This window comes from Amblyomma maculatum, chromosome 5, assembly GCF_055883805.1.
Source record: "Amblyomma maculatum isolate TAMU_Amacu chromosome 5, ASM5588380v1, whole genome shotgun sequence".
In the NCBI taxonomy this organism is placed as follows: Eukaryota; Metazoa; Arthropoda; class Arachnida; order Ixodida; family Ixodidae; genus Amblyomma; species Amblyomma maculatum.
This window is the reverse complement of record NC_139348.1, coordinates 77697651-77841829: the sequence shown is the minus strand read 5'-3', so window position 1 is coordinate 77841829 and position 144179 is coordinate 77697651. Positions and strand designations below refer to the sequence as shown.

The 144179-nt window shown below is 47.7% G+C and overlaps 1 protein-coding gene, 1 long non-coding RNA gene and 1 pseudogene across 3 annotated transcripts; 1 reads left to right on the top strand and 2 right to left on the bottom strand.

The window, feature by feature from the left end:
- Nucleotides 1–34900: 34900 nt before the first annotated feature.
- Nucleotides 34901–80129, bottom strand: LOC146188539 (uncharacterized). Of its 2 annotated transcripts, none has more exons than XR_014707543.1 (6): nucleotides 80047–80129; nucleotides 78410–78655; nucleotides 58454–58599; nucleotides 40841–40941; nucleotides 35534–35635; nucleotides 34901–35084 (listed from the first exon to the last, which is right to left on the bottom strand). It is a non-coding gene; the product is annotated as an uncharacterized LOC146188539 (long non-coding RNA). The 2 variants fall into 2 exon arrangements; XR_014707544.1 differs by having other exon boundaries at nucleotides 79936–80060.
- A 12571-nt stretch (nucleotides 80130–92700) lies between these two features.
- On the top strand, nucleotides 92701–95554 carry LOC146188538 (uncharacterized). Its single transcript, XM_084605067.1, has 4 exons — nucleotides 92701–92965; nucleotides 93058–93237; nucleotides 93512–93656; nucleotides 94427–95554. Exons 1-4 carry the CDS (start codon nucleotides 92772–92774, stop codon nucleotides 95552–95554), a joined length of 1647 nt encoding a protein of 548 aa, XP_084461193.1. The 5' UTR covers nucleotides 92701–92771.
- Nucleotides 95555–95855: 301 nt separating this feature from the next.
- On the bottom strand, nucleotides 95856–97373 carry LOC146188537 (uncharacterized; annotated as a pseudogene).
- Nucleotides 97374–144179: the final 46806 nt, after the last annotated feature.

Here is a 144179-nt window from a genome sequence, read left to right as displayed (position 1 = left end):
AAGTAGGAATCGAAGAGATAAATACACCTCAAGCAATACACACCATAAGCCCGGACGATCACAAACGTTAGAAGGCAGATAAGATTTGGTAAAACATGAACTAGATTAGCTTGCGAAAATGCACCTTCTATCGGATGGGAAGCGTCAAGGAAAAACATGAAACGCGAACCTGTCTGTAGGACACGCATGTGGACTAGACAACGCCGCCGGCGCTTACAGGCCGGAAAAGGTCATCACGGATCGTTGATTCAAAAGATTAATTCCACACAAAAGTAGCGAACACTCTGTAAAAACGCCGGATATAAAGTCTTGTGTAGTGAATTATTTGCATTAAGTAATAAGTCTTAGTGGCTAGAAACAGATTACAGGCGGTCGCCCTGCCTCAAACAGAAGCCATATGAGGGATAAAAGTTAGAACTTAGCGTCCCAAAGTCGGCAAAAGGTCTTTAACGTAAGGCACACTATTCTTATAGGCACTCAAAGGGACTGAAAGTTAGATGGGTGGGCTTGAAGTACATGCCACATCATTGTATTCAGCAGGCATTGATCCCCCCATTCCAAGCCAGAGACCGCAACTCTTAGATTGGTTTTATTCGAGCCCCTGACAGTGAACGGAAGTCGTTCGTTAAACGAATAACCTCATCACTGCTTTGGTTTGTCAGCGTAAAAGAATGCGAGATCATCCGCGTAAGGCAAAACCTTCAGTTCGTGACACATAATAGAAATTCACAAACTGCTTTGCCATTTATGACACTTATGCAAAACGGCTGCAAGTATGGAGCGAACAAGAGCTGGGATAAATGAGCATCCTTGTTTAACAAAGGACTCAATGGGGACAGGTTTTGATAGATAGCCATTTACAATCAACCGCGTGGAACATACCTTGTAAAAAAGGCGTGTCTCATTAGACACAAACCAAGATTGGCGCGATCTAAGACAGAGGAAAGAAACGAGACACACGATCAAACGAATTTCCCAGGTCAATTTGCAGCATTCCCAACTGCTCGTCAGCGTCACTGCAACATTGCGAAACCGTACGCGCTACATATATATCAGACTCTTTTGACCGGTCTCTCAAGTCACATGTTTGATGAGGTCCTATCAAAGTAGACATTGCAATCTGTAGCCGATTTGAGAGGATTTTAGCGAAAATCTTCTAATCAATATTTGAAAGCATGACAGTCCTGTAGCCATCAACAAATCGGAGTTCTTGTTTATCATTAGTTTTAGGATTATTACAGTATGAATATTTCTAAACACCGGCGCTAACCCGACATCAATACTAGTCTAAACATTTGGAGTAGGACAGGGGAGCGACCAGACTTGAATATCTCGTAAAATTTGCCGAGGAGACCATCAAGTTATGGAGTTTTGGAAATGAGCAATTGGTGAATTGCGCCTTTCACTTAGTTGAGATTAATGAAGAACTTATCGCCTTACATTCATCTTCAGAAAGATGGTTGGTTGGTTGGTTTGTAGGGTTTAACGTCCCAAAGCAACTCAGGCTATGAGAGACGCCGTAGTGGAGGACTCCGGAAATTTCGACCACCTGGGGTTCTTTAACGTGCACTGACATCGCACAGCACACGGGCGCCTTGCTTTTCGCCTCCATCGAAAAGCTGCCGCCGAGGCCGGGATTCGATCCCGCGTCCTTGGGAACAGTAGTCGAGCGCCGTAACCACTGCGCCACCCCGGCGGGGTAATCTTCAGAAAGAGGCTTAATCATAGAAACAAGGCGCCCTACATGAACTCATCAGCATTGCTTGTAGTGGCAGAAAAAGGACAGGTGTAGTGATTTTAAAAATTAGATTGCTATTGTGTCTGAATTAGTAAACAAGGCACTATTACAATAAAATTAAGAGACTCGTTTGGCAGCAGCATGACGACGCTCATCTACAATGGCTGCCTAGTTGTCAACTCAGACTGCAAAGCATGATTGCTAAGCGACCGCACACCGGCTTCCCGAAAGCGCTCTGGATCAAACGTTTGAAGGTGGCATTTTGCAATAGCAATTTCCTCAGTATATAAGCCGGGAGCCTCACAAAGACAGCACAAATAAAATAAAATAAATAAGCCAGGAGCCTCACGTTCAAGCTCGTGTAAATTACGAAGCCTCTGCAGCAGCCGTTTTTCTTCACCGATTTTCATGTAAGACCTGAATGAACCAATCGCTATAGTAGTTATGTCCCGAACTTGTTCCTTAAACAACGCCCAAGCTGCAAATGATGATAGACTCAAAGCGAAACAAGAATCTAAAGCTGACCTCATTTGCTGTGCAAGCTCTTCCTCGTTTAACAGGGAAGCATTAAGCTTTCACCTGGCATACTGTGGCTGAAAATTTGCACGGGGACTTTCCCCAATTCGGACAGTGACCATGCAATGGTCTGGGAATGAAATCGGTCGGACATCGCATAAAATGCGCCGTTTAAAACGTTCTGCGGAGACGCAAATGTGATCAAGACGTGAATGTGCAGCTCTTCTAAGATATGTGAATTTAGGTGGCAGTCCAGGATCAAACAAACAGATTTTCAGTGATACGTGATAAAAGACCGGAGCTTTTATCGCCCTTTTGACTAGGCCCAGTACGATCATGTGGGTCGCATACGCAGTTAAAGTCACCCATCAATACCAAATACCGATCGCATTCTAGGAGATTTACACTATCATTGAAAAAACATTAAAGGGTCTGTTAGATGTCTCTTAAGAGGTGAATGACGAAAGCCTACCCTTGCTCTGCTATCATTTGCTTCTGACTGTTTGCCTTTTATTGGCGTTCGTTGCAATGCTACATAATATTAATTGGCTTAGAAGAAAGGTAAGCCGCAGCATCTGTAACACTTTCTCTGACAAGCACGTGTTTGGACGGTACACTGTCGCTCATGTCGCATGGCGTTCCTTGGCGTGCGTTCATGTGTGGGATTGTTGTTGTTGTGGCTGTAAAAAGAAGGAAAATAAAATGCGCGGGCCTGCTACTGGCTCTGCAGCTGGGCCACCTCCGCTGCCTTGTGCAGACAGTAGAGAGAATAGAGAAGAAAGTAAAACGAAGAGGAAGCGAAAGACGCGCGCCACAACAGCCGTCGTCCACCACGGATGCAGTGGCAGGTGCAATGACGGCCTACAACAAATACAATTCGGTGGATGGCTAGCCCCCGGCGCTAGCGTCGTTGGCATATCATCCCAGCCCCGTAGGACCAGGAACTGCCATCCTATAGCAAGTGTGGGATTGCAGATGGAAAGCTAGACAACATGAGAGCTCTGGTTGGTCGCTTTGAATTTGGCGGCCTTTGACGTCACTTCTCTGTTGACCATTCAAGAGCGCCGCTCGCGCGGCCTACTTTTGTCGACGTTAGTATGAGCTATTAAAGGCTTTCGCCTTAAAAGTTGGTTGTAATTGGACTTGGTTTCCACTCTACGTGCTCTATATCTGCCGAGGGTTTGCGTAAAACGAATTATAAACTGCTTCCCCAATGTGTGGTGGTTTGAGGTTGGTGCTGGCTCAACTCGAGCAGAAACCGCTCATCTGCAAATTGATTGAAGGCGGAGCACTTTTCTTTATTAAAGTCCCCCGTCACGACAACCAACTCCTTTTCAGTTTGGATAGGCATTACGGTAGCCAGAACGTCTAACGCAATTTAAACGCTGTCCTAATGAGGTATATACAAACCAGCTGCTACAGCCCGCGTCTCGCAGTTTTACACAGTTACTGATTGACTGAAAAACTTTATTGAGCAGAGATAAGGGAGGAAAATGTGTAGGTGCGGTCCCTAGTCCGGGACTCTAGCGGCGGCCGCTGCTATCCGAGCACGTGTCACGAGGGCACGTTGGGCCTCAAGTCCATAGCTGGTAGGGCAGCCTTCCACCCCTCAATTGTTGGCGTTGCATTTTGATCATCAGGTGGATTGTGTGGAAGGTCCACACCATGTAGTACACGCCTGCCTTCTCCCAGAATATTTACATTTGAGGTCGCAGAAACCGGGATATATTGTAATTTTTTTATTGCTCAAGTTTGCCCTTCGACATAAGGGTCTAAATATATTGATACAGGCCTGTGGCTGGGGTGTTTATGTAACTATCTGTAGGCGTCGCCATCATCCTCCGCTTTGGAGAGCCCCTTGGCTGGGGGTGCAATTTTCTCTGCGACAGAGTCTGCAGTGCAACCTCTCCGCGTACGTCGCTAGAGGACCGGGATAGAGGGCGTGGAGGATGGAGGTGTCAAGTCTCGGGGGAGCAGAGTTCGGGTAGCTGCGTAGGCGCACTCGTTCTCTTCCACACCTTGATGTCTCAGTATCCAGACGAGGCGTTTGTCTTGTTCGGGGTGTCCATGATGTTTCATTATTGTCGCAGCCAGGGAGCATATTCGTCCTATGATGTAGTTGTGGTAGGCAGCTATATAATTAGTGATTATATAGGCGCAGGAGGTATGCGTGGCGGCTAAAGCAATGACCACCTCCTACGCCATTTCTATATTGTCATCGCAGGCAGTGATGGCATCGACCAGTTGTCGGTGAATCACAACCGCTAACGTGTACCCCGCTTCTGACTTTGCTGCGTCTACGTAGTCTGATTCAGTGTCTATCCCGTACTTTCCCTGGATGCATTTGGGTCGAGCCTTCCGGTGCCCTTGGTGGAACAGAGGATGCATATTGCGGGTTAGGAGATTAGTTACGTACGAGTTAGACCACCCGGGTGATATATTTTGTTTTTGTACGAGACCTTGCGGGCTAGTCAGGATAATGTCCATAAGAACAGTCTGGCGCATGCGATTGCTGCTAGTCGATTCATCAGGGTGGCGCGTTGGGTTGCAAGGACTGTTCGACTGTATTGTGCGCTCCTAATTGCAAAAGGCACCCTGTGGAAGTGCTGTGTTGCAGGCCCACCGCCTTTTTAACTGCGTTTCATATAATGACGTCAATTTTCTTATTGTCTCCCGTATTAAGGTGCAAATACGGGGTCGAATAAACAGTTCTGTTAATGATGAATGCTTGAACCAGGCGCAGGGTGTCTTGTTCGAGCATACCCCTGTTCTTGGTAGTGACCCTGGCTATCATACGCGCAACCTGCAGACTGGTGTTTTTGAGCGGAGTGAGGGCGCACCCGTTTCTGCCCCTGTCGTTGATGTAAAGGCTTAGAACACTAATGGTGTCCTTCTGTAGTATTGGGTCTCCATTGAGGTTGACTTCAACAGTGGGTCTGCGTTAACATGAGCTGTGTAGTACCAGCAATTCCAACGTTTCGGGGTGGCAAGTCAGGCCGGAGTTCGCGGCGTAGGCTTGCACGATGGTTATGGCCTCTTGAAGGCGGTCCTCGATTTCCGTGCTGGAATAGGCCGTGGCTAAAATACTGAAGTCATCCGCGTAGATGTCGTACCGCAGATGCGATACTTGTTTTAGCTCGGCTGGGATTTGATTAAAGCAATATTGAAAAGTAAGGGTGATAGAATAGCACCCTGTGGCATTCCACCTGTGCCTAGCTGTATTTGGCTGGGTTGTTGGGTTGTATTTGGCTGGGATAAAAGGCTGGGGTTGGAGATAAATGAAATATTCAGGAATATTGGATAAAAGGTTTAAATTGCATAGAATAAGATACCATTACTTGATGATGATAATTAAGATAATTTAGGATGTGAATTTCTTAATTATCTGAAATAAAAGATGAACATTCAAAAACAAAACTTCAAAGGTGTCAGAACGCTACAAATGAAAAGCCAATGCTTTGTGATTCTATTCAAGCAAAAACAGTGTTTATTTGAATAGTGAATTCATTTAAATGTTTGATATATTGAAAAAATGGAAAGGGGTTCGGCGGGGCTATTCGATGACGCTAATTAATAACATTTAGTGTGTAATTGATCAAATCAAATAATTAAAAATGAAACACTGGAATCAGGATGGTAATAAGGTGTCAAAATCCATGGAATAGAAGGCCATTGTTGCTTAAGAAGAACGAAAGGAAAATTAACGGATCTGTTACTGGCTCTGCAGCTAAGCCACATTCTCTGTCTCGTGAGACAAGATAAGAAAGTAGAAAAGGAAGAAAAAGAAGAGGGAGAGAAAGAAGCCCGTCGTGGCGGGTACAATGATGGTTACAACAAGTGAGCCTCCCCGCAAATGGTGGGAGCCTTCATAGTCCGCCCCATAGGACCAGGCGCAGCCACCCCTTTCTCCGCCCTCAATCTTTGACGTCATGCCAGAGACTGTCAGCAGACGTCACATATTTTATAGCTCGAATCGACTAGCAATATTGTGGGCATTAACCCAATAAACCGTTTATTATCGGTCCAATTCTAGGACCTCAAGGTAGACGTCATACTAGTATGACACACGACAAAGATGAACCCTGCTTCGGAAAGACATTTGAAGTCCCGGATAATCGGACACAAATTGACAAACGTGAGAGGCAAGCGCTTATGCTTTTAATTTAAAAATATAACATTTAAAAAAATTGGCCGTGGCTTAACTCAGCTAGGCCAGGAGATACGTAGCGAAAGCATGTGTGTCTAGCGCTGGGCTGCCTGCTGCTCGGCAATTTAATTTAATCCCATCCAGTCCAGTGTAATTCAATCCAGTTATAACAAATCCAGTCCAATGAAGTATAATTCGTTCAGTCAACTACAATCCGGTCGAAATCTGTCCAATTCAATGCAAACCTGCCGAATTCAAACCAGTAGAGTCGAGTCCGATTCAGTCCAGTGTAATCTAGTCCAATCCAATCCTGTCTAATGCTGAGTACACGCTCTCCCGAAACGCGCCGCCGCTGACTAGCCTATCATCATCACTACTATCACCTCGCCGGTTGACCCTAGAGTGCCCAGGACATTGAGATGTCTTGCGTGGTGTCATAGACTTTAGTGATATTAGTTCAATTGGACAGTTTTAGATCTCCCATATGTGGATGGTGATATGCAAGAAGACGCTGGCCAAAGCTAAGCTTGTGAGATCCGCAGTTAAAGATCAAAGGCAGTTTGTGTATCGACCTGGAACCAAAGATTCTGATCCTCAAATATCTTTGATTCTCCGAAAATATGGAAGACATTTGCAATCGTGATGCCTTCCGTGCCTGCGGTTCGCTTGAACTGCCTGAGTCTGTATCTGGCCCATCTCGGTTGACGTGTGCTCTAGCTGTGTTGTGGGCAGCTTCATTCCCATGGTTGCCCTCATGAGAAAGTGCGAATAGCAGTTCAACTGATCTGGTCAGGGGTCGAATATAATTGAGATTTTTGATTTCAAGCTTGTTAATCCTGCCTCGTGCAAACTTGCGTCACCAATAACGTAATTACTCCACACCACAAGGAGCAACTACTGCAATATCGGTCCCCCACACCAACCTCTCTCAAAACTCGAGCAGTGGACCTGCCCTCAGTTCCGGTCCGGTACATTTTACCTCCAGCACACCTTACCCATATCCACCCCGGCCTTTTTTCTTCTGTAGGCACTCTCTTCGAGACCCCAAAACATAATCCAGACTTTCACTATATCCTCCACACTTGCTCGGAGCACCAGCCACCCAACAATCGGCGACTAACAGACAGAGCGATGGGAGATCGCGATGTCCAGCTTGGACCCAGCTGCAGAAAAGGAGTTGATGGGCTGGGCTCTACGATTCGCTCAGAGCCACAAGCTCCCTGCCACCCTACGCGATATCGAGCCGACACATAAGTGAGGCAATAATAGGGCTCAAGAATGAATAAACGTTTTCACCATCACTGTGCCTGGGGTAAAGTTACCTCCGTCACAGTGGAGCACTGGAGAGTGTAAAGAATGGAGGACGCGCGGACTTTGAATCGTTACATTGCGCTGACTCTTTACGAAAACAGCGATTAGAAATTTCGCAAAAGGTAGAATTCATCAACCAGCAGTTGAAATTTTGAAGGCTTTTATCATTCTAAAAATGCACGTTCGATTAAAATGTTGTGGTTCCCCGCTCTCGCGAGTCATCCTGGGAACAAGGCGGCGCACTAGTATGCCCGAGGATTCGTTGTAGACCGGGAGGTGCGTTACCCCGATCTAAGATAGGCTCGCGACAGAGACGCCCTCTACAGAGAATAACTATTTAGTACAAAACCAACAGATTGAAATATCGAGAACCCCACCCAACATGCAGCAAATTACAACAAACACTACACAGAAAACTTTAAACGAATATGTTCTTTAATCCGTATAAATTAGCACAATGGTATCCAGGCGAACACAGCCTCTCATGTTCCATTTGCGATGATCAGAGGGCAGGTCTAGAACACATCATGTTTAAATGTGAGCACATGCAACCGCCGGAGGGCCTGCAGAATACCAATTCAACACAGTGAGACGCCGCATTGCTTTGCTCTGATCCAGGCCGGCAGCACGCCATCACGGCCTGGGTCAAAGAGTTCATTGAGTGCCATCGAGCGACGACCACCCCTGGGACAGCTTGAGTTGAAACGAAGAAAAAAATACATCAATTTCTCCTCAATAAAGTTTTCTCCTCCTCCTCTTTGCTGATGGCGTCACTGTACACGACGTGCCCCATCTTTTCACAGTTTCTCGTCTACAGTGTCTGATTTTAGTTCCAGGTAGGCCTCCCTTGTGTATTCGCTGCCACAAGGTTGGTCAATATACACCGACACTGCCATACCCCTTGTTGTGATGAATGTCGGTGATTCGGCCATACTACAGAGGGGTGCGTAGTTTAGTAGCGGATAAACTCCGTAGTAGTAGCCATGCTGTCGATGATACTCTGCAAAGAGCATTTATTGAATGCGACAGAGGTTTTGGATGCTGCTGGTGGCATGGTAGTAGTTAGGTCTACTGAAAAAGCATTTAGCGGCCCAATGCCAAGTGAGGAAATTACTACTGAGCAACGCGAGCCTACTTAAGGAGTTGAATAGAATTGAGAATTTTGATTGCAGGCATGTGAATCCTGGCTCTTACCGAATTGCGTTACCTGCATACTCGGATCACCAGTCACACGTGTGTGCCAGAGCATGGTGGACCAGACGCCGGTAATTCAGTGCTTCACTGATGGCACTCTTAGTGCGCATGCATGCGCTGTGCGCGAGACTGAAGGGGACAAATGTGCTGCTGTAGCTGCGGTGCCGAATGTCTACGCTGCTGATCTTCTTAATGCCACTGTCGGATCCACCCTTGAAGAAACTAGCTGCCAGCATGGTAGTGACAGCAAGTGCGCTTGGAATGTGCCATGTGTCCAAGTGTGGCATCGAAGCGTAGCGCGTCATTGAGTTCTGCCTCCTAAGAAAGGCAGAACAGAAGTCCCGCCACCGGAAGTCGAAGGGCAAGAAATCTCGTCGCTTCAGGTCGAAAAAAAAGAGAGCCAGTTCCGGGAAGGTAACATCTTCCAGATTGGCGCCAGAAATCGCGGATGCTTGACCTAATTGCACATTGGTCACCTCGGCGAGCGCCCAGCAGCCGATGTGTTGCAACCCTCAACGTGCGGGGTCTCCGGTCTGGGCAGAAACACAACTACGTCACCTGTTTTCGGGAAGACGACTAGACATCATCGCTGTTCAAGATACTAAGACAGAAAGTGAATTGGAGACGGAGGTAGCCCTGCGAGCATTTTTAACACATTAACGCATTTTTAACCTGTGTGCCTCACGCGATAGGTCTTTCAGTGGGTTGTTTTGTGTTATGTAGAGTCTGTTTATTTGAGACTTTGTGCACCAGGTTGACGCAGTAGGCGTCTTATTTGTTGTGAAGTTCGGTTGAATTGCGAATTGTGCAGGTTTATTAATGTATATGCTTCAAATAATCAGGCGCAGAGAGCAGTTTTTGTTGCGAAAGCAACACTACGCCAGCCAGCTCGGCTCATCGCGTATGCTCGTATGCCGTACCCACAAATGACAGGGGCGACGAAACAGTGGTAGCGGCTGCCAACTTGGGTCTCTCGTCTCACATCAAATGTTCATGACAGAATCATCCTGCCAGGACTCTAGTATTCACGTTACACTTATAGACCACTAAGACACGCTCATACGGCTTGGTTAAGCGGGGCTTTGCATGTGGGCTGGGAGCCTAGGCTATCGCGTCATATCATTAAAGGTGGAACTTAGGTATTACTCATATTTAGATGCAATAAACACCTTTAACACTACCACCTAAAACGCCTGTGAACATTGATGCGTTCAACGGAAGGCTGGTTCAACGGATCACGCTTCAACAGATGGCGCCGCTGTCGACGTCACTGCCAAAGGCTGCCTCCTTGCAGACACCATATCAAACCTGATGGTTGCCATGCTAAACGACCCGTCCCAACTTACTCGACTTGCAAGTCTCACACGGGACAGAAGCCCCGATATCACACTAACCCATGGCGGTAACGCTTGCCTATGGCAAGACATACTGGAAACTTTAGGCAGTAACCATTTCAATATGTTCATCCATATTGCAGGAAAAACACATCGGCGCATGCGCGCTACTGCCAAAATCACTGATTGGACCTCATTTAGAAAATAACAAGCCATTCTTGATCACCCAAATATCACAGCTTACGCTTCCTGGGCATCCGACCTCCTTAGGCACCTGTCCTCTAAGTACATCCGAACCCTGCAAACATCTTTTGACCGCCCTGCTATTGACGCCCACCTCCTGCGCCTGTGGGACGTTCGCAAAAGCCTGATGAAACGTTGGCGCCATCAGCGCCATAACAAAACGCTCAAACGCCGCATCCCAACACTAATGCACGCTGTAGAGGACTACGCATGAAACGTCGCTCAATTCAATTAGCTAACAAGATGTTTTCCCTGATTGGTAACCATAGCTCGAAACAAGCTTGGAGATTACTGAGATGCCTCATGGACTCCATCCAAAAGCGAACAACGCAAGAACCTTGCTAGGGCTCTACACGGTTACCGCGGCTCTAAAAGAGATCTCGTACAAACCATCAAATCGAAGTACTTCTGCACCATAGAGTGTTTTTGAGTCGAATTGAAGTTGACTCTCCGCACCACTAATGTATCGCGAGTACTTCTGCACCGCAGTCGACACGGTGCCCCTCGCTTCCTACACTAGGCAAATAAACGAGGGGCTAGGTGCGGAATTCACAGTCAACGAAATATAGGCCGCCATCTTAGCCATGCACAGAGACACAGCTCCTGGGAAAGACAAGATCTTGGTCTCACGAATTACAATAACAACTGTTGGCGCACGGGCCGGCTGCAAGGGGAGTGGAACACTGCGGAGGAGGTGCACTTCATCCTCAAACCGCGCCAACCCACAAATACTAACAATCTACGGCCCATCTCTCTCCCCCCCCTGTTTAGGGAAAATCATGGGAAGCCTTTCCTGAATATTCCTGAATCCATCAATTATTCAGCTACAATAATTTAGTTAACTTATCATCGCCTTTCACAACAATAATCAATAATCAACTACTAAAGCCACAAATGAACATAAGGCAGTCAGCGATTGTTTGCAACACGCCGTGCCGACAACTACAAGTACTACTACGAAGCTGACGGCATTTCGCGGTCAGTGTCTACGGTGCGTGCCTGGTCCTCCGCAATTAGTTCTTGGCGACCAAAGGCCTGAAAGCGTCCCAGGTGAGTTTTCATCGGGAATCATCTTGGCGGCAAGCCGTTGTCTACCTTCTTCCTCTTCTTCAGCCATCCAGCTGTGCCCATCGTCATACCATGGATTTCATCGATATCGAAAAACTTCCTCGTCCACAGGTATTGTCCACCTGGCAGAAACGTTAAGCCTCAGAACCAATTCAAACACAAAAAATCACAAGGAAGATCATAGGTGGCCCGGGGTACTGTTATGGACGAGGAAGAACCCTGCAGTGGCGCGGGCAGGAGCGCTCGCGCTAGGCACGCCGCGATTGATAAATCACCTCACACTCATCGACCATCTTCTCTCTGTTTTCGGCGTTCGTCGGCTTGCCACCCAAACAATATCAATATAAACAGATTAAAATATTTTTGAGGATTTCGACAGAATTGAGGAAAAGCACTAGTGAAGTAAATACAAATATTTGAACAAGTAATATGTGATAAAAATTAACGATGGGAGTAGGACGCCGCGAGCTAAAAATTTGTTTTTTGTTACAAAAGCTTGCCATAAGGCATAGTATAAAAACAAATGTAAAGTATTTTACGTAAGGAACCAGAGAAGGCTGCTGATCTTATAGTGGGCGATGAGCCATTTGGAGAACTCCTCTTCCCTTGTTGCGGTTAGTAACCCTTCCTGCGGAATTTGTGTCCTTGATGCCCTTGTCCTTGCACAAGTCCACAGCAGGTGGTGAACATTCACTTCTGCAGCTGGCGTGGAACACATCGTGCATGTGGTGGGGCCGATGTCTTTTTGAGATTCCGATCGGCATGTTACCGACGGGATAAGGGCAGCCCCGGCGTAATCCTAAGGGAAACCTCCTCCAGTCTCGCTCAGTTATGAGGGAGGGGAAAAGGGCACGGGGGAATGAGAGAACGCGTACGTTTCCTTAAAGAGGATGCTAAACGTGATGAAATCCATTTTCTAATATCTCAACATGAAGGCGAATAGCATTAAACAGCACTGCACTCTGTCCAGAGGGCAGTGAGAATGCAGAAGCGAAAAAAGTTGAAATGGCCGGAGTCCTCTTATGCTCTTTCGCGGAACGCATAGTATAATGTACTGTATTAGCTCTTGTGCAGAATGTGGCCATGAAGGAGTTTTTACAGGAAAAGTATGTACGTGCTGACACGACAGGAGGTAAGAGAAGGAAGAAGCGGGGAAGTACTCCTTGAGGACCGAGAGCAGAAAATTGGGTAAGGAAGGCAATACAGAAATATTCATTAAATTGCTCTACTCTGTCCACCATGTCACAGTTAGAGTTGCCAGAGATATTCCAACCAACAGACGCGTACCCAAAAGCGGCAACCATTTCGACAGGTAGAGGTGTAAGAACGGAAGTGGGACACGGAACGCTCTCGAAAGATTGCAGATTAAACTGAGTGTGCACATGACCCGCACAGCAATCCGTTTAATATGAGAGGAGAAGCTGAGTGCAGCGTAAAAAGTACAGCAAGGTCATTAATTACTTCAATCCTTTCCAAAAGCAAAAAATTCACAAAGTAAGGTTAGAGAAAATAGAGCGTTTGGCAAGTAAATGAGACAACCATAGTTTTGAGTGAACTGAGAGTAAGCTCCATAAGAGAAAACTGATATGCTGATTGTGATGACAAGCAATCGTGAAAAGAATAATAACCTTGAATATTTTGTATCACCAGTATAAAGATCAAACAAGGTGTTGTCTACCATGATGGAAACGAAATTAATAAAACAGGGAAGAGCAGTGGACCTAATACAAAATCTTGAGGAACACCACTCTTGTTTCAGTGGAAATAAATTAGGTTTGTTTAATGACACTGAATAAGCAGGAACGCTCGAGATAGCTACGTAGGAGCGCTGGGATTGAGACTTCGATGCCAGAGAATGGAAGCTTTTCAAGAAGCACTGAGTAAGTGAGAACATCAAATGTTTGTTCAGGTCAAAGTGCACAGTGTCAACGTGACTCCTCTGAAAGTCTGCTGCAGAGACGTACGTCATGAACGTAATTAGGATGGTCGAATTAGAGCGACCTGATATGAAGGCCGTTTGATTGGATATGATGACGTGTTTGAGGTTGAAGGAAAGTATGTTGCGTAAAGGCTAATTCTAAAAGGTTGCACAGAGAACATAAATCGGACGATAATTGAAAACATCAAATTTGCTTCCCGATTTTAGGACAGGAAGCACAATTTTCTGTATGCAGGGAAAGGTGTAATTTTTTCAAACAGTTAAAACGTATAGAGGGTAATACTGGTAATAAGGCACTACTCAATGCTTTTAATATGGCGGCTTAAATAGCTTCATATCCTGGAGACAAAGATGGTCTCAAACACTTATGACTCGCAGTAATACTCTTCTCGTCAAAGAGAACATATTAGGTGGTGCACTAGATGGAAGAGATATGGAGTTTCAAAGTGCATATTTGTACACAGAGGAAAAGGTTTAGGCAGAACTGTAAGTTAATACGCAAATCTGATTTATTGAAATGCTTGCGAACATGTTGCTAAAACTCACTGAGGCGGTTCTATGCGCTCTTCTCTAAAGACTCAACATAAAAGTCATTGTCTCGCTTTTATAAGCATTTGCAAAGAGAACGCAAGTAGTGAAACGAGTCTGCCGATATGTCAAATTCAGGGCGTTTTGTTTTATGGTGGGCCCAATTATTAGGTTTTAACCCCGTTCTTATTTCCCAGGGGAACGCCAACACTCTATGAGAAGGCGTATGCAGAGGTATGTTTTTGTGCATACGAACAAGAACAATCGAAGAATTTTTATTTGAGAGATATACATCATCACAGGCAGGATTAGGCAGAGTATGAGGAATTCTATACAATGTGGGAACTCTTTCATCTTAGACATCAAGCAAATATACTTTTTTTCGTCAAGTTGAATGTAAATCCTTTTGTTCTTTGAAGGCTCCGCCTTCTGGAAAACGAGCGCGCGGGTCATGGTCTCGCCGTAAAGTGACCAAACCAATCCACGCACTTAATAAAAAAGACAAAGATACTCATCCAGATACATTAGATACAAGACGATGCTGAGAACCCTGAGCAGAGAAACGTTGACCACCTCACACATGAAGTTCCAAACACTAATGCCCACCCCACCAGGCTCCCATTCGATTCCCGCTCCTCTGTTCCCATGTTAGCATTGTCTTTAAGTTATGAGGAAGGGGGAAAGTACACGGGGGAATGAGGGCACGTGTACTTTCTCGTAGAAGGATAAGAGCGGAAGCAGCCCTTACCGTGTCGGTAACATGCCAGTGGGAATCTAAAGAGGACATCGTACCCACCACATGCTTGAAGTGTTCCACACCAGCTGCAGAAGTATATGTTCACCACCTGCTGTGGACTGGTGCAGAGACAAGGGCAGCAAGGACACAGGTTCTCCAGGAAGTGGGACTAACCGCAACAAGGAAAGAGGACTTCTCCAAATGGCTTACCGACAACGGTAAGAGTAGGCGCCTTTTCCGGTTCCTTACGGAAAACAATTTTCATGGGCTTTTATAATATGCCTTATTGCAAGCATGCGTAACAAAAACGTTTTCCTAAAAACACTGGTTTATTCCGGATAAGCAGAAAAGCATTCAATAAACGGAAACAACTCCGGATACCACTGCGCTGGAAACATGCGGTCGGGGCGCGCGACAATGGACCACCAAGAATAAAAGAGAGCGAGGGTTAGGGCTTCACGGCAAGACATAACACACTACGGCACGAATAGGGCGAGCAATAGCCCCCCCCCCCCCCCCCAAAAAAAAAAAAACGTTAACGGTCGTACAAAAACATTGCTCCTCGCGTGGCATGAACTCACGCAAATACTCCAAAGCCATTCCGGAGGCACTGCTTTTGTCCTTGTCTGGCAGGACCTCGCTCCGTGGTCCGTGTACCTCCCGCCGGGCAAAAAGCCGCGAGCTTTGCTTCTGACGCATTTATCTACCCTCGTTTTCGCGCCGATAACACGGCGCCCCCTCGCCTGGCAGCTTGCTCATGCATACTCGTGCTGCCCAGGCAAACATCAACCCAAACAGAAAAAACGCCTATGGTTTGAAACACTAAAAGGTGCTGCGGAGCCCCACATATTATTGTAAGTTTTCCATGTTACTGACCCTTTGTATCGTGGCATCTGTTAGCTTTTTATTATACCTTCTCCTGCATTGTATTCTTTGTATTTAAGTCTTTGTGGAACTCATTTCACACTACGTGTCTGTTTATTTTTTGTATTATTATTACTTTTGTATATTTCTATTTATTCGCTCGTAGACACAAATTTTCATGAGAGGTTCTACCCGCGGTCTTGTACTATGGGTCCTCTCGTGTATCCTTGTAACTTTTTTGGATTCCCTAACAAAATTTCAACTATAACTATATCAGTGAGAGAACTTAACTGTTAGTCGGCAGCTCTAATGTTGTCTAAAAGGAATCAGTCGACAGATGAGAACTGAAGAGATCGATATAGTCGCCATGTGCATATGTGAAATGAGGCGAATGCCCTGCACGATCTGAATTATTGGAAGGCGGCGCACATACAGAAGTAGCAACTAGAAGTGGACGGTGAAATTTGTCACAGCGGGTCAGTGGTATGTCAGAACTTGAGCGCTTTTGAAATTCGATACACAAATATAAAAAATATGTTCGCTGTTACAGTTTTCAATGAAAATATGTTGCTGTAAACAATAATGCGCTATAAAATCAACTAGCATGTTGCTCCTACTTGCTATATAGTGATTGCTGTTAATCGTAAAAGGCTTCTAGTTACTTGGATGATTACAATCGTCGAAAATGAGTAGTATGTGCTTAATATGATAACTTATATTTATTCAAACGAGAGAAGTGCATCATCGCAGGCAGGTGGACGCAGATTAGGAGGAATATAGAAAGCTGGAAGTAAAAGTTTTCCTGTCGAATAAAGTGCGTTCAAGCAAGACAGATTCTTCAACGGTTTCGAAATCGGAGCGTCGACCACACTACACAGATCTGTCAATAGTGACGAGTACTACCCCTCCTGTTTGCTTGAATTCTGTTTCAGGGTGATCTCTCCGCAGAACCGTAATTATTAGGAAATAACTCACAGCAAGGAATACCGCTTGACAACGAACTTTGAGTAGCTACACCACCGGTGTAACAACAAGGCCAAATGATAGAAAAACATTCAATTTCCTTAGTCCGAAGACTTCGGGCGTCGTGATAAAAAGTGTCAAAGTTAGGGGTCACTGCACTTTAGTTCCTGTTGGGAAGGATGCAACATATTGTGCCTGACGGTGACTATGTTGCTTGCCCTATCACCGAGGTCTTTCTTGACCGCAGCGTCGTTCTTCCTCATCTCATCGTACGCGTTACACAGAACAGCACCTACTTTCCTATCCTGAACTTCAGTCTGTCACCCCAAGTTCTCCCCAAAGGAATCTCCCTTGCTACCTTGTCCCCTCTCACAGACTGCACCATTTGTGCACTCACTCCTAGCCTAGATTCAAGCGTCCTTCCAACACCCGTACTCCCCACCACAATTACCGACCCCATTTCCGCAATGATTGCCTCTGACCTCAGCTCCGAACACGCTCAAGACCTGCACAACCTTTTGGTATCCTTCTCCGACATTTGTGACTTTGCTGCCGGTTATCTGGGCCCAACATCAGTTGTGACTCACCGAATTGACACCGGCGATGCAAAACCTGTACATCGGAGGCCTTATCGTGTGTCCATTTCTGAGCGCCAAGTCACCCAGCAGGAGGTCGACAAAATGTTGGGCAACGATATCATCGAACATTCGAACAGCCCCTGGCCATCTCCTGTCGTGCTCGCTAGAAAGAAAGACAACAGATGGCGCTTTTGCGTCGACTATTGTCATCTGAACAAAAGATTACAAGGAAAGAAGTTTACCCGCTGCGGCGAATAGACAATGCCATGGACTGTTTACATGGAGCCCGCTACTTTTCATCCATCGACCTTCGTAGCGGCCACTGGCAGATCTCTGTTGACGAACAAGACCGCGAGAAGACAGCTTTTGTCACACCCGATGGACTTTACCAATTTAAGGTTATGCCTTTTGGAGTTTGCAACGCCCCTGCTACGTTTGAACGAATGATGGACTCCTTGCTCCGCGGCTTCAAATGGACGACTTGTGTATGTTACATGGATGACGTGATTGTCTTCTCGCCCTCGTTCGAAAGCCATCTTCGTCGCCTTTCCTCCATCTTGGCACTTTTCCGTCGTGCCGGAGTTCAACTGAACTCAAAGAAGTGCAGTTTTGGTCGCCGCGAACTTAAAGTGCTTGGCCATTTGGTGAATGCCACCGGCGTGCAACCCGATCCCTACAGTTCGCACTGTGAATGCTTTTCCATCTCCCCGTTCGCCCCGTGATGTCTGCAGCGTTGTAGGACTGTGCCATTATTTTCGCTGGTTCGTCCCAAACTTTGCCGCTGTTGCTCGTCCTCTCACCAATGTGCTGAAGAAAGGCGTTCCTTTCTCATGGGGACCAGAGCAGGCTAACGCATTCTCCACCCTCATCGCTGTTCTCACCAATCCTCCTGTGTTGGCCCATTTCAACCCGTCTGACCCGACGGAACTTCGCACCGACGCCTGTGGCCACGGGATTGGTGCCATTCTTGCACAGCGACAACGCGGCCAACACTGCGTGCTTGCCTACGCCAGGCGTCTCCTGTCATCAGCAGAACAGAACTATTCTATTACGGAACGGGAGTGCCTGGTTCTCGTTTGGGCTGTTGAAAAATTCAGACACTACTTGTTTGGCCGACCCTTCACTGTAATTACCGATCACCACGCCTTATGTTGGCTCTCTTCCCTCAAGGATCCTGCTGTCCGTTTCCACCGCTGGGCACTGTGCTCGCAGGAGTATACCTTTTTCGTTGTATACAAATCCGGTCGGCTCCACCTGGACGCAGACTGTCTGTCCCGTTATCCCGTCGATCCCCCTTCCTCAAATGACCATGAGTCGGACCCCTGTGTCTTCTCTATATCGGACGTTTCTCACATAGCCGACGAACAGCGCTTGGACCCAACCCTCAGTTCTCTTATCGACCGCCTCCGCACACACAGCCGTGACGCTTCCCTCGCCCTGTTCTTCCTTCATGGGAATACGCTATACCGCCGCAACATGCGACCTGATAGCGCTGAGCACTTGCTGGTCGTTCCCTACACCTACGCTCTGCCGTTCTCGACCAAATGAAGACGCCCCTACAGCTGGTCATCTTGGCCTCTCCGCACATACGACCGCATGCGCCGGCGTTTTTTCTGGTCTGGACTCTGCCGCTCTGTCCAAAGGTATGTAGCCGCTTGCGAGCTCTGTCAACGCCGGAAGAAACCCCCTGTGCTACCACCTGGAAACCTGCAGCTGATTGCTATCCCGACTGAGCCATTTTATCGTGTTGGCCTTGACCTCCTAGGGCCCTTCCCCGAGTCCTTGTCAGGAAACAAATGGATCGCTGTGGCCACCGATTATGCCACGCGGTACGTGATTACTCGTGCCATTCCAACCAGCTGCGCCACAGACGTTGCTGACTTTATTTTGTACGACGTCATACTTCACCATGGTGCTCCCTGTCAACAACGTACCGACCGTGGCCGCTGTTTCCTTTCCCGAGTTGTTGAGGAAATAATCCGTTCTTGCTCCGTTCGGCACAAGTTCACCACTGCGAATCACCCTCAGAAGAACGGCCTTACGGTGCGTATTAACCGCACACTCACCGACATGCTCGCAATGTAGGTATCCGACAGTCATCGCGACTTGGATATTAGTCTGCCATTTGTCACCTTTGCATATAACTCTTCGCGTCATGACACTTCTGGGTCCTCTCCATTCTATTTTCTCTTTGGAAGACACCCCTCACTGCCCTTCAACACTTTGCTTCCCGTCACAACCTTCGCGTCATAACTTATGCCCGCGATACCATCGCCCGAGCCGACGCTGCTCGCCAGATTGCTCGTCACAATCTCACCATCTCTCAGGAAGCCCAAAAACGCCGATACGACGCTCCCCACCGCGATGTGCACTATGCTCCCGGATCTCTGGTGTTGCTCTGGCTTCCGTGCCGTCGTGTGGGGTTGTGTCAAAAACTTCTGCCCCACTACACATGGCCCTACCGTGTATTACGCCCAGTGACCGAGGTGACTCATGAGATTGCACCGCTCCACCCAGTCACCGACTGCTACACCCACTTCCGAAATCGTACATGTCGCCCGCCTCAAGCCATATTACCCTCCACAATGCACGCCTAATATGCACCTGGACGTTGCCTTTTGCCGAGGGGGGTAGTGTTCACAGTGAGCCCATCACCAAAGTGATGTGCTCATTGAAAAAGACGACGACCGAGGAACGCGGGCACGACGAAGCGTTGAGAAAGAGAACGACGCTGACTGAGTGGATACTGCACGGCTACTGAAGTCTTAGCATCGAGTTCAGCCCATCGCAGTGCCGTTACATTAAGTACATCCCGTAACAATATCACCGTGAAGCTTTCCACCAAAAGTCTAGAATAGTCAGCCCTTCGGATACGTCGAAGGTTCCACAAGCGCACTGTATCATTCTTCCTCAACTAAAAGTCAGCGGGAGGACTAGAAATTATACCTAGCTTTAGCTGCTAGACGGAAAGTGGTAACATTTACGTACATTAGATGGTTATTAAGTTCAACAGACGTTGTTTCGGGACTGACCTTAGGGACGAAAATGCTGGGAGAGTTCGATGCGCCAGTGATGGCTTGTGTTCGGTGCTTCGTCGTCGCACTAAAAGGGTTCACCGAACAAAGAACCGAGGCAGAAGTGGGGCAACCAACATTCTATGAGGAAAAGCAGTAGAGTAGTTAGCAGTCGGTTGCTCGACACGGATAATATTGCCGCGAACCCTTCAAAACTGTATTTGTTGTTTTTTACCAGCCGCCGGCATACGGCCTTATCACTCTGATTCTGGATCGCGTATCAGTTCCGTATTCTTTGTTTGTTAATGCTCGATGTCGTGAGACACACATTTATCAGTTTCGTTGTAGCGCAAGATGCACCGAGATCTGTCTCGAAGATTCCGGCCACTTGTGTGTCTTTCTGTAGTGCTCCAGCCTGTGCTGGTAGCTGTTTGCGACGTTATCTAGATTGTTCTGAGCAGCCTTTAAATTGAGCGTTTAGGAGTGCGACGGGCATTCTTTGTTCGACAATCGACGAGCACGTTTTTTGCTATCGCCGCCGCAGAGTTGCTTAGTTCTTTTGCGGGCGAAAGGCAGCCCAATAAAGAGTTAAATTTAGTACTATCAAGCCTGTGTCTTCTTTTGGTGTCAACGGCCTTGTCACCACTACGTGATATCTGGTGGAGGTGCTGCCCTTGATCCTTCATGCGAAGACCTCAGCCTTGTTTATGTCACCCTCGGGGACCAGCCTACGGGTCGCCAAGCCAACCGCCGACTCCAAGGCCTACAACCGGAACACCCGCCTGCCTGACCCCGTTCCACTCAGGAAGGCATCAACTCTGGAAATGACCCAGTCAACAGCACCAGTCGTCGTCGTGCAGCCCTGGGAGACCCCATCTTCCGAGGACTACCCAGTGAAGACTCGGAAGAATAAATGGACCATTTCGACCGTGTGGCAGAATTCAACGGCTGGAACGACGCTGCAAAACTCAGGCAAGTCTATTTTGTTCTTCAAGGACATGCCCGAGTTTGGTTCGAAAATCACGAGACGTTTTTTTAAGGATTGGGAGACATTCAAAGCAGAGTTTGTGATGATCTTTGCAAGTTATGTTCTAAAAGAAAGAGCTCCGGCCATTTTCAACTGCCTAACGAGCCTGTCCTGGCGCAGGTTGAGGAGATGAAGCGCCTCTTTCGCTGCGCCGACCCTAACATGAACGGAGTTGAGAGAGTCAAATTTTGAATGCCAGGCATTAAACAGAATAGATATTCAGCTCTAACTGAGGATGGCGACATTACCCTAGAGGCAAGGAACAATAATTTCAGAGATATCATTACTGAGTGCGTGGTAGAAGTAGGCGGTAGGATAGTTAGAGAGGATACCAGTAAGCTGCCTAAGGAGACGAAAGATTGGATTAAGAAGCGCCAAAGTATGAAAGCTTCCAATCCAACAGACCAGATCGAATTGGCCGAGATATCAAATCTAATCAATAAGCGCTGGGTGGCCGATATAAGGAAGTATAACATGAAGAAAATTGAGCATGCTGTAAAGAACGGGGGAAGCCATATAGCGGTAAAGAATAAATTGGGCATGGGCAAAAACCAGATGTATGCGATAAGGGGCAAGGCGGGCAACCTCATCACTAATATGGACAAAATAGTCAAAGTAGCCGAGGAGTTCCATACAGATCTCTACAGTAGCTAAAGTAGTCAGGAACGTAATGATATTGGCGGTAGAGCAAAACAGTCAGATGTTCCACCAGTGATGAAGGACGAGGTCAAGAAAGCACTAGAAACTACGAAAAGGGGGAACTCAGCTGGAGAGGATCAGATAACTACAGATTTGCTAAAGGACGGGGGAGGGATATCGTGCTAGAAAAACTGGCCACCCTGTATACGCAGTGCCTGGTGTCATCAACGGTACCGGAACCATGGAAGAATGCACACATTATCCTCATTCACAAGAAAGGGGACTCTAAGGACCTTAAAAATTACAGACCAATCAGCTTACTGTCTGTTACGTATAAGGTATTTACTAAGGTAATCGCTAATAGAATCAGGAAAACCTTAGACTGCAATCAAGCAGAGGATCAAGCAGTGTATCGGAAACGGTACTCTACTGTTACGATCCACCGGCCAAAGGCCGGAAGCTACGCGATGAAAACCAGGCAGATTCGCAGAGCGATAGGAGACGCTTTATTTCCGGCTCGGAAATATATAGAGAAGAAAAGAAAGGAGGGGAAGAAGGAAAGAGGGACTATCGACGCATGCGCTGGTTATCTGCAGCATTGTTATCTGCAGCATTTCCTTCCCCTAATAGCCGTAGCGCTCCACTGGCTTTCTAGTTCTTGTGGACCGGCGTAGCTCAGGAACATGCCCTTCGGGAAGCTCGTGAGCCTCGTCTGTCGGGGCCCCTAAGGTCGCAGGAGGCGATTCTGCAGGACATGATACTTCTCTGCTTCCGTCGGTGTCTGATGAGCTTTTTCGGATCTGGTCGACATGACGTCGAACGACTCCGTCCTCAGTAGCCACAGTGACTAGACGGGCACCACTCGTCGATTTAACTTTGTCTGGTGTCCACTTTTCTCCTACGCCGTAGTTGCGCACATAGACGGCGTCTCCCGGGGTGAAGTAACAACTGGCGGAGTCAGTCTCTGAATGCTTCGGCACTTCGTAGTTCCTGGGAGGAAAACACATATCTAATTTTGCACGCAAACGGTATCCAAGAATAAATTTGGACGGAGTAGTTCTGTAGTTACAAAGAATTCTCGCCAGCGCAGTTGTCAACACCACGCCCGGAATTTTCTTCAAGCCCTCCCTGACTGTTCTTACGGCCCGTTCCGCAAGACCATTGCTCTGGGGGTGATAAGGCGGGGTACGAATATGCTCGATTCCATTTTTCTGTAGGAATACCGCAAACTCTAACCCAGTAAAAGGTGTACCGTTGTCGGTAACAGTGGTGCGGGGCAATCCAAACCTGCTAATCAAGGTTCTCATGCAATCGGCAGTGGCTTTAGCGGTCGCTCGAGATACTGGAATGGCTTCTATCCAATTGCTGTGTGCATCGACAATTACCAACAACATTTTGTTTCCAATAGGCCCTGCATTGTCTGCATGCAGCCGTGACCACCTCTCTTGAAATCGGCCAGCTGACAGGATTCCTAGGGGGCATGGGCAAAGCCTGCACACATCTTCGACAATTCGAGACCAATCTACAAATATCTTGATCTAACCCGCGCTTTATTTCCGGCTCGGAAATATATAGAGAAGTAAAGAAAGGAGGGGAAGAAGGAAGGAGGGACTATCGACGCATGCGCTGGTTGTCTGCAGCGTCTACTATCGATCATATGCATACCATCAATCAGGTGATAGAAAAATGCTCGCAATATAACCAGCCCTTATACATAGCATTCATTGATTACGAAAAAGCATTTGACTCAGTTGAAACCTCGGCGGTGATGCAGGCATTGCGAAATCAGGGGGTGGGCGAACCGTACGTGAAAGTTCTTGAAGATATATATAGTGGCTGCACAGCAACCATAGTTCTGCATAAAGAAAGTAACAAAATTCCCATAAAGAAATGTGTTAGGCAAGGAGACACTATCTCCCCAGTACTATTCACAGCTTGTTTAGAGGAAGTATTCAGAGACTTGGAATAGGAGCAGTTAGTAATAAGGGTAGATGGAGAATACCTCAGTAATCTGCGATTTGCTGATGACATTGCCTTGCTAAGCAACTCAGGGGATGAACTGTAAATAATGATTGATGACCTAGACAGGAAAAGTAGAAAGGTAGGCTTGAAAATCAATATGCAGAAGACTAATGTAATGTTCAACAGCCTCGGGAAGGAACAGCAGTTTACATTAGGTAGCGAAATACTGAAAGTAGTAGGCGAATATGTCTACTTAGGACAGGTAGTAACCGCACATCCGGACCATGAAAAGGAAATAACAAGAATAATAAGATTGGGATGGAGCGCATTTTGGCAAGCACTCGCAGATTATGACTAGCAGCTTACCGGTATCGCTAAAGAGGAAAGTACACAACAGGTGCATCTTGCCTGTACTCACCTATGATGCTGAAACGTGGAGGCTAACCAAGAGAGTTCTACTTAAGTTGAGGACAACCCAGAGGCCTATGGAACGAAAAATGGTAGGGGTAACATTAAGAGATAGAAAGCGTGCAGAGTGGGGGAGAAAAATAACTCAAGTTACCGACATTCTAGTGGAAATTAAGAACAAATGGGCATGGGCAGGACATGTAGTGCGAAGAGAGGATAACCGATGGTCGCTGAGGGTAACAAACCGGATTCCAAGGGAAGGAAAGCGTAGAAGGGGGCGGCAGAAAGTTAGGTGGGTGGATGAAATTAAGAAGTTCGCAGGGGTCAAGTAGATGCAGCTAGCACAGAACCGGATTAAGTGGAGAAATATGAGAGAGGCCTACGCCCTGCAGGGGTATAATCAGGATGATGATGATGATGATTAAAAAGTCGCTTTTTGCACGTCTTGTGCGAAATCCGCCAAGAGCTGTGGCGGAATTTGAAACAGAAGTGTTTACCATCGAGAAGACATTGGAGAACCGGATGCGCCTTTACGAGCGACCACTCCAACCGGACTACTCAAGCCACTACCCCAGCGCATCTACAAGCGGAGAGAAGCTTCGGGACCTCATCCGGGAGATCGTGCGAGAAAAGCTCCGACGATTGCGGTCATTATCGCAACAACTCCAGGTGACGACGCTCGCGGACGTCGTCCGTGAAGTCCATCTGGCGCTGTGTGTTTCTAAAGCGATGGCTGCGACAGTTCCAGCACAAGACGCGGCAGCGATGAACTACGCTGCTGCATTACGTCGCCCTGCGCCCCGACGTGATGACTTTCCAAGTCCTCGCCGCTACCGTCCTGTTCCAGAAAAAGCCCCTTGGCCCCCGCCCGCCAAGCCAACCAACAACCCCCAAGCACCAGGAAGTGCGGCGCCTGGAGGACAGCGAACAACCGGCCATTATGCTTCAACTGAGCTGAGGCCGGCCACATTCTGCGCCACTGCCCATACCGACAAATCGGGCTCCGCGGATATTCAGCCGACGGTCCACGACCACGACCAGGTGAACGACCGAAAGAAATCGCCAACTATCTGCATAGCGGTGAGATTGCGCCACCAAGCCGTCGATTCAGGTCTCCATCGCCGTACAGGGCCCGATTTGCGTCGCCAGGCCATAACTATGATGAGAGTGTGCGCTGAAGGTCCCCAAGCCCGCGCAGTGGAAATTAAACAGAGAAAGCTTTGGAGGTGAGGTTGCTTCATAGCGAAAACACGAAGATCCTTCATCGCCGACGACGAGTGATGAAGACAAAGCCATTATATCACCGATCCACGAAACGACAACGCCGACGAGATCACGACGAGACTTCAAGTTGACATCGCCGCCCAGCGACGTTACGACGGTGTGCCCCGGCCGCAACCTCAGCACAAGACGAAGCAGAGTTCGGACACCGAAGCCAACGAGCAATATTAGGACGCGAAGAAGCGACTTTGAGGTGGTTGTCGACGGACGCACGGTTACCACTTAGTGGACACCGCTGCCGACTACTCTCTCATCAGTGAAGCTTTCGCCACCCAGCTCAAGAAAGGGACGACCACTTGGGACGGCCCGCTAATGCGCTCCGCTGGTGGTAACCTTATAACGCCGTCGGGGAGATGCACTGCAAGGGTTACAGTAAATGGACGTACCTGCGCTACCAGCTTCGTCGTCCTACATCACTGTTCTCGCGATGTGATTCTAGGCATGGATTTTCTGAACGAACATCGAGCGATCATCGACCTCCGATCCAAACTCATCAAGCCCTCGACCATCAAAGCCATACCTGCGACGAGAACTTCGAAGCATCATGTCGCCCTCAACGTCCTCGATGGAGAATTGACCGTACCGCCCCGATCAAGCGTCATCGTCCCTGTGGTTACGACAGAAATCGAAATAACGGAAGGGATTGTTGAAGGAAACACTCAGTTGTTACTGGATAGAGGACTTGGTATCGCAACAGGCATCGTCAGTTTCCGTCATGAACAAGCTGATGTGCTCGTTACAAACTTCGCCGATGAATAAGGACACCTGAATAAGGGCATGACCATTGCTTTCCTTGAAGAGCTAGCAGACACCATGGAAGTCTTCGCCCTTTCCAGCCAACTCGAAGACGATGCACCCAATCGAGCCAAGCAGCCCAAGTTCGACATTAACCCGGCGCTCCCCCGAGACAGGCAAGACCAGATTCGCACTCTGCTTGAAAACTACTGCGAGGGCTTTTCTCCAGCGTCGAAGGTGCAGCAAACTCCGTTGGCAAAGCGTCGCATCATCACGGACGAAAACGCGTGACCGCTACGTCAAACCCCCTACCGTTTATCGCCACGAGAACGCCAGGCTATACGCGATCAAGTTGAGGAAATGCTGCGTGATGACGGGATCCAGACATCCAACAGCCCCTGGACGGCACCAGTCATTTTGGTGAAGAAGAAAGACAGTACACTTCGCTTCTGCGTTGATTACCGCCGCTTGAATAGCATAACTAAGAAGGATGTCTACTTGCTTCCACGCATCGACGACACTCTCGACCGGCTCTGCAATGCAAGGTACTTCTCATCGATGGACCTGAAAAGCGGATATTGGAAAATTGAGGTCGACGAAAGAGATGGCAAGAAGACCGCATTCATCACACCGGATTGCCTTTTTGAGTTCAAGGTGATGTCATTTGGCGTCTGCTCCGCACCAGCCACGTTTCAACGAGTAATGGACACAGTCTTGGCGGGCATGAAGTGGCAAATTTCTTTGGTGTATTTGGACGACGTTGTTGTCTTCTCGTCAAACTTTCAAGGCTACCTAAAACGACTGCAGACAGTGCTGGAAGCCATAAAGTCATCAGGACTAACGATAAAAGTAGAGAAGTGCCGCTTCACCTACGGAGAACTACGGTTCCTAGGTGACATCGTTAGCAAGGATGGTATTCGCCCAGATCCGGAGAAAACAGCTGCAATCGCAAAATTCCCACCGCCTGCCTACAAGAAAGCTGTGCGCCGATTCCTTGAGCTGTGCACTTATTATCGACGATTTGTCAGAAACTTTTCGCGCGTCGCCGAACCGTTGAAGCAGCTTACAAAGGCTGACGTACCTTTTAAATGGGAAGCGCCACCAGGAGAAGCCTTCGACGAACTTAAGCGCCGCCTGCAGTGCCCTCCTGTGCTTGGCCACTTTAATGAAATCGTCGAGACCGAAATTCACACCGACGCGAGCAGTGTGGGCCTAGGAGCCGTTCTCGTCCATAAGAGTGCCGGACAGGAGAAAGTAATCGTATATGCTAGCACGACCCTCATAAAAGCCGAAATCAATTACTCGACGACCGAGAAGGAGTGCCTTGCGATCATCTGGGCCACTTCTAAGTTTCGACCATACCTATGTGATCGACCATTCAAGCTAGTAAGCGACCATCACGCGCTCAGCTGGCTGGCTAAATCGAAAGATGCCTCCGGCCACCTTGCCAGATGGAGCCTACGACTTGAAGAATTTGACTTGACTGTAGTCTGTAAGTCGGGCCGGAAGCATTCCGACGCAGACTGCTTATCCCCTGCTCCCGTCGACGCTCCTCCGAAGGACGATGACGACGACGCCTTTTTGCAACCGGTAAGCGCCAGCAGTTTCGCAGAAGAACAGCGATCAGACACTGAGCTGAAAGCGCCAGCCGATTACCTATAAGGAAAGACCGCTTCCCCTCCTGGTGTGTTCAGGCGACATTTATCATCGTTCGCGTTAAGCATTGGCCTCCTCGTGAAGAAAAACTTCGCACCCAACAGGACCGCGCAGCTTCTTGTAGTGCCTAAAAACCTCCGGCAGAAAATTTTGCAGGCGTTGCACGATGAGCCCACAGCAGGCCATCTCGGATTTGCGCGCACGTTGCGTCGAATCGAGGAGAAGTACTACTGGCCGCGACTGCCAGCCGAAGTTGTCCACTACGTGAAGACGTGTCGTGAGTGCCAACTACGCAAGACGCCGCCGGTCAGATCAGCAGTACTACTAAACCCGATTCCGCCCCCAATTCTGCCCTTTCAACAAATAGGGATGGATCTCCTCGGCCCCTTCCCATCTTTGTATATGGATAACAAGTGGATCATCGTGGCCGGTGACTGCCATACCCGTTACGATGAAGCAAGAGCACTACTAAATGGGACCGCGGCAGAAGTCGCCAAATTTTTTGTCGAACAAATTCTCTTGCGACATGGTGCCCCAGAAGTGCTCATCACGGACAAGGGAACGGCGGCTACGGCAGAGTGGACGCTAGCCATCCTGGAATAGTCATACAAGCCATCGACGAACAATTGCGTACCATTCCCAGACCAATGGACTTACGGAGCGCCTGAATAAAACTGTCGCGGACATGATCGCGATGTATATCGACGTTGAACACAAGACCTGGGACGCCATCTCGCCATACGTGATCTTCGCGTATAACACGGCAGTCCAGGAGACGACCAGAGGGGCCCTGTTTAAGCTTGTGTACGGCAGGGAGCCCACGACGACCCTCGACGCAATGCTGCTGCACGTAACCAATGAGGACAACCTTGACGTCGCCGTCTACCTGCAGCGTGCAGAGGAAGCCCGACGACTCGCACGGCTACGTATTGAAGACCAACAGCGCACCGACAGCCGACGACACAAATTACGACTACGCCACGCAGAGTACAATCCAGCAGCCCAAGTTTGGGTTTGGACACGACTTCGCCGTCGCGGACTGAGTGGAAAGTCTTTGCGTCGATACTTTGGGCCGTACAGAATCATTCGCCGCGTCTAACACTGGACTATGAAGTCATTCTCGATGGAACGTCAGCATCACAACGGCGACACGCACGCCTAGAAATTGTACATGCTGTACGACGGGAGCCGTATTACGCGCGTTAAAGAATCTGTGGTGTTTAAACTTTGCAGTGTTTATGTTTAAGTTGCTTTGTTTTGGAACATCGAGGCGAAGTTTTTTTAAGGGGGGAGCAATGCCGCGAAACCTTCAAAACTGTATTTGTTGTTTTTTAACAGCCGCTGGCACACGGCCTTATCACTCTGATTCTAGATCGCGTATCAGTTCCGTATTCTTTGTTATTGCTCGATGTCGTGAGTCACACCGTTATCAGTTTCGTTGTAGCGCACGATGCACCGAGATGTGTCTCGAAGATTCCGGCCACTCGTGTGTCTTTCAATAGTGCTCCAGCCTGTGCTGGTAGCTGTTTGTGACGTTATCTAGATTGTTCTGAGCAACCTTTAAATTGAGCGTTGACGAGTGCGACGGGCATTCTTTCTTCGAAGATCGACGAGTAGGTTTGCTGCTATCACCGCCGCCGAGTTGCTTAGTTCTTTTGCGGGTGAAAGTCAGCCTAATAAAGAGTTAATGCAGTACCATCAAGCCGCTGTCTTCTTTTGGTGTCAACGGCCTTGTTACCACTACGTGACAATATATCCCAGGGACACGGACAGGACGAGAAAACGCAACGCTCGCACTACCATAAAGCAGCGTTCAGCTCAAGCTCCTGTCATGGGGTGCGAGCTGTACAAATAGTTTCTTGGAGTTTTTGGCCGGCACAATGTGTACAAACTTGTCAAGAATAAAATAATAATGGAGCTGGAATAAGAGAAGCACTATATTGTCATGCCCGTAACGTGACCAAGAAGACCTTCTGGCACGTCTGACAGGCCAGGTTCTCAGAGCTAGCTAGACACTAGCACAGGCACTACCAGACAAGGCTCCAACGGAATGCACACCTCACAAAAGGCCGTCTTTTCACGATCTATTTAGTCAACAGAGATCTGCCAATATCCAGAACGGAGATCGATGGAGGAGAAGTAGTTGGCGGGAGGAGTTTACGGCCTCGACTGCCTGCATGGCAGTCGAGGGCGTAAACTCCTCTTTTTTCTTTTTTTCCGGAACACTATTTCTTCTCCGTAAAACTTCCCTGGTCGCAGACGAAGCCCTCTGGGCGAGGCACTCGTTAGGACGACGATGACAGTTTTAGTCTTTCCACCAGAGGGACACTCAGTGCGTGCCGAACGTCGGCCACTTTTGGGGAGGCGGGCAATCCAATAGATAAGGTCACTAATTTTGTACAAGATCACGCAGGGGCTGGTACAGTGCACGAGTGTAATGATATCACTGATCACATTACTACAAGGCAAGCTTCTCTAGGTGCGCGAAAGAATTTGGGAACATGCTGTTCCACTTAATCATTAAAGACCTGGTAACCATAAGATAGTACGGTGTCTCTGAAGCGCACTGGAAACTTCAAGTGGTATATGTGGCACCAATACCATGTGGCAGTTGCAGTCCTTTGCATCAAATGTCGTTTCCAAGTCTTCATGCATAATTGCGTACACAATGTACGTGTGCCTAGCGAAAAAACGATGACACGTTGCCTAAATTCCGCCTTAGGTCGTAGCTCTTGGCACGTATCGTCGGAGCGACTGTCGAAGCTGGTTATTGATGACTCGTATTGTTCTTTTAACCCAAAGATGTTGATGACCCCGTTCGCTAGCGAATAAGCGTCGAGGTTGTCGATGCTATGAGAGAATTACAGGAATACAATGACGAGCACGCACGCTCTGGTAACCGGGGCTTTGCATTTGTAATGGGCGGTTAGGCCCTCCAGGACAGCTGCATGCAGCACCCAGGCCGCGTAGGAACATTTGTACAGTTTAAATAAATGAGGTCCCTTCTTATTTCTGGTTGCACATATATAGGTTTATGGTTATGGAGCTTAACGTCCCCAAGCGTCTAAACGTTTGAGAGGTGCCTTTGCGGAGGTATCCAGGAACTCCAGTATATATATATATATATATATATATATATATATATATATATATATATTGTGAGCCTTCCGTTGATGTTCTTTCATTTGTACATACCATCATCGTCGTCCCGCGGCGCCCGCTCCGGCACGCGCCTAAGCTTTGTCATCGGATTAAAACGCTAGACAAGGCATCGCTGGCCTTGCCGTCACGACCTTGCCGTCTCTACCTAGCCTTCTTTCACAATATAGTTATTGAGGTATTTTTCATTAATAGGTATAGAACTGTAGAGATTATATTGCCATGCCTCAAACACTTCCCTGTTAAAATTTCATTAGTTTGCTTGCTTTATAAAGGAGAATTATTGCTGCGCGACTAATATAGATATTTTATGGTACTTCACATATGGCTCATCTAACACTTATTCAGATACACCTGCATCATTGCTGCAGTGTCGAATAAGTCATATGTTTTCTCTAAATTGACTGTTATGTAGCGGTTGGTTATATTCAGAACAGTTTGTATCTTCTGGCTGACACCACGACTGTGATATATAGCTCATGCGGCTTTATGAAAACCTGTCAGATATTCAGTTGACTGAAATCTGAGGTTGCTACAATTCTGTTTGCGATTACGTTAGTATATAGTTTGTTCGTATAGGATAGCTGGCTGCTTGGAATGTACTTTTTAAGGTCGTTGACATACCACATGTATGCATGAAGCTATTAGCATTATTAAAATATTTCCGTACACTCTAATGGTGTGGCAAAGTGGCAGCTTTCAAGAAAACTGCTGTTACCTGATCTTCCTCAGAAGGTATTCCTCTGTCTATATATTTTCGAATGCGTCAATCACTTCGTTCTTCGTTAAAGGTGGAATGTATGACTACTTTGCACTACTGCCAATCTCATTATTATTCTGTGAGGCTTCGGGTAATAATATAGATTAGTGTAGAATTCCACAGCTACATTGACCATTTTATGCATGTTAGTGATCACATTGCCCGCCTAGCTCAAAATTAGATTTTGGCCTATACTTAGTTTCTTCATGGACCTTAATGGCCATCGCCGTTTTCCTGAACTGATCGAGGTACTTCTTATTCTATTCCCTTGTGTCAGACATATTACTTATAATCCTTAGCTTTAATAATTCTTCCTGTTCTATTGTGTTTATTGTGTTGAATGCTTTCATAGATTGTGACTTCTTAATCAAATTTACCTACCTAGAACATTTACTATCCTTTCTAACCATCCTACCATGTACATCTAGCGTCCAGTCCATGATTGTCCCTCCGAAGTTATTCTCCATTGCTTCTACACTGAGCTCGCCATCCTGTATTAAATCTCAATATAAGGTCTGTACGAAAATCATGAATTCTATCTTCCGCCTCAGCGCCAATTCATTGATGGACTTCTTCCTTACTAGTACATATTTTTAATTCTAGAATAATTGTTACATTAAAACCTTGGGGTCATCGAATTTCACCTTTCAGATTGCCTCTACGTCCTGCAAAATGCCAGTGTCTGAACACTGTATGATGCCAATTTCATTTTTACTCTCCGTGTCAGGTTTTTATGCACTTCCAGTTTCTCTGTATGCTGAACAAATTATTGATGATTTTATTTATTGCGTTCTTCAAGCTCAAATCGCTGCTTCCTGCGTTCACTAGAGCCAATGCCTTACTTCCGCTTTGCCACCAGTCTTTTTTGCATATCTTACTAATGATGTGACACACCAATGTGTTTTTTATCTTTTTCCATTGACGATTATACATTTTTGTAGAAACATTAGAATGCCTTGGCACCATGCTTCTGTAGGCACATAGGCTTGTACAACCATCAGGGTATACATTTATTTATGATGGGATTCCTTGTCGTCTCAAAATCATGACATAGAACCAATTTATAATAGCAGCTGTGTTCATGGCTTCAAATATCCCAAACACAGTGAGCCCCATTATATCACATTTATTACCCTCAAGATCCGGCAACAACCCCGCTTCACCAGGCTCACTAGATAAGTTTCTAGATATAAGCTTATATGGCTCAGGTTTTAAACGCGGCCTGTACGGAGCCATATATCCTTAGTATCCTCCTCTGCGTCGCAGGTTTGACCATAGCCATGGTCAGTTCCATCGCCGATGTAGATTGATTGGCCAAGGCTCTTTAGGAGAATTCGTATAAGAGGGTGGGGCCAATTATTATGCCGGCGTGGCTAAATCCTGTTCTTTTGAGAAAGCACGTGTCTGGCAGTGGTGCTCATGTCTAGGTCGGACTCAAAAGCCTGGTTTGATTTTTCATCGACACGCTGGTTTTTTTAGCAGTTTAAGACCTGTGTAGCCCATGGATTCGAATCCCGGTCGTCTTGCATGTAAAACTGATGTTTTCACTCTACGCCGCGGCTGCTCCCTTATTTACTATATATATATGAAGGAAAGAAGCCAACAGTCGGCGAGGCCAAGGAAAGCGTTGGGGATGGTACTTTATGTCTTTTTTTTTAATGTTTACTTAGATAAGCACAGAAATTAGTAATGTAATCTGTTTAGGGTAAATATAATTAAACACAAAGTAGAAGAAAAAACAACGTGCCGATGGTGGGAACCGAACCCACGACCTCCGAAGAAGAGCACCGGACGCGATATTCGGAGGTCGTGGGTTCGGTTCCCACCATCGGCACGTTGTTTTCTCTTCTACTTTGTGTTTAATTATATTTACCCTAAACAGATTACATTACTAATTTCTGTGCTTATCTAAGTAAACATTAAAAAAAAGACATAAAGTACCATCCCCAACGCTTTCCTTGGCCTCGCCGACTGTTGGCTTCTTTCCTTCATGTATTATAACGAGTGCCCTCATTTCCCCTTAATTGATCTGCTTGTAGCTTACGGGGGTCTCGGTTCTGGCAGTCCTCAAGCCATAGGTAGCGTAAGAGGGTTCTAGCACAGATGTCGCCCTCGCTCTTGATCACATTCTACGTGACGCTGGCGGTAACAAAGGACGTTCCATGTCCGCCGCAATGACTGAGGGTGGCGCTGGTGAACACTCTCAAGGTTCGTATACAGAAAACATAAATACCCAAGCAAGTAGCAGGGGGGACAGCGGCCGATGTAGCTCAGTTGGAAGAGCACCGGACGCGATATTCGGAGGTCGTGGGTTCGGTTCCCACCATCGGCACGTTGTTTTTTCTTCTACTTTGTGTTTAATTATATTTACCCTAAACAGATTACATTACTAATCTCTGTGCTTATCTAAGTAAACATTAAAAAAAAAAAGACAAAGTACCATCCCCAACGCTTTCCTTGGCCTCGCCGACTGTTGGCTTCTTTCCTTCATGTATTATAACGAGTACCCTCATTTCCCCTTAATTGATCTGCTTATATATATATATTCTTGAATTGACAAAATTATTGTTAGGAGCTGGTACTTTACTAGTAAACTTAATCATCAAGATTACGTAGCGTTCTCAGCATCCTTTTGAAGAGGAAGTGTTCATCCTCTCTTATATAGATAGTAAATAGGAACCAAAGCCCCTCTGATTGTTCCTTACTTCCCTGATAGATATTGTATTACAGAGCAACGTAATATAATGTTATTCAAGCGGTAAATGTATGTATGGCTGGGATTTTAAGGTGTAAGATAGAGATAGCAAACTTGCTGAAACATGTTCAAATCATTTGTAGAATAAACCTGTAAGAGTAGGATTATGCATAAATGTCAAGTGCTGAAATCTGAAGATTAGAGGGCCCATAGGCCCTAACCTAACCTGTATTGGGGATGGCGAAACCATTGGATCATTGCTCTGCTCTCGGATCTCTTTTGTATTCAGCAAATTATTTTACAACAACAACCACTAGTGAAATTTAAGAGCTCGATTGCGTGAGGTACGGCCGGTGAAGACTACTTCCGCATCTTTTCGACACAAAAGTATTGAAGATAGAGGAGTGTGTTAAAACAACAATATGTTTATTGGGCTAAATCTTCCAGGATTCAGCTCGCTTTGTGGGGAATTGGAACACTTGCTTGAAATCCGATATATTCCCGCAGGCCCTTTCATACATTGCCTCGCACAATGTCGACATACCTCTCAGCATACTGATAGGTGTCAAGAGAACATGACAGCCTTGCCCTGAAAATAAAATAATAGATTTATAACGTAGAAAAGGACAATGCGTTATTCTTCCTCATTTTGTTAAAGGAGGCAAAGTTAGCCTGTGTCAATATACAGAACCTTCCAAGAGATAATGGACCATGCAGCACACAATTGAAGGTGTATTTATTCTGGATATAGATTTTTCTTCGGCCATCACAGGCAATAGAGTTACCTATTTTGCAGCTTAGAAACTTCTGTTAAGAATTTGTCTCTCAAAACTAACATTGTGTGAAAACATAACAGGCAACAATTGTATCTTTTTGTTGGGGGACACTTTTGTGAGGTTTCAAATATTATTGATTGCCGAATGTAGAACAAAAAATGAACTCAAACAGACGTGTTTGTGAGTAATTGATGTCCTGTAGCATGTTCTGCGTACTCGACGTTCTGTCTAATTACGCAGAAACAAAAAAAAAAAAACATACCTGAACGCTTGTACGACACCCGAAGTATTGAGCAGCTTGTGTAGTCGCTGTATAATAATGTGTAGTTTGTTCCATGTTCGTAGTTTGTTCGACCATTTTTCCCTACAGAAAAAAAATTTAAAACTTAGAACCATTCGATGTTTCTGCATGAGGTATACAATAGGTTAACTGCCTATTTATAAGCCACATAATTTCAGCTAATCTTTATCCTCAAAAGAGTAAATCTATTTAGCATTCTCCTATTCAGCCTTGCTAAGAACAAAGCTAGCGGAAGTGATGGCATTCCAGCTGAGTTGCTTCAAAACCTCAACCATGGCGACGCTGTTAAAGTTCTGTATACATTATGTCAGCAAATTTGGACGACCCTGCTGTGGCCACAGGATTGTAGGAGGTCGGTTTACATCCCCGTCCCAAAGAACGGCAGTGCCAAAGATTGTTCCACCTACCGCATGATCGCAATTATTTCGCATGCTAGCAAGGTGATGTTGAAAATCCTCCAAGGTAGGCTGCAGCAGTTGTATGGATCGGGAGCTTCCGAACGTGCAAGCTGGGTTTTGCAAGGGAAGAGGAACTAGAGACCAGATTTCCAACCTTCGCTGGATCGTGAAAATAGCAACATAGTTCCAGAAGCCCATCTACGCCTGCTTTATCGATTATGCGAAAGCGTTTGACTGCGTAGATCACAGCAGATTATGGCAAGCTCTCCAAGAGATGAGAGTTCGAATTCACCTCATCTGTCTCCTGAGGAACCTGTATGAAGGGCAAGAGGCCAAAGTCCGAACTGGGCATAGTCTTACTGATTGGTTTTCGATTGAGAAAGGAGTAAGACAAGGCTGCATACTGTCGCCCTGCCCATTTAGCCGATATGCTGAGTGCATCGTGAAGAAGGCCGGTATGGACGAGTCTTGAGCTGGAGTGAAGATTTCTGGGAAATGTATCAACAACCTTAGATATGCGGATGATACCAATTTAATGGCAGAAAGTGAAGTGGAAATCAAGAGACTGCTGATGCGCGTACAAGAAGAGAGTGAGTAGTTTTGGCTTAAACTGAATACTAAAAAGACAAATATCATGACGTCTTGCCCTATCAAGTCCTGGAGCATCAACGGACAAGAAGTGGAAGCTGTGACAGATTTTCTCTTCTTGGGCTCCTTGATTACCCCAGATGGAGACTGCAGCCATGAAGTTAGAAGACGCCTGCTTCTGGGAAAGACAGCCGCGGCTAGCCTTGACCACCTAGCAAAGAGCAGAGGCATTACACTGCCAACCAAGATCCGTGTAACTCGTGCTATGGCCTTTCCAGTTGTTATGTAGAAATGCGAGAGTTGGACTGTGAAGAAGGCTGACCGGCGAAGAATTGACGCGTTTGAATTGTGGTGCTGGTGGAGACCCTTGATTGTTCCTTGGACTGCCAGAAGATCAAATCAGTCGATATTGTCGACCATAAACCCTGACTGCTCATTGGAGGGTCAAATTCTAAAAATAAAGCTCAGCTACTTTGGCCATCTGATAAGAGAGAAGTCACTGGAGAACAATTTGATGTTGGGAAAGGTTGATGGTCACCGGAGAAGGGGTAGGCAGCGAATGCGATGGTTAGATGGCTTCCTCGAGGCGCTGCAGATGAAGTTATGTGATGTTCGGAAGATAGTGAGCGACCGGAAAGCGTGGCGTGATATGGTCCATAGGGTCACGAAGAATCGAACACGACTGAAAGACGGAACTGAACTGATTAGATGAACTTAGGCAGTTACATTTATTGCCGAAAATTGAAGTATTCTTGATACAAGATCTGCACAGTTAGATTTTTTCTGTCTTGAAGCAATGCTCCAAGGTGACATGTACCATACCAAGCGCGATTGATTTCTCTGTGATTTTAAATACAACGCGTGACTTCAAAAGTAGAATATAGTGTCTCTGCTCCATCAGGAATACTCGCAACAATATTTGTTACATTCCTATTTGTAACATTGAATACACGTGCAACGTTTGCAATAAGGAATGGTTCCACAGATCATTATACACCCTATTTAAAGCCATATTTGATGTAAAGAATGTTGAAAGAACATTCAAACTATGCTAGAAACTTGCGAAGTAATAAAAAGATTTTCTTGTGTCACTCAACTCTTGGAACTCATTGACGACATATTTTCCGCATTTGATTCTGGAGCGTAAATCGACTGCGTTTTATTAGACCTTAATAAAGCTCTTGTTACCGTACCACACTATCTCCTCCTTGTTAAAGTTTCAAACCTTGATATACTTTCCTCAGTTATGAGATGGATCAAACAACATCTTTGTGATCGTACCGAGAAAGTTTTAATCAATTGATCCTAATCTTGCATATCACCTGTAACGCCTGAGATACCTCAAGGCTTAGTCTTAGGACCCCTGATATTTATAATCCACATAAATGACATAGGTACTGACATACCTCTTATAACCGATTCTGAGCTGACGATTGCATCATATACGGAAATACATCCAAGCAGACTGATGTTGCTAAGCACTAAACAGATATCAACCGTGTCACCTTAGGGTGTTGCGAGTGGAATATGAAACTTATTTTCTTTAGCAGTGTGGGGCCCCACAGCCCCTTTTAGCGTTTCGAACCGCGCGCGCTTTTTTCTGTTTGTGTTGGTGTCCGCCCGGGCAGCGCGAGTACGCATGAGCGAGCTGCCCGGAGCGGGGGCGGCATGTTATCGGCGCGAGACAGAGGGTAGATAAGCGCGTTGGAAGCAAGGCTCGGGGCTTTTTCGCCGGGAGGCCGGCCACAGAAGGGCGGCGTGGCAGCGTCCCAAGCCGGCGGGATGTACACGGACGACGGAGCGGAGTCCTGCGAGGCGAAGACGGAAGCGGCGCCTTCAAGGAAGCCTTAGGAGTGTTAGCGTGAGTGCTGCCACGCGAGTAGCAATGTTCTTGTACCGTGATCAACGCTTTGGCCCTATTACTCGCCCATCGCGCCGCAGTGTGCTTTGTGTTGTCGCGGTGAAGCCCTGACCCTTGTTCCGTTTTATCATCGTAGTTCATTGTCGCGAACTTCGACGGCATGTTTCCAGCGCAGTTTTGACCAATGCTGTTTCTTTTCTATTTTATACTTTTCTGTTGATCCGGAATAAACCGGTGTTTTTAAGAAAGACTTGGTTTTCACTCGTCGGGCGAGACCATCGCTCGCGAACCCGTATTCTAGAAGGCGGAGCCTTCAGCAGTTACATCCGGTTCAGCACAAAACGCATATTGTGGAGGCAATGTATTACTTGGATACAGAAAATTTAGTTTTGGTTGGTAATGTTAAATACATTAGCATAACTTTTTCCTCAAACCTGACATGGAGTACACTCGTAGATATGTAACTATTGAACCTGGGCGTGCACTTAATTTCATCACGGCCAATTTCAGGGCTGCCTCTCGTGATCTTAAGGAAACTTTGCATTTTATCAATTCCCGCTGCATCGCAGAGTATGCCACCATAGTCTGGAATCCAAATTCCGTTACACTTATAAATAAATGAGAAGCTATAATTAATAGGGCCGCACAATTCGTGATGAATGACTATATGTATAATACCAGCGTTACCGCACTGAATAAAGCTTCCTCAGGGCACCTTCTCGAAACACGTCGTTCCGTATCTAGGCTTACAATGTTGAAGCAAATAGCCAGAGGAAAGGTTTCAGTTGATCATGGTGTTTATATAAAACTTCCTACGTTCATATCCGTCAGGAAAGACAACAATTGCAAAATTCTTGAATAGCCTAGCGCACAACTGGGTACTAAGGCTCATTTTTCCACGAATAATAAAACAATGAAACAGACTATCAGAAAGTGTCGTCTTGTCGGCTGACGAAACTTTTCCAGTTCTACTGTGGCAGCACCTGCTTGCCTCGGAGTAAATATTCGATTCCTGCTTTTCTGCTTTTAGTATGCTGCTGGCTAGTTTGGGTTGGATCTGCTTTGTCTTCTTACAGTCTTTTCAGTTGACTGCTTCATTACCTTGACGACGTAGCGTTCTCCTGATTGCTTTGACTGATTGCGCTTCGTTTCACATAACACTTTTGTATTCCTGCTTTCCTGCTTTTATTGCGAAATCAATAATACGCCAGGTCAAACCGCTTGTCGCGTCGTCCGTGGCCCGTAGACCCCCTGCTCCGCGACCTCCTCGATAAGCCTGCCATGACATTGGAATTCACGTTACCACTATGCCACGGGCAGGGGCTGCGAGTTCAGGTTTCTCCTTTCATATGGGTTCGCTTTACCTCTACGACACGCTGACACGGTCATACGGCAGAGCTGAAGAGTGACTTCATATGTGGGTTGGTAGCTTACGCTCTCAAATCGTACCCTAAACAATGAGCTTAAGTATCCCCAATTATGAAGCACCTTATACAGATGGAGCTTGACAGGGGAATAATATATCAGGCAAAAGAAGCTTCTACCGTTGCTTTTGCAATTGAACGAGGGTTAAGCAGAGCTAAATTACAACTAATTTTTATTTTGTTTTAGCTTAGTGTGTTGACGGCAAGTTGTAAGTGTTGGGTCTGTGTACTTGTTTACCCTCTTCACACTATATTGTTTCGCTTCTACGTTGAAAACTTACAGCTCTTGATGGTTGTCCTGATGACTGTGCCTTGTTTTTACATGTCACTTTTTGTAATATACCCCCTTACTCTAATGCCCTCTAAGAGAAATGTCGGTATAAAGATAAAACAATAATAAAAAAATAAATAAATTATAATGCCATCATATTGCGGAAGCCGCTGACATCAAGCGTGTTTTTTTTCCTGTTGGGGTACAAAGCTTTCCCCCATTGAGATCATTTCATAACGAATGAAGCTTCGACGCCTTGTTTTTCAGAGTGTGATATTGCGTCGTGAAATAGATAAAAATTAAGACATGCAACGGTTGGCAGAAGTGAAGCATTAAATTTGGTTAGTTCAGAGAAAACCATGTACTACTGCTTATTTTAAGAAAAAGAATGGCAGGCATACACGTTATCTAACGGAACATGCGCGTACTTTCAAATGTGGATTTATGACATGATTCAAATTAGGAGCGCAACAACATAATGTTCTGCGGCACACCGGGCTTGCTCAGGTAATCGCTCTCGAAAAGCGCATGCCTTTCATAAAATCTGCAATCAGAGACTACATTTTGCCGCACGTACTCAAGTTAGGTGGTCAGATATTTAATTAATCATCTCTATGTAGTCACACAATCTGCATTAAAATTACACCATAGTCTTCTGTTTTTTGCGAACTAGACTATTAAATAACTCAGGCGCGAAAGGTCGCAAAAGAATATTCGAATCGTTACCTTTCTCTTGAACAGAAACTCCGTCGTAGATAGTATTTATACTTTTGTTACACTTCCTAGATTCGGACGTGGAAAAGAACGTGCCAATAAACCAGATAAGCCTGCGAAAAATATGCGCTTATTATTTATTATTGCAGGTCTATCTTAAAGTTATCTGTTATCAAACTTTTGTTATGAACTTGCATTATTGTATGCACGCATTTAATACGGGACAGATATCCTGAAATTGTTGATAATATTAGTATAGAAACAGCGCTCAAGTGCTGTCGGATAATCGAAACTTTTACTGATCAATACATAACTTCTTTAGCAGTGGAGCATTGCACGTCCCATGTCATGCGTTCGTTGAATAATTGTTCTTGAATTTCATAAACCAATAATGTGAAGTCTGGAGTTAGGCATTCCAAAAATTATTTCCGGTAAGCACATTATTGTTGACCGTTACACTTTCGAAATACTAAAGAATAAAGTTATCAAGCGTATGTTCCTAATAAATTTCCTTTCAGATGTTCGAAAATTGTTCTTTAGTTAGGTCTAGGTATTATCCATTGCCATTTAACTAGTAAAAATAAAGACATTTAGCGGTGTTCTCATAAAAGGTGAAGCTGAGCTACAGTTTTTTTGCGGTAAATTTTAAACAGGAGTATGCATACAGAATATTTAGTGCAAATGTCCATTTGAAAACGTTCTACACTACGCTTCGATGTTTGAAATAATTTTGCGCTCCTTGGTACCTACCAGTCGCAGGCTAAATGAATCTATGTAGGTAATAAGGAGTGCTGCATAGGTTGCATTCGCGGTTTATAAACTAAAACCGCAGAAATATTTTCAAGCAGCATAAATAATAGTTTTCTTTTTGCGAATTCCGTGTTCTGACTACAAATATGGTGCAGAATGTAGCGAAGTATAGTGGTGAATTGACGATAGTGTTGCTTGCGCTGCTTCCTTCTGACTGGCGAACTGTACGTGTCGATCCAGTAGGGAAGAAGGGCGACCTAACATTAGTAAGCACTACCAGTCGATAGACTAACATCATCACACTGCAAAATGTTAGAACACAACATTCCTAACTTCATTACCAAATTTTTATGTGAAGACTTTGTCCTCTCACCTAAGCAGCATAGTTTTCGAAAAAGGGTTTCCACTGTCACCAATTATTATCGGTAAAACATTACATTGCAAATATTTTAGATAAATGCCGCAAGGTAGACGCAACATTTTACACTTCAGGAAAGCATTCGACCTCATTTCACACTCTAAACTGATTGAAAAACTTCAAATAACTGATCCTACATGTTTCATTGTAACTTGGGTTTCCGACTGCAAGCAGTTCGTAAGTATTAATACCTACAATGCCTGAGCCTGAGCATTCCCAATTACCTCAGGTGTCCCCTAAGGTAACGTTATAGGGACTGTATTGTTTTTTTTTAAATATATATTAAGGACATTGTGAGCGTAATTACTATTTCCGTTCAAATCAAACTGCTAGCAGATGACTGTTATTTGTTCAGTGGTGTAAACTGCTGCGATGAGCAAATAATCCTGAACAATAAAATTCAAAATCATGACATAGAATTGAATGCTAGCAAAAGAGTGTATATGAAAATAACCAAGAAATTTGTTAATCTGTCCTTTCTTTGTACTCTATGTTCTGTATCATTAGCCAAGGTCATCATCATCATTATCAGCCTGACTATATCCACTTCAGGGCAAAGGCCTCTCCCATATTTCTCTAATTAACCCGGTTCTCTGCTAGCTACAACCACTTGACCCCTGCGAAATTCTTAACCTCATCCGCCCACCTAACTTTCTGCCGCCCCCAGCTACGCTTTCCTTCCCTTGAAATCCAGTTTGTTCCCCTAAGCGACCATCGTTTATCCTCTCTTCGCTCTACGTGTCCTGCCCATTTCTTCCTAATTTCTACTAGAATGTCAGTAACGTGAGTTATTTCTCTGACCCACTCTGCACGCTTCCTATCTCTTAATGTAACCCCCCCCCCCCATTTTTCTTTCCATAGCCCCCTGCGTTGTCCTCAACTTAAGTAGAACCCTCTTGGTCAGCCTCCCCGTTTCAGCACCATATATGTGAGTATACGTAATATGCAACTGTTGTATACTTTCCTCTTGAGCGATACCAGTAAGCTGCTGGTTATGGGAGTGCTCGCCAAATGCGCTCCATCCCAACCTTATTCTTATCAACTTTTCATGGTCCGGATCTGCGCCTGCTACCTGTCCTAAGTAGACATATTCGCCTACTACTTCCAGTGCTTCACTACGTAACGTAAACTGCTGTTCCTTCCCGAGGCTGTTGAACATTACCTTAGTCTTCTGCATATTGAATTTCAAGCCAACATTTCTACTTTTCCTGTCTAGATCATGAATCACCAAGGTCATCAATCATCAATTAACCAAGGTGAGGGAATATAAATATATTGGCGTCACATTCACATTACTAACGTATTTGACTCAACCTTTCGCAAACTTTGTCTTCTACGCCATAAAAAAAAACACCCACAGAAACGAACTGTTTAGACTACAGTTCACTAATTAGACCAAAACCGGATCGCGCATACTTTGTATGGGATCCTTACAATAAATATATTATTGATGCACTGGAAAAGTCTCAGCGTAAAGCTGTAAGATGTTTCCTCAAAGTACCGCATGAGTGATTCCCTGACTGAGCTAATAAACAGGATTGCGTTCAGGAACTACAGATTGAGAAGAAACATTAATCGGATAAAATTTCTTTACTATCTTAAAATAACCAAGTGGCACTCACTCCTGAGCTTTATGTAGCTCCATTGACAGCACGCCGAACACAGCATCGTCACGCGTAGCCCTTGCCCCCGTATAATCCAGACTTAACGTTTTTAAATATTCTTTTTTTCCGTGGACTATAACAGATTGTAACAAAACCTCTGTCGGCACTAACCGATATGGATTCCATTTAGCAATTCAATCGTTGTCATGTTAGGTTTTTCGCTGCTGTTTATTTATCTCGCTCAAATTGTGTTCATACTTCTGCGCTAAATATACATTCATCGCATTATTTCTTTCCATTCTTTTAGCCATTCCTTCTTTCTTTAGAGCATAGTTCTCAGCTTTTGTACTCGCAGCCTACGTTGATATTGGCGCGGGGCGGAAAGCTCGCGCCAGGTCCGCTGGCAATTAAAGCATATTTCGTCGTCATGTCATCACGTCGTTCTGTTCTTGTTGAGTCGCCGTGTTCCATCGCTTATCATGTCACCACGTAACATTTGGTTAGAGGTGCGGTTCATCCCCATCCTCGCCTTGCCCCGTCGAAGCCAACCGTACGCCGGGTCCATCGGCCGAGAGCCCGTGGAGATCGCCGCCCAGCTTTGCCCCAGCCCTTTTGCTCAGACCCGACCAGCCACTCTTCCCAGCCCCGTCCCCAGCCCTGCCCACAACACACGACGACAAGGAAGAGCCCAAAGCCGACCCGACCGACCCTACGACGATGCGACCTCGCGACCACTCGAGCGAAGACAGCACCCCCGCCCAAGCCGTTCGGCGTGTCCATGAGCCTTTGTCTTCGGCGAACGGTGACGACTGAACCTGATGCTCCGGGGCAAGCATTCATCCCATCTTCGTATTCACTGTGATGTCCAGCGTTTCATGTCCTAATCCTGTCTGTGTGTTCATCGTCACTTTATGCAATGAATTTCTAGCAATAGATTGCGACGATCGCTCGGTGGCCCCGGGTAGGGCTACGAATATGAAGAAGCGGGCAGTGGCGCGGGGCGGTGCGCTCGCGCCAAGTCCGTTGGCTATTATAGCATATTTCATCGTCATATCATCACGTCGTTCTGTTTTTGTTGTGTCGCGCGTGTTCCATCGCTTGTCTTGTCACCACGTAACAATATTTTGATTGTTAAGTAATCCTTTTTACGTGTACTTCTCTCTTTATGTTGTATTAATAATTGTATATTCCTCCTGCCTGGGCCTCCAAAACATGCATTATTAAATAAATAAATAAATAAATAAATAAATAAATAAATAAATAAATAAATAAATAAATAAATAAATAAATAAATAAATAAATAAATAAATAAATAAATAAATAAATAAATAAATAAATTGTAACGTAACGTTACACAGAAGGCGCTCTGGCACTCTGACACCGAAGAACACCAACAACCAGTCAGGGCAGCACGAAAGCAGAGCACCGTTTCGCTTCGTCGTCTTCTCCGAATCACCGGTTCAAATCGTCTTCGTCTATGAATGGCATGTGTCATTGCCCCCCTTCCCGGCAGCATCGCCTCGATGCTGCAAATGCTGCTTGATGCGATGAGCTGACAGATGTTATGCTAGGTTGGTGTGGGATCCACAACACAAAACGGGGCACCATCAGTCTCAAGAATAGTCAGCGGGGCGAACGTGGTAGGGTTTCATCCGGACGACGTGTATAACATCAGTGAACTTGCGTCATCTGCGGCTTGAGGGATCTTGGGTCGCGGATTCAACTTCGTAAGTAACGTCGCTGAAGCGGCGGAGGACACGATATGGGCCGAAGTACCGGCGCAGCAATTTTTCAGACAGCCCACGATGACGAACGGGCGTCCAAATCCAGACATAGTCTCCAGGCTCGTAGGCAGCGAAGCGCCGTCCCTTGTTGTAACGGTCAGCGTCTGGTAGCTGTTGTAGGTATATGCGCTGCTTTGCCAGCTGCCGTGCTTCTTCCGCACGCTGGGTAAAACTAGCGATGTCCAGGTCAAGCTCATCTTCGTCGTCGGTGTATACGGGCAGCATTGCATCCAGTGGAGTGGTCACTCGACGGCCGAAGACAAGCTCGAAGGGTGTTAGCCGCGTCGTCTCCTGAAGTGCCGTATTATATGCGAACGTGGCATATGGGAGGATTTGATCCCAGGTCTTATGCTCTATATCCACGTACATAGACAGCATGTCGGCCAGAGTTCTGTTTAGCCGTTCCACCAAGCCATTAGTTTGCGGGTGGTATGCCGTGGCCCGTCTATGGCTAGTGTGTGTAAGGTTCAGTACAGCCTTAGTCAGGCGGGCTGTAAAAGCTGCCCCGCGATCGGTAATGATAACAGCCGGAGCGCCATGACGCAACACGATGTCGTGGACAAAAAACTCTGCGACTTCGGTGGCAGTTCCATTTGTGAGCGACGCGGTCTCAGCATATCGGGTCAAGTAGTCTGTCGCTACAACAATCCAACGCTTTCCATTACTTGACTTCGGGAAAATACCAAGAAGATCCATCCCCACTTGTTGGAAAGGAGTTTTCGGTGGAGCGATCGGCTGAAGAAATCCAGCTGGTTTCACGGGTGGAGTCTTTCGGCGTTGACAATCACGGCAAGTTTTTACGTAAGATCGCACTGAAGGTAATAATTTCAGCCAATAGTATTTCTCCCGAATTCTTGCAAGCGTACGACTAACTCCCAAGTGGCCGGAGGATGGTTCGTCGTGACAAGCGCTTAAGATGTCAGGCCGTAGGTGCGTAGGCACTACGAGTAGAAATGGCTCTTTGGATCTTTCAAAATTGCGCTTGTAGAGAACTCCACTTCGTAAAGCGTATGACTGCAAGCCACGACGAAAAACAAGCGGTACTCTACCACCGTGTCCTTCCAGATCATCGATGAGCGGCGCCAGCTCCGGATCCTTGCGTTGAAGGTCAGCCATATGGGATTGGGTAATGGCCCCAACAAAGGAAAAGTCGTCGACGTTTTCCACTGCAGTGGAGTCCAGTGGCGCGCATGACAAGCAATCCGCATCTTGGTGTTTATGTCCCGACTTATACACGACAGTGACGTCATACTCTTGAAGACGGAGGCTCCAACGAGCTAAGCATCCAGACGGGTCTTTAGGGCTTGCCAGCCAGCACAAGGAATGATGGTCGCTGACAATACGGAAGGGTCGTCCATACAAATATGGTCGAAACTTGCTGATGGCCCAGATTACCGCAAGGCACTCCTTCTCCGTTGTCGAATAGTTCGCCTGTGATCGTGAGAGTGTTCGGCTCGCGTAGGCGATAACTCGTTCTATTCCGCCTTGCCACTGAATAAGTATCGCACCGAGGCCAACGTTGCTGGCAACAGTATGTACGTCGGTTGCGGCGTCTTCATCGAAATGGGCGAGTATTGGGGGTCTGTGTAGGCGGCTTCTAAGCTCCTGGAAGGCTTGTTCTTGATCGTCTCCCCACAGGAAGGGTATGCCTTCTCTGGTTAGTGCTGTCAGTGGTTCAGTTATCTTAGAAAAATCTTGGACGAAGCGTCGGTAGTATGAACAAAGACCTAGAAATCGTCGAAGTGCCTTTTTGTCGGTGGGGCGTGGAAAATTTGACACTGCGGTAGTCTTCTCGGGATCAGGGAGAACGCCCTGTGCACTGACAACATGGCCGAGAAAGCGTAGTTCCTTGAAAGCAAAGTGGCATTTCTCAGGCTTGATCGTTAGTTGCGTGCCTTTGAGTGCTTGAAGCACGATGCGCAACCGGTCCAAGTGTTGCTCGAAAGTAGGCGAGAAAATAACGACATCATCTAAGTACACCAAGCACGACTGCCACTTCAGACCTGATAAAACCGTGTCCATCATACGTTGGAACGTGGCCGGTGCAGAGCAAAGAGCAAACGGAAGCACCTTAAACTCGTATAGGCCGTCGGGCGTCACAAACGCAGTCTTCTCTCGGTCTCTCTGATCCACCTCGATTTGCCAGTATCCGCTTTTGAGGTCTAATGAGGAGAAGTACCTGGCGTCGCGTAGTCGGTCGAGGGCATCATCAATCCTGGGCAGCGGATAGACGTCCTTTTTAGTCACGTTATTTAACTCTCGGTAATCGGCACAGAATCTCAAGGTACCATCTTTCTTTTTGACAAGGAGCACTGGCGATGCCCATGGGCTCGTCGAAGGCTGGATCACGTCGTCCACAAGCATTTCATCCACTTGCATTTTAATGGCGTCACGTTCCTTAGGAGAAACCCGGTACGGGCGCTGGCATACCGGTAACGTGGTCTCATCTGTGATGATGCGGTGCTTGGCGACAGGAGTACGACCGACATTAGAGCCTGTGGCGAAGCAGTCTGCGAAATCACTCAGAAGAGCCGAGAGAAGATTCCTCTGATCGGGCCTCTAGCCGGGGTTAATTTTAACGGTCTGCAGAGCATGACAAGGTGCAGCCTCCTCTTTAGGGTTCGCTCCGGTGGTGCATAAATGAGGCAAGGCAGTAACATCGTGAAGGACGGCAACAGCCGTGTCCTTGGCGAGATACCGCATCTCCTCAGCAAAATTTGTCAGGAGGACAGTAGCACAACTGTTCTGGAGTTGTACGAGTCCTCGAGCAACGGCTAATTCCTTCTCGAGTAGTAGCGGAAGGTGCCCATCCGCGATGCCCTCGTAATCGTGGAATAAGTCATGCTTTACAAGAACCAACACACTAGAACGTGCCGGAACCCTCACGTAATCGTCGACTATACGCAAAACGTTCAGACCCGAATCTTCGTTTTCAATGCGCGCCACGGCTCGTTTCGTCGAAAAGGAAACACGCGCTTCTTTCAGGTCAATGACAGCGCCGTTGGTCTGCAGGAAGTCTAGCCCAAGGATCAAGTCTTTCAAACACTCAGGAAGCACGATAAATTCTCCGACATACACAAAACCACGGATGCCGACCCACGCTTTGCACTTGCCTGCAGGTTTGATCAAGTGGCTTCCCGCCGTGCGAATTTCCGGGCCGGACCAATGTGTCAAAACTTTCTTCAATTCTCGGGAGAGACCACGGCTCATTACTGAATAATCGGCACCAGTGTCGAGTAACGCGGTGACATCCACTCCATCAATCGTTACACATAATTCGGAGGTAGTATGCCGGATGCTGTCGGTACCTGACACAAGCGAAATCTCGTCGGGTCGGCCTGACGATGACGGAGGATCTTCACATTTCCCGACGTCAGCGACCCTGCCTCCGAAGGCCGCTGGTATTAGTTTTCCCGGCCACGGCCGGTCTCGAGGGAGAGAGCGCGCGCTCTTTCTTACGGCCTTCTCAATCGCCGCGTGAACAATGGGAATTTTTCTCCTTGAGTCACGCTCTCCGCCGCCGCAAGGGGCGCGACCTGCTCACTGTTCGCTCCTCATCTGCTTCAGTGGCGGCGGGTGGCTTTTGCCTGGTTTCGCGCTGTCGCCCGCGGGTTCCGTGGTGAGTGTAGCCCCTAAATGAAAGATCACCGAAGGTAGATGCTGCAGCGGCATCCTTTCTACGTGCTACACACGCGAATGGAGTCTTTATATTAAAAAAAAAACACTGTCGCTCAGCAAACGTTTGACAAGCATATGACATGTATTGCGGCATGGTATCTACTTTTGTTCATTTTAATCTGAATTTTTTCCTAAGCCTGTACAAGAAGATGAATAAAAAAAAAATGAAAGAGCATTGATCACATCGAAGCTTCTTCAAGGCAAACATAACAGCAACAATAGCAAAACCGTCTTTCAACGCTAGATGAGAAACCATCGAGGTAACACCGAAGATGAAAATAATTTTGTCAATTATGCTAAGAAAGTGACAGACAGGAACGAAACGCCAGCTCCTTATGTGCACAAACCGTCCTGAAAAATTTTGAGACTTTAATTTTCTAGCCGCATGTACCGTTTTGACGAATGAGTGCAATGTGTTAACTTTGAAGGAATTTTTTTATTGCTTGCCGCTCTTTTCAATTATGCATATCTGTTTATGCCCATTTGCTTGATTAAATGTTGTTTTTTTTTATCACTGTATTAAACTGACTACGACTGTCTACGTGTGCGTCAGTCACGAGTCTGAGTATACATCTGCTGTCTTTCAACCTACCGATTTGTTTTAAACGAAGCTAGAACAACCCACTTCACTAGACAACTGAAATTTTAACTGTATGCGTAAATTTTTGTTCCTTACTCTGAATCTGAGACGTGCTATGAATTTTCGTGTGACTCTTTTGCTCTAAACGAAAACGGCAGCGGTTGACAGAATATCCATGGTAGAAGAACACCGAACAGTTTGCCATGCACTAGCGTCAGGTCGCGCTATACCTGCTTACAGCTTTCAAAGGCACACTGCATAAAATGGTACATATAGTTTTGTGAAAAATTTAGGGGCAAAAAGTATTGATGCAAGTGCACCCGAAACTTCATTCGACCGTGCGCGACAGCACTGACGAAGGCGCGCGCACGCGCATTATTGACTATTTTTATTGCTCGTACACGATAAATCAGACGCTGATTACGGCTTCTTCCTATAAGCCATAAGGGGTGAAATATCAGGACCTGCCGGTTGCAACCGATGCGGGCGGAGCGAAGAGCGAGCGCGCGTTTCCCTTGCGCGTGAACGGCTGTAGCGGAGGAGCAGCAGTGGGGCGGTGGCGACCCCACCGAGGCGCGGCGGGCGGTGGAAACAGACCCCATTGGAGAGGCCGTAAGAGAAGAGAGAAACGCGCTCTCCCTCGAGACCGGCCGTGTCCCGGCTAGGGCTGGGAGAGGAGCGGCGTCGGGAAGAGTGGGGACTTGTCGAACGGTAGTTCGTCGGGGACGTAGACCGACGCTCTTGGTAACCGGACGTGACGGGATACTGTCGCGCTGCAAGGTCGCTTGCAATCTCAGTAGGCCGTTCGTCATTCCGAGGGTGGAGTTCCTCCGAGGCGAAACCCCGCATGTTGACGCGGCGGTACGGGTACGCCCGGTAAAGGTGACTGGCTTCCCCGCAATGATAGCACAGAGGGCGACGGTCCCGGGGCCGCCATACTTGACGGGGACGCTGGTAGATTGGCGGAGGGGAGTAGTGAGGCCCAATGCGGCTCCATGCGAGGCCCTCCATGCGAGGACCCTGCGGCTCCATTGCTGGAGCTGCGGCCTTGATACTATGGTCCGGCGGGGGAGCCCGACGTAAGACGGACGCGTAGGTGGGCCTCGCGTCGATCGTCTGGTGGGGAGCGCGCTGCTGGGGAATGTCAGCAACTTGCTGAGCTGCCATACGCACCTCGTCCCGGACGACTTCAGCCAGTGAAGGAAAAGCTGTTGTGTTGAAAGGCATCCGGAGCGCTTGCAGTTCCTCCCGCACGACAGAACGGATGAGATTTCGTAGTGCGTCCATGTCGCTGCCGATATGCACAGGAGGTGCGTCGGACCCCATGATGTTCACGTCACGGTTGTACTGACGGGCAAGGTGTTGCAGCGTTGTCTCCATGGTCGCTGCCTCGCTGAGAAACTCCGCCACAGTGCGCGGTGAACTGCGCACCAGTCCCGCGAAAAGTTCTTGTTTAACACCCCGCATCAGGTGACGCAGTTTCTTATCTTCAGGCATTTGTGGGTCTGCACGCTTGAAAAGGCGTGTCATGTCCTCAAAGAACATACGCACGCTCTCGTTCGGGCGCTGATTGCGCGAGTGTAGCGCAGCTTCTGCTCGCTCCCGGCGGTCGGCGCTAGGAAAGGTGGCTTTGAAATCACGACAGAAGGCTGCCCAGGATGGGAAGGCAGCCTCATGGTTTTCAAACCCTGTCCGTGCAGACTCTTCAAGAGCGAAATACACTTTGTGGAGCTTGCGCTCATCAGTCCACCCGTTGTAACGAGCAACTCGCTCGTAGTTCTCAAGCCAGTCCTCGGCGTCCTCGAACACGTCGCCATGAAAGGAGGGGGGTGTTCGCGGCCGATGACACAGGATGTGGGTGGGAAGCCTGCTCTCAGATATCATTGCAGCGGGTTCTACGGCCGTCTGAGGATGCGTCGTCCTGGTAGCGGCCGGAAGGGGTCCGAATTCAGGGGGCTCTCCACGTAGGCGGCGGCCGAAACGTTGATGTACGGGGGTAAGCTCCGTATTGACAGGTTGATTATGCAGGACTGGATCGATACCCCGCACCTCCACCAGATTTGTAACGTAACGTTACACAGAAGGCGCTCTGGCACTCTTACACCGAAGAACACCAACAGCCAGTCAGGGCAGCACGAAAGCAGAGCACCGTTTCGCTTCGTCGTCTTCTCCGAATCGCCGGTTCAAATCTTCTTCGTCTATGAATGGCATGTGTCAATATAAATAAATAAATAAATAAATAAATAAATAAATAAATAAATAAATAAATAAATAAATAAATAAATAAATAAATAAATAAATAAATAAATAAATAAATAAATAAATAAATTGTAGGGGTGTGTTTATTCAGTCGGCGGAGATGGATCCAACTGCTCGGGATGAACTCGCAGCGGGGCGTAAGGCGTCGCGAATCACACAGACAACGACCAACTTCTTGGTTCTTGAGAGCGGCAGCACGCGACGCATGTCAGTGGCTATGATGATGAAGATTACCACACTACAGTTTCCCCCCAGGCAGAGAAGGAGCCATCCTGGCGACTCATGGAGCCGAAAGGACAGACGGATCGTAGTAGGGCTTGATTTGGTCCATCCACATGAACTATTTCACGTCAACGGCGACGCAAGTCCGCAGAGGGCGTAACGGGCTCAACTACGTAGTTGACAGGCGATGTTTTTTGAAGGACTCGGTATGGACCGTGATACCGAGCAAGAAGCTTCTTTGAAAGGCCGGCGGTTGTGGCAGGGACCCAGAGCCACACCAGGGAGTTGGTGCATAGGAAGGGGCCTCGCCAGTGTCACGATGGTGTTTTTGTCGCCACTGGTTTTCCTTTGTAAGCGAACGAGCGAGCTGACGGCATTCTTCTGTGTACTGGGCGGCGTCCGAGAGTGGCGTCGATTCAGAAACATCAGGGCGGTAGGGAAAACGCGCGTCCATTGTGGAGGTTGGCTCGCACCCGTAAAGAAGAAAGAAGGCAGAGAATCCAGTAGTGGTCTGTATTGTAGATTACGAAGGGAAAAACGTGGTCCCAGTTTGAATGAGCGTCGTTGACGTACAGGGCCAGCATCTCACTCAGGGTACGGTTGAAGCGTTCTGTGAGACCATTCGTCTGAGGGTGGTAAGAAGTAGCGGTGCGATGAATGATGCGGTATTCTTTCAGTAGGGCCTCGAGAGCGTCGGACAAGAAAACGCGTCCGCGGTCACTGAGCCGTTCCTTTGAAGTCCCGTGGCGAATAATCAAATTGTTGAGAAGGAACAAAGCAACGTCTCTTGCGGAGACAGAGGGTAACGGTGATGTTTCTGTGTAGCGAGTAAGATGGTCTAGTGCCACGATAATCCACCGGTTTCCTGCAGGAGTAGTAGGAGGAGGGCCATGTAGATATATGCCAACGCGGTCAAACGGACGAGCAGGGCAGGGTAACGGCTGCAACAAAACAGGTGACTTCTGAGGAGTTTTTCGGCGTTGACAAGATTCGCAAGCGCGCACGAAATGTCGTACAAAGCGGTACATTCCACGCCAGCAAAATCGCAGACGTAGGCGCGTGTAGGTTTTCAATACGCCACCGAAAGCACATTGTGGGTCACTATGGTACGCAGCAAATGTCGGCACGGAGATGACGCGGGATGACTAGAAGCCACTTCCGTCCATAAAGCAAATAATTTCGGCGATAGAGAAGACCGTCACGAATGGAGGAGTGGTGGGCTTGGCGGACGAGCGCTTTGGATGAATGACCGGGAGTAGGACTTGACAGAAAATCCAAAAGGGCATTGATCCAGGGGTCATTCCACAGCTCGGTAGCCATGTCGATAGTGGCAAGAGTCGACAGCTCGTTGGCACAGACCTGGTCAGACGAAGTATCTTTAGGCAATGGCGAGCGGGAAAGAGCATCCGCCTCCGTATGCTTCAGGCCTGATCGATAAATGACATGAATGTCAAACTCCTGGAGACGGAGAGCCGAGCGAGCAAGGCGACCGGATGGGTCTTTCAGAGAGGCAAGCCAGCACAAAGCGTGGTGATCGGTCACAACGTAAAACGGTCGGCCATACACATAGGGACAAAATTTTCCGATGGCCCAAATAATGGCCAAACATTCCCTTTCTGTGTCTGAATAATTAGATTCTGCTTTCGTCAATGTTCGGCTGGCGTATGCCACAACATACTCGCTGTAACCAGGCTTACGTTGGGTAAGGACGGCACCAAGCCCAACACCGCTGGCATTAGTGTGGATCTCCGTAGGCGCAGTCGGACCAAAGTGGCGTAGAATGGGAGGCGAAATCAAAAGGCGGCGTAAATTGTCGAAGGCTTTATCGCAGGCTGGAGTCCAGGCGGAAAGGTCGGAGCTGCCGGCAAGAAGCTGGGTCAGAGGAACGATGATAGAGGCGAAGTTCAAGATGAAACGTCGAAAGTAGGAACAGAGGCCGATGAATCTCCGCAGCTGCTTTACGGAGGTTGGCTTCGGAAACTCTGCAACTGCGCGAAGTTTGGTGGGGTCGGGAAGAATGCCTTCCTTAGAGACTACGTGGCCTAAAATTGTGAGTTTTCGAAGGCAAAATGGCACTTCTTCAAATTCAACTGAAGCCCAGCATCGGCGAGACATGTGAGGACATTCTTTAGGCACAGAAGGTGAGAAGAAAAGTCGGTAGAAAAAACTACGATGTCATCCAGGTAACAAAGACAGGTCTGCCACTTGAGTCTACGAAGAACAGTGTCCATCAGGCGCTAGAACGTAGCTGGGGCATTGCAGAGGTCAAAGGGCATAACGTTGAACTCGTATAAGCCGTCCCGTGTTATAACGGCAGTTTTCGAGAGGTCATCATCAGCCATCGGTACCTGCCAGTAGCCAAAGTGCAAATCCTCGGCTTCCTGTAAACAGTCCAAGGCGTCGTCGATTCGCGGCAAAGGATAGAGATCTTTGCGCGTTATTTTGTTAAGCCTACGGTAATCGACGCAAAACCGGATGGAACCATCTTTTTTGGTGACCAAAACAACCGGAGAAACCCACGGACTGTTAGATGGCCGTATGACGCCCCGGCGAAGCATGTCGTTCACGTTGTCAGAAATGACTTGGCGCTCAGAGGCCGACACGCGATAAGGACGCTGTCGTAAAGGTGCGTTTGTACCAGTGGCGATTTTGTGCGTAACGGCACACCTGCGACCCTGAGCAGCGTGAGGAAGGTCGAAGGCAGAAGTGACGTTCTGTAGAAGAGCAGCGATTTGATTGCGTTGCGCGTTGTGCGGGCGGAAGATCTGCGTAAATAGCTTGTTGAAGAACATCGGGTGGTGTCGAAGCGGTCGCTATATCGCAAGTGCTGATAACATTACTGTCTCATGAAGTAGGCGTGGCAGGAAGAGTATTTACAAGCACGGGATCAAGTTTTTCAATACCACCGCGACACTCGCCGCGTAGCAGGACGAACGGGCACAAAAATGTATTTGAGAAGTACATTGCACTAAGGCGATCTTCGAACTTGAGAACAGCAAATGGAAGCAGGAGGCAGGGATGGCGTGAAGCGGTGTCGGAAGGTGTGAAGAAGACAGTCGAAGAAGTAGCGCTTTCACAGGAGAGTGGAACGAGGGCAGCAGAAAAGAAAGGAATGTCTGTGTCATTAACGACAAGGAGGTTTGCAGACTGGGTAGGGACGTCACACAAGACGGTATCAAAAAGAGGTAAAAAGGAAACTTCCGCGCGGGCGCAGTCAATAACGGCACGATGAGTGGTAAGGAAATCGTAGCCCAGGATGATGTCATGTGATCAGTGAGAAAGTACAATAAACTCGATGGTGTATAAGACGTCTTCGATAAGAACACGGGCCGTGCATGCCGCTGAGGAATGAATGCGCTGTGATGAGGCGGTGCGAAGCGAAACGTCGGAAAGCGTGGTGGTCACCTTACGAAGACGACGGCAAAGAGGTTCACTGATGGCGGATACGGCTGCGCCCGTGTCGACAAGAGCGAGAACTGTGATGCCGGCGACAAACACTTGTGTACGTTAGCGGGAGAACACGGAGGACTTGAAGAGTTGAAACCAAGCGCCGCAGTTCTTGCCCCGTGAACTGCGACTGTTAGTTTCCAACGTCGGGGAAGCGGGGACGGGGAACGGCGACGAGGCTAAGGTGGTCGGCGAGTTGTATATGTTTTATTGTCACGAGATAGAAAGTCGGAACCGGGCGGAGTTCTCGGCGAGGGCTGGTCTGTATCGTTGGAGTAGTTCCAGGGGTCAGGGCGAGAAGGTGGAAGGCGTTGGCGGCAAAGACGTGCTACATGGCCCGGCAGCCCGCAAGAGTAGCAGACTGGCCGGTTGTCCGCGGTACGCCAAGGGTTCGTAGGGCGTTGACGTCCCTCGGAATAGGGACATGGAATGCAGACACAGGCAAAAGCGAAGGAAGGCTGGAAGGTGCGGTCTGGTAGAAAAGAGATTCTGATGGCATTAGCGGCCTGGCCGCAACTTGGGCGTAAGTCAGTGGTGCCGTCACTTGCGCCGGCACGGTGCTGGGCGGCAGCACAGGGCTGGGCGGGAGCATGGACCTGGGCGGAAAGACAGCGATGTGATCTTGCACGGCTCGCCGTATGGTAGGGGCCAATGACGGAGCCATGTCAGGAGCAAGGCGGCCAGTATCCTGTAACTGAGGGACCAGTGATAGCTGGCGGGCCACCTCTTCTCGAACAAAGGGTAGGGCTGGGGTTGGGTTGTGGGGTTTAACGTCCCAAAGCGACTCAGGCTATGAGAGACGCCGTAGTGGAGGGCTCCGGAAATTTCGGCCACCTGGGGTTCTTTAACGTGCACTGGCTTTGATTTGTTGAAGCAAAGGGCTGTCGTCTGATGGGGTAGAACCGCCCGGCGCTTGTGTAGAGATAGCGTCGTCTCTAACACCGGACCGCCGGGTAGAAGCGCGCTTCTTACGAAGGACGTCATAGCTCGGCAAATTTTGATAACGTCACTGACCGTGGCAGGATTTTTCACCCCTAGCAGCTGGCATGCGTCGTCAGAGATGCCTTTCACGATGTTTTCGATCTTATCTGCTTCGGACATTAGCGGATCGACACGCTTGCAAAGGTCCATGATGTCTTCTATATAACTGGTGAGCGACTCTTCGGCATGCTGAGTGCGCTCACGCAAGCGTTGTTCTGCCCGGAGCTTGCGAACTGCAGGGCAGCCGAACACTTCCGCAAAATTCTTTTTAAATGCAGACCAAGATGGCAGGTCTGCCTCATGGTTGCGAAACCAGAGGTTCGCCACGTCAGTCAGAAGAGTACGTTTCCTAGCTTGATAGCATCGTCCCATCTGTTGTAACTACTGACGCGCTCATATGCCGACAACCAGTCGTCGACGTCTTGGTCGGCTGTGCCACTGAAGAGGCACGGATCACGCTGCCGTAGAGCTCCAGAACACAGCACGGTGGTTGGGAGGGGCGACGATGTCGAGGCAGTGTCGTCCGGCATGCTGGAAGCAGAGGGTAATGTGCGGCTTCTTAGTTCCAGGGTGGACGGGAACGTACCCAGCAGCACCTGCACCAATTGTAGGGGTGTGTTTATTCAGTCGATTCAGATGGATCCAACTGCTTGGGATGAACTCGGAGCGGGGCGTAAGGCGTAGCGAATCACTCAGACAACGACCAACTTCTCCGTTCTTGAGAGCGACAGCACGCGACGCATGTCACTGGCTATGACGATGAAGATTACCACACTACAAAATAAATAAATAAATAAATAAATAAATAAATAAATAAATAAATAAATAAATAAATAAATAAATAAATAAATAAATAAATAAATAAATAAATAAATAAATAAATAAAAACCCTCATCGGCGCTTGTCTTCGCACATAACGAACAAAGCGGCGGTACTGCAGTCGCCCTCTCCTGAGCGCATTGCTATGGAGTTTTTAGATTGTCTGCTAACAGAAATATCATTTCACTACTTCACATGCCTTTCGATGAAAGCAATTAAATATTATCTGGGCCGAGCAGCGGCCCGCATGCTCTCCCCTATATATTCTAGTTCACTGCAGCACTAGTAGTAAGGTACATGCAAACCACGCATATGGACATGTAGGCCGACACATATTAAACCTTTGCAAACGCCGACGAAAAACATCACTGGCTTCTCTCAGATAGGCCAGGATAAACGTAGCGAAAGCTCAGATTATCGTATCTGTCACTCCTCATCTTAACGCCTTACTTGGCGAGACGTTCTTCTGGCTCTTCCGACGCCTTGGACGCACATTTAGCCTTTCGCATATCATTTGTACACAGTCGGGCATCCTCACGCCTAGGAGTGATTTTCATGTTGATTGACGCAGCTGCATTGTAGGCGTGCTCATCATCCTCCTCTTAATCGACAGCGCATCTGACTAGCAACCTCACACGCTCATGCCTATATTTTCAGCTGTGCACATTGTGACGTTATCAAACGGAGTAAGATGCAATGAAGGACACTCGGCGTAGCGAAGGGGGCCGGCGAATGGTTTGCGCATGAGCAGTGAGACCGAATAACGACGCGTGACGTCACGAACCGGCACATGCCCAGTTGTGGCCTATGCGAGGAGCAAAGAAACTTGTTTCTAGTATCCTAGAGCAGCTTTCGCTGAGTTATTCTCGCCACCCAATGCTTTCGAGCCGTATCCGTACTTACAGGTATCATCTATAGCTATCTCCTTCATATTGCTTCGGGCTGCAATTTTATCATCGGCCAACAATAACTATACAAGCAGTCTTGGTTATGATGTGTACGAGCATGCTGGTCAGTTTCACTGTTGACAAGACAAAATTCTGCATAGTTCGCTGTTATACAGATGGCTTTTCAATTACTTACGTTTTATTTTTCAAGTGGTATTTTTCGTAAACAACCTGAGTAGATGTTACATTTATATTTTTATAAATTGCTTCACTGTCTAGCTGACTCTCACTGTAGTTGTAGTTAACTCCATAAAGCCGAAGGGATGTCAGTTTTCTGCAAGCCTGAAATAAAAATTACGCGCTAAATTCTGCAATATTTGTTAGTTTTTCATTTATACGTCATCAAAGTGCATCACAACAATGCCACCACTCTTTTGGTAAAAGCATTAAGCAAAACAAGTACTCATTGTCATACACACAAAAGATAACATTTTCTTTACCTCTCTTCGCTAAAAAACGTATAGAAGGTTAGAAATGAAAGTTTTAATGTACAGCCTTTGCCAAACGTGTACAGCCCAGGTGGTTCGCTTCCGAGCCGTGTAGTGGCACTCATTTAGCATTAGTTGAGGTCCTTCCAATTGGAGAGAGTAGGGCAAAAAATCTTACTATCAAGAGATTTGGAACATTGGAAATACATTGTAAGCTGCACGATGTGGCTCAGAAGCAGACCCCCTGGGCTCTACACTTTTGACAAAGCCTGTACATTTATATATCAAACACATACATATGCTTACTGAGAAGCGTCCGCACTGCACATCACAATCTAATTTGCATAACTCATAACTACTCTCTGAGCAAGGTTCAGTGTCTTTTTTAAATGACGCTTTTCTTTGGGCTGCTTCTTGCTGGAACGGCCTCAATTCGATGAAGGCGAATAATGACTACGCATTTTGCGCGTGAAATCTAATTTGAGAGAGCATCTGAAGAATTGCCAGGACCCGGCGTTAGAGGATTAGGCAATGTTTATAAAAATTTGTTCGCTCCGATACAGAGTACTTGTCATGGTATGAGTAACACTGCTCTCCTTTGATAGCATCCAGGCTTTGGCATACGAAATAAACTAAAGTTCACATAGTAGTGTCATCATCATCATCATAAAGTTAGCAGCACATATGGTAGCCCCTATTAACAAAGTCCTGTGCCGGCTGCAGGCGTCTTAATGCCGCGAGCTTCATTACCCCGTCGACAAGCCAAACAAGCTACCACCCTTTGCTACGATTCAGTTCTCATAAAAGCAGATTATTTGCGGTTAGCGGGACACGAGAATATTGCCTCTTAGTATGTACCTCGCATTGGACAGAAGTTTTCCATACATTTCTAGTATGATGTCAATAATGCGCGTTTATGGCATGGCGCACTGGTTATCTCTTGATTTGAAGGGGACACGGCACATGTTCGCATGAAAAGCTTGCTATCTAGGACTGTGGCCGCGGCTTTTGCTCATAGGCGAATATCAGTGCCTGTATGAAACTGTTTTTATATATTGCCACCTGGTTTCCCCATGTTCTAGCTGCGCCTGGAAGAAGAGGACACTGAAGTTGACTCTCGTGCTATGCGCCGAACGTTTGCCTGCTGGTACAGCTTCGTCCCGTCGTTTTAGTCAAGTCTAGCCCTGTTGTCCGTGACATATTTTGGTGTCGGCGCAGGGTATCGATCCCAGTATATGTCCCGAACTCCTCCGCATACCCAGGATTCAGGTCCTGTGCCAATCGACACTCCTGTTCACCGCGCTAGCCGGAGGAACCTAGGCCTGCCACCTGAGCACAGGCCGTTGGAATTCACCACCGCAGCCGCCCCTCGACCTGTCATGCAAACTCCGACGTATTACACTCTGCAGGACCCGCGACTGCCTAAGGCTTTCCACGGCTGTCAGACGGAAGACGTCGAAGACTGGCTCTCCCAGTTTGAACGGGTCGCCGCATTTAATCAGTGGGACGACGCCGCAAAGCTCAGGAACGTCTTCTTTAGCCTGGAAGATGGCGCTCGTACTTGGTACGAAAATCGCGAAGGCGCCCTAACATCGTGGCGCGAGTTCTGCCGCTGCATCCTGGACACCCACACCAGCCCGGATCGCCGAGAACGAGCGGAAAGAGCTTTATGCTCTCGCATACAGATGCCGAACGAGACCATAACCATGTACGTGGAGGACATGACTAGGCTGTTCCGACAATCTGACCCGGTCATGCCCGAAGAGTAAAAGGTACGCCATCTCATGCACGGCGTTAAGGAACAATTGTTCGCTGGGCTCGTGCCCAATCCGCCGAGCACAGTTGCCGAGTATCTTTCGGAAGCAATCACGATGGAAAGGATGCTCCAGCAGCGGTCTACGACCTACGACAGGCCGGTAATCGCCGCTTCGCTCACGGAGCCGCATTCGGCCTTCGGGGCTAGTCCGGATCTTCTTCGCGACATCATCCGCTCCATTTTACGTGAAGAGCTCCAGAAGCTTTTCGGTGCTTCCCAGCCGACGGTCGCCTCTGTCGCTAGCATTGTACGAGAAGAACTCCAGCAAGTACTTCGGCCTTCGGTACCATCTGCTAACCCGCCATCTTTTTCCAGCGAGTCCTCTCGACCAACGTATGCGGACATCTTGCGACGTCCCCCAACTGATTACACACAATTACTGCCACCCGACCAAGGCTCACTGTATTCAGTCCACCCCGAGCCGTACATCGACAACCGCCGACCACCCCAGCGAAAGGCAGACCTGTGGCGTGCCCCAAATTGGCAGCGCCTGTGCTTCCACTGCGGAGAACCTGGTCACTTGTATCGACAATGCCCATATCGTCAACAGGGACTGAAGGGTTTCCCCATCAACATGCGTAGCCCTCCTTTAGGCCAACGACCCCGGGATATTGAGGACTACGTAGCCCAGCAGCGCATGGCGCCAACTTTTAGACGACAGTCACAATCTCCGTCTCCACGCCGATCATCCTCGCAGCCCAGCTCCTCCGGGATGGCGCAGCGACGGCCGCCTAGTCCGAGCCGGGAAAACTAAAGACAGCGACCTCAGGGGGCGAGGCCGCTTCAAATCGACGCGACGAAGACCCCGACAACGCGACCTGTGAGCGACCGCGACTTGACGGCCCCGACGACAATTCGTACACGTGAAGAGAGACTCTCGCTCGATATACCCGTGCTCCTCGACGGCTATAAGGTTAGCGCATTGGTAGACACTGGTGCTGATTTTTCGATTTTAAGCGGGAAGCTAGCGATGCTTCTAAAAAAAGTGATGACGCCATGGTCTGGCACGCAGATTCGAACCGCTGGCGGGCATGTCGTACCTCCGAGCGGTCAGTGCACGGCGAGAGTCCAAATTCGCAACTCCACGTTTGTTGTCAGCTGCCTTGTGATACCTGACTGCTCCCGCGACTGTATCCTTGGTGTCGATTTTCTCCGAGAGTATGGGGCCATTATCGATCTCCGGAAGCGTACTGTGACCTTTTCGATCGAGAAAGCTGATGATACTGACACCGCAGACCGCCAAAGCCGTGCCCCTCTTCGAATTTCTGCCGAGAGCGTTTATATTCCGCCACGTTCCATTGTTTTTGTGACTGTTAAGTGCGATGAACTACGTGACGGAACGGCGGTCGCTGAGGGCAACCAGTCCCTTTTTCTCCCCCACGGCATCACCTTGGCGCGGAGTCTCATCCATCTGCGTAATGGCCGATCTGAGCTCCTGGTGACTAACTTCACGAACGAACCCCGCCATCTTTTCCGCGCTACCGCAATCGCATTCGCCGACGCCTTAGCGGACGTTTCTGAATGTTTTACGTTCGGAGAAGTTGAAAATGTGCGCCCATCCCTTGATCGTCTGGATATTAGTACAGATCTCTCGGAAACACAGCAACACAACCTGCGTTCTCTCCTTCTAAAATACAGTGCTTGTTTCGCGACGTCATCGAAAATTCGGCAAACACCTCTTGTGAAGCACCGTATAATTACTTCCCACGATGCCCGCCCTATACGCCAGGAGCCGTACCGCATCTCAACGACGGAACGTGAAGCGATTCAGACACAGGTTCAGGAGATGCTTCGTGATGGTGTCATCCAACCCTCCAACAGTCCGTGGTCGTCCCCTGTCGTGCTGGTGAAAAAAAAGGATGGCACCCTTCGCTTCTGTGTTGATTATCGAAAGTTGAACGACATCACTAAAAAAGACGTCTACCCGCTGCCCCGTATCGACGATTCGCTCGACAAGCTTCGTCGCGCCCAGTACTTCTCCTCCATTGACTTGAAGAGCGGGTACTGGCAGATTGAGGTAGATGAGCGGGACCGCGAAAAAACAGCTTTTGTCACCCCAGATGGACTGTATGAGTTTAAAGTGCTGCCATTCGGCCTATGTTCAGCGCCGGCTACTTTTCAGCGCATGATGGACACCGTTCTCGCCGGCCTCAAATGGCAAATCTGTTTAGTTTATCTCGACGACGTTGTCGTGTTCTCTGAAACCTTTGGAGAACACCTCGAACGGCTTCGCGCAGTATTAGATGCCCTGCGGTCAGCTGACTTGACGCTCAAGCCCGAGAAGTGCAACTTTGGCTACAAAGAGTTGAAGTTTCTCGGTCATCTTGTGAGTGCCGCAGGCGTTAGGCCGGACCCCGACAAAACTGCCGCTGTCGCCAAATTTCCCGTTCCTGCCACGAAGAGGAGTTTAAAACGTTTCCTGGGTTTGTGTGCGTACTACCGCCTCTTCATCGCCGACTTTTCCAAGATAGCCGCACCCCTGACCCGCCTCACGGGGGATGATACACAGTTCGTGTGGGCCGCCGAGCAACAAGAGGCTTTTGCGGAGCTTCGCAGACGACTGCAAACTACCCCTGTTCTTGCGCAGTTTGATGAAGACGCTGCCACCGAAGTCCACACCGACGCCAGCAACATCGGCCTTGGCGCTGTACTCGTTCAGCACCAAGCTGGCGTGGAAAGGGTCATTGCGTATGCCAGCCGCACGCTCTCCCGCGCTGAAACAAATTATTCCACTACGGAAAAGGAATGCCTCGCGGTTGTGTGGGCAACTATGAAATTTAGGCCTTACCTCTATGGCCGTGCGTTTAAAGTCGTTACTGACCACCATTCTTTGTGCTGGCTGGCCAATCTCCGTGTACATTGTGTACACGGAGATCTGGTCAGAAGCACGAAGATGCTGACGCGCTCTCCCTGGCACCCGTCGGATTTGTCGATAACGTGACGGATGACAGAGGTTTTCTTGGACTAGTGAATGCCTCAGACATAATGACCCGACAGCGAGCTGACCAAGACCTTCGACCTGTCATTGACCACCTGGAGGGTCGCGCAGCTGACGTCCCCCGCCAGTTTGGAAGGCACCTGTCTGCACTCTGTCTTCGGAATGGCGTTTTATTCAAGAAAAACTCCAGCACTGTTGATCAAGCGCACGTCCTTGTCGTTCCGGCCGACCTTCGCGACGATATCCTTTTTGCTTGCCGCGATGAGCCCACCTCCGGCCACTTGGGCTTTGCACGCACACTCGCTCGAGTTCGTCAAGCCTATTATTGGCCTAAACTTTCTGACGCCGTCCATCGCTACGTCAGAGGCTGCCGCGAGTGTCAATGTCGAAAGGTGCCTCCTCTCAAGCCCGCGGGTTTGCTCCAGCCTATTATTCCACCTCGGACGCCGCTTGACCAAGTCGGCATCGACCTACTGGGCCCATTTCCGCTGTCATCGATGGGAAACAAATGGATTATAGTCGCGACCGACTATCTCACACATTATGCGGAAACCAAGGCAGTCCAGCGGCACATCAATTGATATCGCTCAATTCTTTAAGCAGCAAATCGTGTTGCGTCATGGCGCACCGTCCCTAGTCGTAACCGATCGAGGCACCGCGTTTACGGCACAGCTCATGCACGACGTGCTCGAGCTTAGTCATACCAGCCACCGAAAAACTACTGCATATCACCCGCAGACGAATGGCCTCACGGAGAGACTCAACAAAACCATCGCCGACATGATCGCAATGTACATAGACTCGCAGCACAAAAACTGGGATGAAATTCTCCCCTACATCACTTATGCCTACAACACGGCCACCCCAGAGACGACGCGTTTTACACCATTTCGCCTAGTCTACGGACGTGACGTTCGGACGATGTTGGATGCCATGCTTCCGAGCTGCCCAGATGATCATCCACTCATGCCAGACGCCGAGCAGTTTGCTCAGCGCGCTGAGGAAGCACGTCAACTTGCCCGCATTCACATTCAACAACAGCAGGGCACGGATGCACGCCGCTACAACCTCCGTCATCGACACGTCGCATACCATCCTGGAGAGAAAGTTTGGGTGTGGATCCCGGTGCGTCGGCCCGGCTTGTGTGATAAACTGATTTCCCGTTACTTCGGACCTTACGAAGTTCTGCGCCGAGTCACGGAAGTTACTTACGAAGTTCCTCCAGTGGGTACTGTGCAGCCCTCGCGTCGGCAACCACGCTCCGAGGTCGTGCACGTTGTCCGCATAAAGCCCTATTTCACGCGGTAGTGCGCTATGCGTTTGTTTCGTTGTCGCGTAGGACACCTTACCCCGCCTCCATTATCTATGCTGGCCATGTGCTGATCTTTCTTTTCGCTTACATTGGCCATCGCTCGCGCTCCGTCCCTTATTTCTTTTTTTAAGAGGGGGAGTAATGCCACCTGGTGTCCCCATGTTCTAGCTGCGCCTGGAAGAAGAGGACACTGAAGTTGACTCTCGTGCTGTGCGCCGAACGTTTGCCTGCTGGTACAGCTTCGTCCCGTCGTTTTAGTCAAGTCTAGCCCTGTTGTCCGTGACAATACTTATTTTATCCATAAAATTACGTCACCTATGAAGCAATTATTAGCTTGAGGGGCTTGTTCGTGCTACACAATACTCGCCTGTGTTGTCTCTCTTCGCACGTGTTTGTGTTTATTGCGCCACATTTCTAGGTGTTATAGAGTAATTATTGTAGATGGATTACAAACGCTGTGAGAAGACTGACAAAAATCAGTATGAAATTGATACAAGCAGTTGTTGGGTGAGTTGGCGTTTTCGATGATCCATAAGAACAGCGCAAAACACAGGGCAGAGATGAAGCATGGACAGAGACCTTTTCTGTCCTGTCGTTTCGCAGTAGTTATGGATCAGTATGAAATTACAAGGCCAATCTAAGTAATTTCAATAAAAATTACATGTCTCCTAATGGAATTTCTCATTTTCAGGTCACCAGTTCTAAAGAAAATGTGCGGAATCTTGAGGGAAATATTTTTCTCTATAAGAGTGCCTTGATGCGGACCGCATAGAAGAATTTCAGCCTGAAGGTTTCACTTTGATGGAGGGTCAAACTAAGCCCTGAAGAACGGTTAAAAAGTTTTTTAAAGGAGGTAAAGCTGCAATGTTTAGCGATGAACCGTACCACGAGTTCCTGTACACGCTTCTCTTTGCTAATTAGGCTGGGGGTATGTTGGTGCAAGAGTTGCATTAATATTCTGTAAGATGGCGTATATGAGTGAGTGATGTAGAATGCTTCTTTCAGCCTCGGTTTAGGGCTTTGGATGTGAGACCTAAAATATGACGACACTAATTTTGATAGCCAAGTAACCCACCTGCTGGCGAGAAATATATCGTAATCAATAAAATGTTCAACACTGTCATTGTGTCTTGGTAATATTGTGGTATTGAGAAGGCAAATGCTGTCGTTTCTGCGTGGACAGATGCGCCAGGTATGAGGATAAAAAGTAGAAATAATGAGCCTTGAGGGAGAAAAGAATGCGACGGCGATAAGAATGACGTGTACAGAATAGAAGAGCATGAAGATAAATTTTGGTTGACATGCCAGCAGCTGATTGATGGAAAAGGCAAGACGATGGCTACGACAAGGTTGACGTGTATCAACTCTGCGGAATGACTTGCACAGGGAGTGGAACAAGAGAAGCTGAGGCTCTGTGAGGTTAGGGACGCTTTGGCTTGAAGAGAGCAACACCGGCTACTGTTCCGTTGGTCTCACGGTCTGCGGCACTGCACCGTGCACTCCTTGCGGTTCTAGAGTCTGTCGCAGTGATCCATCTATTAAAACGCCTACCACCTACCAGAATGAATGAATGAAGCCTTTATTGAAAGGAAGGGATGGCTCTCGGCCGCTGTTTGGGTTCTTGCGGAGTTAGGAGGGATGGGAGTGTAACTTCTTCGTCTTAACGGTTCTTCAAGCTGTTGCTTGTTGCTTGCCATGCGGCCGATCTTCGCGCTGTAAGTCGACCTCTCTCACACTACTCGAAGCAGGCTGCTCTCACTGCCGTATGTAGCAATGGAGTGTTGTATTTCGGTGCTTGATATAACCTGACCTGCTAATATGGACATGTCGTCGTGTGGAATATGCGTAATTTTGTTTCTTCCTCGTGAAAACGATGGACATTGCCATATAAGATGTTCCAGGTCTGCTGTACACTGTTCCTGACAGTGCGTGCATATGTTGTGTTTGAGTGTTTCGTGTCTTCGGAGAAACCACTCGTCAAGTATGTGCGGTGTGTAAGCAGCGTTTGTTATTACTTTGTTGAGAAATATTTCTTGTGGTCGAGTGAGCCCTTTCGTGTCCTCAAACACCGGCGTTGGTGTCGCTTCATGTAATCTAAGCTTACTGTCGTGTTTTATTTTGGTGCGTACGTAGTGCACCGACCACTGCTGCTGAAGAAGCTGACGTTGAGAGATTTTATGCGGACCTGCAATGCTTTTTAGACCGCACCCCATCATCAGACGTCGTTTTTCTCAGGAGACTGGAATGCTAAGGTCGGGAGTGAAGAAATATCCGGAATTACAGGCAAGTTCGGTCTTGGTGAGCCAAATGAAGCTGGACAGAGGCTAGTAGAGTTCTGTCAAGAAAACAACCTGACCATAGCGAATACTCATTTTCAACAGCACAAGAGGCGCCTGTACACATGGATTTCACCGGACGGTCTGTACAGGAATCAGATCGATTATATTATTTGCCGGCAGAGATGGAGAAGCGCTATACAAGCAGTAAAAACAAGGCCTGGGGCCGATTGTGGCACCGATCATCAGCTTCTTGTTGCCAAAATTAAGCTTCGATTGAGGAAAATGCAGAAAACTAGAAGGCCTTTTAGGTATGATCTGGATCAGATTCCATTAGAATATGCTGTGGAAGTGAGGAATCGATTTCAAGAATTAGATCTAGAAGACAAAGAGCCCGAAGAGATGTGGACTGATGTTCGTGATAGAATACAAGAAGTTGCTACTAAGGTAGTTCCAAAGCAAAAGAAATGCAAAAAAGCAAACTGGTTATCTGAAGAGGCTTTGCAAATAGCTGAGGAAAGGAGGATGACAAAAGGTATGGAGGAAAGAGGTTCTCAATGCGGATTTTCAGAAAATAGCAAGGAGAGATAAGAATGCCTTCCTGAACATACAGTGTCAAGCAGTTGAGGACAACAGCCAATTAAGGAACACATAAGACATAAGAAAATCAAAAATATCAAAGGAAGCTTCTGTGCTAAGCTGGGCATGATAAAGGACAAACGAGGCAAGGACCTCACTGCAGCCTCAGAGATAAAGAAGAGGTGGCAGGAATACACAGAAGAACTGTACAAGAAGGACCCGGATGTGCAAACCCAACATAAGACGTTGTGATTACTGATCTCGAGCCGGGCATCCTGAAGAGTGAAGTTGAATGGGCCTTAGCCAGCCTTGCTAAGAACAAAGCTAGCGGAATTGATGGTATTCCAGCTGAGTTGCTTCAAAACCTCAACCACGACGCTGTTAACACACTGCATACATTGTGTCAAAAGATTTGGACAACCCTGCAGTGGCCACAGGATTGGAGGAGGTCAGTTTACATCCCCATTCCAAAGAAAGGCAGTGCCAAAGATTGTTCCAACTACCGCACGATCGCGCTTATTTCGCATGCTAGCAAGGTTATGTTAAAAATCCTGCAAGGTAGGCTGCAGCAGTATGTGGATCGGGAGCTTCCGGACGTGCAAGCTGGGTTTCGCAAGGGCAGAGGAACTAGAGACCAAATTGCCAACCTTCGCTGGATCATGCAAAAAGCAAGAGAGTTCCAGAAACCCATCTACTTCTGCTTTATTGATTATGCGAAAGCGTTTGACTGCGTAGATCACAGCAGATTGTGGCAAGCTCTCCAAGAGATGGGAGTTCCAATTCACCTCATCTGTCTCCTCAGGAGCCTTTATGAAGGGCAAGAGGCCACCGTCAGAACTGGGCATGGTCTTACTGATTGGTTTCCGATTGAGAAAGGGGTGAGGCAAGGCTGCATACTGTCGCCCTGCCTATTTAACCTATATGCAGAGTGCATCATGAGGAAGGCCGGTCTGGACGAGTCTTCAGCTGGAGTGAAGATTGCTGGAAAACGTATCAACAACCTTAGATATGCGGATGATACCGCTTTAATGGCAGAAAGTGAAGTGGAACTCAAGAGACTTCTGATGCGCGTACAAGAAGAGAGTGAGAAGTTTGGGCTTAAACTGAACATTAAAAAGACGAAGATCATGGCGTCTTGCCTATCAAGTCCTGGAGCATCAATGGACAAAAAGTGGAAGCTGTGACAGATTTTCTGTTCTTGGGCGCCAAGATTACCTCGGAAGGAGACTGCAGCCATGAAATTAGGAGACGCCTGCTTCTGGGAAAGAGAGCAATGGTTAGCCTTGACCGCCTAGTAAAGAGCAGAGACATTAGTCTGCCAACCAAGATCCGTATAACCCGTGCTATGGTCTTTCCAGTTGTGATGTATGGATGCGAGAGTTGGACTGTGAAAAAGGCTGACCGCCGAAGAATTGACGCGTTTGAATTGTGGTGCTGGCGAAGACTCTTAAGAGTTCCTTGGACTGCCAGAAGATCAAATCAGTCGATATTGTCGACCATAAACCCTGACTGCTCATTGGAGGGTCAAATTCTAAAGTTAAGGCTCAGCTACTTTGGTCATCTGATGAGAAGAGAGGAGTCGCTGGAGAAAGATTTGATGTTGGGAAAGGTTGAGGGTCGCCGGAGAAGGGGTAGGCAGCGAACGCGATGGTTAGATGGCATTCTCGAGGCATTGCAGATGAAGCTATGTGATGTTAAGAAGATAGTGAGAGACCGGAAAGCGTGGCGTAACATGGTCCATAGGGTCACGAAGAGTCGGACACGACTGAACGCCTGAACTGAACTGACATAGTGCATCATCGATCTGCCAGAGGAGCCTTTAGTGAGCATTGTTTGGTAAGGATTTAAGTCTGACGGTTTAGGCATGGAGTTGGGGTGTGGGGCATTGTACGTTTCAGTAAGCCCACCCGCTTGCGCGGCGGCCGCTTGCGTGGCTGCGTTTCCCCCGTCCGTGCCAGTATGTCCCGGTGTCCACATAATTTGAATTTCTATTCCAACTTCCCGCATTCCCTTCAGCCTCTTTCTGATGTCCTTGGCCACTGCGTACTCTGTAGTTGGTGGCGTCAGCTCTCCAATCGCTGCATATGATTTGGTTAAAATTCGATAACCATTGAAGTTATCTTTTCTGGCTGCAGCGGTCATAATAGTATTTATGGCTCCCCATATGGCAAGCAACTCGGAGTGTAAAATTGTTCCTCCAGGTAGGTGGCACGTGTGCTGTCCGTTGTGCTGAGGCGCTGGCACACACACTCATGCCACACTCACCCTTTCATTTCTAATTGCAGCGTCAGTGTAGATGTCTATTGTATTGAGTGGTCTTGTGAGGGCAGTTCTCTGTGCTAAAAGTTGCGTAGCTACCCCATTCCGCCTACTAATAGTTCGTTGTGGCCTTAGTGTGATTACCGGCGCCTCCCACGGGGGTGAAGTGTCTGTCCCCAGGGGCCTCGGAGCAATTATGATTCGGTTGTCCCATGCCATGATCTGCTGCCCTTGGGTCGTGTTTTCCAGTCGGGATCGCATTCTTATTTTTGCTTCTCTTATAATGTCTTGTATGGGTGGTATGCTGACCATTTTAAGCAGCTCTTCATTTCTCGTGTGCTTAGGAAGCCCAGTAATGGTGCGAAGAGTGGCCCTGTGTAGCTTTTCGATGTCTTTAACGTCGCGATTAGAAAACTCATAGACAGGTGCCCCGTACAGAATCCTGCCGACAGCAACCGCTCTAGACAGTGCTTGGCACGATTTTTGCCGAGCTCCACCGTATTTGTTTGAAATCCGGCGAATCATATGCAACATCGGGGTCCAGTTACGTTGCAATGTACGAATCCATTTACGAGGACTGTTGCAACTAGAAATCTGTGCCCCCAAGATTTTTGTCTGCCCATTTGCAGACGTGATGTTGTGTTGTCCAAGATACAGTGTAATCTGCTTTTTGGCGTTTGTAGAATTCTTGCCGTCTGTGCTTATGAGTTGTGTCTTTTCAGGTGAGAGCTGTAGCCCCAATACTTCCAAGCTGTCAGTGAGGCTGAAGATTGCTGCTTGGAGCTCCGTCTGCATGACGTCTTCATTTGGGTAATCCACTGCTTCTGTCCATATGGCGACATCTGCGTAGATGGTGAAGCGGGCCGAAGTGTCTCGCTCGAGCGCTTCTGCTACGCGGGTCATGGTCAAGTTAAAAAGCAAAGGCCCGATGATAGAGCCCTGGGGCACGCCCTTATCCAAGTAATAAGTTCTGGGGCTCCATCTCGAAGCTTTGCCATGAAGCCTAATAGGCCTACTTTGAAGGAAGCTGCATATCCAATTGTATGCTTTTTGGCTGGGATATCTTTTTGCTAATTCTTGTAGGATTACCTGTTGGTTTACATTGTCGAATGCTTTGCGCATATCAACCGCGAGGATGTAATCTTGTGTCTGTTTGCGAGACCTGCGGTTGATTACCCTGCGGAGCAGCCAAAGGCAATCATGCGTGTCGATATTCGGGCGGAATCCAGCCTGAGCTGGATGCAACCCAGGCTGTACGTATTCGATATAATGCTGTATTCTTGCGGCTATCATTCGCTCAATCAATTTGCAGATAGTGGATGTGAGAGCTATTGGCCGTAGGTTCTCTGGTTTTGTGTGGTCCTTCCCTGATTTCGGTATGGGGTATATCAATGATAGCTTTAGTGCATCTGGCACCACTCCTGATTCCCATGAATCGTTTATGATAGTTAAGAGCTGATCTTGGGCTTCGTCGCTATGATTTCTGAGCTCCTGCCATGTTACTCCGTCGTGTCCTGGAGAGATGAGGAACACGCAAATAGGCTCACCGCATTAACGCGACTGGCCAGGAAAGGGAACGGACGCGTCTGCACGTACGAGGTCACGATTGAACGAACGCCAACACGAGGCGAGGAAAAAAGTCGGGGCGTTATCTGGGTGCGTCCTGGTCAAACCATTGAGTACATCAAGGACCACCTAAGATGTGAAACTGCAACTGTCCTTGACGCGCGTCTCCTAGGAAAGACAAACATGCTGCTGTTAAAATTCGATACAGAGCAGCTACCCAAAAGGCTCGTTTTTGATTACGAAATCACAAGGGTCTACGAGTACAGACCAAAAATTATTGCCTGCTATAACTGCCACGGACTGGGACATATTGCTAGGTATAGTCCAGCAGAAGAGGTTTGTAAGGAGTGCGGACGGCTGCACTCTAAAGACACAGAATGCGATCAACAGGTATTCTGCGTCGCCTGCCAGAAACCGGGCCACATTTCAATCAATTCGGCTTGTCCTAGTCGTGTATCAAAAGAGCCTGAAGAAAATAAGCAGAACCCTGATGCAGTTAAGGGAGAAGTTACATGGGCAGACAAGGCGCGACAGAACTCGTCGACAGAAACTGCGCTGCCCCCTGTTTACCAACAACAACTAGAAGAGTTGCGAAAAGAAAATCAGCAACTTAGAGAAATGCTGGAGAAAGTCCTTGCAAGGCTACCACCGGAACAAGACGTTCGTGCATCTCAGACGCAGCGGCAACATGCTTCAGCCTCGCCCACTGGGCAGATGCAACGCGTGCGTTCGAAAAGCCGGCCCGGACGGTCGTCCAGTCGTAAAACAACTGCAAACTTCATAAAGCACCAACATACCGAAACATCACTGACTCAAACGCCAAAGACTCATCAGACGACAAAAGCACTTACCGCACAAGACTCGGCGTATGCGCAAATGCTGAGCATCATGAGGCAAGAGCGACACAACGAGACACAGCGTCTAGAAAAAAGCCTGCGGGATGAGTTTCAAACGATAACAAACGCGATACAGACTCAGATTGAAGCAATTTTTATAGAGTTGCACAAAAGCATCCAACACCAGAACGATGAGCCAAAAAGACGTAAGCCCGCAGAGGCGCAATAAGAATCAGATCAATATGTCTACAATGGAACTGCAGAAGTTTCACGCAGACTGGACCTACCCTAAGGGAACAAGTAAAAAAATTGAAGCCTCTGGTCATCCTTTTGCAAGAAACGAGAGGACCTTGCACTATTCGGGGTTACCGTACATTTCAGCAGCCTACCATACTTCACCAGAACAGAGGAAACCAACATGCACAGGGTCAAGCTGCTCTCCTTGTCAGAAACGAATGCACAGCAACCGAATTACAAATTCCTGATCTAAGTAATGAGTTCAGAGAAGTAATCGCTGTTAAAATGTGTCCTCCTGGGCAACGGCCCATGGTGGCAGTCTCCGTGTATTATAGGCCTCTGACTGGCAGTCATAATACCGACTCATACGGGTGGCTCGCCAAAGTCCTGGCCCTGTCAGGAAGCCTCCCCATCCTGGTGGGAGGAGACTTCAATGCTAAGCACCCGACTTGGGGCTACGCCACAGATGACCCAAGGGGACGCATGCTGCACGACACTGTAGAAATGTCTGGTCTATACATATACAGCACCCCGGACACACCAACGCGCATAGGACTACACTCCCGACAACGAGATACGACACCAGACCTGACGTTGGCCACACCAGGCTTCATCAGGCAATGGGTAGTCGAACAGACAACATGGGGAAGCGACCACTTACCAATTTTGATCACCCTTAACCGAAAAAAGATTCGTGAAAAAAGGCAAACGGTTACCATTGACTGGGAAAAGTTTCGGACAGCCACTGGCGGCAACTTCATGGACTTCGCTCAATTCAGTGCCATGGTTGCGGAAGCACGGCCATGGTCCCGAGACACAATAATATGTTACGACACTACCACACACATGGATAGGCACCTTGCCAACTTGTGGCGAAAGGTCAACATTCTTACGCAAGAATACAGATATAAAGGAAAGCGCCACCGGGATCTCATGAGCCTTAAGCGCCAATATCGACTCATGAAGGAGTACCAACAACAGCTCGAAACAGATTCATGGCACAGCACTTGTGCGACGCTCGGACGCAAACCCGGTCTTAAAAAGCTGTGGGGAATTCTACGAAGCCTGCTGGGGAAAAAGAAAAGCACACCACCACTGGCAGAGCTGTTCCTGCGCGAGAACCCAGCTGCACTAGAGGAAAAGGTGATTCACACGTTCTTCCCGCATGCTTCTGAGATACCCACGCCACCAATTCCAGTGATGGAACAACACAGTGATGGAACTTGAAAAACCATTTACATTTGGCGAGCTATTGGCAGCATTAGTCCACCTGCCAGCTGTATTGCCAAGCTTGTGCCCCTGAATGCCACCTTCAACTCGATATCGCGTCTGCCAGCACTAAACCGGGAGATCATTTGACACCACCAGTGAGGCCAGCCTTTCAATTGTCAATGCCACCTCAATGCCTCATCGTCACTACACTGTGAGTATGAACTGTGACCACTTTCAGCATAATATAGACGCCATGCCGCGCACAAAATTACATTGTTTTGATGTTAGCGTTTGTAAATTAGTTTTATGTGTGGTAGTGTCTGCATGGTGTATAGCGTATTAAATTAGCGTTCATGTGAATGCAGCGGGCAGCAGACCAATTCAGCCCGAGCGTTCTCCTGAGATCCGTGATATGCATGTAAAACACTTTATGCTAAGGCGGATTTTACCCGTGGCAGATTACGCTGCTATAGGCTTAAATGAACTTGAAAACGCTATTGTCACCTGAATTGCGAACGCTTTATGTAAATAAGAAAAACATTAGGGTAAGATAAGTTATGCGGCGAGATCATCAGGGTAAATTTTCTGAAAGCAGGCTTTTTTTATTTTTCAGCACTAAAGCAAATTTTGGGTCTAACAAAGGGGAAATGACCTTGAGAAAATAATGCGTCGGTAACAGCAACAATTTGTTCTTTTTCCTTTTGAGATGTCGTGCAAACTGTACCTTATGATAAAAATTTGGAGGACGCTTAAGCTTCGCCTTCAAGAGTGGAACGCGATAGCGTTATTGCACCTCATCGAGAAAACTTATTAAACGCAAGGGTATTGGGGCATCCTCGCACCGCTACCCGCGCGGCCCGAAGGGGAGAAGCGGGTGAGCGAAGATAGTGATCTAAAGAAAGGAAAGACGCTTGATTCTACAGCCCGTGAGGGTGCACGGCGAAACTTCGGGGCGAGTGGGGCGCCACGTGTCGGGGCAGTGCCGCACATTGCGAGGAGGGGTTCTTCTGTGTTTGCCGCAAGATGGATCTGCATGTGCGCAGAGCGCAGAAGAAATGTGGCGGAAACGTACTTCGCTACTCGTGTAACTGCGACTTCTGTGACATGCTCATAATTACCGATATACGCCGCAGTATAACGTTCTACGGCAAGTTTCTAAGGCAACACCGCATTCACTAGAAGCGCTTTTGTACCGCTTTCAAGCATCGATCTCGTGGCTGAGTCAATAAAGAAAAAAAAGAACTCGTGGCTGAGTGGTAGCGTCTCCGTCTCACACTCCGGAGACCGTGGTTTGATTCCCACCCAGCCCATCTTGGAGGCTGCTTTTTATTTATGAAGTGCATGCCGGGATTTATCGCTCACGACCAACGCCGCCGACGCCGACGACACCGTCTTTTCTGCGACACGAGCTCCTTAACGCTACCGCGTTAAAACATTCCAGTAAACTTCGCAGGGTCTCATTCTCATTCCGCTAGTTTTGTCACGACGCCGTTAGCATTATTTGACGAATTCACACCTATGCACCCAATGACAAACTGTCTTTCTGTGCGATCTTTTATCACAATATTTAGTTTCTGCATTCTAAATTAAACATTATTATTATTCCAGTGTACACAGTCATAAATATTTTCCACAATGGTTTCTACAGTTATTGAAATTGTAAATGTCTGAGTTGTTCCTGTAAACGAGGAATGAATAACATTAAACAGCTCGTCTGGTGCACCTTCATCCGAGAGGACTTAGCGGTGTGTAACACTAGAACATTATCCACTGGGGCTAGTTCACCAGCGTCATATAGACGAAGTCACAGGGCTGAGGAAGTTAAGCTGGACGTATGGAGCATTTAACATGTATGGGGTGGGTACGTTCTGCACATTGGAGTTTCAGTAGACAGACCAGATCTAGGTGTAGGCTTTCTTGATCATAAGCATATAGCTGGTAAGGTTTAGGCGTTCTCTAGCATTATTTAAAGGGGCAGCAATTGTGATCAGGGTTAAAATTTTTGGTAACACTTTGGACCACTAAAGTGCGATGAGGCGAAAGCCTTTATAGCGCGGTTGTCCGTAACCTCTCACTGCAGCGCCCCCTTTCTCTCTCTCTCTTTATTCTTTCACTCCCACTTTCCTCCTTTTTCATGCAGAATTCTTCAGGTGTAAGCGGAGAATTGTTACAGATACTGCGCCTTTCCTTGTAAACTGATTTGAAAAGCCGCTTATTGCTGCTGCACTGTGTCGGCTTAAATATGCTGTGCAGTGAGGGGTTCGAGGAGTGCTATATGATAGGTGCGCACGGACGCCTGGATCGGACGCTCGCCGGGATCAGTTTCGTATATACGTGAATTGTCTGATGGAGTCATAACAAGTTCCGGTTATGACCGGATATGACTTCATGTTGACGTCATAGTTTGGCATGACGTCACGATCAAAGACGTTACTATGTGATGACGTCACAGTCATCTCTGTTGTTACTCATGAGATTCAATTATGACTGATGACTGATTAGTTCTATAAGTGACTAATAAAATATTAGTACTAGTTAGTTACTAGCTAGTGTGGTACCCATTAATGACTAGTATGTCATTGACCATAACTATTACTAGTACTAGTCAAGGTGTGATATGGTCATGGCCGGGTGGACAGGGTCGTGGCCGCGAATATGAGTCAATAAAAGCCCATTCTGGCGGTGTCCCGCGGAATCTCGCGAAGTGTGACACTTCTCGTAGGATGACGCACAAGGCCATGGCCGCGAGTATGGCCCATTACTTGCTTTCGCATAATAAGTGGCTTCAACTGCAAGTTCTAAATGTCTATTTGAAAACCTGTAGACTGATGACCAGGTTGTCAGAAAAACCTATAAAGCTGCACGATCAGACAAATAATTAAGAAATGCTATATAGAGTACTGTCGGCCGATTGTTACTTCAAGGTATGAAAGGCGCAAGCTAGAGACAAGGCAGTTGATGAATATGGCATTAGCTACAGGAATAACTGGGGCGAATATTAGTACAGTGTGTTTTTATCAGATGAGGATGTCCCTAGCGTGGAAGCGGCGAACGATACCCTGCGTGATATTGTTCCTTCTTGGGCAGCGGAAGTAGGCGGTATGATAAGTGCACAGAATACCGAAAACTATATTATTAAAATCTTGTTAATAAACGTCAGAGCGAGAACTGATACAATCCTATGGATAGAAATGGTAAAGCTATGAGAGCTATTTGATGAACATATAATGCCCACAATAATGCAGTGTAAGATAGAAAAAAAGAACCTCTACAAAAAGACGAGATATTTACATCAATATTTAGCTCCTATTTTTAGGTAGTATACAAAGAAGTGGACTGAAGCGAGTAAAAATGAAAAAGGTCATTGTCGGCCAGTCATTACCTGTATTACTGAAAGCGCGTAAGAGGAATTCGCCATATTCAAAATCAGTTATGCTATGAGACAAGGCTGGCAGTGTCTGACTATGACTAAGATATGACTAAGATTGTCCAAGTAGGTTAGGAGTTCCATGCTCATCTGTTTAGTAGCCGCAGCAATGAGGGCGATAATTACTGGGGAGCAGTTGACGTTCCACGAGTAAAGAAGAACGAAGTAGAGTAAGCTTTACTAAAAGAAGGGAGCAGCTGGGAAAGTTAAGTAATGACACGTCTTTCGATGGATGCTCGGAAGACTGTGAGGCAAAATTTGCTACACTGTGTAAGCAAGTTCGTAATTTAGATGATGCCAGGATTATGAAAGCGCTAATATTACGGTATGCCATGATACGTATATGGCGCATGCAAAGCTATATGTGAATTTTTTGAAAGATGTCTATAGTGGCTTCAGAGTTGGCATGTCCCTTCATAAAAATGTAATAAAACTCTTTATTCAAGGGTGTAAAGGAAGTGCACATGATATGTTCAAAACTATTACCCATTTGCTTAGTTGAAGTAGTCAGAGTTGGGATGACAACAAGACACAATTAGGAGTAAATTTGGATAGATCAGGGATCTCAGGGTTGTTGATGACACTGTCTTGATCAGTATCTACGATGAATTACAAGGACATACAATTGAAGTTGACAGGCCCAGCACTCATTTGAGCCTAAAGTTTTGCTGAAGAATACAGTTGGTATTTTCAAGAGCCTATGAAAAGAACAGCCGTTTGCAATAGATATCGAAACGCTGGAAGTGATAAGGGAATACGTGCAGTTAGGACAGTTATTGACCGCATATTCCTACATTGAAATTGAATGAACTAGGATCAGATATGGATAGCGCATCTGGCAAGCAAATTAGGATCGCAAATGGCAGCTTGTCAAATTCCTTTACAAATAAAGCATTTAAGTGCTCTATCTTACAGTTACTTACCTATGGGCAGAAACGCGGAGAATAACAATACAGTTAAGCTTAACGGAAGCCAGCACAGCAACTGAAAATATATAGTGCTTACTTGCCTGCATCGAAGCACAAAATTTTAGCCTATGAAGTTAGCCCAACGTTCATTAAGTACAGTGAAAAAAGTTCTAAAACATTTGGAGATTTATCGCGTGAACAAAATCAGACCAAGAATATTATGGAGGGCGAAACCATATTCTTTTTTATAAAACAGAAGCCATAATAGTTAACATCGTATAAAATATTACAATATTACCTTTTCCATGTTTCGAAATTTTATGTCGATGAGTGTCTCCGATGTCTCCGTGGCATTGAGCAGTGATTCTGAGTAGTCTCCAAAAGCGATGATAATGTAAATCGCTGCAAAGGAAATTGTTTTCACCGCTGTCTTCATCCTTTTGATTGCTTGATATATCGTGGCTATGTCAGCATCTCCAGAGATTGCATGGTCTTTCTCAAAGTGGACGTCTGACGAGTCTTCAGAGGTTTTCTATTTTATTATCTGAGGAAAGAGGACAATGTGTTTCGGTTATAGCTTTATTAGCGATTATCATAAATTAAAGGCCACGGTGCGGATATTTTTGAAAGATTATGCGAGGGTAAATGTACCAGCTATTCAGTGATCGATTACACAGAAAGTAGACGTTGTTTTTAAAGATCCGCTGGGATAAGCATACAATTAGTATTCTGGTTGCAGAATTATGTTCACTGTGGGGAGATGAAAGACCAGGTAAATCGTACTAGATAATTTTTCGGATGGCTACATTAAAGAGAAAACACGTGCACAGTAAATTAGTTACTGTACAGTGCAGCGCTTGAACTAATGCGAGATCGCATTGTACCTGAGAAAAAGGAAGTCTTTATTTCTAAAAAGATTATTTCACTTTACCTGTTAAATATATGGTGGCTATTTTGTGGTATGCCTCATGGAAATCGCGAGAATGGGAATCACGTTTTGGTTACGGCAACTGTTCGAGCGTGAAAGCCATTTGCTATATAATATTCGGCAAATACATTTCATTATAACTAATTTTCTGCTCGAATTTTGGTGCATGTCTTTATTGTGACAAGATACATGCTCATAGGCGAACAGTTTGTGAAAACCGAATAAAATGAAACGAAAAGAACACAATTCGGTCACAAGGTGTATTGAAAATGTGAACCTATCCAGGAGTTCTGAAGAAAAACACCGCACAAATCAATTTATCTGTAAATTGGTGTGCAAACAAAGATTTTTTCATTGTATTCAGTTTTTTCTGTGTACAAGACTAAATAGCTAGGTTGCATTAAACTAGGTTCAATCCAGCATATTCTTGAGGATATGAAAAACAGAGGCAACCAAATTTGTTACAGTTCCTGCGTCACTGGTAACGCATCAAGCTTGCGTTCTCCGCATTCTATATGAGAGTCGCGGATTCGTATTTAGCATTAGTCTTAAATGCAAAAAGGCCTTTTTAGTATTTCGCATTCAGTCATGATAGAAATGATACGCGTCGATGTGACTGAATACTGGTCCAAGATTTCTGTCTTGCATTTAGTTTAGGCATTTTACATCGTCGAGCAATTAACGACTGGCGCTAAACACATCGTCGCTAGTGAAAGAAAAGGTTACTCTAAAAGTAATGCTTGAAACCAGAAAACGTCTTGTGAAGGCTGCCTGCCGAAACCCATCTTTATACCACAACCATTTAAGATCTAGTTAGTATCCCCAAGTATGTCTTGAAAATTCGCAAATGGTTATTGAAGGTTCAGTCACAATCAGAGTGTGTGATGTATTCTTACATGCGTCACTGCGTCGAAATGAAGATGTTTCTTAATTCCGGTTTCGCCATTTTCTCATGCATAACGCGCCTCATATAATAACCATGCAAAATGTGAAAATGTGCTCCTTACGTGACATCTTCGGCGATATAAGAGACGACGCCTATAATGCTTTCTTCTCAGTCCAGCCTATTTATTGGCTGTACTTCTCTCTCTTCAAACAAGAATAATTGACAATATGTCATACTGTCACCGGCGTTGCACATGAGGAATCACAAGCTATGCACGTGAAAAAGCAGTGAACCGAGGTAACAGTTAAGCAAAGACATGTGACCATAAATGCTAAAGCTCTTGAGTCGTTGAACGCTTCGATTTAGAGTTAAATAGAAAGCAATGCACTTCTGAGTACGGGCAGCAGAGTTCCTGTTAGTCGACTAACAGGTCTGAACTCTGCAGCCCTGCATATTGAACTCTGCATAATTACAATAGTATATACAGAGAAGTATATTCACCTAACAACTTGCTATGTACTAACTTTATATGAACTGATCTAAATACACAAAAGTAATTGTGTATGAACTTCGTATTTACACATGTCTATACAGATTAAAAATACGTACAATACTGATAGAGATAATAAGTTGTTAATACAAATTGTAAAGACTGTTGATCATTTTTGTAAGGGTCATCCCCGTTTAGAACGCAGCGTATCTATTTTTGGAGTCAGATGAGGAGCGAAGGAATAGCTCAAGTTATTTTATTTTCTTGTCAAGAGTGAAATGCTGAAACGTTTGGGGTCTAAACTGGAGTACAATCCAAAACTGAGGACTTAATTATTCACGTGCGTCATAAAGTCAGGCGACTAGGCGCATGGAGAATAACTTGAGAGGAGCCAATGACATCATTTTGCGAAATCCTAAAATAATACTTAAAATCGTGAATGCTTGAGTCCCTTTGTGAGGCTGTAGTCGAGAATTCTAAATTATATTTTGTGACAGCATAATAGCCTTCCTTCAATGACACTCTTCCCAAAATATGTTTTCCGATTCAAATGAAGCAAACGAAATTGGAAACACCTTCAAACGTGTGGCACGAAATAATAAAAGTGTTCTGTTTAGTGACTACTCATCGAGATTCTCATTAGCGTCATCCCAATACTATTTGCGTATTCAGTAGGTGTTTTTTGTCCCTATTACGCTAATTATTTCCTTTTGCATGCAATTGAAAATACTACTATAGGTGAAAGACCCCTGAAATTAACACATGCTTGAGTGGCGTAGGGGTAGCGTCTCTAATTTGGAATCGAAAACTCCTGGAAGGATGGTCTCCGATTTCACCATCCCAATTGACACGGCACATCCGAGTACTCAGCGCGTGCGATCTCGGTCATCATCCTCATCATCAGCCTGACTATACCCACTACAGGGAAAAGGGCCTCTTCCATATTTCTCGAATTAATCCGGTTCTGTGCTAGCTGCATCCACTTGACCCCTGCGAACTTCTTAACCTCATCCGCCCACCTAACGTTCTGCCGCCCCCTGCTACGCTTTCCTTCCCTTGGAATCTAGTTATTACCCTAAGCGACTATCGGTTATCTTCTCTTCGCACTACATGTCCTGCCCAAGCCCATTACCTATTCTTGATTTCCACAAGAATGTCAGTAACCTGAGTTATTTCTCTGACCCACTCTGCACACTTCTTATCTCTTAATGTTACTCCTACTATTTTTTGTTCCATAGCCCTCTGCTTTGTCCTCAACTTAAGTAGAATCCTCTAGCTTAGCCTCCACGTTTCAGCACCATACATGTTTCAGCACCAACTGTTGTATACTTTCGTCTTGAGCGATACCGGTTAGCTGCTCGTCATAATCTGCGAGTGCTTGCCAAATGCGCTCCATCCCAATATTATTCTTCTTGTTATTTCCTTTTCATCGTCCGGTTCTGCGGCCATTACCTGTCCTAAGTTGACATATTCGCCTACTACTTCCAGTGCTTCGCTACCTAACGTAAACTGCTGTTCCTTCCCGAGGCTGTTGAATATTACCTTAGTCTTTTGCATATTGATTTTCAAGCCTATTTTTCTACTTTTCCTTTCTAGGCCATCAATAATTTTTTGCGGTTCATCCCCTCAGTTACTTAGCAAGGTAATGTCATCAGCAAATCGCAGATTACTGAGGTATTCTCCTCTACTCTTACCCCTAACTCTACTCTACTCTTATCCCTAACTGCTCCCATTCCAAGCATCTGAATACTTTCTCTAAGCAAGCTGCGACTAGTACTGGGGAGATCGTGTCTCCTTGTCTAACACCTTTCCTTATGGCAATTTTGTTACTTTCTTTATGTAGAACTACGGTTGCTGTTCAGCCACTAATATCTTCCAGCACTTCCACGCACGGCTCCTCTACCCCCTGATTTCGCAATACCTGCATCATCGTCGAGTTTCTACTGCGTGAAAAGCTTTTTGGTAATCATTGATGGCTACGCATAAGGGCTTGTTATAATCCGAGCATTTTTCTATTACCTGGTTGATGGCATGGATATGATAGATAGTAGTGTACCGTTTACGAAAACCTGCTTGATCCTTTGCTTGATTGCAGTCTAAGGTTGTCCAGATTCTATAAGCAATTACCTTAGTAAATACCTTACACGTAAAAGACACTGAGCTGATTGGTCTGTAATTTTTAAGGTCCTTAGCGTTGTCGTGACGCTGGGACTAAGTCGTCCCGGCCTTCACTTGGTAGCGTGCAGAGACTCGGGGTTGATGAAGGATTGAATCTTCGAAGTTGGTAAAATAAAAACAAGCAGGTTTAATGGCACTTTGAGAAAACGTATTTACACGAAAAAAGGGTATATCAGCAAAATGGCAAGCGTTAAGAGCTCGTAGCGAGAAGCGTCTGTTTGAGCCGTTTACCCAGGGCTCAGAGCGTCATTTCGTGCACTGCAGCGTCCTTAAAACCCCCTATGTCCAGCCCCTCTCTGAAGATGTTGACCAACCAGTTTCAGAGCACGACCCTAAGATATCGGCATCCAATCGACTGATGGTCTGATGCACTGACTGGTCCGGTATTGTTTCGTTGGGCGTGGCCACTTGTTGGCGGGTAGAGCTTGGGAACGGCGAGGAGGTACATTTCTATTCTTCAGCAAAGATCCGATAAGGTGGTTCCGGCAAGTGGATTTCCTTCTCAGAAACCCAAGTGCACGTGCGCGCCACATACTGCTCCCAGCATTGTTCCTTTCCGACAATTGCAAATCTTTCCTGCATTCCCGGGAATTCCTCTAATGGCCGTATTCGTCATGCTCCTTTCTTGTCCTGTACGTCAGCGGACGTGTCACTCTGTCGTCTCCTTTGGACAATAGGCATTCCTCACTTGACAATAGCGCTTCTCGACGGGAAGGGTGAGCAATTTAACAAAAGCACATCCGGCTATTTATCACAGGGCGACGTTTCTTTGTATTTTTCTTGACGTTCCCTTGACAGGGCCAATTTAGCATTTGCAGGGTCTCGACAAAGCAAAACAGGCTCACACAAAAGGATTCATGGTAACAGACTCACTTAGCGCCCTTGCACCAACAGCAGATATCCACAGCACATATCTATGCCCACAGGCGAACAATAGAGCGCGCAAGTGCGGACGATGCATGGTCATAACAGCCTCCTCCCCCGCCAGAAGAGTGACTGAGGGCAGCAGTCGCAGCTGCTGCATGAAGAGGCGACTTAATCGCCTGCACATGAACGCTTGAAGCTTGTCGCGTTGTCTTGATTGTCGTAGGCCAAATTACTAGAGCTGTCTCTGAAACTCAACCACATGTCTAAGCAAGCACTCGGCTCCCGTCTGAAAAGACCAGGTCAAAAGAAAACTGCCTTCGTTGTCCGAGAAAAGCCCACACTCAAGACGTTCAGGACCCACGTATGCCTAGAAAACCAAACGTGCAGCTTTACATAGTCACACATATACAAGCGCACGAAAAAAAACCTGATTATCAATTTGGATACACGGTGAGGAACACCTCGGACCGCTTACAAACAGCGGCTAAGTGCGTCCGCATTCCCATTTAACTTCCCCTTTTTGTATCTTATTTCAAAATTGTACTGCTGTAAAATCAAGCTCCACCTCAGAAGGCGACTGTTCTTCGATGTTGCAGTTTGCATTCACGCCAGAGGACAATGGTCCGTCTCTACGGTGAATTTGGCCCCTCCAACATAGCACTGCAATTTTTGAATGGCCCATACAATGCAAGCGCACTCTTTCTGTGACGCGCAATGATCCCTCTCTCTAGAACTCAGTTTTGCTGCTCAGGTAGAGCACGGGGTGCTCATTACCGTCGTCATCTCTCTGGGAGAGAACAGCACCTAGCCCTCGATCACTTGCATCACACTGGACTGTGAACTCTCGGTCATAGTCTGGAGCTCGCAATACCGGACGGCTAATCAGCACAGCCTTCAGGTTTACGAAGGAGGTTTCCTTTTGTTCGTCCCAGACTACATTTGTCGGTTCTGTCTTGCGGAGAGCGTCGGTCAGAGAGCTAGCCAAAGCTGAATAGTTAGGGATGTAGGGATTGTATCCTCCCGTCAGCCCCAGGAAAGCCCGAATTTCTGTCTTCATGCTCGGCCGCGGTTAGTCTGCTACCGCAGAAATCTTAATCTCGCTGGGTTTCCTGAAACCTTGACCTACATTGTGACCCAAGTAGTCCACGGTCACCCTTGCCAGGCAACATTTCTCGGTCTTTACGGTTAGCCCAGCTTGACGCAAGAGGCTCAGTGCAGCTCTTAGATGTACCATATGGTCCGCCCATCCCTATTGAAAAAAAATCTGTATATAGGACCTATTCATATGGGGTTATTGGACATGGGAGTTGTGGGAGTTGAGGGAGTGGTAGGAGTAAAAGGAGTATTAGGAGTCGCAGGCTATGTGCGTTGTCGAATGTGGTCAGCGCCCCTCGTTGTGGGGAAAATGAGGACGCAGGCTAAAAAGACGTTCAGGTAAGTAAAACAATGAATGTAAATAAAAAGAAACCTTGCCGCGCCAGGAATCGAACCATCATCTCATGGATTACACCGTATACCAGCCCAGCACGCTAACCACTACACCACGGCGGCAGATGGTTTGTATGCTTATATTCATCGTTTTCTATTGCGATTTTCTGTTTGGCACTTTGCATCTTTTTCTTACGTGCGGTCGTCCTTCGACGATTGCCCTGTAAACACGCTGAACCTTTTTCTTTTCTATCAATACACATAGGCAATATCATCTAACATTTAAACGTATCAGTGTTTTGCACGTACACCTAAGAATATGCGAATATGTTACGTACTGGCTATTTTTTCGCCGTGTTAGAGCGCATTTTTCTTTCTACTACAGAGATATCTCGTACGGATCCGCTTGTCATATATGTGACCTTTTAACTTCCCATGCTGCCAGCGGAGCAGCGGCGGCGGTATTTTACTTCCCATCGCTCCATTTGAATATGCAAACCCTTAAATAAGCATCGCTGTTGATATGCAGCTATCAATGAATGGTTCGGTAGGCGGCGACGTGTGTTTTGAGTTATGCTCGAACATACTTATGTTCATGTGGAAAGGCGAGTTTATTCCCCGCACTTCCGTATTGCAGACTCGTCATATGAACGTGCATCATAAGGTCGGAAGACGTGCAGCGATTGTTGATTGTAATTACCGCATGCGCTCACAGCACCGCATGCAGAAATCGGAATGTAAAACAAACTTTCATGTTCATTTCATTCAAATTTGAAAAAGGCTTTCTTGTTTTTAATTCTTGATTGAATTTAGCGGGGACACCGCATGCGTATATCAAACTTTGCCTTTTGAAACTTCCATAAACAAATCGTGATTAAGGAGCCCATCCAACTCCTGCATCATGGTACACAGGACCTATTCACAACTCCGATAAATCCTAATATATATCCCTCATGTGATATACAGGAGATAAAGGAGTCTGAAAAGGAGTAACAGGACCTATATGCATATCCTGAGCGTCCTCCTGCTAGTCCTGAATGCGTCTTTATGGGTCCTTTATGCCCCATTTCGGCTCCTACATACTCCCATATTATTTCATACAGGACCTATTAAAACCGCAAATAGGTTTTTTCAATAGGGATGAGTCGGAAAAAACCGCAATGTCATCTAAATAAGGCATCGCGAATGTTTCACACCCCTTTAAAAGCCTATCCATGAGTCGGGAAAAACAAAATGGAGCATTTTTGAGCCCGAAACTCATCATTGTTGGCTGGTAGCTGCCCGTCGGAGTGACGAAAGCCGCGTATCTGCTGACGCGTTCAGTGAGCGGTACTTGCCAGTATCCTCGAGTAAGGTCCAGCGTAGTCACATATGCCGCTCTAATGACCTGTTCTACTCTCTCCTCGCCCCGCCGGGGTGGCGCAGTTGTTACGGCGCTCGACTACTGTTCCCAAGGACGCGGGATCGAATCCCGGCCTCGGCGGCAGCTTTTCGATGCAGGTGAAAAGCAAGGCGCCCGTGTGCTGTGCGATGTCAGTGCACGTTAAAGAACCCCAGGTGGTCCAAATTTCCGGAGTCCTCCACTACGGCGTCTCTCATAGCCTGAGTTGCTTTGGGACGTTAAACCCCACAAACCAAACCAAACCAAACCAATACTCTCTCCTCGATATTCGAAATAGGATACACTTGATCCCTGGTGAGAGAATTTAGCTTTCGGTAGTCTACCACAGGCCTAGGGTCTTTCCCTGGAGCTTCTACTAAGATCATAGGCGAAGCATAATCACTTTCCGAGGGTTTTATTACTCCCAATTCCAGCATGCGAGTTACTTCCCTATCCAGAATTTCTCTTTGCTTTGGAGAAAATCGGTAGCACCTTGATCGCACTGGCACGTCTGAAGTCATCTCAATATCATGCTCAGTGAAATCAGTCCTGCCTGGCCTGTCCACGAAGCAGGCCTCGAACTCTGTTATTATCTCGCCCAGATCGGACAGCTGGGATTTCTTTAGTTCTCCTCGCTGCTCCGTCTTTTTGAGAAGCTCCAGAGCGTTGACCCCGCCGGGGTGGTGCAGTGGTAAGACGCCCGACTACTGTGCCGGAGTTCCCGGGTTCGAACCCGACCGCGGCGGCTGCGTTTCGATGGAGGCGAAACGAAGTGGCGTCCGTGTGCTGTGCGATGTCAGCGCACGTTAAAGATCCCCAGGTGGTCGAAATTACTCCGTAGCCCTCCACTAAGGCTCCCCTTTCTCTCTTTCCACTTTCACTCCCACCTTCCTCCCTTCCCTTACGGCGCGGGTCGGGTGTCCACAGAGCAAGTGTGACAGTTACTGCGCCTTTCCCTTTCTGTGAACCAATTTAACTCCAGAGCATTGCTTTATTTTCCGCTGATGCAAATCAAGTTGTCCCCCATCTCCTCGGGAAGGTTTAACGTTAGATTTACCACGGCTTCCCTCTGCACATAAGGCTTCATAAGATTGCAATTATAAATGCGCACTTCTTTACGCCTACCGGAGATTTTCACTGCGTAGTTAGTGTTAGAAAGCTTTGCAACGACTTGAGCAGGTCCTTCCCACTGTACTTCGAGCTTATTCTGCCTTGAACCTCTCAGCAACATCACCTGGTCCCCGATACTAAACGTCCTTTGACGGGCTGACTTATCATAGTACACTTTGGAACGAGCCTGGGCTGACTTCATGCTGGCCTAAACGATTTCCTTAGTGTTATGGAAGCGATTCAAGAGGTTCAGAATCAATTCTAATACTGTTGGGTCTTCTCCGCGCCCCTCCCAGGCTTCGCGCACCATTCGCAAAGGTGAGCGCGGTGACCTTCCGTACACCAACTCGGCTGGGCTAAATCCAGTAGATTTGTGCGGCACTGACCGCAAAGAGAAAAGTGCTGCAGGCAGGCAGGTATCCCATTCGCGCTTGTTTTAATAGCACAGTGCCCTCAGGACTCGTTTGAGAACAGAATGCCATCTTTCTACGCTATTGCTCTGCGGATGGTGGATCGAGCTATGCACTACCTTAATGCCGCATCGCTCAAGAAATGAGGTGGTGAGGACACTTGTGAAAACGCTACCCTGATCACTTTGGACCTCGGAAGGGAATCCAACTCGTGCAAACACTGACAGCAGCGAATCCACTAAACTCTCGGACGTCACCTCGCGCAGCGGAACAGCTTCTGGAAACTTTGTGGCTGGGCATAACATAGTGAGGATATAACGGTACCCTGACTCTGTCACAGGAGGTGGCCCAACTACATCTATTACTAACCGCTGAAACGGCTCGGTAATGATTGGTACTAACACCATCGGAGCATTCCACTTATCTTGCGCCTTTTTAACCCGCTGGCACGTGTCGCATGACCGTACAAAATTTTCCGTGTCCTTAAAACATCCAGGCTAATAGTATTCTTGCAACAGCCTCTGCTTTGTTTTCCTCATTCCAAGGTGACATGACCACGAGCTGCCATGGGAAAGTCGCAGTAAGTCTTCGCGGTACTTTTGGGGAACGACTAATTGGTCCCGCTCTACTCCGCGCTTATCCTTGAACAAGCTATACAGCACTCCCTTTGTCATCTCGAAAGAAATATTCTTTGCTGTCTTAGTGGCTCGGTGGCGCTCCCTTATCTCCTGTATCTTGGGATTATTGGCTTACTCCATAGTTAAGTCCTCTCGGGTTCCACTCAAAAGTCTCGTGAGATTACTAGACACTGGCGGCAAGAGGTTACTCTCAAGAACGTCCTTAATCTGCGTCTCATCAAGCTCACTTTCAAGTTGACTTATCTGAGATGCCTCGCTCTCAAAGTTTTCTGACCCGCTATCTTCCGCATCGACCACTGTTTTAACTGCCGTTTCTTCCGCTGCGGATTTTTCTGGAATGAGCAGTGTAGCTAGTTCTCGCGCCTTTGAACGTGTTAAGGCTTGTATAACTCTCTCTCCGAAAAAGATGCCCCTCTTTCGCAGTAGCATGTCCGATTTGTTGGAAAACAAATACGGATAGCATTTAGGAAGCTTTCCTGGAACGGCAGCCTCGGTTGTTAACTCGCCGAAAGGGCCCTCGATGACCACGTTCGCGATTGGCAAGCACACACTCTGTTCCTCCACTACCTGGTGGATCCATGCACACTGTCCTGTATAGTCGGAAGGCGACACATACGCCGGATGGACAACATCCATCGTTGCGGCCGAATCGCGCAGTACTTTGCAAGGCTTCCCGTTGACTACTAGGTCATGCAGGTAGGGTTCCAAAAGCTGCATATTTTAATCGCAGTCACTGACATACGAGAAACCAAACTTTTCTTTCAGGCAGTTGACGGCAATGTGACCCTGCTCATTAAACCTAAAGCATGTGAGCGGCTTCCTAGCCTCAAGCTTATTCTTTGTGTTCTGCGCCTTGGTCACTTCCCCACTTTTCTCACTGCCGTTCTTTCTAGGGAGTTTGCCTGAAGAAACCTTCCTTTCTTCGTTTCCAACTCTAGCAAAGTGCCTTTCCTGACGGCTATTCACACTAAACTTGGGATTGCGAGGCCTATCCACTGCTGGGTTGCTAAATTGTCGGCGCGAAGCATACTCCTCAATGAGTTCGGCAGCTTCAGTTGCCGACTTAATGTCGCCTCGGTCCTGTAACCAATTTCTTTCTTTTTCTGGGAGGCAGTTATAAAACTGCTCCAAAAGAATTCGCTCGACTACAGCGTCCCTATCACTGTAGGAATCTGTGCTCTTTAGCCACTCGCCCAAATTGACTCTTAAATTGTACAGGAATTCAGGGTAACTCTCGTCCCTGGACTTAGTAGCGTTCCGAAAACGTTGTCTGAACGCCTCGGCGCTAAGCCTATACTTTCTCAGAAGGCAAGCTTTGACCTTCTCGTAGTTGTCCGCGTCCTCCTTGCTTAGCCGCGCGACAACCTCCGCCGCAGGGCAGAACCGTCAATAATCTCTGAGACCAAGTGTCTCGCTGGAAGGACAGTTTTTCGCAGGTTCGCTCAAAGTTAGCCAGATACAGACGGATATCCCCTGATATCACATATGGCTGCATGTACTTTGACATCTTTAAATCTGCCTCCTTGTTGAGAAGAGGTACCGCTAGCCGGGGACAATTGTCCGACCTCTTGCTCAACTCTAATTCTAATTTCCGGAGCTCAATTTCTTGCTCCAGCCTTTTTGCTTCTCTCTCAATTTCACGCTCACGCCTCTTTTCCTCTTTTTCCCGCTCTTTCTTTTTTTGTCCGATGAGGTTCCATGCTTCACTGAGCTCCTCATCATCGGTTCCAAAATCAGTGATTGCCTTTAAAATCAAGGGTTTTCGTGCCAAACCACTTGTATCAATTCCCAATTCCTCACACAGTAGCAACAGTTCCGGTTTCTGGAGCTTTTGTAGGTCCATGATCGCTCCGAGTGTCGGCTACTTCCAAAACAACTGTGCAAACTACCAAACCTAAAAGCGTTTCAAAACTCTTTACCAGTTCTAAAATCTAACTCTATTCTAGAACCTTGTCCACATCTGAAGAAAAGCTAAGCACTCACCCACACATGCGATCGATGTTCCGAGCTGCTTTCTTGTTGGCCGATTGTTGCTCCTGCTTGTTGCTTGAGATGCCACCTCCGATCACCTGATGTGGCTTGTAGCTTCAGATGCCACCTCCGATCACCAGATGTTGTGGCTTGTAGATTCAGATCCCAACGCTGGCCACCAGTTGTCGTGACGCTGGGACTAAGTCGACCCGGCCTTCACTTGGTAGCGTGCAGAGGCTCGGGGTTGATGAAGGATTGAATCTGCGAAGTTGGTAAAATATATACAAGCAGGTTTAATGGCACTTTGAGAAAACGTATTTACACGAAAAAAGGGTATATCAGCAAAATGGCAAACGTTAAGAGTTCATAGCGAGAAGCGTCTGGATGAGCCGTTTACCCAGGGCCCAGAGCGTCATTTCGTGCTCTGCAACGTCCTTAAACCCCCTATGTCCAGCCCCTCTCTGAAGATGCTGACCAACCAGTTTCAGGGCACGACCCTAAGATATCGGCATCCAATCGACTGATGGTCTGATGCACTGACTGGTCCGGTATTGTTTCGTTGGGCGTGGTCACTTGTTGGCGGGTAGAGCTTGGGAACGGCGAGGAGGTACATTTCTATTATTCAGCAAAGATCCGATAAGGTGGTTCCGGCAAGTGGATTTCCTTCTCAGAAACCCAAGTGCACGTGCGCGCCACATACTGCTCCCAGCATTGTTCCTTTCCGACAATTGCAAATCTTTCCTGCATTCCCGGGAATTCCTTTAATGGCCGTATTCGTCATGCTCCTTTCTTGTCCTGTACGTCAGCAAACGTGTCACTCTGTCGTCTCCTTTGGACAACAGACATTCCTCACTTGACAATAGCGCTTCTCGACGGGAAGGGCGAACAATTGAACAAAAGCACATCCGGCTATTTCTCACAAGGCGACGTTTCTTTGTATTTTTCTTGAGGTTCCCTTGACAGGGCCAATTTGGCATTTGCAGGGTCTAGACAAAGCAAAACAGGCTCATACAAAAAGATTCATGGAAACAGGCTCACTTAGCGCCCTTGCACCAACAGCACATATCCACAGCACATATCCATGCCCACAGGCGAACAATAGAGCGCGCAAGTGCGGACGATGCACGGTGATAACAGCGTCCCCTTTCTTATGAATGAGGATAATGTGTGCTTTCTTCCATGGTTCCGGTACCGTCGATGACACCAGGCACTGCGTATACAGGGTGGCCAGTTTTTCTAGCATGATATCCCCCCGTCCTTGCACAAATCTGTAGTTATCTGATCCTCTCCAGCTGATTTCCCGCTTTTCATAGTTTCTAATACTTTCTTGACCTCGTCCTTCGCAACTGGTGGAATGTGTGACTGTTTTTCTCTACCGTCAATCCAATTATGGTCGTTTGGCCACAGTAGAGATCTGTATAGAACACCTCGGCTACTTTGACTATCTTGTCCATGTTCGTGATGACGTTGCCCGCCTTGTCCCTTAGCGCATACAGCTGGTTTTTGCCTGTGCCCAATTTCTTCGTTACCGCTTTAAGGCTTTCCCCGTTCTTTACAGCATACTCAATTTTCTCCATGTTGTACTTCCTTATGTAGGTCACTTTGCGATTATTGATTAGCATTGATATCTCGGCCAATTCTATCTGGTCTGTTTAATTGGATGCTTTCATACTCTGGCGTTTCTTAATCAAATCGTTCGTCTCCTTAGACAGCTTACCGGTATCCTCTCTAACTATCCTACCGCCTACTTCTACAGAGCACTCAGTAATGATATCTCTGAAATAATTGCTCATTGCTTATTGGGTAATGTCGCCACCCTCGGTTAGAGCTGAATAACTATTCTGTAGCGAGATCCTCAACTCTACTCTCCGCCGCTCTCCCCCCTCCCCCCACTAATTCGTTGATGGCTTTCTTTCTCACTAATATGTTGCGTTCCTTCTTCAGATTTAGGCTAATTCGGGACCTCACCATCCTGTGGTCACTGGATTGCACTTTCGCGATTACCTCTGCATCTTGCATAAGGGCGGGGCTGCAACACAGAATGGAGTCAATTTCATTTTTAGTCTCCCCGTTAGGGCTTCTCCATGCCCATTTCCGGTTCTTCCGTATACAGGAAAAGGTATTCATAATTCCTAACTTATTACGCTCTGCAAACTCAACTAGTAACTTCCCCCTGCTATTCCTAGAACCAATGCCATAGTCACCTACTGCCTTGTCTCCTGCCTGTTTTTTCCATACCTTTGCACTGAAGTCGCCCATTAGTACAGTATAGGCTCCGTGCGCTGCAGCTTTGAGCCGGACAAGTGGCGCCACCTGTAATACGCGGCGTAACTTTCGCGTCGTCTCGGAGCGGCCCGTCTCACTGCAGTCAGCATGGCGTCTCGCTCGGACAGCGACAAGCCGCCGACGAAAAAAGGCGGCACCGTTTATTGCTGCGTGTACGGTTGTCACAATAGCTACAGAAACGTTGCAGGCAAGGTCCCGAAAATCAAGTTCTATGGATTTCCATGGAAGCCCTACGAGAAGGAGCGACGGGAGCGGTGGATCAGAGCAGTACGACGTGCAAGGTAAACAAGTGGCCATTTCGTCTTCTAGAGTCGATTTTGGCTGTCTCCAAGGTTACAATTGGAATAATACAGCATTTATTTCTATTTATTAGTGCGGACGGCGGACTGTGGCAACCAGTGAAGGGCCAAACACGCATATGTAGCGCCCACTTCGTGGGCAACGAGAGAAGTTCTGCGGCAGACCACCCTGCCTACATTCCAACAATATTCCCTGCTTGCTATGGGAGAGACGATGGCGCTGGGCCCGAAACGAAGCTCCAGAGATACCAGCGGTAAGTTTTAATCCAGCCGATGGTGCGTAGGCTTTATTATACAGTGCTTTGTAAGAATGCAGAATTATGTGTGCTGACACGGCAGCAACAGGGAGGGGGACAAAATACACGGGACGAGCTTTGGGTCGTCCTCGCGAGGTCCTGTCGGTGTTATGCCGTGCATTTCCTAGTCTTTGCGCTCAATCGTCCTCGCGATCTGGACGAGCCCATACGAAGTGTCGCAGTTTTATGTTTTGCTGAACAGCCATCTGCATTCTTTAACATTTTTTCTTAGGTTTCAACGACGCGGATCAGCGGGTGCGGCACAGGTGTCGACGGATTCAGACTCCGTAACCGGCACTTCGTGTCGCAGTCTGGCCCACGGTCCCGATGAGGAACAATTGGAAGGGTCAGAAGAAAGCGTTACGTTTGTATCCGTGGTAAGGACCTCATTTATTGAATCTCCTCAGATATATGGTTTATAAAATTTAACGTCCCAAAGCGACTCAGGCTATGAGGGACGCCGTAGTGGAGGGCTCCTGTAATTTCGACCATGTGTGGTTCTTCGACGTGCACTGACATCGTACAGTACACGGGCGCCTTAATTGCGTTTCGCGTCCATCCAAACGCGGCCGCGGCGGCTGCGACTGAACCCGCGTCCTCAGAATCAGTATCTCAAATGTTAACCCATGCTATATGTAGGCTGTTATTTTTATGCGCGGCGGCGTGATTATACAGTATGCATTTACGGATTCTAAACTGTTGGCCAAACGCCACCCAATGGGACAATAAAATCGTTCACCAACTGGCTTAGTTTTCATTATTGCTTTTTCCTTATCACTGCATGTCTGCTGAAGCAATTTGAATATGTTCTTTGGTTTTTGTTTGCTGTTTTAAAACAAATTTTTGTGCTGGTATATTTAGTGGTTTGAATCTGAAGGAGAGTTTAACTTTGTAAAAGAAAGAAAATATAGAGAGCCAGCACCAGGGCACCCTAGCTAGTGCAGCTGTGCACAACCATGGCAGTCTTCTTAGTATTGTTACCTTCGCTTTCGTGTGTATCTTTATGTGCTCAGTGTTATGCAAGTGTGTCCCCAACAGCGCTCATACTCTGTTCTAACCAATGCTGTTAATTTCTTGCTATAGCTTGACAATGGAGTTATTAGTATTGGTTAATAAAGATTGATTGTGCACGTGTTATATTTTTCAGGCGACTCAAACAAACACGGTTCTACCTGAAGGCCAGTGCAACATGTTCCTCTCAGTGACATCACATGGCTCAGCCTCAACGCAAGTGTCACACACAAGCACAACAGATATAGCTGTGCAGGCAGTGCCAGCCACAACATCCACAAGCACTGGAATAGAGGAGAGAAGCTGTGTATTCCTTGGATATGACTCGCTGAGGGAGAGAGCAGATGCGTTTAAAGAACTGTGTGGCGTTAGCACCAATGTATTTGCCTTACTGATGTTTGTTCTTTCACCCATAGTAGCAAGGCGAATCGATGTTCTAGTTCCACAGAAACTTGTAATTTTTCTTATGAAACTGAAACTTGGCATCTCCTTTGCTAGCCTTGGTGTTCTTTTTAGGCTTCACCGGACGGCAGTAAGCCGTATATTTTATTTTGTCTTGAGCAACTTGTTAGCTGCAATGAAGGAATGGATCCCAGAACCGTCACTTGCCACCGTGCAAGCAACAATGCCAGCATGTTTCAAGATCCACTATCCTCGCTGCCGTTACATCATAGATTGCACAGAAATAAGAACTGAAGAGCCACCTACTGTTGAGCAAAGGCGGGCACTGTTTTCACACTATAAGGGTGGCTACACTTTGAAGTTTTTACTAGGAATTTTGCCAAATGGTGTAGTGACATTTGTCTCCGAGGCCTATGGTGGTCGCGCATCGGACACTCACATCACACTTGAGTCAGGGTTCCTTGACAGGATTGAGCCGGGCGACATAGTGCTAGCGGACAAGGGCTTTCCAGGCATTAGAGCACCCGCTGCAGGTCAGAAAGGCATTGTTGTATTGCCCCCTTTTTCAAAAGGAAATGTACAATTTACATATGAGGAACTTCAGGAAACATACAATGTAGCCCAGGTGCGCATACATGTCGAAAGGGTAATCCAGCGTGTGAAAACGTTCAATATCCTCAATACAAGGGTACCTACTGAACTGATTCCCCACATGAGCAATATTATGCGGATGTGTTGTATTCTGGCCAACCTACAGCCACCAATCTTTAGCGGCCAAAATACTGACAATGCAGATGAGTTACGAGATCTTAAGCCAGTCATAGTGTGGATGGAAAATGAGCCCAACCATGTGTTCAGCTGAACATTTCCAGAACCTCTCAGTGAGCCCAGGAAACAATGTTGTCCAATGTCATGAAGTGTACATAGACGAATTCACTGCAATAAATCTTACTTTCATTATCAACCCTGTTTTTAATTGTGCCCATGCTGCAAGAACCCAACGCTTCACAGACAAACAACATAAAATTATGTGGACTGGATATTACGCCTGAACATTTGGTCGTGACAAGTTTGTCAGCTGTTTTAAATAATACTTGAAATAGTATGCTTGAAGCTTAGGTATGTACTCGGAGAGAAATTTTTCATCCTTCTTGACAGTTATGCTAACACCAGGGTTGTTCCGGGTGTATAACCAGTCCGACCTGCCGAAAGAAACAAATGGAAGGAATTAGGAAACGTGTCAATCTTCTTGAACACATATGGAATTACCTCATGAACTGGAACTCGCAGGAGCGTAGAGAGCTCCTTTCTTGCCACGTCTTCTGTATTCTTACCTGCAAAATGAGAAAAATTGGCTAGTACTTTTCGGTAAGATTCATAAAATTTAGATTTTACTTTAAGGGCACCTTTAAAGTGTGCACTAGATAACGCAATATATACAATTAGCCTTTTTTACGAACAAAGTCACAACGAGACTGCCTATTTATACTTGCATGTTCTACTTGTACGGAGTGTGCTGCTGCTTACCGTAGGTGGTGGCAGCAGTTGCAAAGGCTCTCGGCGTAACCATTACATGTGCAAGAGCCTCGAACTCTGCCTCTCTTGTTCTGTGAGCAATGGAGCTTGTAATCCGAAGAATCCTCTCCTGATGCCACCTGATGTAGTATCAAGAACATGCCATTAGTGCCAGGAAGAAAGTTCAGCAACGCATGAAAGCAAATAACAAACCTTTTTACTTTTCCTTGGCCCCTAGTTGTCAGTTCGATTTCGATAATTTCATTTATGCTTTTTTGCACGAACTTCTCATAAAACATTTTCTCGCTGTCCGCCAGCGCAGACAACATGTCACACCTTGTAATTCTGAGAGGCAATGTACTGGTTATTTCCATCATGCCATACATGGCGCGCCCGTTTTCCATATTTGCTCTCATGAGCTCAGAAGCTGCGATACCGGCTACCTCTTCAACTGCACCGGACGACACGGCCCCACATTCTTCGACTGCTTCGCCCTCAATGCACTGCAGCACATCTGTGAAGGCGCACCTAACGTCCGGAAATTGGACATGAACGTCAGACGCGGACAGTGCCTTAAGCACTGGTACAGGCATGGGGCGACCTTGGTGGACGATTCCAATATGTTATTCGATGGATCTCCTCATACAGCATTTATTTTTCTTACCTGGGAAAAGATCCTTAATCTGTTTTTTTGGTATCCAGGGTTGGCCGCGAAGAAGGCTTGAGCCATGCGCACGGTAGGTCTGTACAAGATGTATGCATGGAGTTGTTCACGAACACGGCGAGCGCCGCTGCGTGCTTGCACCATCCTCGGCATCCCGCCTTGCACGTGCAGCTGGCATCAACAATATGTCTTGGCTGCGCAGACAACTGCAAGTGCACAGCACCCGTTTTCACGCTCATGCAACGAATAAATAAAACGTCTCGTGAACTGTGCTTACCGTCAACCGCACGTCGTAATCAACGCACTTCATTTGCGCAATGCATCTTCCGACGACGTCGGACGGCCCTCCCGCACATGAAACTTCTTCTCTCACGCCGTAAACATGGTTCCCGGCGTAGAGGTTGTTGCCGCGCTTGACGCTGCATCTTTTAAAATATTCTTCAATGTTTTAAATTGGCCGGAATCCGCAAAACAACACTCGCGGTTGGCTCCCTGCAGCCATGTCGAAACAGCCGCCACAGCAGCCGGCCAGTAGCGCGGGCAGACAGCAACGACGGGAAAGTGCCCGGCGCAGCCTGGAGGTGGCGCTAGTTGTTCCAAATCAGTGGCGCCCCCATACCAGCGCACGAAGCCATTGCCGATTCTAAATCTTCGTAGAAGCTTTCAACTGCCGGGTCACCATAACTATATGTAGCGGCATAGGCCTCTACAACCCTCAGTTTATACCGCTTGTTACGCATAATTATGATGTCTGCCACCCTCTCTATAATATAGAATTCATCTATATTATCTGCTATATTTTTATTGACAAGGAAACCTACTCCCAGTTCTCGCCTCTCCGGTAAACCTCTATAACCACATCTTACATTGCGCATACTGTGCAAAGTGTAGGCGTTCAATGATAGCGTGGAGGAGTGTGCATATTCGTGGGTGCAATGAGTCCTGTGGACAAATTTTCTAAAATTTGAAGAGCCAAGAATATAGAGATGCTGCTTAAGTACGCAATGCACTTTGCAGAAGAATGCAAAACTGTCGCTAGGAGTGGTAATGAACTTTACTTACGACGACACTTTACTTACGACACACACTGAGCGTTTCAGAGATGTGTGGCCTGTAGGATGGACTGGTAGCACAAGATTATTGCTGGAGTTCTTGGGATGGCAATAATATCATTTATATAAACAATAATAAACATCGGATCAAGGCCAGTTGGTATCTCTGTGAAGAAGATTCAAGCCAGGCACACAGGTGACAGACGTGTTGTTGTTGGGGCTGTAGGAAGAAGGAAAAGAAAATACACGGGCCTGCCACTGGCTCTGTAGCTGAGCAACCTTCGCTGCCTTGTTCAGAGAGAAGAGAGAAAGTAGAGAACAAAGAAAAAGAAGAGGGAGAGAAAGACGCGCGCCGCAACAGCCATCGTCCATCACCTAAGCGGTGGTGGTGGTAAGATCATTTATTAGCTATACAAGGGCCAGGAGATATGTTTGGATTAGCCCATAAGGGACCGGTCCTTACAAACACTAGGTGGAAGTCCCTAGCTTGGACCCCAGTGGCGGTTGCCGCCATTCGGACGCGTCCGACTAAGGCTTGTTGGGCCTGTAAGTCGTGGCAGCCGAGCAGGAATCCTCCCTGGTTGGGTTGGAGATGGGGGAATAGCCGGGTAGGAGGGGCAAGCCCGCACCATGTGATAGATTTCAGTCGACACCGCTGTACAGTGTGGGCAGCTGCCACTAAAGGAGAGCTCAGAATGTTTTAGTGCTGCTGAGCGGAGCAATGTAATGGTGAAAAGGTGAACAAGGAGCCGCCATCCGCCTTTTTAAGGCCTTTACATGGGCTGGGGTAAAGGCGATGACAATTGTGATACTACAGCGTGGTACCTTGACGGTGTAGACTGGATTAAAATCGGGTTCCTGATCGGGTGCGGAGGAAAAAACAACCTGGTGAGAGAGCACGCGGGTGGTTGCGTCTGCTGCCTCGTCTCCTGCCAAACCCTGGTGAGCGGGGGTCCATATAAGGTAACGCAGTGCGGGGTTCGTATCCCGCATGCAATTTGAGTAGATTTGATGGGCTAAGAAAGGCGTCCAGCCTTGTTTGATGCTGCGAAAGGTTCCTCGCGAGTCGGTAATTATGTATACTGAATCGGAGTGTGAGGCCGCGAGAGCAATCGCCACCTTTTCTGAGTGTGTTGTAGTGTGGGCTCTGAAGGTGAGATCCTTAATTGTTTTGCTGTTGTGAACTACAGCGGCCATATACCATCCCCCATAGTGAGGGCTGGAGGCGTTCACGTAGTATACACCTGTTTTGGTGCCATAATGTCGGGCTAGGGCTTCTGCTTATGCCAGGCACCGACCATTATAATCTTCGTGTGACATATTGGCTGGAAGACGTCGCACGCAGAGGGCGCGTCTCCACAGTTCTGGGATGCGAGACCTGTCTCCTACGAGAGTGGTGTGGTCGATATGGAGCCGAGCAAGAAGGCGGTGACCCGACTCTGTTTGCGGTAAACACGTGTACTAGTTTGTAAGGTGCGCCTCCCGGAGCTCCCGGAAAGCATTCACCACCATAAGGGCCATAAAACGGATGTTTGAAGTAGTGATGGGGAGGCCCAGGTTAAGCTTAATAATTTTGCGAAGGATGGCATCAAGAGCGTCCTCCTCTTGTTTCCGTAGGTGGAGATAAGGTGTCGAATAGTGAATCCGACTTGTAATGAAGGTGCTTCGTAAGCCCCCGAGTTTGTTTGAAACCCGGCGGACCATGCGGCCCACCTCGTCCCCCACCTTACGGAGTTTGGCCAATGTAGTATCTGACCGTCTTTTGGATGTAGAGTCTGACTACCCATATCTCGTCAGCTCCGTGGATGGGACCACTGTTTAAAGAAAGAGTGATTTGGGTTGTGCATTTTGGGGAGAGGCGGAGTTGCAGAAATTCCGATTGTTGTGGGGAACAATAAAGACTGCAGCGGCGGGCGTAGCCAACACCACCTAGACATTTAAGGCCTCTCCACGGTTTCGTGACGTCATCGTACTATGACTGCACTGTGGGTTCGGCTTACGTGCCCGCAATACTTTCTCACTCAAATCCACGTGCTGATTATGCCCTTCGAAAGGAAACTTACTTTTTCCAATCGCGTTTTGCTTGCGCAGAGCCTAACTGAATGTTTTTTTGTTCTTGTTTCCTTGAAGGTATAACCAGTTACATTTCGACAAACTATTACTGATTTTATATTGTTACGTGGAAGATATACAGTCCCAAAGCTCTCCGCACAACTAATGTTGATGAGGGCACCGATATCACAACCCTCAGCGTCGTCGTCTTCTCAGAGTCTGTTGCACTTCTTCATCCTCATCACGAACAGCGAATAGAGCTAAGTAGCACTACCCCCCCGCGGGAAAAGCACAGTCCCGGTGCGGTATATGCTGGCCAAATAGAACGTTGATGATAGGGCTTTAGACGGGACACATTCAGTATTTTGGAGATTGGAGCTGTGGACGGGGACTTCGGAACCACAGATTCAACTTCGTAGGCGACGTCAGTCACGGGGCGCAAAACACGGTAAGGGCCAGTGTAACGGGGCAAACGTTTTTCACACAAGCCCATTCGACGCACGGGAACCACATCAAAACGAGAGATCCAGGAGTGTAGTGGACATCACGGTGGCGGCTGTCGTACCGGATCATTTGAGAGTCTTGGGATGCAGAGAGCCTGGCATGAGCTATCCAGGCGGGCATCATGAGCGCGGGTGACGGCATCACTGGTGTAAGTACTGGTGGCGTCTGCCGCGGGTAGAAAGGTGTCGAAGGGTAATAACGGGTGTCGGCCAAAAAATAAATAAAATGGGGAGTATCAAGCGGTAGAATGGACAGGTGAATTGTAGGCGAATGTGACAAAGGGGAGATGAACGTCCCAATCTCGATGGTTGTCAGACACATACATATCCAGCATGTCTGTGAGGGTACGGTTTAGACGTTCCGTGAGGCCGTTGGTCTGGGGGTGATATGCGGTTGGTGAATTTGTGGCGGACGGAGCACGAATGGAGAATTTCGTCAACCACTCGCGACAGGAAACAGCGGCCATGGTCAGTTAGTAGTTCGCGAGGAGCACCATGATGAAGGATTACGTTTTCTAGAAGGAAGTCAGCGATGTCTGTGGCGCAGCTGATCGGGATGGCTCGGGTAATAGCGTACCGAGTAGCGTAATCGGTGGCGACGGCGATCCATTTGTTCCCCGAGGTGGAAACTGGAAAGGGGCCAAGGAGGTCAACGCCTATACGGGAAAACGGGTCAGTTGGTATGGGTATCGGCTGCATATGACCTGAAGGCGAAATTGTGGGCTTCTTTTGACGCTGACACAGTTCACATGCGGCAATGTACTGCTGGAAAGAGAGGTAGAGCCCCGGCCAGTAGAAACGTCGGCGCAGGCTGTCGTTAGCAGGCGGTCGAGGAGTTGGGATATCGATGCAGGAGGAGCTAGCAGCCGTGTTCGGCAGCCAGTCCTAACGGTGAGATACACGCCTCTGTTTCGCCTGCTCGAAACGTCGGCACACCTGTAGCACAGAGTCCACGTTGGAGCAATCCCTGCACAACAGGAGGTTGAAGGCATCGTCGGCAATGCCTTTTACTATGGCCGACTTTATCCTCCTCAGGCATGCCTTGGTCGACTTTGCAGCATAGAGACAGGACGTCTTGGATGTAAGTGAGATAAGATTCCGTAGACGTTTGGGCGCGAGAGGCGAGCGCTTTTTTGGCTGCAATGTGACGGCCAATAGGCTTTCTGAATAGGTCGTGCAGCTTCTGTTTGCAAATATCCCAAGATGTTAGCTCGTCTTCGTGGGTTTCAAACCACACCCGCGTGGTCCAGCCAAGTAAAATATTACATTCGCGAGCATGAGTGTGGCATCCCACCTGTTGTGCTTGCTCACGCGCTCGTATAGGGCTAGCCAGTGGCCTACGTCGACGTCGTCGGTCCCGCAGAAGGTTCCGGGGTCACGGGGGTGGGCCATTACAACAGCAGGTGCGGCGGCTGTAGAGGTAGAGGCGTCGGTAGTCATCGTGGTGGTTCCGATGTGGCGGCTGCTGCGGAGATCCAGCTTGTGACAGGGGATCGAATTGATTCACCTCCACCAAGAGATGTTACTTGGAAGATTTACAGTCCCAAAGCTGTCCGCACAACTAATGTTGATGAGGGCACCGATTTCACAATACTCAGCGCCGTCGTCTTCTCCGAGTCTGTCGCATTTCTTCATCCTCATCACGAACAGCGAATACAGCTAAGTAACAATATCAATGCTCGGATGTAGGAAGATACCTTCGTTATTTTTTTATTTAAAAAAAACAATGCCAGGGACTTTCTAAAATTGCATTTTATTTTCAGAAGAGAAACACGAGCCAGTAGGAGGCAATCAAAATTGTTTTACCACTTAATCATAGAATGCAATAAGCAAAGACAACCAGAAATTGCTCAGCAAACACAAAAATGATGCAGTATATAGAAATAAAACACAAACAGCAACAATAAAAATACAACAACAAATAATGAACAAAAACAGTCACAAGCAAATAGAGTAGTCAGTTCTTCAATGCCTTCAAGTTTCGCTCTCTTTCTTTTGCAGCCTTTTCAACAATGAGTTCATCATTTTTTCTTTTGCAAAGGTTATTTAGAAGAGTATTTGCTGCTGCACTTAGCACATAGTGCACTACCAACTGTGGAGTGTGCCCATTCTCACGCGCATCAAAGTCAACGCCGTCATTTATCACATCATGTGTGAGTGCCAAGAGAGCCTTCTTTTGAATTGGTATTGCATAATATTGTGTTGCATGCTGTTCACTCCTCAGTTTATCAGGCACTATTTCTGCAGTAAGAACGGCATTTACTATTGAAGGCTGAGGAAACTTGAGACCCCCACGGGTAACGATCTTGGCTAATTCTCCACCTTTAACTTCAATGTTATCTTCTACCATGCGATCCTCAATTTTGCCTCAAGGACTTTGCCCGCTTTTGAGTCCACATGCCAGAAGTCAGAATACCTGACTCTGAAGTGCCGTTCGCAGACCTGTAAAGCCAAATACGTTCGGCGTATTTAAGATGGCCAATTCCATGAGTGAAACAGCAAATTCGATACTGACTAGCGTAGTGCAATATGTCAACATAACAACGTCGCTGAATAAATATCACGCTCTTTCGACTTGCCACTGAGCGCTTTCTGGGTTCAACATCAGCACGTGGAATGGCTTTCAACCCCGCCTCCTTTTGTCAGGATCAGCTGGGAAAGTGAAGACGTGCAAAGCCTTCTCTCCATTGTAATTCCCGCGGTAGCCGGGAACACAAGTGTCCTGGCATTTTTACAAATGGCTCAGGAACTGTCATACGCACATATCACTTTCACAAATGTTTTCCAGGATTGCCCTATGCGTATTCGTAGCCGGCAACGAAGCTTCACCAAATGACAAAAAACGACGGAAGAACAGCAGATAACGGACGTGTAGCAAATGTGTGAACACGACGATGGCGATGTCTACAGCAATGACGATGTCCCCGCTGAAATGATTTCTTTGAAGAGTTTACAAGAAAAGTACACAAATGTGGGGAAGAAGAAGAAGCCGACGGGAGTGGACGCACTTCCATTGGGCTCGGCTAACAAGAAAGGAAATTGTGTGGAAATCCAACAAATCCTGGAAAGTCCTGGAAAGTTTGTTTCGAGGACCTTCCTGAAGTCATCCGGAATTCACCGAGACCTTTCTCAAACCCGTGAGTGTTTTATTGGACATCGAAATGGGCTTTTGAAGCTCCTCGATGGCGGCCTTGCTGGGCGATGCGAGGCCTAGTAATGCCGACCCAGAGCGCATGGATACCTTAGACCAAGGCGAAGCGGAATCTAGTGGTTTGTGTTCAACAACCGCTAACCCAGCTCGCTCTGCTAAACACCAGGGAATGGAATTAGACGTCCAAATACAAACTTTTCAGGACATGGAAGAGGGTCGTGCCTGGACGCCGGATGACTTTTACTCCAACTGGCACGTAAACATATGCAAGAAGAATCGCAAAGGTTAGCAAGAGGCGAACAAGTCGTGATCGCAGGAAAGATCTATGCTCCCCCGACGCACTTGCTGCAGACCGTCGTGAAACCGAAGAAAACGATAGCATCGCAAGTACAGCCTGCTATGGATCAAACAACTTCGCAGAAGAGGAGGAAATTACCAAGCCTTCCTAAAACTGACTATAAGGTGATAATAAAACCCAAGAAAGGCATAGAAGTCAGAAAATTCGTTCCTACCCAGTTCTCAAGAGCCATCGTGGCTGCCTGCAACAGCCCAGCATTGTGCGACTTCTCCAAATGTATTGTGAGACCCCGCACAGGATCGAACATCATCATAGTCAGCACTCCTTACGACGAGACTGCGGACGCCATACGGCACATCAAGAGTCTGACTTTGAAAAACAAGGCTTACGAAGTCAACGTCTACCTGGCGGCGCCTAAGGACGTCATCAAGAGGAGTTATTCATGGAGTGGATCCAAACACACCATCAGAGGAGCTTCTATCAAACATCCGACTACGCACACAAGGGGTCGAGATCGTTCAAGCACGAATGTTGGGAAAGTCTCGCACGGCAGTGCTAACATTCATAGGCCCCATTCTCCCCCGCTACGTCATATATTACGGGGGAGAGACGGCATGTTACCCATATCGACCAACCCAACAGATCTGCCAAGACTGTCTCAAGGCAGGCCACAGAGCGGATGTCTGCCCAACACCCAATGCCAAAGTATGTCGGAACTACGGCCTTCATGAACCAGAGGAAAACCACACCTGTGAAGCCAAGTGCGTGGCCTGCCAGGGAAACTACTCAACGGGAGACAAGGCCTGCAAGCAGCGCCTCAGGGCACATATCGGACGTTATAACAACAAAGCTAAACAAACCAATAACAATCAGCAACAGATGCCCCCAAGCAGCACGTCAGCCAGAGAGATCAGCAGATCAAGCCGATGGAGCGCCGCTGGTTTTAATCGGAGGAGGAGGAACAGCAGCTGGCAGAGAAACAGAGCCCCCAGTCCCGATCGAGATCCAAGGGACGGGACTTGACAGCCTACTACTATTCCCAACAGAAGACACATCAGATTAGGCCCAACCAGCAGGGACCACCAGAAGCGATAGGGGCGACGCCAGACAAGCTAGAGCACGACACCAAAAGGGTAAGCTGAGCTCAGGTTGCCTCTCCCACTGCTCTAAACGGCTATGGTCCATGCCAGGATTGCACTAGGCTCGAAGAGCAAAATAGACAACTGAAAATCAAACTATCAGAACAGCAGAAACGCCTTAATAAGGTAGAACAACAGCTACAACTCCTACAAATGGGTCAGAAGTAAACTGCCCCCAACCCTCATCAATAGTACCGGTACAGCCATAACGGGTAAAAAATGCTGTAAACATCTCCGCATCTCAAACTCAACAGGCGAGTGTACTACAAACGCAATGGCAGAAACCGCTTACACAAACTCTTGGACTTCACACTCAAGAAAACGCACCCCACCCCTCTCCTAGGACCCTACGGCGACAGGCTGGAACACCTACGGTTAGAAAGAAGAATTTTCTCACCACCGCACAAACAAATTCCTTCCTCGGACGCTATAGACTGGAGAAAAATACAAACACATTCCCTCATCTTCACATTTTAAATAAGATAAGCCCAACAAAATACACGAGTCACTGTACTCGGTGGGGTGCAAGCCCCACACTCTATCACATCTCTTGGGAATGCCAGGACAAACCTGACCCAACGTTGCTAGTGTCATGCCCGACACACGAGCAGTGCGAGGCGGCCCTGACAAGCGACAACCTGGACCAGCAAGTCTGGATTATCCAGCTAGTCCGCAAGTCAGCTGCTGCCAGCGGAGCCCTGGACTAGGGGCACCGACCACCCAGCTCCTGCGAATTCTTAATGATTATTATTTAAAAGTTTTCTCTCTCTCTCTCTCTCCCTACACAAATGTAGCTTTTACAAATTGTACAATTTAAAAAAAATGCGAACGAAATTTTCTGCATTGTACGAAATATTTTTGCGTCTTCTATAATTGTCAAATTTATTATTTTCAATTTTTTATACAATCGTTCGCCTCAGGGTACTCCGCATTTCAACGGTTTGACACTGCGCGGGAGAAGAATGGCGTCCGCGGCCGCCTGGTGGAGCTGCCGCGGCGGTCGGCGGTGATTGCTCCCGCCGCCTAGTGCGGTGACGTCACGCGTCAGAGGAAAAATTGTGGAGAGGCCTTAAAAGTTTGGGTGATGTTGGCGTAGCGGTCTACTAACATTGCCTCTATTTACAGGCTGGTTTCAATGTCCCCTATGCTGCCATGCGTGGCCCACAGGGTGACGTGATCGGCATACAGGGCGTGCTGCACACCAGCGACACCATCGAGCTAGGTAGACAGGTGCATCATAGCCAATTTGAAGAGCACCGGGGAAAGCACCGCGCCTTGGGGGTTTCCCCGCGTGCCGAGTCGATAAGGACCATGCTCCTTATCGTGGATGCGAATGCAGGATTGACGATCCGCGAGGATTTCTTTTATGTATTATAATGTGTTGAGGCCACAGTCAGTCTGGCGTAGGGTAGTGAGTATGACATCATGTGTTACGTTATCAAATGCCCCTTTGAGATCTAAGGCGAGTACTACCCGGTCATTATGCGGGTATTCGAGTGGGTCAAGGACTACCCGATGCGTTGCAGGAGGACATCTTGAGCCGATCTGTGTGGGTGGAATCCGAAAATTGTGCCCCCGTTTTTCTTCAAGATATTCAGATAACCGGTCCCGCATCCTCGTCTCCATCAGTTTGCCTACACAGGAGGTGAGCGAGACGGGGCGGAGGTTATCTGTGTCAATTCGTTTGCCTGATTTAGGGATAAAGGTTACCAGAGCGGTTTTCCAGTCGCTTGATAGGGGGGTGTCCCCGCGCCAAATTACATTGATTTAGTCTAGGAGGGACTGGTATGCCGAGTTGGGCAGGTTCGTCAAAAGCTTGACGGTCACGTTATTCCTTCCCGGGGCGGCACCCCGTTTTATTTTGGTAAGAGCCGCCCGCAGATCATGGAGCTGAAAAACTTGATCTAGCTCTGTGTTCTCTCTGCCTGCATAAGAATGTGCTGATCCACGGGGGTCTTGGGCTGTACGCAGATGCTGGTCCCGGAGTTTCTGTGCCAGTTGAGTCATGTTATCAGAGAAAGTGTACATGGCTCTCTGCAAATGTTTCTCTGTTTCGGTTCGTGTTTGGGTTGACTCGATGAGGGCTCGAAAAAGGCGCCATGTCCATCCATGTCCGTGACCACCTTTGAAAGCTGAATCTGTGTTTCATGCGAGCGAAGGTATATCAGCAGCTGTTGGGACCATGCTGAGTAGCTCTACTTGGAAATGAGTGTGTTATCAAGTGAGTCAAAGTTTTGCCTAAATTTTGTCTAATCTGGGATACGGGCTTGTGTTGTGGGGCGTTCGAGCAGGCGTGTGTGTATTTCAATGTTATGGATGCAGTAGTCACTACCGAGGGTTTCCTCGGTGTTGAGCCAGTCTGCGTGTCTTATGTTGCGAGTGAAGGTTAAGTCCGGACACGTATCCCGTGTCACGGAGTTTCCTAGCCGTGTTGGGTGAACGGGGTCAGTGTGGAGGGTGAGGCCCAACGTGAACGCAAGTTCCACCAGCTTACGTCCGCGCGACTCCTCCTTGCTATACTCCGACAGCTGACTGGGAGCGTTAAAGGCTCCCGCGATCAGGAGAGGACCACGACCCGCTACTCTGAGCGCACGGCTGAAGAGATCCGCAAATGTCACTCGCTTGAGTTTGTGAGAGCAGTACACGTTGAACAAGCAATGGTGAGTTCCTGCGGCGGAGTGGTAGGATGGTCATCACTACATAGGAGGATGAGGAAAACTTTATGCGAGGAATTCGATGCACGGAGGCCTCCTGGGTCTCCGCACGACCCCACTCACGATCTAAACATTCATGTGATGTTGAGCCATGATGTATGCGGCCCGGCTGACGGCGATCTTCTGCCTGGCCGGGTCTGCTGACCGCAGTGAGGTCTCCCAGTCCACCCAGGTTCGGAGAGGCACCGGCCCGGCGGGGAGAGGAGACGCCGGGTAGAATAAGAGGAATGTGGGTAAGGGTGGCCTTGGGGGTTGAGCACAAAGTGCATATGGGGGATACCGGCTGAAATTTAGAAAGTAGAGCTTGTGTCTGCAGTGCTCGTGGCTGCAGGCGGCGCCAGATTGACTGTTCTATGGTTCTAAGGGATAGGTGGGGTAACTAATAGATGAGGCGTTCAGCGCGAGAGTTTGCAGTAAACCCAGCAAACGAGTGCATATGCTTTTGAGAAATCCCCCACAATGTCCGCCTTTGCCCGGTTTCTAGACCCTCGGGCTATGGAGTCGGCGGCCTCGTCGCCGGGAATTCCCGAGTGCGCAGGCACCCAGGTGAGCTCAACCCTTCGGGGGAGGGGGGGTGCGAATATGCAGTCGGCAGTGCGTCGAAAATGAATACGGCTCCTGGCAGAATTTAGAATGGCAGTTGTTGAATCACTAAGTACATAACTGGCATCTGTGTATGCCAGAGCAATAGCTATAGCGGTCTCCTCGGCTTCCTCAGGGGTGGTGGCTGAAGGAAGCTCGGAAGTTAGGGGTGAAATGTTTGGGTTGTGTACAACCGACGTGTCTCCGTTCTCATCGCAGGCGGCATCCACCCAAAATGTATCGGGCTCATTCCCGTACCATTTATGGAGCGCTGCCACGGGCGCCTTCCTGCGACGTTGGTCACGGTAGGGGTGCATGTTCCCTGGTAATGGTGTGGCATAGATTGAGGTGTGAATGTGGGTAGGGAGTCTTCTTAGGGATGCATTGTTTGCGGGAATAGTGATACCAAGCTTACTCAGTATGTGTCGTCCGGTAGTTGTAGCGGCCAATCTGACGTATCGTGCTTGTAAGTGGGCGTGTCGAAGTTCATGTATTGTGTTATAGACTCCGAGTTTGAGCAGTCTCTCGTTGCTAGTGAGTTTCGGTAATTTAAGTGCTGTCCTTGTTGCTTGTCGAATTAGGGAGTCTATTTACACAACCTAACTGAATGATAGTTTGATGTGTGTTGTAGCATAAATAATTCGGCTGAGGTTATAGGCGTGCACTACGCGAAGCGTGTCCTCCTCTTGGAGAACATGTGAGCGTCCCGTCACTCATTTTATCAGTTGCGTGGTATTTGCAACGGCCTTTTTGAGCCGCTTAATTGTATCTACGTTTTTCCATCCTGTTGCTGGTATAGTCCTATAATGCGGATGGTATGAGCCTGTGGTACCTCTCTTCCCTGAATTCGAATTTTTATGGTGCTTTGGTAGGCCTCTCCTTTAAGGGGTATAAATAATAATTCCGATTTTTTTCTGGCCAGCACTAGTCCGATTGTTGCGGTGAGCTTAGTTATCGTATCTGCTGCCGTTTGTAACATATCTTCGATTTGACCGTCTGATCCGTATGTTGTGCAAAGTGTAATGTCATCGACGTATAGAGGGTGACTAAGGTGATGGATTTTCTGTGCTTCTGTGGTTAAGGGGATAAGGGTGACGTTGAACAGAAAGGGGGAAAGAATGGAGCCTAGCGGTGTGCCCATATTGCCAAGTGTGTACAGTGAGGTGTGGAGCTTGTCGATGTGAAGCGTAGCCTTCCTGTGCTGGAGAAAGGCTCTTATGTTTTTGTAGACCTTAGGACCAGTTTGAATGTTCGTGCGTGCCTGTAGGATTGCTGTGTGTTGCACATTATCAAAAGCTTTTTTTGAGATCTATAGCTAGGGTTGCCTTAGTGTGCGTTGGTATATGTTGGTCAAGCACTGCTGACGCACGATGCAGCATAGTGTCCTGCGTAGATATACGGGGCCTGAAACCGACCATGGAGTGCGGGTATTGGTCCGTGTCATTCATGTACGCAGTTAGCCGAGCTAGTATAACCGGTTCGAAGAGTCTTCCTAAGTTGGAGGTGGGCGATATTGGGCGCATATTTGCCGGGCAAATTGGCTTATCGGGTTTTGGTATGACAATTACTTTCCCGTGTGCCCATTCTGCTTGGAGTGTCCCCTTTTCCTAGTGTTTCTTATAGAGGTCCGTGTGTTGCTCCAATGATTTATCATCTAGATTTCTTAGCGCCGCATTTCTAGATATCTGACACTTCGGCTGCTCTCTTCGCTTTTCTCCAATAACGTCTCTTCTGCAGACTTCTTTGCCTGATCGCTGTGTTTTCCGGATCATTAGAAGCAGCCAGTCTTCTGCCACACGTCGATCGTGAGGCGGTTCATGCCTTTATCATTGCTCAGCTGTATGGCGTGGCTCTGGCTGAACACCGGCGTTCTGCGCAGAGCCTACATGCGATTGGCACATGCGATGGCGGCAGACATTTTCCTGGTCCACTCAATCACGGTGTGTGGCATCACGGAAAGATCTCTCGGGCCTGAAGTGTGTAGGAGGTTTTGGCACACCTACTATATTTGGTGTGCTTCTTCCTCTTCGAAAACCGGCGACGGCGGCAGAGCGCGGCGAATTTGTGGGAGTCCTCCGCTGAGGCGCGAGTGCGCAGTGCGGCAACTATCATCATCCTCCACTCTGTGGAGGCGAATCTGCTAGGATGCCGCTGGGATGCCACTGGCATCGTCATCCTTGCAGCTGCATGCACGGCGTACACTAATGTCTGCACTCGTCCTTTTTACGCAGGTCGCATCGCGCGCGCTCTCAAGGTAATGGGACACACGCGCCGCATTCATTATTAATTTAAACAGCGCAAACAAGAAGGCGAAGGACAAGATAAAAGGACGGAACAACTTGGAAAGTGGCGAGAACGAAATATTTCTAGTCTTACATTGCCATTCATCTGAAACAATGAAGAAGAAGAAGCAGTGTACTCCTAGGTTTGACCAGGTTAGCATTTTGTATCGCCACAACGGAAAGATAACGAGAGAGATAGTTGAATCATATTTTATTTCAACGGACAATACGTTTCTTCTCTTGCTCTTTCAAGTAAAGGAGGAGGAGGCGAAAACATTTATTTACGATTATATGATTTGAGAAGGGAGATGCGTTTCGTTGTGGAGCTGAGTGGCAAACCCTAATCCGGGACGCCATTGGTCTCCGCCACTGATCGGGCTCTCTGGACCAGGACACGCTGGGCCTCCAGGTCCGAGCTGGACAGGGCCGCCTCCCAGCCCTCCCTAGTTGGCTGTTTTATTGATTTTAGTTTTGTATTTTGTTGCAGGCCCACACCATGTGGTATAAGTCAGCATACTGCCCGCAGAATTTGCAACTACCCGTGAATGTCGGGTCCATGTGTTTTGGTATGGCGGGATTTAGAAAACACCCGGTTTGGAGCCGTCTAAGGTGGCACTCCTCAGATCTGTCGAGACCTTTGGCTGGTCCCGGGCGTGCCCTCTTGCAGAGGCGTAAATATTTTGTAATGTCCGCATAAGTTATGAGCGGGATTTGTATGGCTGCCTCGGTAGAACCGGAGGATTGAGCGGAACTCCAGAAAGGAACGCTCGGGCAGCCGCGTGAGTGGTCTCGTTCCCGGGCACCTACATAATCTCTTTTTTTACTAGTTGCCGAATCTGAATTTTTTTGTATGTGCCAATATTATTCTGCGGGTAAGTGGGGCTATCCTACCTCGCATGTAATTTCGGCAGGCCTGTTGCGAGTCCGACATTATGTAGGCTACGTCGCTTAGGGTGGCGGCAAGTGCAATCGCCACTTTCTACAACATAAGCGCGTCGTTAGTTTTTACTGAGAGCCCGTTCACCTGCTTTCCTTCGTGCACAACAGCAATGGTGCAGATGCCATCCTCACTGCAATCCGCTGAATCTACGTAATATGTGCCTATCTTACTGCCGTAGTTGGTTTCTGTAAATTTTGCCCTGGGCTTCACGCCTCCCCTAATTAAACTCCAAATTCACGTTTTTGGGGAGCGGCTTAACCGTGAAAGTATTTTTTCACACTTCCGGGATGTCCACTCTGTTTTCTGTGGTGGGGAGAAGCCTTGGATTGAGGTCTCGGAGGGCTTGCCTGCCGGTGCTGGTCACCGACAGCCTAGCAATTTGGCTTGTTCTGTGGGCATCAATCAGCTCCCCTATTGTATTATGGATCTCAGGTTGGAGCAGGCGCTCTGCAGACGCTCTGGCCGTTAGTCATAGAGCCTTTTTTACCGCCGACCGAATCATCGAGTCGAGCGTGCCAGGGTCACTCTTCCTAAGCTTGAGGTAGGGCGCCACATACACCACACGACTAACGACGAACGCCTGAATCAAGGGAACGGTTTCTTTTTCAAGAGGTCCACCGTGCTTGGCGAATATTCTGCCAATCATCCTACTAATTTGTTCGCAGGTGGACTTTAATTTTTTCAGTGCTGTGGTATTGTTACCCCGGTTATCAATTTGCAATCCTAATACCCGAAGTGTGCTCACCTTTGGTATCGGAATGCCGTTTACTTAAATGTGTATGTATTGTTCTGGGTCTTTATGCTTTGCAATCTGCAAAAGTTCACATTTATTCGGAGCGCACTCTAGACCACATTCCCGAGCGTAGTTTTCTACTACCGAGGCGGCCTCTTGGAGGGCCTCCTCCATCTGTCCTAGGTTGCCCCGGGACGACCAGGTGGTAATGTCATCCGCATAGATGGCGTGGCGTATGCCATCCACAGCGTTAAGCCTCTCTGGGAGGCCTATGAGGGCAACGTTAAAGAGCAGCGGAGAGAGAATAGCTCCTTGAGGCGTTCCGAATTTTTCATTGCCCAATCTGATATAAGATTTCCGATTTTCTAAGAAGTTCTTTATGTTGCTAAATGTTTTCCCGCCGCCATTGGTGACGTTTAAATTTTTCAGAATTCTACGGTGTTTAACGTTGACAAAGACCCCCTTCAGATCCAGGGCCAAAATAGCCCTGTCTCCTGAAATACCGAAAGGGGGATCAATGACTTTCCTACTGATTTGGAGCAGTTCATCCTGCGTTGATAAATGTGGTCGGAAGCTGAACATAGAGGGCGGCAGCAGCTCGTGCTGTTCCAAATAATCGGACATCCTGTGCCTCACTACCGTCTCCATCAGCTTACCGTCGCAGGACGTGAGAGAGATTGGTCTTAAATTTTCTGTGTTTATCTTTTTGCCGGGCTTGGGGATGAACGTCACTACGGATGTTTTCCAATCATTTGGTAGCGCTCCCGAGTCCCAGCAATCATTATTGTAGGTCGTAAAATCTTGTAGAGTTTGATTGTTGAGGTTGGCCAGAAGACCGACCGTTATCGGGTCTCCCAGTGTTATTCTTCGCCTCATACTCATTAATGCGGTTTTAATTGTCGCGACGGGAATACTGCATCTAATTTTGGGTATCTCCAGTGTATGTTCTATATTGCTCATCTTCGTCTACGGTCATACATAAGTATCTCTCTTTTAGTTTGTCGGCGAGCTGTTCGTCCGTGCCCTTTTGAAGTTCCTGCTCTGTTCGCCTTTTGATTTATTAGGTTCAATCAGGCACCTGAGAAGGCTCCATGTACTTTTCGTGCTGAGTGTGCCTCGTAGGGAATCGCATCTGGATATCCAGTTGGTTTTTGCTAGAGACCACGCGTATGTTTCCGCCTTTTTGGTTATCTGGGCAATTCTAATTTTAAGCTTACAGTTGTGTTTCTGTTTTTTCCATCTCTTAGTAAAAGATCTCCTGGCTTCCCACAAGTGTAGGAGTTGGTTATCTTCAGTGGTCTGGACTTTGCGCGCGAAACGGTTCTTGTTTTGTATTAGCGATTTGGCCCTATCCTCATATTTTGATGCGTCCGCACCGAGTGCTGGGGTTGCCACTTCCCTGAACTTCGTCCAATCGATGACGCAAGCTGCTCCCCTCTTTTTCCGAATTTTATTTGAACTTAATTCAATTTTTAGGATGCAGTGATCGCTCCCGAGAGTTTCTTCTGTATTGTGCCGTTCGTAATTTTTAGCGTTCCGGACTAGCAAAAGGTCCGGTCACGTGTCTCGGGAGACGCTATTTCCTATTCTAGTAGGGTACAGCTGGTCCGTGAGAGTGTTAGTGCCGCGTCGGCTATGGCCGCGGCTAATTTCCTCCCTTTTGCGTCCTCCTAATGTATCCCCATTGGTAGCTCTGCGCGTTAAAGTCCTCAACCACCACTAAAGGCGATCCGCTGGATATACGCATCGCCTTGAGGAAGATTTCGTCAAAAGTGGCTTGGCGTTGTTGCGGCCTGCTATATATGTTTAGAATAAATGCACTTTTGCTTGACTGTTTGTTTGGTAAGAATTGAATAAATGTATGATCAATTTCTTCTCTGAACTCGAAATCTATTATCATGGCGTGGCGGTGCACTCTTTGTGCACAAGAATGCAGTTGGACGGATTCATTTGTTGGGTACTTTATGACCTGACTTTGGCTTCTGTACCTACATCTTGCAAAGCAATTATTTCTGGCGTTATGTCTTACGCTTCTATGTATTGCTGTAGCGCTTCTCTTTTTCTCTTAAATCCACTGCAATTCCATTGCACGATTTGTAATTTTTGTTTGTCGCGTTCAGCCATGCTGAATGAGTACTACGTGGATGGTGCTTTGTGGCCGTCCTTCTTTTGAGGTTCTTCCTATATTATGCGTTTCCTGCTCTTATTCCCGGATATTTTAGTCATTTTTGCTCGAGGACCTTCCGCCATTTTCTGCAACCTCCTGTCAATTTTGACTTCATACGACTGGAGCTTGTAGAGAATTGGTGCAACCGAGGCTTGAATGCTCTTTGTGACTGCCTCCTGAATGTATTGTTCTGTACTTAAAATCATTTCCCCAACTTTCTCTTCCATTTTATACTCGATCTTTTGTTCCAGATTTTGCTCGACGTGAAGTATCGCGCTTCGCTCTTCTGTTTCAGGCTTTGAACAATTTGAGCCAACCTCTCTTCAAATTTGTGCTCCAGTCTCGCTTCTAGTTCCTTGTTTTCCTATCTAACGATTTCTCTAACCTCCTGATCAGTTAGAAAATCAACTTTGTAGTCGTTCGCCTTATTTTGCGCTGGCGACGTGGAAAGGTTTGGACATTCCTCGTCCATCCCCTCTTTCAAAGAAGGAGCGACAGTCGCTATGGGTTTTTTACACTGGCTGCTCATGGCGTTCAGCGCTTCATTTACCTTTTGCAATTCCTGTTTAATTCTCAAATTTTCGGCCCTAAGTATTTGATCAGCCAACGAGGGAAGGGGGGAAATAGCAACTTTAGCCCAGCTCTCCTTGTCATTGGCGATGGCATTGGCTACGGCGGCAGCAGCAGCCGGCGTCCTCTGGCTTGTTCTGTTCGTGGCTGCTGGACGCTTGCCTTCTCATCCTTTCGCTCCTGCAGGTAGGGGAAAATTCTTGAGTTGGTTGCCGCTGTTGTCACGGTTGAACTTGCGCCCTCTTCTAGCCGCACCGCCGGTAGTATTGCGGTTAGTATATCTGTATTTTCTGAAGCACTGCTTGGAGCCCGTGAGGTGGGACTCTCCGCAGATTAGGCACAGAGGTTTTCATTCATGTCCATCTTCTGGGCTGGTCTTGCCCCAGGCATGGCAGTAGTTTGTTTCTGGATTCGGGCAAACGTCTGCCCTGTGTCTGACGACGCCACATCGGGCGCAGGACGGGTTAGTCTTCCGGTAGATACGCACCGGAATGGTTTCGTCCCTGTAGAGCACGTGGAAAGGCACTGTGCGTCCCTCGAATGTAACCACTGCTGCTTTGGACATGCCAAGTTTGCGCATGCCGACAACTTTGACCTCAGGCGTGTGGATGGCTTCGGAAATATCTTTGTCTGTAATACGGGATCCACCTGGATAGCTCCACGGCAAGAGTCTTCGGATGGTTTGAGTTGAGTTTGAACCCCACATTTCTTGCCGTCAATGGTCAAGCTTTCAATAGCGGGCACTTGTCTTATGTAAAGAGGATTATGGACGCCTATTATTACAATGTTTTGATCCCAGGCAGGCCATTTGGATAGCTCTTTCGCAGCTTGAGGGATCCCTGTTGCGGCGTAGACGGCTTCTCCCATTTTGTTGCTTCCTTTGCTTGCTTCTTGTTGTTTTGCTTGCTGGTTCTAAGTTGAGCGTGTCTCTAGGCTTGATTATAATCACGGAGTCTTTTCTCCCAAACTTTGAAACGACCGCTGGTTTCCATTGCTGGCGAGGTGGCGACGCCGGTTGCTGAAGCAAAAAGATGTCTTGTTTCAGCGATTTTTTGTGCAGCAGGTGAACCCAGGGGTCGTTTCACGTGATTGTTTCGTTTTCGTCATATTTGTTTTTATCGGGCCCTTGGAGTGAAGGCTTTTAGGCATAGTTGTGAGTCAGCGCTTGTACTGTGGCTTGTCCTTTGTCTTCTTGTTCGAGCTGTTTAAATTAATAATGAATGTCTACCAACTCGCCCAACAAAGTGTCTTGACACGCGATACACACGGCGATACCCGCTCTTTAGCTAGCTGATTGAATCAATCGCTTCAAAAGTTTAGAGAGCTGTGTTGAATCTGCAGTACGGAAATGCGAAAGCTTGAGCGCTGTAGCTGCATACGGTGACCACGAGACGCGAGAGTTTCACCATGAGGTCAGTGAACCTTTCGCCTTTTGTATGCCGCTAGGTCGGTTGATTCGGCGAGTAGTAAGGCATCATGCTGGAATAAGTGAGTCGCATACCATGAAGCAGGCACAAGCTTTTTAATAAATAATATATTTTAATAATAATTATATTTAGTTCACAGGACAAGAAACTTGCAGTATCGGTCACACGTATTATGTGGACACTTGAGCCCGGCCGAAAGAAAAGCGAGGGAGATGGGATTGAAAGCGAAACGAAAGGAATAGGGTTGATACACAGGAATACCTCATTTTCAGATGTGAAGTTAAATGAGAGATTTGTTGGGGCGTTGATATCGTGTAACCATTTAAGATTCTTCTGATGCTGATTCAAGTCCGGTTTGAGAGAAACATTAGAAACGGAGGTCAATGTCTTGCTATAGAACACTGTCAACATCTTCGAACGACCCGCGGGTACAGCAGAGTGCGATATTGTCTGACTAAAATATAGAGTACTAATTGTAGTAATAACTTTATTCAAACAAAGGAGTTTGGGGCATGTGTGCCCCTGCGCCCCCGCATGGCCCCACTACCCTCAAACGTTCATGTTGATATGGTTCATGACGTCAGCAGGGCAGTCTGTGGTGATCTTCTGCCGAACTGGTTCCTCTGAATGCAGTAGGGATTCCCAGCCCTCCTATGTGGTGAGGTGCTTCAGATCCAGCGGGAAAGAATCCGTCGGGCATTGGAACAAGATGTGAGTGAGAGTGGTGGTGCGGTTGTTGCAAAGGGTGAAGGAGGGATCGGTGAGGGTGTGGTGGTAGCGAGACATACTATAAGGGGATGGGAGTGCGTTCGTCTGGCGTCGTCGCCAGAGTGTCTGGTGGTAGTAATCTAAAGATGGGTGAGGTGGAAGTAGAGAAGTCGCTCGGACCGATAGGCCTGCGTTAGCGCACTCAAGGAGTGCACGAAATCACACGTGAATACCAGATCGGAGGCCGCCGGCGCCCGGTTTAAAGAACCTCGGCTAATGCATTGGCGGCCGGGTTACGGGATTCCCGGAGTGCGCACGCACCCGCATAAGCTCCACATGGCGGGGTGCGATTGTGGCAGGCGAGCACAGTATGCTTAACGTAGAAACGTGAACTCTACCAGGCGCAAAGTTTACTATCTGAGAGTCAGAAATTATGTCGTGCTTCCTTGTGTGCAAGCGCGTAGGCGATGGCTGCTTCCTCGGCTGCCTCCAATTAGATGACCGAGGAAAGGGGGCAGTAGCAAGCGGATGCAGGAACTTGTGATGGCCAATACTGCTCCCTCATTCCTGCATGCAGCGTCCACCACACGGCGTCCGTTTTGAAACCATAGTATTTTTGGAGCACCTCTACTCGGGCTCGGCGGCATTGCTCGTAATTCTGGCGGTGCATGTTGCGAGGGAGAGGCCTGAGGAGAAGGTATCCGTGGAGGGGGCGAGGTATGGGAAAAGGGGCGGGGTTATTCACTGGGAGGCGAATGTCTATTGTCTGCAGGATATGGCTACCTGTGGAGATCTTGGTGAGGTGCAAGTATTGGGCTTGGTGATGGGCCTCCATAAGTTCGCCAACTGTGCTTTGGAGGCCAAGTTGTAGAAAGCGTTCTGTGAAAGTTTTGATTGGGACGTGTAGGGCCATCTTGAACACCATGTGCTCAAGGCGTCCATTTCCTGCCTGTTGAGTCGGAGATAGGGGACTGTGTATAAGAAACAGATGAGGACGAAGGCGTGAATGAGAGGACCTAGGGAGTTATCCTTCATGCCTCTGTGATGGGCCGAAACTGTGCGAATGAGGTGCGATATCACAGCTGTCGCCTGCTTTAGTTTCTTGAGCATTAAGGTGTTCTTGACATTGTTGTGTCTGTGAAGTCTCAGAACCCAGAGCGTATTGACCTCTGGGACGGGACGGCCGTCGCGTTCAACGACAATGGGTGTGGTGTGGCATCCGCGGGTCGTGGGGCGAAGTATAAGTAGCTCAGAAATCTCTGAGGAACATGGGAGTCCGATGCTCTGGGCGTGTTCCTGTGCGAGTGATACGGCGCTTTTTAAAGTACCCTCTATCTCGCCATCACTACCATGTGTGGTCCATAATGGGAGGTCGTCCGCATAAAGGGTGTGTTTAAGATGTGGTATCATGGACAGGTTCCGGGCGAGGGGAATGAGTGTGGCGGTGAATAGGAAAGGAGAGAAAACAGACTTCTGTTGAGTACCATTGGTCCTAAGGGTGTAGGGTGGGGAGGCAAGGGGGTCAAAATGAACTTCAACTGTGAGGTCCGTTAAAAAAGCCTGAATGTCAGTGTACATCCGCACACCTATGTTCAGGGAAGGGAGGGCAGTCATGATCACCTGATGTTCGACGCGATCAAAAGCCTTTGACACAACAAAAGCCAGGACTGCCTCTGAGTGGCTCGGATTAGCCAAGTAGAAGATGTCGTGAGTGAGCAGCAGCATAGCGTCCTGAGCGGTGAGATGTAGGCGGAGGACCTTTACCCACCCATGCTGTGTGGGTAAAGGTCGTTGTCCACCATGTGAAATGTCAATCTCGCATGCGCCACATGCTCGAAAAGGTTCCTGAGACACGAGGTGAGCAAGATTGGGCGCGTTTTCTAATTTAAGATGCTTGTTCGGTTTTGGCTTAAATATTGCCTTGGCGTGCCGCCAGGACTAGTGGAGGGTGCCCTCCGCCCAGCTTTTGTTGAAGTAGTCTGTAATCTGTGCGATTGATTTGTCGTCTAGATGGCGGAGTATAGAATTGAAGATTTTGTCAAGTCCCAGTGCTGAATTCGTACGGAGAGTCAGGAGAGCCGCTTTTACCTCCGCTTCTGAAATATCAAAGTCTAGGTTCGGGCTAAGTCTTCCTTAGTACAGGGGCATGGGGTCGGATGTGCCGGGTGAGGTGTATGTCTGCTGAAGCGCGTCTAGGTGAGGGGCCGGGTCGCTGTTGTGTGTGTGTTTGAGGGATGTAACAAGGTGATGTGTAGCGCATTTGGACTGTGTCGGATCTTTGGCATGTCTCAGAAGTTGCCAAGCTCGCTTGATGGACAGTTTTCCGGCGAGACCGTCGCAAACTTAACCCCAATTAGAGCGGCAGACCTCCTCTGCCTCCTGTTGTATCGGCATCTGCAGAGCGGCCAGTCGCGTTTTGAGCGTTCTGTTCAAAATTTTGCTCTTCAAACGCTCGAGTAGGCTTTGGTACGACTCCAAGAGGTGGGCGAGGTGACTATCTTGGTGGGGTGTCCTGTGCGGTTGAAATCACCCGGGTATTGTGTTAGATATCGATGATAGGTGATTCTACTCATTCTTTGATGTCCGTGATAGGTGTGTTTTGTTTGGCCTTCCGCATATCGCGGATGGCGTCCCAGCTCATCAGTTTGTGGATGATGTGTGCGTGGCGAGTTTGTATAAAGGGAGCGAGATGTTAATGAAAGGAGGTTAGTGATCGCTTCCCAGCGTATGTTGTTTTCTTGTCCAGGTGACGCAAAGGAACCGACTGATCATCATGTCCGGACTGCGAGGATGTGTGGAAAGTGTGTGTAGTGAGGCACAGCTCTGGACTAGGGACCACAGGCGTAGACCACTGCCCATAGTATAGCTGTACCTCTAGTCGGTGTGCTGGCAATTGAAGTCTCATCCGTTTAGGAGAGGGTGCCTGTCAGCGCGTCAGTGGAAGTCCCGCAAAGTGTCTCCAGGGAAGACATGGGTGGGATGGGGGCGGTATATATTTCCAGTGAAGATGGAGGATACTGTGAGTGTGCAATGCATGGCTTCTGTGATTACGCATGGTGTCTCTGAAGTAATGGTGTGTGTTTAGTGGGTGATTGAACGGTGAACAAGTGTGGACACCCTGGCTTGTCCGTGCCATGTGAATGGTTGGGCATAAAACTAGACAGTAATGTCCTAGTGGCCGTATCGCGTAATTCCGTCTCCTCAATGGTAGGGTCCCGCAACTTCTTTTTCGTCACTGGTTGCCTCTCAACGGGTCAAACGGCGATAGGCACCGAAAGGTGTCTCTGAACGCAGCCTAAAGGTAACATACACTCACTGATGGCAGGAAAAACACGTCATATTGCAGCCTAAAGGGGAACACCCTCCAGGAGTGATTTTGGGATTTTTTTTTAAGGATGCGGTTAAAACTAAATTGAAACAAAATAAAAAAAGAGGATTCGAACAAATGTTCTATTCTCTTAGTGATGAGGTAGGTAGTGTCAATTCATTGCGCCGCTGAATTTTTTTTTCCTTATTGCCGACTTGGACATTCAAAACAAGACGATGAACAATAAAACGTGCCAGCACACTTTCGCGTGACACGGCGGGCTAAAACTTTTTCAGTTTAACCAAACTGTCAAGCACATGAATTTATTGTGGTTGCTCGGGGAATGTCATATGCACTTCCCTGAACCGCACAACACTGTGTATGAGATGTTCTCGTACAGGATTGACTTGTATATCTGCATTGTTAAACTGCATTCTGGTTTTCCACAAGCTGTGGAGGCGCAGGAACGTTATTTTATCAAAGGGAAACTCCTCTGTATTAGGAAAAGGTAAAAATCGTATGCCATATGCATCTAGAGGTAGCTCTTTTTTTAAAGTTCTCTCAAGCACATCACAGAAAAAAATTGCATCCCATGGGACTGCGCCACTGAAGCAACGAGTATGGCAAGCTTTTAAGCCCGCTATTAATCATTTTTACCATATTTCCACTATCGCTCACCAGGTGACATTGCTCATAGGACCCTACTATTGAGGGAAAGGAATCACGCGGCCATATCCTGAAGAAGGATGATTGGGGGTGGTGGGGTGCGGATGGGAACGAGTAATTGGAAAGGGGAGTGCCCCAGAAGCCGCGGTAATTCCATTGGAGAATGGGTAAATTAAGTTGCTACACCACCATAGCGGAGCGATTGGGAGTCAGGTACGGTAGGCGTTGAAAGGGGTGGTGGTTGCGAGGGATGAAGAGGAGGTAGTTGGAGACTGATGTGCTTCAGGATAACTGTTTGCGTGTGCTCGAGAGTTTGAATGCGAGTGTCTATGTTGGTCATTGTCATGTCGAACCTATGAACCAGGCGTGAGACCATCGAGTCGATTTTGTTCTCGAGTCGGTTGAAGAGGGAGTCGATTTTGGAATATATCCGGGTTCCTTATGCTTTTACCGTTGCTTCAAAGTTTGCTCAGCTTGCTCAAGGTCATCATGTGTGACGGTAGGAGGTTCTGATGTACGTTTCTTTTCGGGGGTGGTTGTGTGGCTGGCGATGTTGGAAAGAAGGCGGTAGGTAAAGTTTGGAAAAGGAGGGTGGGCGAGGAGGGTTGGGTGGGGTCTGTACGAGGTAGGAAAGGAGTTCTACCTCTTCCCGCAAGGCCCTGGGTTCCTTGTCGCGTGAATCGTCCTGGCGGGGCTAGGGTGGCGGGATTGGAGATGGCTCCAGCTGCTCGAAGTGCAGGATTGGTTGTAAGTCTTTGGCCTTCAGATTTGCATCTCTCCGTGCCCGTCATGTGTGCTTCTCTGCATAATATACGATTGGGAACGCAGGAAGGGATTGTTACCTTGGATGCGGTTTCTCACACCTCGGGCCCTTATTTGTACGTGGCAGCGTGCGCACATTTGTCCTGTGGCCTGATTATCTGAAGTGAATAGAAGCATCCATGTGATGTGGCCTTTGTAAAGGACGCCTGGTGGAGTCCCCCTCCATAAAGCACTGTGCGAGGAACCGGTTCGTCTGTAACAGTAAATAACATAGATCGAGTGGCACCCACGCGTCGAGTGTCCACTATTGGAGCGCGGAGATTGCTGCTCCCTGCGGCTTTCATTCCAATAAGCGTTCGAGATCACCCAACTCACTAGGCCGCCTGAGGAGCAATGTAGACTGCTATAGCATAGTCGGTTTTTTGGTAATGAAGTTTGGTGATTTGCACCAGCATAAGTACGTCGACCCGGTGTGGTGTGCTTATTTTGTACGTGTTATTGGTGGGATGAAGGCATAGGTGGGTGTGGGTGGGCTCCTGGAGTTAAGCGGTGGCGTTCAAGATTGAGACGCTGAGCTGTCGTTGCGGTAAGGAGGTGAGGTGGGTCCTCCACGGGAGCGGAAATCACCTTGTTCTCTTCAGTTGGTTGTAGCGGCTGGTGTCGTGACCTTTGCGCGGTGGTGGTGGTGAACTCTTTTATTGCGCCCAAAAACAGGGGACCAGTCAAAGGGCCGGTTGCGCTGACTTAGAGGAGGTCGGCGGGGATCCTTTGGCATGCCGCGGCCTCCACCGCGCGCTGGATAAGTCAGCGTTGGTCTGCTGGCTCGGAAGTACACAGGAGAGACTCCCACGTCTCTGGGGTGTTTGTGTTGTCTGTGTTGTAATGTGTACAAGTCCACACCATGTGTATGAGTGTGGCCGGAGTTGAGCAGTGTTTACACATGGGGGCTATCTGATCTGGAAAAATCCTGCTGTATAAGAGGGGGTGTGGGAAGCTGCGAGTTTGTAATTTGCGCCATTGGACGGCCTCGCGTCTTGTTAGATCGCGGTGTGCGGGACGATATGTGCACCTTTGGAGTCGGTAGAGCTGGAGTATGTCCGTGTAAGTGGTGAGTAGAGAAGCGCGTGATATATTGGTGTCAGCGGAAGCAGGGTGGCTGATCATACTCTCGGCTCGGCAGCTGAGATCTCGAGCGAGAGTGTTTGCCTGGGCGTTTCCGCTGAGCGACTCGTGGGCTGGAGCCCAAAGAAGTAAGCGAGATGTGGAAGAGGGTGCTGTAGAACATAGAATGTGTAACGCCTGGCAAGAGATACGGCCAGCATCATAATTGCGTATAGCCTGTTGAGAGTCACTGATGACGACATTGGTATTAAGGTCGGCTAGCGCTAGCGCAATGGCAACCTCCTCAGCTGCGGTAGCTGCTTCTGCATTGCGAATGCTGCAGGCTGTGTACCAGCTGCAGTGAGGGGAGAGCTGCCGCCACCATCGCTGGCCTCGATGGATGGTAAGAGGCGTCCGTATACGTGACGTCCGGACGTCCACTGAACCGTTTCTCGAATTGACGAGCCCGATCGGCCCGTCTCTCGGCGTGGTGTTCCGGGTGCATCCGTTTGGGAAATGGAGGAATGCGGATATTTAGGCGATATTCCGGTGTAAGTTCAGCGTAACTTGGGGCCGATCTCGGCGGGGAGATCCCAACTTGCTGCAGTACCGCTCGGCCAGCTTGTGCTAGTGAGAGCCGCTCATACTGGACGGTGAGGGTTGCCGCGATCAGTTCGCTCGCGGTATTAGAGATTCCGAGAGCCATGAGCTTATGGGTAGCTGTGGACATGGGAAGACCTAGGGCCGTCTTGTATGCTTTTCGAAGTGACGCCTCTAGCCGTTCGCTTTCAGCACGAGTGAGACGTAGGTAGGGTCCAGAGTAGGTGATGCGGGAGCAGATGAAAGCTTGAACGAGGCGCAGGAGGTTGGACTCTCGCATGCCATGATGCTTTTTGGAGATTCGCTTAAGGAGGCGTCCCATCTGTACAACCGATTTTTCGATGCGTTGGATCGTGATGTTGTTGCTGCCGTTGGTCTGTAGATGTAAGCCCAAGATCCTGATGCTGTATGTTCGAGGAATCGGGTTTCCTTGCACCTGGAGGTTGATGTCAGGAAGTATATTTGAAGAACGCCGTCCCGGGGAAGGGATGATGATATACTCGGACTTTGTCGCAGAGCAAGTGAGGCCAACTGTACTTAGATAATCTCCAATCTGTTTGACCGCGGTCTGTAAAGTCTCTTCAATCTGGCCGTCACTGCCACGCGTGATTCAAAGTGTGCGGTCGTCAGCATAAATGGTGTGATGCAGGTGGGGGATGTCGGCCAGTAGCTTCGGCAGGCCTATCAGTGCGACATTAAAAAGCATCGGCGAAAGTACGGCGCCTTGCGGCGTGCCATGGTTTCCCGGAGAGATTGATGGAAGGATCTGCAGTGCCGGCTTTAAGTTGCGCTGTGCGGTCGGTGAGAAAGTTTCGGATGTACGCATACATGCGATGTCCGACACCGAGAGCTTGAAGTTGTTGAAGAATTACTTCATGGAGGGCGTTGTCGAATGCCTTGGCAACATCGAGGCCGACGATGACTTTCGTGTCTAGTGTACGTCTCATGACAACCTGATGATGGAGAAGAAGCATGATGTCCGGAGCTGCTAAATGAGGGCGGACGCCGAACATTGTGTCTGGAAGAAGATGGTTGTCTTCAAGGTATCGTGAGAGTCTGGTCTGGATAACATGTTCCATCAGCTTCCCAACGCAGGACGTGAGAGAGATGGGACGGAGGTTGGCCAAGGTTGGTGGTTTGCCGGCTTGGGGATGAGGACTAGATTGGCGCATTTCCACTCTTGAGGGATGGTACCGCTGGCCCAACATTCTTGAAAATAGTCGGTAAGAGCATGAATCAATGCGTCATCTAGATTCCTAAGCATTTTATTTGAAATGCGGTGAGGGCCGGCCGCCGAAGTCGTCTTGAGGCGATTGAGTTCTGCTCGGACCTCCGCAAAAGTGATTGGAGCGTCTAGACAGAGATTGTCCGCGCCCTGATAGAAGGGGAGGTTGGTTGTTGGTTCAGGGCAGATGTAAGTATTTATAAGCTCTTGTTTGAGCTCGTCAGATGTGCCAGAATACTGGTGGAAGATTTGCTCGAGCGGTTGGCGTGTCTGGAGCTTGCCTCCTGCTGGGTCGAGTAAATGTCGAAGGTGGTTCCATGTCTTACGAGCGTTTGGAGTCTTGTTCATCTGGTCACATATGTTGTGCCCGCTCTGTCGAGTGAGTTCTATTGCATAGTTCTCGATATTCGTATGTGCGCGCGCCAGTCTACCCCGGACATTGCGGTCCCATTTCCGGGTGGCAAGTAGAGCTTCGAGCGACTTCTTGCGCTCCCACAGATGGGCGTAGTAGCTGTCGCAGTGAGGGATACTGTCCTCTAACTCGACTGTTTGAGTGGTGTCGGCCACTTGTTTGACAATTTCGGTTGTCCACGCCTTGATATCAGTAATAGCGGGAGGTTTGTCCTGCTATTTCCTGTGCGTCCGGAAGGAGTCCCGGTCAATCACTTGAGCCGGCCGCGTACATTGCCTGGTGGGCTCGTGTATTACGATTTCGAGTACGAAGTGATCACTCCCAAAGTTTTCGTGAGTGTGACACCAAGTCGCTTTAACTCCGGAGGTCGTAAAGGCAAGATTCGGCGTTGTATCATGCTGTAGGCCCGTACCGTGTCTAGTGGGGTAGGACACGTCCGTGATAAGGGTCAGCTGGTGCGTATGCCAGTCATTCCAAAGGCGTCGACCTTTAGCAGAGTCATAGTGGTAGCCCCAAGCGCGATGATGCACATTACAGTCCCCGAGAATGAGGAGGGGTTGCCCCTGCGCCAGGAGCTGGGCTTTGAGGAAAAGCGGACCAAAAATATCCTTATGAGCTTGGGGAGGGCTGTAGATATTAATTATAAAGAGACTAGTGCAACGTTTACGCGAGGGTCGAGGTAATATTTATAAGACGACGTATTCGGGAAAAGTTGGATCTAAATTGTGCTGGAGGACAGTGAGATTATGTTTGACGAGAGTAGCTATTCGAGGTTTTACTCGCTCCGATGGGTATGTACTGTAACCGGCAAGTTTTGTGTTCTTGTCGCATTCCTGGAGAACTGTTAGTTGGGGCGATCACTCGCGGCGAGGAACTGCTGGAGGACCGGACGCTTACGCGCGAACCCACGACAGTTCCACTGCCAGATGGTGGTGTTACCCGAGCTGCTCGCCATGATTAGGCTGGGATAGTTGTGGGGTTTGAACGGGTTTCGGCGCAGGGGCCGCGGGTACCACGGCAGCGAGGAGTTTGCCCTGGGCTTCTATAGCTTTGCTCAGCATCTCAAATTGTTGCGTGACTTGTGAGCCGATTGTGCGGAGTGAGCGTTCGATGTGTGCTTCTAAAGCCTTGATGCGAGTTTGACTTAGGTTGCAGCTTTCCTCAACTTTGGCAAAACGCGCCTGCCAACCCTCCGCGGGTGAGTCGGTGTCGAACGTTGCTTTGCGCTTTTGTGCTGATCGGTTGGGAGGAGCGATATCCATAGGTACTGATTCACCTGATCCCTGCGGATGCGGGGGAGACGGAGTGAGTGTGGCCGTCTGCTTTTCAAGAGCCTCTACTCTGAGCATAAGTTGTTGGATGACTGCTGTCAGTTCCATAATTGCTTTGTGTGTGTCTAGAGTAGTGGGAGTCCCTTCCTGCGTACTCACCGGTTCTTGACGTTCTCGTAGATCTGGTAGAGATGGTGGTAGCCCAGGTGGCTGCTGCAAAGGATGAGGAAAGTCCCCTGTCTGCTGGACGACTGCAGGTGGCCCGGGATTGGTCCGGGAGGTCCCCTGAGAACCCATCCGTGGAGCGGAAAACTTGAGCGGTGGAAAAGAACTCGAGCGGTCTCGAAGATGCCGCTGCTGGATATCGGAGCGTTGCCGGTCCCATCGGCTGGTGCGCTGGAGTGTGATCCGCTTGGCGGTCTCTTGGGTCTTGAGTTTCTCTTCCTCAGCATTTCGAATTTTCTACCACTTCCTGCGCTTGACTTCGTAAGGAATCCTGAAGATTTCCCTGCAGCGACTATAGCCCGTGAGATGTTCTTTGCCGCACAGGCGGCAGATTGCTTTGCACATGTGGTCGTTGGTAGGATTGGATAGTCCGCAACCTCTGCAGTTGGTAGTTGTGCTGGCACAAACATCGGCTCGATGACCGAGCTCGCCACAGCGATAGCACACCTCGTACTTCTTGAATAAGTTGCATCTGTGGCGACTATTGCAAAAGTAGACCCAGGTAGGCACTTGGCGCTGAGCGAATTTGATGAGTACTGCGGTGGTGTTCCCGAGCCGCCGAAAGTCCACAATGGGTGGGTTACGGTTGTCTTGTAACTCTGCTTGGATTGTACTTCGATCCAGTCGGAGGTCGATGCCGCGAATCACTCCACGGCTCGAACTATCATCTGGAGCGCAGTAGACGGATATTTCATACGCCTTGTCAATGGCGATCTCTGAGTTGCATCACGCGTTCAGCTCTTTCAACGACTGGGGTGCAGTACGCGAAAGCACTCTGGATCAGGTTACCTTGTATTAGGTCTGCGTGACGAACAGCGTCCCTGGTGAAGTGAGCACCAGTGCAAATCGCTTCCAGTAGTTGGTAGGTTGTAATCTTGGAGAGCAGCAGTCCGCCCCGTGGGCGCACAATTAGCTTGAGAGCGTTGCTGGGTAAGCGAGGCTGGTTCGATGCTACAGTATTTTTGGCTAGTATGCGTCCTCGCTGCCGAGGCGTGAGTTCAGCTTCCGTCTTCGCACGTAACCCATTGTCGATTTGGGACGCTTGGTTCGGTCCCGCTTTCTGTCCAGGGAAATCTGGCACGGCAGGCCCTGATGTTGTTCGCGCTTCCCGGAGCTTGTTTACTTTAGTCAACCAATCCCTGGCTGCTAATTCTTCTCGAGAAATTGGGATGCCTTCTACGGTGACCCTCATGGCGAACTACGGCGTGCGGGCACGGTCCACGGCGCAGCCCAGCTGGCGAACGCTGCTGCGACGCAGGTGGCGAACGCCACTAAGCGGATTAAGCCTGGCAAAGCTTTGCTGGTCCGGGCTCCCTCTCTCTTTCTTTTACATTTTTTTCGTCATATTCTGAGAGGAATAATAAAAGGTAAAAGGTGTCCCTGGATTCCGCTTGTCTTCAGGGAACCGGTGATATCAACGGAAGTATTGTAGGGTCTCACTGTCTAGGGTAAAAACACGAAATCAGCGGAGTTCATGTGGAGTTCGTCCGTTGTCCTCTGCCGCCAGCACCTTTGCGCGGCAGCGCGTGCGGCACGCAGCTGCTCGAACGAGCCTTGGCCTTGATAGTGTTTAGGGTGGCAGGTGATGCAGCTCTAGCATCTGTGGTAGGCTTTTCTGCCTCATCGGTCTGCATGGTGGACATCTGGTGTTTCTGCTCTAGCGGACGCTCCTGGGTGCGGGCTAATGCGGAAGATGTGAGTCCAGTCCCGGAGACTCAAGTTCCGAGGGTCAGAAGCTTCACCTGGCACTTGCACCTTCTATGTGAAAGTGCCAGGTGAAGACTAGGTGCTTGGAGGTCATGTTCAGAGTAGGCCTAGCTCCCAGTGGAGCGAGGACTAGCTCGAGAGACGCGACGGCGAAAGGCGACATGGGCCGGGGGGGCCCGAAAAATGGGCAGATAGGCCCAAAACGTCGTCTGCGCGCGGCGCTTACCTTCACGGGGCTCTTGGTGAAATATAGATCACTGGTTCGGGCGACTGGCGATTTTCGCCGTCTTCGCACGGAGCCGACGTGAAGCGCGCCCACACTCCACGTGAGGCGGAACCGGAAGTGCTTAAAGCGGTAACCGCATGAGGCAAATCCGTCGTCCGACGCCATCGTCAATGCCTATTGTTGCCGCTGGTGCACACCACACGGAGCGACGGGGCACAGCTACAAAGAGGTGTGCGTTTTCGGCGTTTCTCTGTTGCCGCTGCCTGGTTTTTGCCAACGGGAGTAAAATCACGCTATATCCCGTTTCTAACCCTACACAGCATAGAGAACGATAAAACATTGTTGAAATTTCTTGTAACACATCGCATTTTAAAGGGTCGCAGCGCAGCGGTGCGTTACTACACTGCGATACCGACTAGCATTGCAAGCAATCACTTTCTTCGGGTCGTTTAAAAAATTATAATACGTAGCCACACTTGCCTTTTTTTCTTTTACTAAAGTTTTGCCTGTCTCCCAGAAACGATACCGGTGCAGAGATAGCTACTAAGGGCTACCGATCTATCCGTATAGATGTGAGCCCCGTCAAAATAGTCATTGTGTAGCATGAAACGTAGACAGCTGTTGAAGGGCTGGTGTTGATAAATTCGATTTCTTCAACACCCCCGAAATAGCAAGGTGCACACATAAGAGGTTGTCCTGCACCTGGAGTGAATCGTTTTGGGACTTATGACTGCTGCTTTGCTATGATCTTTGCTAATGCGAAAAGTGGTCTCTACAGAAACATCTGCTCGAAGTGATGCTTTGGGGCGCTACAGGAATAGGCAGACAATGCTTGGACCCATAGCGAGCGGTTAGTAAAGGATACAATGAAAGAAGTACATGAGTTGCAGGCATCCATTCGTGAAAGTTAGACACATCAGAAGAAGGAACTTTACAATAAACGTGAAGAAAGTTATCGCTTATGCATTCGTAATACTACCAATGAAGAGAAGAAAATATAAACTAAAATCTTACGAATCAAACAAAAGCGCTTAGAATTTATACAACTAAAGCAGCGAAAGATGAATGCATAATGCCACCTAAAGAAATATCGCATCAGATAAAATACGGGTATATGTAGTGGTTGCTAGGGTAATACCAGGCGATCGATGTCAGTAAAATATGTCCTTGAAATCGACGTTGAAATATGGGACTGTTCAGCATGTATTTTGCAGTTCACTACTCCAGGGCTGCTGGTCATCCCCGTTTTCTATCCGGCTAGTTCATCACCGATTGACAAAAATGGAGCCTGCTGCCTTATCCAGCCACAAGTGCTGCGCGTATATATGAACTTGCTCCATCGAGTATTCTTGGCAATGCCTTGTTTTCGCATCCTGGGACCTCTTCCATCTTCGAGCGGCAACATCGCCGACACACGTAGTATTATCGTCACAGGGTTTGAAAGTCTGGAGCAACCCATCTCAACGCAGTGAGACCGGGAACAGTGAACTCGGCAGAACGTCTTGTGCAGTTCGCTTCTTTGTCCTGCAGGTTAGTAACTGCCCTTCTTTATATGGTAAGATAATCAATTACCCTTTTTAAATACAGTTCCTTGCTCCCCAGTCGGAAAAAGCTACAGAAAGTTTTCTGTTGTTACGACAGAATTTCCGTGCGGTTTTTGACGGGAAACCTGTTGTGACCGTAGAACATTCTGTAGTAACATCAGAAATGTCTGTAGTTACAAAAAAGTGCTACAGAACTGCAGACAACCGAAATATACTACAGAAAAACTACACAATTACAGAAAAGTACTACAGAACTACAGAACATCTGACGTTTACGACAGAACTACATGATATTTTGTCGTATTTTTGACACAGATCCTTAGTTTTTTCGACTGGGTCTTGAGTTATATATAAACCTTGTATTGAGTGCTCAAATCTTTGTTTTCTTCTGTTCAAATCTGGGCATGTTGAGCAAATCTCTAATGATGGAAGACGCCGAAACCCAAATAATTGCGGCTCTGAAAATACTTTGCCCGAAGGTACCAGTTCTTTAGACCGTCGCAAAATAATTCACCTACTTACAGAACTTAAGGCTGCTTCCGAGCAACAAACAGCCAAACAGAACGAATTAGCCAATTATGCAAGATATCAAGGAATGCTATAGTAGAATGGACAGCAAACTCAATGACAAAAAAAAGGCATTTCATGGGTAGAAGAACAGGCGCTGTCAGTTGCTGTACTTCGGAAAGAAATGGCTCAAACGACTTCTACTTTAAAAATTTTGACGAGCCAATAAGCTTCACTTATAACCCGCAAAAAATAATTAGAAGACAGATCTTGGAGGAACAACTTAATTTTCTATGGGTTTCTTGACAACGTGAAACGTGGAAAGAAACTGAGAGCTAGCTGCTTTCATTATTTTCGAACTGTACAGAATACGACATGACTCCTGATGTTATCGAGCGTGCCAACAAGTTAGGCCGTTTCGATTAATCTCAATGCCGATATATTATAGCCAGGTTTACCAATTTCAATGCAAAGGAAAACGTATTCTCCTCCCGATATAGATTTAAGGAAAACTATATGACTGTGTCCGTAGATGTTTTCCCTGAAACTAGGGTACAGTGTACAATTCTTTAGCAGGATGCTAATTAGGTGCTGCAACAGCCACGTTTTAGCCTAAAATATAGCAGATTGTTCGTAAACAAAAAGCTATGTCTGCGACAAGGTGAACGACACCATCAATGAAACAAGCAATCGCTCCCCTTCTTTGGCGCCCCTCGCATCGGAACCGTCCGGAGTAAAGTCTCCAATGTAGCGGTGCGTCACGGGCAGTGGTTCTTCCTTGTGTAACTTTTATGTTCTTTACACAAATATCCATAGCCTACTAAATAAACCTGTTATTCTTCATTCTGTTATATGCATGTGCGAACTGATATCCCTGTTCTCACAGAAACATGGTTGCATAGCTATATATTACCAACACTGTCGCCTTTCGACCCACACGCAGTTTTAATCTTTATAGATACGTATGAATTTGCAGAAAAAGCGGCGGAACGCTTCTCGTAGTAAGAAAGAATATTCACCACAAACTCACGCCCCTAGCGAAACAAAAGCAACATTGTTGTGCATTGAAACCACAGCTAAAAAATTTTTCTTTTGCTTGCTATAGACCTGTTAATTACTTCCTTCCTTTTGTTAGTGATTTATATGATTTTCTTAGTTTTGTAATTATTAAGCTTCTTACAGTGCAGTTTTTTATTTTGGGAGCTTTTAACTTCGCCTTATTTGAGTGGTCTAATCTCAAAACTGCTACGCATGCTTGTGGTACACACGCGACGGAGTTTCCTTACATGAGCATGCTATTTAACTTGTCCCAGTTGTCATAATATATACAAGTGTATCAGGTTATGCTGAATACGTTCTTGATTTAGTTGGAACTGATGCGTCTTACTTTTCCTATGATATAAAATAACTTCCTGGTCTAAATGACCGTCTTTTTATAAAATTCAATGTTCAGACATCATTAAGCCTTCGAAAAACAAAACTGAAATAACCCATGATTACACGCGAGCAAATTGTGATGGCAATAATAGAAATTATCTTAATTTTTAAATACGTTTTTGGACAGCTTTGATACTCGCAGCACTGAGGAGAACTGGAACAAAGTTAAATATTTAACGAACATATTCCACAACTCACTATATTCTTGAATAATACCCCGATTGTCCTGCAGTTTCCAGTAATTTTGCCCTAAACAGTGCTATTATGCCTCCCATTACAATATATTGTGTAGGCGTCCAGAATGTTGTACATTCGATAAAAGTATACTTCGCCCGTCATTGAAGATATTAATGTGAAAGTTCTTAAGAGAGCTAACACAATGTACTTTATGTTTCTCTCTGAAATACTCCAGCAAAGCATAGATGGAGGAAGACTGCCATGCGAACGGAAAATCGGGAAGGTGGTGCCAGTCTTCAAATCTGGTTGCATGCAATCACCAAATAACTACCGTCCCATATCCCTTACTTCCATTTCGTGTAAGATTTTAGAAAATGAAATATTTTCTAATTTCGCAAATGTTCTTTAGTCAATTTTATTTTTTGATTCCTCACAGCAAGGGTTCAAAAAGCAGTACACTTGCAATGCCCAGCTTTTGTCCTTCACGCAGAAGGTCTATGCCATTCTCGACAGCAATTCATACAAAGTGTGCCTATTTTTAAATTTCTCAAGGGCATTTAACAAGATATGCCACAAACTCCTATTACTTATACTGCATTAAATTGACCTTGATGGATGATCGCTAAAATGAATTAGATGCTTTCTCGTTAACCACCAACCCTTTGTAGTAACCAATATTTGCAGCTCATACTTAATAGATTTTTTATCTGGTGTCCTGCAGTGTTCTACCTTCAGCCTTCAGTTATTTTTAATATGTAATAATGATTTGCCTGGTTGTTCATCTTCCCCCATTCACTGATTTGCCAATGAATGTGTAGTGGTCCGTGAAATTAAAAATGATTGTAATACCCAAATCCTTCAATCAGGTTTGGACGGCTGTTTCTACTCAATAATGGAGTTAAATGTCACATTATAAAAAGTAATGCACCTAAGTTAAAGTTCTAATACCATACCGATTTACTGTTCAAATGAGCCCCCTTTAAGACAGTCACGTTCTATAAATGCTTGGGCGTCCATATAACAAACAATTTAACTTGGAACCTACACTTTATTTACGTCGTTAATAGCGCTAATCGTACATTAGGATAAATAAGAAGAAACTTCTCGCTCTCCTCCTCACCCCTAAATTATGCTGTACAAAACTTATGTTCGGTTCAAATTAGAGTGCGCAGCTTCAATATGAGACCCTAATCACGTCAATGTATTCCATAAACTAGGAACGTTTCAAGACAATGCAGTACGTTTTATTTTTTTCCAACTATGGTCGTATGGAGATGAATTACAGGCGCACTCGTTTTCCGGTCTCCACAAATATATTGGACAGGACCCGCTGAGCGAGTCGAGTGGGACAGCCACCGTCAGCATTCAGTCCTGTAGCCAAGAAAAAAAGTCTGCGCGTGCTCTTTAGGGACGCTGAGACTGTCATCTGCTTCTACGACCGACTACGAAGGCCTGCTAGAGGACCCCGCTCTAGCGATGAAACCATGAGCGGGGCAAAATGGCGAAAAGCAGATGCGAATCGTACGCGGCGAGAACTCGCATGACCGGGAGATGCTGCAGTGGCTCTGATGGAGATCACATCTGAGTCAAGGTAGTCGGGTTTAAGACGATCAACGGATATCGCGTCTTCCCGGCCGTTAAAGCGCTGAAAAAAGTACATAGAAGCATGCCGGAGCACCTGGAACGGACTATCATATGGTAGCTGTAAGGATGGAGTACGGCGCCGTGGCGGACAAAGACGTGAGTACACCACTGATGGCCAACGGGGGGGGGGGGGGGATGTGGATATGACCAGAATACTGGCGTTGAGATGGTGGTACGACAGTGCTCACAGCGCTAAAGTAGACGGCCGGCGTAATCTGTGACATCAGCAGGTGCAGGTGGCGAGAGCTCGAAGAACTCGCCAGATACAGAGATCGTAGTGCCAAACGTAAGTCTGCTGCATCGGTAGAGAAGTCACTGCGAAATGCGGTGCAGAGGCAAAGCAGGACGAAGGTGAGGCGCTCAATCCATGGTGCAGGAAAAGTGGACGCCATGAGTGAAGCTTGTAACTTTCAGTCAATACGCTCAATGATACCATTGGAAATCAGGTGGTAAGGGGTCGTCTTGTGATTCTCGCGGAGGGGACGAGATATGTTTGTAAATATTGTTGAGTGAAACTGATGACAACAATCAGTCGTAATGGTGTAAGGGACACCGTAGCGGTTTATCCAGAGTGTGATGAGCGGTCTTGCGATCGACTCCGTCGTTACGTCAACAAGGGGCATCGCTTCAGGCCATATCGTGAACCTCTTAATGCAGATTAAAAGGTAGCGGTGATTCCCGCAAGGGAGGAAGGTAATCGACAATATCGTCGTGCAGACGGCTCAAACGGGTGTCCGGGGACGGGAAGGATCCGCCAGCATTCAGTCCTGCAGCCACGAAAAACAATCTGTGCGTGCTTGGCTTGCGTGCTGAGGCTGTCGTCTTCTTCTGTGGCCTACCACCATGGCATGCTACAAATGCACCGTCAGCACAGCCTCAATGAAATTTAATTGAAATCTGCCAAGTTCACAGGATTGCCCAAGAGCTTTCCTTGTGTGCCTTTTTTAAATATTTCATCACACAAAAATAGTCGAGGCATTCATGTCGGCGCCAGCTTTTGTATCAACTCGTCTCGACCACCATTACAAAGTAGCTGCTCCGGCTACCAGTACTTCCTCATTCCCAATTCCGTTTCGTCTAAAGACATCAGGTGACTGAACCACCTTCCTGCATCCGCAGTAAACATTGCTAACATAAATAGCTTGCTTTCTGTTATATTCAGCAAATGTGATAACGCTAGAATTGTATAAATTTTAGTTATTAATTTGTGCCGTTATTATTGTATTCATTAACCCACTCTACTCTTAAATGTTTCGCCCATAAGGGTATATGGGGTATCTTAAATAAATATGTCTTATGTGTACTCGCAAGGAGTCTTAGGTAGTAAATGCTGAAAGTATGTGGTGTGTGGTGAGTGCAAGTGGAGGGCACGCAGATTAGTCTTGCTCGTGCTTGAACGTAAGGGCGTACTGTATCACAGGAATCATAAAAATAGTGCTGTTTGCAATTCCAGCATTGATTAAACCGACGCACCTCATGAGTTTCCGGCAAAATGGGGCATGAGCGACGCATGTTAGCTTCTTGTTCATTAGGGTGCAATGGAGGACGCTATGATATATTTTGGTCTATCAGAATTCCCGAGAAACAGAGATTTGTACTAAGAAAGAGAGATAGAGATATATTTTAATGGCAACAGGAGAAGTCTACCTGGTGTCTAGAGTACTAAGAAAGATACGACCATCGATAAATACTGAGTATGGAGCCATAGATTTGCATGTAAATGCCACTAGCATGCAATTTCACGTGAAACACTGAGATATTGCTTCTGAAGATAAGGCGACGTTATTATTGCTGTCCGTTGAAGTCTTGCACGCACCTGGTGGTGCGCAGAGAGGAGGTCCAAATGCAAATGTCATTGGCGTGCATTATTATCTGGACGGTGGAAGAGACGTTCTATGGGCTGGTGATGAATGTCAGATTAAGCAAAGACGGCAGAGCACACCGCCTTGGGGCACGCAGTGGTGAGTACATTGCGTTGGAGTCGAGCCACCTTCACACCGAATAAACTATGATCCTATGGTCAGACAGCTCTCTGTCGAGGTGAACATCCGACTGCCGATGCCCGTAGTTTCTAGAGCTTCATAGATAGTTTCATGACCAACGCTGTAGTAGGTACCTTCCACATCAAGAAATAGTTCCACGAAAAGACGTTTCATTCGTTTGTTTTGGTAACCCGTGGACACGAGGTCAACGGTGCTGTCGGTAGAGCGAGCGACCCCATTTAAAGCCGTCGAATGCTTTGCAGTATATTTTATTGTGCTCGAGATAGCACCGAAGGCGCGTCAAAATCATTCCTACCATGGCCAACGCAATGCCGACAGCTATTGTCCTGTAAGATGTAAGCTGAAGTGGAGATTTCCCTGGTTTTAGTAGGGGTACCAGCCGACTAGATGTTCTTTACCGTAGAAAAACACCGTCAAGCCAAGAGAGGTTATAATGTTTTATGAGTTCTTTTGCATAGTGAGCAAGATGGGACAGCGCAGCTTACGTGATTCCACATGACCCTGGTGAGCACGAACGCCTACAGCCAGCAAGAACACAGTCGAGTTCTTCATGAGAAAAAGTGTCATCCATGATTTATAGAGGCACGATGAGCACGCTGTATTCCCGAGGTAGTCGTGCAAACCGCAATTTTCTTACAGAAGTCCGTTGTTACCTCAGTCTGCTTATAATCTTTCTATACAGCCAAATCACAGAATTGCTGCTTTTACTCTGTAGGTATACGAAAGCCTTTCACAGTCCTCCAAGTGAGGAACATCGGCTTTTGGTGATCCGAGCGCTGGCAGAAGGGCTTCCGCTGCTTTTTTACTAGTCTATCCTTTCTTTCCTTGAGTTTTTCTGTATATGCATAGCCGCTGCCGATAAAGTAAGCACTTGGTTCATCGACTTTCTGCTCACTGCCAAATAGCACGTAGGCGTCCTATTTCTATATCAGTGTCGCTGCGTATTTTAGATGATGATATGTGATTACTAGCAACCGTCACATCATTTGGCATATGTCTTCTAACCTGCCAGTGTAGACGTCTTCGCACGGCACCGCCATATGTACTTGAAATATCGTCCAGTTGATTACATGAGCTTAGCTGGAGCGGACACATCAAGTTCATTTATTTGGATGTCAGTAGAGATGTGGTCATTCCCTTAGGTCTCCTCATCACGATACCAGTGAGCATACCAGTGCAATGACCGAGCTACTAATGTTATGTCCAGGCAACTGCCGTTGAAACAGCCGCATAGGTTAGTCGCACTGTCGTCATTCAGTATATAAAGGTCATTGCCGGAAGCAAATAATGCCGTAGTTAAGTATACGAAGGCCATTATCGGAAACAAATAAGGCAAGATTTCGTAATTTCGGTGTTGACTCTCGTACTTCCGCACAGCAAGTGGTGGACTTTAAAATAGCCACTAATGACCCAAGGAGCCGGGGTGGCCTCCATGAAGGCTTTCAGCCTTTAGCAATAAAATTGACACAACTGAGACTAATATTATGTTGTCAAATTGAATTCTAGCGTTCTTGCCTTTATTATAAAACATGCGTACTCATTTCCATTATGAGGTGGGATTGGGCAGCAAACATGTTTCCTGTCAGTACGGATGAATACAAATATTTTTTGTGCACTCTCCGCATCCAGGAGGTACAAAATTAGTGCACGGAGAGCCTGATGGCTTGAAATAAGGGAGGCTCGCAGATGACTAATATAAGCAAGTAGTTGGTGAAGACATATTGCCGTGAACTTCAGGTTCGCGTCTTCGGTCCTCTTGTGTTTTACAGGAAGAGCTCGGCGCCTCTGATTTCATAACGAAACGTAGGAAGTTGAGCAGCCATGGTAGGTTAATAATAATGAAGCGGTGGACCGAGGAAGTCTAGCACCACTAAGCCTAACACACTTCGAGCAATTCGGGATTGCAGAGCCTGCAGTTGGGGTAAAATGGTATTGATTACTGTCCTTAAGATCACATGGGTTTTGAAATCTTGCAGTGAAAGCCGTCCAGAGCGGCGGTTGTTGTCGGTGATGAGAGCGTACGTCGATGTGCCTCAGAAGGATTTAATGGTGGAAACGCTGGACAAGATTCCGACTTTGCCGTCATCTGCTCTTCATGGTCCGCAGTGCGCGGGCGGGTTACACAGGGCTGAGGTGGAACTGAAGGAGGGTGAAGAGGAGGCTGCAGCTGCGTGTTTGCACAATTGCGGTTGGCAGCGGCATTTCTGGAATTCCTCTCACGTCGGGCACGTTATCTGCGAATAACCGAGGCTTCGCGGTGCGTTGAAATGTCTCGGTGCATTTGATTCAAGCCCGCTTATGTTTTATGCATCGGTAATGTCTGGATAGGGCGTCACGGAGACAGTTGAAGCTTGAGCACCACAAACCCTGTGCGGTACATGTCTTAGCATCTAGAATGTCAACACAATGGTGGTACACACTTGCGTCTTGCTGCAGACTCCGCTAACATGGCCAAGTTTCATGCATTTCTGAAATTCTATTGGCTTTGGTATGAATGGCCGTGCAACGTGCCAAACATGGCCTACCCTCGCATATGACGGAAGACTCTTGTCTGTGAAGATAATTTTCACATATCGAACATTTTCTAGACGTGGCACACGACGAATCACAGTGCCTTCCGTTGCTGGCTTCACGTGTATGTGCAGATCATCTTTCGTGATAGTCTCGTCGAAGTCGTAGGTGACACCGGAAGAATAATTGTATCTACTGGTATTCTTCCGAGTTGAATGGCTGACCGCAGTGATTTGAGTGCAGACGCTTGATTGACGTCAACTGCAAGGACATTCTTTTGCCAGTTCACCCGAACGTCTTGAACTTTGTAGGCGCAAGGGTCTGAAGTTGCACATAAGCTGCTTGCCTGTTAGACCGCCTAATGTTAGATCAATGCACAGGGAGGATGAGGATGATATGCTTCCATGCTTGGAAATTTGTCTTCACTGCTGACTGGCTTGATGACAAAGCGGCTCTTGATAGTCGTCATTTGGTTGTAGGTAAGTCTCAAATGGGACTCCATTATTGCTCATACTGAAGCACAGTATGGTACCCTTGCCGTCAGTGTCATCGCATGGCTCAAATGCTTCCACGAAGAATTCGAGGAGAGAGAGACGCCATTCTGGTTCTATGTCCTGAAGGATCCAGGTTCATAGCCGTAAGAGGGACAGGATCCCGCAATAAAGACGCAAAAACACTGAAATACGCAGGGGATGGATAGAAAACGTTCCAAAGTATGCACTACGTGCCAGACAAAGATAGAAATGTTATCAATACTGGGTTGGGGCTGTGATTTATAAGGGAACAGATGAATTCATCGGTGTATTTTTGTGTAGGCTGCCATACATATGGTTACAGACTATCACAACTAAATGGTCAAGTTTCGTGCTGTAGTGTGTTAACGAAGAATGGTGACAGCTGGAGGTTGCGTGGCTGTTGACTGATTCTTCTGAAGAATCACTTGAAGTTCGTACATTGTTGCAAAACTTTAGCAAAGGAGGTGTGGAGTGGTGAGGATAGCAGGATTCCTGGCGTTCTGGAGTATGATGAAATGCATTGTCGAAGTTATTATATTTGGTATGACCAGGGGCTACCTTTCCTGCCGGGCTGATGCCGGGCTGATGGGTTTACTATGGAGGTGGTCAAGACGGGGTGGATATTGCGGTCCATAATTTGGGATTGAGATTCGTGAAGAATTGAGTGTCTGAGCGTTGAAACGATGTGGTCAGTAGTGTATATTCCAGGAGGCATCGGCAGAGGCTCGTTCCTTCCCAGTTAGACGTCGCAGGTAGGGATGCTGTTGTACGTTGAGACTACTGCGACTTCGTATTTGGGACAGAGCTGTCCGGGAGGACAGCAGAGTTAGGTATATATCCACTTCCTTTACAGGAGCCATTCATAGCCCATTTATGCCATTAAACATTGTGGTGGCAGGCATACGCAACGCGGCGAACATATATTGTGCTAGGAATTACGCAGACCTCGAAAGTTGTCACGACGAGCTGAGCTGTGCCCATCATGCGGAAACGTAAGATATTGAAAGAGGAACTTTGAAACCACTCTACGAGAACAGCTATGGAGACACCATAATCATTGCCACGGATGTCGTCGCGGTAGGAATTGTTGGAGTTGTCATGTGCGCACCGGTGAGCAAGTCTTAGTTATGGAGGTTGATGGGATTACATTTAGGCATGTAGCATTCGGCTGGGATGATATCATGATTATACGTAGTCATTATCGGCGCTGGAGATGAAGAGAAATGATGAAGACACCGACAGATAGGTGGAAGATTGTGCAGGTAGATGGTCACCATAATGTAGGACATCACATTAGACGCATAAACGGAGGCAGGAAGCGGCACGCAGGCAGAATAGCGAGAATAGGAGAAACAGTACTCGGTGCGTATATTCCTACACCGGTAGGTGTTATGCATTCGCCAGCGGCGCCAGAAATGTTCTGCAGGTCTGATACGGCTTTCGTCCACCTGTATACCTGTATATGCAAGAGGGCGGTGGGGCAGTGGAAGGTTTTACGACGAAGTTTCCACGGTGAGGCAGGGGCTGGATTGTGACTGGTGACAAGTAGTCCATGTATGCTGCTATGCTGCGACGCGATGAGCTTTAGAGAGTTTCGCAATTCCGAACAGCCGCTGCCACATAATACAGAATCGCAGAGAATTAACCTTCGTATTAGTCAATGCGCGACAATGAGGCTACCCTATTGAAAAAAATCTGTATATAGGACCTATTCATATGGGGTTATTGGACATGGGAGTTGTGGGAGTTGAGGGAGTGGTAGGAGTGAAAGGAGTATTAGGAGTCGCAGGCTATGTGCGTTGTCGAATGTGGTCAGCGCCCCTCGTTGTGGGGAAAATGAGGACGCAGGCTAAAAAGACGTTCAGGTAAGTAAAACAATGCACGTAAATAAAAAAAAAATCTTGCCGCACCAGGAATCGAACCATCATCTCACGGATTACACCGTATACCAGACCAGCACGCTAACCACTACACCGCGGCGGCTTTTTTTTTTCTTTATTTCCTGACCGAGGACGTACACAAAAAAACACATGTGACATCAATAACATGACAAAATAAAAGATCAAGCATTGACTTAAAGCTTCGGCCTTCCTTAGCTGAAGTTGTCGGATTAAAAATCCCTCATATGTGACAACCCTTCAAAACTAACCAACCATTCTGACTCTAGTTTTAACGCTTTCTGTTCATCCACATATGCCCGTATGCTCTCTCTAAAGAGCTGTCTCGCTGAACGTGCATCGACGTCACCATGCTCTACAGCCATTCTGCTTTTCCATATGCTGTGGAGAGCCAGTAGCATCAAAAGATCCAACGGTGTATCATTGTTCGCTTCTACTGGCAAGAATCGAATACCATGTGGGCTTATGGGTAGTTCCTTTTTAAGCGTCCTCTGGAGCACGTCCCATAAAAATACGGCGTCCCAGCATTCGAGAAACACGTGTTCAATCGTCTCCTCTTTCCTGCATATTATGCAGTGGACACCCCAGGGTACAAAAAGCCCTTTCTGTTCCTTCCATTTCTTTACCTCCAATGTTCCAGTGTGCAGCTTAAAAAAGAACGTTTTCATCCCTGCCGGCACCATCATCCTCTTCACTCTTTTAAGAACATTTTTGCCCCCGGTAGACGGGTACACAGCTCTGTACAACGGTTCTGGAAGCACCACATCGCACAAGTCTTTATACAGTTCTTTCCGGTTTACACTCCACATATAGTCTAAAGTAAACCGCACCATCAAGAACCTGTACGCCAAGACCACTTCCCTTAGATACCCGTGGACACCTCCTGACATGCGGTCAGAAGAAACGACAATTCCCGGGAGAGCTTGACCCAGGCGTAACTGAGAGACCGTACGAAGAAATGGATTTTTCACATTCCTCAAAAACATGAAACGATTGACTAACTGGCGCAGAAACAGATGTGCCAAACCAAGCCCGCCGTCCTTCACCCGGCGGAAGAGATTTGTCCGTCTTGTCCGTTCCCACGAAGACCCCCACACAAAGACGGCAAAGATACGATGCATCTTTTGGACATTAGCTCTTGAACAATATAACACTTGAAGCACGTACCAAACTTTTGTCACTAAAAACAAATTACAAATCGTGGCCTTCGCAAACACCGACCACTGCCATCCATTCCATTTGTCCATTCTATCGTTCAATTTACCGACTTGGTTTTTCCAGTATGGGTCACTGTCCCGATACGATTCAAGAGGGGCACCAAGGTAGCTGACAGGGTTGGTAACAAATTTCATGTTAGCAAAAATGCCTGGGGTCGCTGGCCAGTCACCGTGCCAGAAGCCCAGGCACTTGCCCCAGTTAACAGCACTGCCGCTTACAGCGCAAAAATCTTTTACAGTTTTCACAACTTCTACGATGCTTTCGTAGTCTACACAAAACATCGCGACATCATCGGCATAAGCCAAAAGCTTCACTTCTGCTTGATGCAGCTTGAAGCCCCGCATTTTCTCATGCTTGATAATGCTTAAACATAAGGGTTCAAGATAGATACAAAAGAGAAGAGGTGAAAGGGGGCAACCTTGACGAACTGAGCGTTGGACAGCAATACTGTCACCGACAGTTTTGTTCACAATTAGTCTAGTTGTACAAGCACTGTAAGCCATAGCCACTCCTTCTCTGATGACGCATCCGGCCTTGACATAGTCTAATATACACAAAAGCAAGTCGTGGGGCACTCTATCAAAAGCCTTTTCAAGATCTATTTGGAGCATTGCTACTCCAAGTCCTCTTCTACTTCTACTTCCGGCCACCGGCGTGTACGGACGCAGAAGCATGAGCTCCGGCGGAGCGGCGTTTGCGGCCCAGGCCGGCCACGGAAACAGGTTTTTTGACGCTTCGGCTGACGCGTATCAGGTGATTCTGCCAAGTTTGCCAACCGGGCGCATTGTGCTTAATACTGTTTTCATGCATGGTGATGTGAAGGCTCGGCCATACCGAGTTGAAGACTTCAGGGACGCGTTGGTTCGTCTTGGATTGCTCCCAGAGGTGGTCGCCCTGGGGGCGTACCAAATGAACCACGTTTGGGCAGTGACGTTTAAAGGCGCCGAGGCCACACGTAAGCTGCTCGCTGTCAGTGATGTGAAAGTGAAGGACCATCGCTGTGTAATCGTCGACCCCAACGACCAGGGCGTGCGGTTAAAGATTCACTGGCTGTTGCATGGCGTTCCTGACGAAGACGTGCGAGCCGCACTGTTGCCGTATGGAACGGTGTCTGACATCGCAAGGGAAAGGTGGCGCGCACAAGGCGTCACCGACAAAGGGTCAACTACGCGCACCGTGTCCCTAAAGCTGAAGACAGGGATGAAAATTGACGACATCCCACACCAGCTGCGAGTTGCCGGTGAGCCAGCGCTCGTCGTCGTTCCGGGCAGGGCTCCCCTGTGCCTTCGCTGCAAGACGACGGGTCACATCCGGAAGGAGTGCCAGGTTCCGCGCTGCGCTCGTTGTCGTCGTTTCGGCCACGACGAACCGCAGTGTGTAAAGACGTATGCAAACGTCGCAGGGCCCGTGAGGAACGACGACATGTCGGAACACCTCATGGACGAGGCGGATGCGGAAGAAGCAGCTAAGGAGTCAGGAATCAGCTCAGCAGAAACAACGGTCACTCCCCCCTCCCCAAACGCGGACGAGGTCAAGGAACAGGGTGTCAAGAATTTGCAAGCGTGTTCCGTCGGCGTCGCGGACGCTAAGGTGGCCAGCAGCAGCAACTCAACTGGGGACACGGAGGTCAGTCACAGCACAGTATTCATTCATGAGACAGACAGCATGATCGAATCTTAGGCAGCGAACTCGGCAGCGGTAGCGAAGCGGACACATGACGACACGGAGGACCGAACACCAGGTCACGAGAATGCAGACGTCGAAGGACCGCCGACAAAGACTTCCACGGCGGTACGGCGGGCGTCCTATCGGACTAGGTCGAACTTGTTAGAGAAAAGAGGTAGGCTGCATCGCTCCCACCTCAGACTTAACACCTGACACCATGGAGGGGTGCTCGGCCACAGACATCACTAAAGGTATGACCATGCTCCCGGGTATTCGTTCATCACCAATGATTTGTCTAGACAAAGCCATTAGATTCGCGACTATTAATGTTCGAGGGCTCGCAGCAAGGCGCAAGCAAAATCAACTGTT

What these genes read in the sequence shown, in the direction of transcription:
- LOC146188538 (XM_084605067.1), top strand. Translation starts at nt 92,772, where the DNA reads ATGGCGTCTCGCTCGGACAGCGACAAGCCGCCGACGAAAAAAGGCGGC. An exon ending in AAGCTCCAGAGATACCAGCG is followed by an intron (nt 93,238 to 93,511) that starts GTAAGTTTTAAT and finishes ATTTTTTCTTAG; the next exon opens with GTTTCAACGACGCGGATCAG. An exon ending in GCGTTACGTTTGTATCCGTG is followed by an intron (nt 93,657 to 94,426) that starts GTAAGGACCTCA and finishes TATATTTTTCAG; the next exon opens with GCGACTCAAACAAACACGGT.